The following is a 121,374-nucleotide window of genomic DNA, read 5'->3' as shown; positions in this document are numbered from 1 at the left end:
AGGAGACACCTCGCCACTGGGGTACCAGGCTTGGAGCGTTCCTAGGGAGCATCGGAGAAGCCTTTGATGTTTCTGAATCTGCTTTTTGAGTGTGTACTCTGACTCGGTGTGTCTGGAGATTCAGCCCGGACACCGTGCTCTCCGCCACCCCCTAGGGATGGAGGAGGACACCGGGGTTGAACGTCCCCCCTGGGGCTCTGCCATGGATTGGGGCTCGCAGGGGGCGTGGCTCTGGAGCTGGGGCCAGATCAGAGCAGGGCTGAGTTTAGCTGCAGAGCCTAAATAGCTTTTCCTGCGAACGAGTGAGTTTTTCCTCCCGGCAAATATTTGTGCGTTTCCAAAGCAAAGTTCTTAGCGTCTAGAACGTGCTCCGTATTATAAATTCATCAATTGCGGGGGGAAAAAAACCCAAACCCTGACGTCAAGCAACAGGTTTAAGAGCTGGCGATTCAGAAAAATAAAAACCAAACTGTGTAATAGGTTAGTTGGGTTTAATTTCTTTGAAAACTATGTGTACGTGGGTATCCAGCTGCTACCTCTTCCAACACTCAGGGTTGCCTATGTTTCAAAGCTCTGCACCCAGAAAAGATCCCTTGGCGAAAGAAGAAGACCTAATTGTGACTATAGTTCACGGGGGGTGAACAGTCTCCAAGGCCCTAAGTCTGCTCCCAACTCCTGTTGCTTGAAACCCCATTGGGGCGATTAAACCTGCTTGAAGTTCGTTCTTTGGCTCAGACCAGGTTGTACAGATAGGAAAGTTTCTTCTCTACCTGTCCAAAGACAGGAGGAACAATCCTGTCCAAGTCCCTCTCGGGAATCACATCCTGGTGTATGAGTGTACAGAAGCATCCCAGTGATTACATTAAAATTTCCCACACAAAGCACAAGACTTTGCTATACTTTTTGGAACATATCCCCACATACTTACTGGCTTCAAACCATTATCTTGGTGGTCCAGAGGTCAGCAGTTGGGCACTGGTCTTGTGGGGTTAAAGCCAGAGTGCTGGTAAGCAGGACTGTGCTCTTTTCTGGAGGCTGTAGGGAAGAATCTGTTTCCTTTCCTTCTCCAGCTTCTGGAGACCACCCATGTTCTTTGGCTTCTGGTCCTTTCCGTCTTCAAAGCTAGCTACAGTGGGTCAGCTTGGTGCTCTAACACCCTCCCCCCACTTCTGCATTCTTCTCCCACATCACCCTCACAGTCTGGATAAACATTGTAAGGTTATCTGACTATCCATCTTAATTCCAATCACTACCTAACTTCTCCTTGCCATGCATACACCATAAAGCACAGGTGCCCGGAGTGGGGATGTGAACACTGGGGAGGGGGGATTGTTCTGTGTGCCAAGAGGGACTTTTCTTTCTTCACAGCATCATTTTGTTGTCAGCCTCCTGGCCTTTGATGGAAAGGGGGAAATTAGGATGGCCGGGAATCCAGTAAAACTCCAACAAGCTTTGAGATGTGTGCAACACACGGGACTCTGAAGGAAAGAGATTAGTTGGATAAGGAATATTGCAAAGTCAGTAGTAGAGAAAAACTACTAAGAAACTCTGAAGAGGATGGAAGGAAAGAAGGAAGGATGGAAGGAGGGAAGGGAAGGGAAGGGAAGGGAAGGAAGTCCAGTCAGATTTTTATGAGGTGTTCGAGGTAGAGAGGAGATACAGGGCTCTTGGCAGAGAATTATTTATGTTCAGTGAAGGTTGTAATGCAATCAGCTGCTGCCAACATTGAATGAACTGTATGACTCACCAGAGATGAGAGGGCTCAGGTGCTTCCCCTATGCACGGATGGATGGAGGAGTAGGGTGTGGATGGTAACAGACTCCCTTTTTGAAGTGTGGAAAGTGGTGGTCACTATACCCATCCTCAAATTTCTCATCACTATCTGTGGAGCTGCTGGCCTCGTCCCGCTGGGATTTCTGGCCCCTCTGGTTTGGAACATCTAGAGATATAAATATGTGCAATCCAAAGTTCACCCTTAGCCCTTTCTAGTCAGGCATTACTCTGTGATTTGGGGGAGCAGAATTTGGAGACGAAGGTCCCACAGAGAACACAGCTCTCAAGCTGCTTTCCTGTGGGGGAAGTGTACTAACGTGGCAGCAGTCCATCAAGGTGACCACTGTGGCAGCACTTTGCCATGTCAGCATGCTGGTACCTTCTCTCCTGGGATTCAGAGTGAGCTCCTGATGTAGTGCAGAGGAGAGGCCTGAACTCCAGGCCTGTGCAAAGTCATCCTTTGAGTCAGAGTACCTGTGCCTTGGAGGGTGTTCTTGAAGTCCTCTGAGATACTCAGCACTTTACCAGAAGACTACAGTTAAAGACCCTTACTTCCCAGAAGATTGGAAATATTTAAATAAAATTATCCTTTTAGCGGGCCCAAAATAATTCTTTCTGGTGTGTTTTAGACTCTTTACTCTCTCCTTGACCACTTCCATTTCTTCACTAAGACTCCAGGCAGTCACGTATCTTTTCTCTCTGTTACAACCTTTTCTTTTTTATTATTCAGTTATTATTATAATGGTTTCATTGTGGGATTTGCATATATACATGCATACATCCAACAACTTTCGTTTGTATCCACCACCTGTTTAACACTCTCTTGTCTTCCCCTCTCCATGTCCTTTCCTTTTCCCTAAGAGTCTGTCTTCTGTCACATTCTCTTTTTTTCCTACATTTCATGTATGAGAGAACTTGCTAATTCCTACAAATGGCATGGTTTCAATCTTTTTGGTGGCTGAATAATGCTCTGTGGGGTATAGATGCCACATCTTCTTCATTCATTCATGGATGGGCATACAGGCAGATTTCATATCTTGGCTGTTATGAAGTGTGGTACAATAACCATGGCTTATGCTTATTTTTCTCTGCTATTAGACATTTGTGACCATGAGCCCAGTTACAACTGGGGCCACATAACATTTCATTCAGCAATGGATCACATATAACACAGCGGTTCCGTGAGATTGTAAAGGAGCTGAAAATATCCAATTGGGGCACAAGTGTAACATATCAACCATTTGCTTGTGTTGAATGGATAGAAGCAGACCTGCCTATCTCATTCAACACACACACTGGTGTTCTGTAAATAATTGATAAATGATAACAAAGGACGCCATTACTGTTTTATTTATTTACCATGCCTTTATTATTTTAGAGTGTGCCTTACAAAAAGTTTCTTTTAATGAAACTTTTGTATGACTCTAGCAGCAACCTCATGTATCCCGTATTTACTGTGTCTTATTTGCATCAAGAGGCCATGTGGGGTCATTGGCCTGTACCACATAGGTTTGTTTCAATAGATGATATGATGTTTATACAATGATGAAACCAACTGACAGCATAGTTAGCAGAATTTATCCCTTGACTGTACCACAAAATTTGCAGCTTAAAACAACACGCACCTTTATCATCTTTGGGTTTGCTGGCCAAGAGTCCAGGCCTGGCTGACCTGTGAGATGCTTCTCTGGTAAAGGGTTTATAAGACTGTTGTCAGTATGCAGACTGCATCTAGGGTTTCGTGAGAGGCTCATATCTTCTTCCAGGGTCACTTTGTTGGGAGAATTCAGTTCCTCACAGCTCTAGAGCTCATGAAGACTTGACTCTTTGCTTATAGGAGGAGAATGTATTTCTCCCGGGCAGACTAAAGCACCTATTAAAGCCCTCATCTGATCGTATTAGGCTTACTCAGGATGATTTGTCTCTTGATTAACTCAAATCTCTATTCATTAGGAACTGTAATCATATCCGCAAACCTCCTTCATCTGTGCAGAATAATGTAACCTACTCAGGCAGTGCCATCTGTCACATTTACCAATCCCTTCCATGTGGAAGAGGAAAGGACAGTACCAGAGAATGTACATCTCAGTGGTTGGGATGACACCTTAGAACTCTGACTTCCCAGAAATGTAGTTAGACCTCAGCCAGGTTGGTAGTGGTTGTGCCTGAGGCATGAATCCAGCACAAGTTTGTCAGCTTACATTTTCCTCCCTTGCAGTTCTTTTTTCTTAGGCATGGTACACGAGCAGCTGCTGTGTTCCAGCAGGGCACAGAATGGGGAGCCAGGGGACAGTTGGATATTGAAGACTGTTGGCTTCGTTGCCTGGAAGACTCCAGGTTCCTCATAGAAGATGCCTCTCCTCCCACAATCCTCGCACCCCAACCCAGGTCATCCTTTACTATCTGCATGGATTTCCTGGTCTTCTTGTTCTGAGTGTCTAGTCCTGGTATCACTTCCTCTCTGCTTTCTAGTTTTTCTTTTAATGTCTCATGGATAAGCAACTTCAGGGGGAATGTTTATTCCTCTTAGTTGCATTTATTGAAAATGTATTTAAGAATCTGTATGAGTCACTCTGGAAAGTGCCAGGGCAGGTGTGTAGTACCCAGACAGGTTTATAAACTCCAATGAGTTGAATGGATCAGAAAGAAGAGAAAGTGTAGGGGAGGGTTGGTGCAAAAAGTCTGGACAGAAGGTGACTCATCCAAATGACTCTAGGTCTACATCATTTTAGGGACATCAGAGAGCATACAGATGCTCCTTGATGTGTCCTCCAGTTGCTCAAAGAAACTGAAAATCTAGGTTGCAGTGTTAAGCATATTGGTAATAAAAATGTGAACAATACTTGAAGTGTTTTGATATACTATCAGTTAACCTGATGGGGATAACGTGTTTATTTAAAAACGAATATGAAATTATAAATATGATGTTTCATGCAAGAGTCAATATTTATACAGTAAGAATAAAATTCCAACTAACATAGCATGAAAGATGCAGTTCCTTTATGCTAAAATGCTCTAGTCAATGAAGCAGAAGTGCTAGTTCACATATGCTTCCTAATTGCCTTCTGGCTCCCTCTTTCCATAGGGGACTCCCTAAATCCTCCTATTAATTTCATGGCAAATCTATTTTAGCAGCCAAGAAAACATGATAACATGCTCTTCCTCAGGAGCAAGACTCACAAAAGCTCTATTTTTTCAGCCCTGCTGTAAAATCTATCCTCTGATTCCAGAAGGTTTCATCTAGACTCTGATAGGGAGAAAGAAATGTGTGCTACCATGCGGACTATTTAAAGAATGCAGCCTCAGCTATCAATTTATTTCAATTCCAAAAATATTTATTAAGCACAGACTGTGTTCCAGTACTCTGGGGATATAAAAACGAGCAAGATATGGGCCAGGCCTCTAGAGATGAAGAATACAGCAGTGACTCATGCTCAGACTTCTAACGAATCAGAAATCTGGTTACACTGTCCTGGTTGATGTCATGAAATTTCACAGTGTTGGCCATACTATGAATATAACCTGCTTTCTTTCATGAAAGTGAAAATAAAAGAAAGGACTTTTGCCTAATGAAACAAATATTTACGCTTAAGCCAAAAGGAAAAGTGATCTTGGTTGACAGTGTTTGTCTCAAACCACCCCCCCTTTTTTTTTGCCTGACAGAAGTGCTTTCTCCCTTTCTCTCTCATTGTAATGTTCCATCTTAGCTCCTGCCCAAGTAAAGGGCCTATGATTTGATAAATCAGATTTAAAACTTGTTGTTGGGCTATGTTCACTAACAGGCAGGAGCACTAGACTGTAAGATCATGCTCTAGTGTGCTGTCCCTTCCGTGTCCTTCTGTGTCCTTGTTGCTTGTACATTAAGAGAGTGGAGAGGAATGTAAGCCTGAAACCAGCAACCAGCATTCTGAAAGCCTCTGAGTCAATCCCACCCACTGGTCTGGGTCCATTTTGCTTTCAGATTACAGGATACAGAGATGTTGCTGAAGGAGCTCTAGTCTTGCTTTGAGGTTACACGATATAGAGATGTTGTTGAAGGTATTAGGTGATGGATTCGGGAAATACTAGTGTCCTTGGAGTGCAGGGCATATCCAAGAGGACCATCTCTCCATTGTGACTTGCTTGTCACAGAGGATGGCAGAGTAGTTTAATGCACAGAGATGAGCTCACAGTGGCCACTCCAGGTTGGGCAGGTGTAACCTGCGTTGTACTAATTCAATGTCTTTTATTTTTTCCGTATTTTGAGATTACCACATGATACAAAACCACCCAGTTGTCCAAGTGGATACTTGTTTATATTTGTCTTTCTAGGTTGTCTTGGTGGGTCACACATTGTTCTTTTCTCCCTCACAAAACGTCTTTCAAATACCAATGAGCTTTTTCTTTTGTATTCCAGATCCATGTCTCCTAATTCTTCTCAATGAGTTTCCCCAAAAGCCTTTTGAAAACCACACATTTGAAACCTAATTTCTCTCTCCCAGTTGCCCTAGAACCCTTTTGTGCCTGCATTTCCTCCCTGCAATGTCCTGCCTTTTCCAACAAATGGGAAAGGTGTCCAGCTAATTTCTGGCTAAGGAGATGCTCCACAATCCTCCTCTCTCCACTGTCTGCATAACCCACCTGTTATGATCCATCACTACCTCTTCCCTAAATACAGGATTGCTTGAGTTGTCCCTTATACTTCAGCCTTACTTTAGACTCTTCTTGATTTTTTTCCTGGTTTATTTCAGGTGTCCCTAAAGTAATATCTTTTCCTTCAGTCTTTCTCTGTACTTCATCTTCCATCTTGTTATCAAAGTGATACCCCAAATCATCAGCTAGATCACTTTGCCTTTTTGGGTACCCTAGGGTCAATTGATAAGATTTATACTCTTATCTATAGTACAGCCCTCTGAGATTTGGCCTCTATCAGCTTTTCCTGGTTCTTTAGATACTAGCTATGGCTGATAATTTTTAAAATGCGTTGAAGGAATTTTTATTTATTTTCTCTTTTAGATTTGATAGCTTCCTGTTGGGCTCATCTCACAAAAACTGCCCTTTGACATATTTATATTTAATTATTGGATATAGAGTATTATTTCTTTGTCCTTCATCTTGTTTTTTCTCTGCAAATAGACTGTCAGCTCAAAGCTTACAATGGCAACAAATTTCATTCTTTGAACCTCCTAAGTCATTTTATACAGTGGTTTTCAAAAAACAGTTGCCCGGCTGCCATTGGTTGTATGACACCAAGATTGTTGTTAGGACTCACTCCATTCAGGGTCTGATACAACATCGTCTGTTTTCCAGAGATGATGAAATTACTTCTGGTTCATTAAGTGATCTGGGAATTTACCTTCTCTTGTAACATGCATGTGCACACAATCCATATCTGTGTATATGTATGAAACAATAGAGATCTGTTTCCTAACCCCTCCCTTTGCCAAGTGTGCCCACCATCTCCCCAACTCTGCCAGGAAATCCTTGAGCTTTTAAAGATGACTTTGCAAGCTATGTGTCTCTTCTCAACCTGCCATGCCTACTGTGACTAAGGAATGGGGACGCACAGGGCTAAGAAGGCTGGGAAAGGCCAGTAGTGCTGTCACTCAGGTGCTTCCCAGTCCTGTCTTGTGTCTCCCCACATTTCTGGGAGGAGAGTTTTTACTTCTTGGGGACTCTGTCTGGAAATGGTGTTTGGCTCTCTCTCTGAAAACCAGGTCTATTCAGAGAGTTAAAATAGATTAGGTAAAGCCAACATCTGGCTACTAAGAAATTACCACATTCCAAGTGAGATGTTTAAAAAGGAAAAATTCTACGTATTAGTAAAAGCAGCTATGATAACAGGAAAGAAAATTCACGGTGAGAGGACATAAAGAAAACTTTTTAAATAAAGTCACTTAGTTTTGCAAATGACCAACGCATATTAAGATCCACTAAATGCCTCTACCGCAGAGTTATTTTTTATAGGTACCCTTTGAATGAAGAGGTTGGTTTTATATACATTGATTCTGAACATACGTGGTGTTCAGGTAGTGGCAGGGACTCTTGGCTGTTTACACCTCTTTTCACTGGGGTTGTCCTGTTATAACATGACTGTTTTCTGTCTTATGATTAATTTCCCCCCAATGTCATATATGCCTTCCATCTTTACCTTTTTATGCTCATTTCTGTGAAGCTTCCTTGTTTGTTTCTTTTTGCAAGCTTGGGAGATTTTTTACATGCTTTACGGTGCTTTTTGACTGCTGAAGAAATTGATGTGGGGAAGACCATTGGGCTGATTCCTCCAAAGTGGCTCCTTTAGGCAAAGTTAGAGCTAAGACCCAGCTCTACATGTTTGAGTCCAGGCTCCTTATGTCACTGTTCTCCAAGATCACATCACCTGTAATGTGACAGGTAACTGATACACCTTCTTAGGTTTCTTTTCTGGGTAGTTGTGTGTCCTGTGGAATCACTGTCTAAGGGGACAGGTGGTTTTTTAATTCCCCTGGGTGGTCAGCTTTATGTCAGGGAAAATTTAAACATTTCTATGTTACTTCCTGGCTCATCTGATCTTTTCTTACAGTATGTTGCCAATTCCTGATTTTTTTTTCCTGAAACATTTTTTATTACAAACTGACCTGAGAACTGACCCATTCCCAGAAAAAAAGACAAACAGGATTCTGTTACATTATGATTTAAAACTAAAGAACAGTAAACGTGAGCATAAAGCTTTCAAGACACGAGTCTAGGATATCTTCTAGTATATTTGACAAAAAGCTTCTTTAAAGTGACTAAGGGAGAATCCCAGACAACCAAGTAAAATTCTCATGGCTGCACATGGAATGGGTTTGGAGGGAATACCGGAAAATTGAGCCCTGAGTGGGGTACTTTTTCATGTTGCATGGAGGCAACTTAGGATGAAGTCTAGTCATGCAGAAGGATTTGTGTTCCAGAGTTGAGATCCTGAATGTAATTCCCTGGTTCTATCTACTATTATCTGTGTAACTGTCATAAGTTACTGGATTTCTCCATTCTTTGTGTGTTTGTTCACTCATCCACAAGACCATAGTAGGTTATAGGTTATAGGTAAATACATTTAAAGCACTCAGGACAGAGCCTGGTATATGGACAACTCCCAACAAATGAGACCCATAAAAAGAACATGGTGGTGTGCTGGTGGTGGTCATGGCCAAGATAAATGGTGATACAATGCATGTGTGTCAGACAGCTTGTTCAGAAGCAAAACTAAAAGCATAGAAAAACAGCTTATATATTTTAAGGAGCTTTGCAAATGCTACATGTTAGAGCTTGTGAAAGAAAGGATTGGTTTCTGTGGTACAATAGCCCAATCAATTTCAAAGAAGTAGGAAAATCAAATACCTTTAGAGAAGCCTTCATTTGCACCAGACTGGGCTGCTCCTGTCTGGGATCAGTATTCTTGCACTGTAGGGTGGAGGACGGGTTGCTAGAGGTGCTGTACTCAGGCCCTCTGCATAACAGGATTTGGGGCAGCTGGCATCTAAGTATTTTCCTGAGTGTTTCACTAGAAATATAAATGTGGGATGAACCACGATAAAGTTAATTTTTAATAGTTGAAGCAATGATATTCAGTTTTGGTGCATGTAGAGACTTTGAAAGTTTTGTTTTTGCCTTGTGTGCAAAGGAAAAAAACCCTGCAGGCTAATATTTGTGGGGCAGAACTTTGTGCGACTAGAACTAATAATTCTAAAGGTTTTGTATTCTCTATTTTTGCTGTGTTTTTCTGTATTTGAGCTGGCTGATTAGCAGTTTTTTATTTAAGGAGAAAAAGAAAAAAACAGAAAAAGGGTACAAATTATACAGAATTTCAGAAAAAATGAACAGTAGGAAGTCACTAGTTAATAGATTACATATTGTTATCTTAGAAATAGTTGTTCAAGTTACAAAATTAAAGCATATAAAGTGGACTTTCAAACAGTGAGACTGGAAACAATTTTGTTCAGTGATCCAACAAAACTCAGTAATATGGTTATCTATCTTATACACTTATATATGCAGTTATATTCTTTAGAGCACTTTCTTTTCCTTTCTTTTGTACCATACAATTACACATTTTGGGTTTTATTACTTTTTTTTTAAGAAAGTAAAACCAAATGTGACATAACAAAACAGAGTCAGTCAAATCAAAAGGATGGTCATAATAGATAATGTAAAAACAAAATACTAGGTGATCAACAATGGTTACCATACTGCCTTTTGCTATCTTAAAAAGAATAGCCTGTATCATCAGTTATAATAAAATTGAACAAAACAGTAAAGAATAAAACCAAAACATTGGAGACATTACAGGACTTTAAACGAAGATAATAGTCAACCAGAATGGGCGTCATAATGAATCTTATTGTCTTCACAGTTTTGCCTATGCTTTCGAACTTGGTACTACCAAGCAAAGCAGACTAGATGATTAGCAGTTTTGAAGTCAACTGTACCACCACGCCTCTCAGAACAGAGCCAAGTGTTAAACACTGACAGATACATCTGCCATCAAATAGGTTTTTGAATCTGGGCTACAACATATCCGTTTGTGGATAGGATATGGATTTATCTATACATAATGTGTATTACAACATTAGCTGACACTGAGTGCATGCTGTGTGCTAGGAGTCTGCATAGTTGAATTATTATTTAACGCTCATGATTGGGAAGTAGGTACCATTTTATTTCCATCTCATAGGTAGGGAAATAGGTTTAGAGAGAGGGTCATTCTCTGTCCAAGGCAAGTGGGCCTCTGTCCCAGATGCTGCACTGGTAGGACACTCCTGTACCTTGGAGTGTCTGTCTTAAAATTTCTGAAGACTTAGTGTGGTGGCTGGCATCTATGGAGACTGGAGGCAGTGAGGGTCTGGGATGAGTCTCCTCGGCCCAGGGTGACAGGATGGGTCCTGCCTCCTGCTCTTGCTCCCCTTACAGTGCTCTCTAACACTCTGTTCTGTAGTGGGGTCAACCCAGGTGTCCAGATGAGCTCCTGCACTTGAGCATCAGGAGTTTTCCTGGAGCCCCATGACCAGGTTTGGTTTAGAGATAGCAGCCTGGTGCACTTATAAGTTCTTGTGACTGGTGTGCTTTTTTGTTATGTGCTATCATACAAGATTGGGCCACCAGGATGTTGATAACATGCAGCTATTCAGTGACTCAGTTTGTATAAACAGGAGCCCTACAAAACTCCCATACCTTCTCAACTCCTTAGAGAAGTGAAACCTTTGGATGAAGGTCACCCAACTGACAAATTACAGGGCTGGCATTTGGCCTTAGTATGTCTGAAGTAGTCACATTTTTTTAAATTTAATTTTTTAAAGATACTACAAGTTGTAATCCTTTTATGTAAATTTTACAAAATTATCAATTTTATCAATGATATTTAAATATTTCATGTGGAGAGAAATAAATAAATCTTTCACTTTTTTTGTTTTGAGACCATGTTCCATATTAGGTTTCCCTTACATAGGAATTTATGAGTCATTGGAACTTTCCAGAAGCAAATTAATGACTTGGATTGGTATCATGGCACCAGTCATTAAGCTGCTCATCACTGGTGTAACCTAATCCTCTAAAAATCATTGATAGAACTGAGAAATAGCTTCACAGTTCTTTAATAGAAATTGATTCTATACCTGGTGACACAGAAGAAGCATTATTGATGTCTGACACAAGTTAGAGAAAGAGAGAGAGAGAGAGAGAGAGAGAGAGAGAGAGAGAGAGAGAAAGGGAGAGAGACAGACAGAGACAAAGACAGAGACAGAGCAAGAGATAGAGAGACAGAGAGAGAGGATGGGAGAAACAATTCTACAAACATTCATGGTTATGGAATTAAAAAATACTGATGCTGATTGTTTATTAAAGATTATAACTCTCTTGAACATCATACAGGATGAAACCCCTTTAACCAGATAATAAGCACGGCATGTTCTTTATGATAATGCCAACAATAAAACTAGAAGACTTTATTGTTTGTTATTTATTGGGTCAACTGGACAAATCATTTTTCCACATGCCAGGCTTGGAAATTTCTTTTATTTTCTCTCTCCTTAAAAAATGGATTGAGCTGATACACTTAGCTCAGTGAATATTTCACTGTAAAATCAGCACTAATTGGATCTGGCACCAAGGCTCCAAATTTGCAACATGGATGGTGTACACACATTCTTTTTCCCACTAGCATTTCATTTAACTCACGGCAGGGGTAGAATTTTATTTAATTTTTTTCTCATGCGCATCCGAAATCCATTTATGTCGTTTTATCTTTGGCCGCTAAGCTAGACCATATAGATGAGCACATGTTTGTTACTAGTAGGATGTAATCACTTCCCAGCCATCTCCTGACCTCTGGCCTCGCCTTTCCAAAGTCTATTCTCCCTATAAGAGCCAGAATGATGTTTTGAACATGAATGAGTTCAAAACTATGTTCCTTCCATCAGGACTCACTTGTGCCTGCTCTGTGTTCTTACAATAAAATCATATACCTCATCACGGCTCTTCTGGTTATCTTCTGACAGCATCTCCTGTCTCCTCCCCAACTTTCTCCTTCTCCTTCAGTGCTGGAATTCACCCTGGGGGCTCCCAAGGGAGAATGACTATTAGGAGCAACATTAAGAGGCTCCTTTGTCCCTTGACTTCTGGGTGTATCCAACTAACGGGGACCCAGGGCAGGGAATGGAGAGAGGTACAAAGTGAGATCTGGGGATTGTTCCCTAGGGTCTTCACCCCAACCACGTTCTTCATCATTCATTACCTGCACCCCCTGGTACCCCTTCTCTCTTCTCCCTGCTGAGCTGGGAGTGATCAGGTTGTCCTGAGGTTCTAACCCTGTGAACACTGTGCTATGCTTCGTGGTATCCTGCCCTACCTGTATACTGCAATTATTGCTTTCATTAAAATCACTTGATCACCTTCATTTGCCCATTTTTCACGTGGTCAGAGATTCTGAGAATCAGAGCTCATCATGAAGATAGTGCTTTCCGGTCTTCTGAAGTTCTGGTCCCTTCCCTGTGTCTTGAGTCTTAGATTGGTATCATGACACCAGTCATAGAGCTGCTCATCAGCTTAATGTAGCCTAATCCTCTAAAAAACATTGATATAGCTGAAAAATAGCTTCAGTGTTCTTTAATAGGAATTGATTCTACACCTGGTGACACAGCAGAAGCAATACTGATGTCTGACACAAGTTCTGAGAGAGAGAGAGAGGAAATGATTTAGAAATGATTTAGAGACCAAGACCGGATGTGTAAGGTGAGTCCTCCTCCTTAATCAGTGGATAGACATGGATTGATGCTTTCTAGGGTGGAGATAAGTTTCCTGTGGCATGATGACTGCCTCCTGAGGGCAAGTAACACAGCTCTACTGAACAGAGTTTGGGAGAAGCATTCAGAAGTTGGGGATATCTGGGAGAAAGAAAGACCTCAAGAAGAAGCCTTGGAGACAGTTAGCAGCCAATAGGATGATTCAGCCTATCAGATGTGAGCTCTTACTTGTGGGTCTAGGTTCAGAAATAAAAGAATTTCCCTGATTGGAATGAGTTGCAATGTCACTACTTTGTCCATTGCTGGAGAGGAGATGATTGGAAAGAATAACTGAGCTGCTCAACAGGGGGTCAGGCAGGTAGAAACATTGCTAGCCAAGAAGTATTTAATGTCCACAATCCAAGTGTACCAGAGTAATTTCTATTATCCTACAGTGGCTGTTGTGCAATTGACACTAACAAAAAGTACTTCTGCATTTTCCTAAGTCTGCTTTTGAGCAGCCCTGTGTTTTTACCATAATATTTATTTCTGGATAAATAGGCTAAATTCTCCAATTCTGATACAAAACAGAAAGATCAGAGAATGAAAATAAATAGATGACATGGCTGTTTAAAGATAATGCAAAAATGTTTTCTAGCAGCATAAATATTTGATTGTAAAACTTTCAATATGTTGTGTCTATTAACTAGTAATGTACAACATTTAAATAATTCAGCCGGCTGAAGTGGGCTAGAGACGTGCAGAAGGACAGAGTCAAGGCCCAACGTGGCTGGAGGCCAACTTTTCATCATAACAGGGCCCCATGGCAGGCCCAGACACTCTATCTATCCCATCTGGAGCTCTTTGGTCAGGATTTAGCCACAAACAAGAGCACAGGGTTAAATGGAACCCTTGGGAGCATGAGATGTTTTCTAGCTTTCCCTTGCTAATTTGGTTTGCTTAGAAGTTTCTTTGGTATCATTCATGCTTGAAACCTTGATGTTCGACTCAGTTTGAACTCTTTGACATGGTTCCTTGAATTTTGTGTTTGGGGGTGCAAGATACGGCTGATGCTTCTGAAACTCTACACTGGATGTAGGAGGGTTTAGTCTGAAATTCCATCTAGTCCAGAGTATTTCTGTCTCCCATAAGCTTAACCTGGCCAAATTTGTTGGATTACCATCAAGAGACCTGAACTTGGGAGACCTTTATTTTTTTATGTTTGAATTTAAGTATTTCTCCTAATCTCTTTGAGCCTACTTTATTATCTGTGTTGTGAGTCGCATCTGTAAAATGCTCCCAGCCCTTCTGCCGTTTCATGATACTTGGAAGGCGCTTTCTGTGAGTAATTAGTCCTCATTATATATCAAATCTGATGTTAGGTCTCTCCACCACCAGAATTGACTCTAATGAGACAAAGACATTTGTAACACACTTAACTCAAGGTCTGACTCATTAGGGAAATTTTCAGTTTATCGACATACTAGCAAGCTGTTGATCAGTCTGCAAACCACTTGTGGAAGAAAAGTTTTCAGACCTTAGCTGTGCTGCAGATGTCTACTAAAAATCCTGAAGTATAGATGCCCTGAAACCTTCAGTGAGTCTTGTGTGGAATAAAATTAAATCTGAGCTTTCTTCTCAGCAAGATGTATGAACATGAAAACACAGCTGACAGCATCATATCATACAACTTAAATTGTGGGAAGAAATCAGGGAAGTGCAATGGTTATTTCGTTACTACAGAGAATTAAAATTCCACTAAGAAAACTGGCATAACATGCAAAAATTGGCAAGATAAAAATATTTGCATACCCACAAAGACTGGTTCTAGTGGTGTTCAAACCCAATAGCTAAGTACAGTAACTCAAAAGCCAGATAGTTCATTGAGCCTAACACATTTCAGATCTTTTTTGAAGTTTGTGCATTGAATGAAGATGCATCCATGAAGCCTAAGAAATTTTCTCTATACACAGTTCTTCTCCACAGGGTTCAAAGGGGATGACTTTTTAGAGAAGCGTCTGTTGATGAAAGCTCATATCCTTGGGTCCTTAGTGTTCTGAGGGGACAGTTGCTGGAGTGTGAAGCTCTTGGTGTTCTCAAGGGCTGTATCCCATAATCTCAAGAGTGTCCCAATTCCTAAGTACTGTTGAAGAGGAAGCCACAAAGGTATGCTACTGGGAGGCATCCTATGGTCCCTTCTGTCTTGGTGGCTCCTTTCAGATTGTCAACCTTTTAGGGGATGGAAGTCTCTGCATGAAGAGCACATTTCTGGATCTCATTAATTCCAGATTCGTAAATAATAAAATCTAAAGATTTCAAATCAACCAATGGCAAAGACCTACTGAGTAGTTATTGTAATTAATTTGGAAGAAAGTGATTTCATAAATTAGTGGGAATAGTGCATGAATTACAGTCTTCTGTGTCCATTTGCTTCACTTGGAGACAACTGCAAAGTCCAGTCTTCTCCATGTAATAGGACTGCTGCATCTCACAATTAGCAAATCATTTTCTCCTTCCTTGTTGTCTGGAATTGTGTGAAAGCATTCATGGTGTGGAGTGGCTGCTAATCTAACTGGCATGAATGGATCATATATTGTGCTTGGATGTAGAACAGAATGATGTATTATGCCACATGCACATATTTTCTGTTCCTTACCCACTTGTTGATTATTTAGGGCAGCCGGTCCATGCAGGATGATGACATGCTACACACTGTGGGGCATAAACCACAGCACATAATTTTTGCCCTTGAAGACCCTACAGTCCAAAGTAGGAGGGCAGGACTGGTAAGAGGTGTGTGTGTTAAACAGGGCACAAGGGAGGAAAGGGCCTTATCAGGACTGTCTACGCATGGCATCTGCATGGTGCTGAGCTCATGGCAGGCAATAAATAATCACGAATGGGCAGAAGAATGGGTCACACTCCCGCTCTAGCTCCAGCTTATGAAACCAACTTGCACACTGTTACATCTTTTACTGTCAGTGAAAATGTAGTGCTTCTCAAAATCAATGGAATGTCACAGCATAACTGGAAAATCTTCTTTCCCAGCATTACACAGAATCATGGTTTAAGCTGAAGTTGATAGTGTTAGATTTGATGATATATGGTGAGTGATACAGAGTAAGATTTGTCTATGAAGTATGGTATACAGCACTAGTCCTTTGTGTATTTGGAGGAGGAAGCTTCTTTGTGGACTGCAGTACACTTAAAGGGGAGAAAGGAATGTGATGTTGGAACTGGTGTTTGAAGCAGAGGTGGTAGGGATGGAACTAGGTGGTCGGAATTTCCCCTTGTGAACAGAGAAAGGCACGGACTAGATTAGAATATGTTCAGGGTTGTTAAGCAGACAGATACTATTGGAATGGAGAGCTTGTCTGGAGAAGCAGGGCAATGTAAGCCTGCAAATAAAGGCAGGATCATAGCAGATTTCATGAGGATTAAAATAACAAGCTGTCAAGTTTGGATTTCATCTTGTATATATGTTTCTAGCCAACCAGTGACATATTAAAAATAGTATTTTAAGATTAATCTGTTCAGGGTAGGTTGAAGTGTGTACAGTTGGAGAGAGAGCAAGCGGTCAGGAAATTATCTTTGTAATTTAGCAGAAGTGTAATGAAGGACAAGCCCAGGTAGTTAAATGTGAGACTAAAGAGTAAAGGTGAGATATGAGAGAAAATTTCAAGAAATTTGCTAATGATTTAAGTTAAGCTTTTGGTTGAAATGGTCAAGAAAATTAAATCCAGAAGAAAAAAAATCAGGCTTAAAATTTTTATTAAGTATTAATATTAATTAGCATTAATTTTTATACAGTATTTTTAACCAGAATTGTTCTTGTGTTTACATCATTTCAAAGTAATTTTTTAAAATATGAAACTTAACTCTTAGTCCAAGTATTACTGTTCTTATTGTTCACCACAGTTTATTTATACTTTGTCTGCATTATCGTTTTAGACATTATTCATTTAATTGTTGCTATGAAAGCCCTTTCTCTGTTTTATTTCATAGTTATACTGGAGTAGGTTTAACTTTTTTCCATATGTAAATGATCTTCCTTAGTTACAAGAGCTTTTTCATCTAAAATTAATGAATTTATTTCTCAGATTTTTATTGTTATAGAGAAATGTGATGTGGAATTTCCCCCCCCTTCTTTCTGTCTGTCACTCTCTCTCTCTCTCTCTGTCTTTCTCTATCTCTCTCTCTGTCTCTCTCTCTCTTTGGCTAAATTTTCAAAATGTCTGAATTCTTGAGCTTTCTTTTTTGATCTTATTTTTTGTGCCTAAACCTTGTACTCTGAGCCCTACCTCTAAGATAACGATATGCAATATATTAATTAGTGTTAATTTCCTGCTTTTTAAAAAATCCTGTATCATTTCTATCTTTTCTGTTTTACTTTTTTAAAAATAAAAATAAATAAAGAGTTATAGACCCCAAAGACCTGAGATACACACACACACACACACACACACACACACACATATATATGTATTTATATGTATATAAATACATATATAAATGTATATATATATATCAGGTTTGTGAGAGGATATATATAATATTTTTCTCAGTTTATTTATCATGCAATTCTTGGTGAATCCTTTCAAACTGAAGATTCCAATTTTTTTAAATTCAGGAAAAATTTCTGTGTTTTTGATTATTTTTTGAACATTCTGATCTCTCAGGAAATCTTGTTGTATATAATTGATACATTTTCTGAATCGATCTCTCTGTTTTTATCTTTTTATACTTTATCATATTTTGTTTGTTGTACTATAAGTTATGAGAAGACTTCTTGAACTTGCACTGTAATTAAAGTTTTCCATTTGAATCGAATCGAATCCATATGTTCTATACTACATTTATTGCATTCAAAGTGTATCTCTCTCTCTCTGTATGATACTTGGGTTTGAACTTGGGAACTTTGCTCTGTGCTACATTCCTTACATTTTTTATTTTGAGACAGGGTCTTGCTAAGTTGCCTAAGCAGGGCTCAAATTATGATTTTCCCACTTTATTTCCCCAAAGTACTAGAATCACAGGTGTGCTCCATAGTGACCAACTAAGTGTCTGCCATTTTTTATGCTAATATATATTTTCTGATACCTCATCATTTTCTTTACAGGATCACTTTCGTAAATGCAAAAACTTATGGAGCATGATACCATGACTTTAAGGCTGTTTGCAAACAAAATTCTCAATGTTGCATCTCTAATTCCCAAGCCATCTCAGTTGATTCTTCTCTTCACTCTGCTCCCTCTTGACAATGCCGAGTTTATCTCACTAAGCAACAGCAACAGCAGCAGCAGCGACAAGAAGAAAGACCCAGAGCAGTGCTGTTCCTATGTCTTGTGAAGGACTGCAGTTCAGGGCTGCCTCTTCAATTACATTGAACACTGGGAAAACAATTGATTTTTAGATGGTTGGTGAATGACAGTTGGGCAAGAACATTTCTACTAAAAGACTGCCTTTAATATGGCTAAATAAATGTTTGTTTCACTGACTTACATTTGACTAAGTCTGTGATGATGAGTTTTTCTGAAGTCACGCTGTGAGATAACGAAGTGATTCACAGGGCTGGATTTATTCAAACACAGCCATGGCGGCATCAAGGGTAGGAAAGTCATTCCTTTAACAAATACTGATCCTCTGTAGTTTGCCAGACACTGAACCACAGAGATGAATGAGTCGCTGCCTCTGTTCTTCAGCAGGTACAAAGATTATTAACAGTCCCTTACAACAAAACAGACCCAAATAGCAGCTCTATCTTGATGTTATCTAAACTTAGAGTTATTTTACTCCCTAGATCCTCCATGTCCTTATCTCTAGAATGGATTTACTACATCCTGTTTGATCATTTTTAAGTCTCGGCAAAGATCAAATAAATGAAAGCCAGATACATGCTCCTATAAAGCCAGGACTTCTTGGGTCTCATCTTACAGATAGAATCATGGGTACCCCCTTGTTTTGTCTCTACAAGCCAGAGAGGTTCTCCTCTTTGAACTGGGCAGCTTTGGCCAACTGTTCTAGCTGAACCCATGGGCCCAGAAGAGGATGTCCTAGGGTTGCTGCACTGTCTGCTTCTTTCCGCCCCACAAACCTGCCCCGTGGTCACAGCTTCTGCCTTCACCATCTGACTGTAGGGTAGAAGAGTATAGGTTTTGAGTCTGAGGGCCAGGGAGGATAGATCTCATTCATCTTTGCATGCTAATATATTAGAGTAATTCCATCTAGGATAGTCTGAAACAAAGATGCTTTAGAAAACACTGTGGATTGAATGCTGGTTGTCCTCTAAAAGTTCTAAGATTTGGTCTACAGAGTGGCAGATTTGGGAGGTGGTGAATTCTTCACAGAGAGTGGCCTTCTGGGAGGTCCTTGGGTTATTTGTAGATGTGCTCTTGAAGAAGATTAAGTGATTCCAGTCTATTTGCTTCCTACTCATGATGGTTTTGCTTTTCTCCAAGCTCCTACCACTGATGTCTGCCCCATTAAAGCCCCAAAGCATGGGGCCACTTCATCATTGGCTGGAAGCTTCAAAATCACCAGTCAAAGTGACCTTAGTCTTTGTAAGTTAATTATCTGAGGTATTTAAATATAGTAACATGAAAACTAATACAGAGACCCAACTAGGAAAACTAATACAGAGACCCAACTAGGAAACCACCTAGTGATTGATCCATAAATCACTCAATAGAAGCCAGGTTGGGTGGATCAGGAGAGTCCTTATCTGCATTAACCAAGGTTTCACTCTCTGCCAGATACTTCTGTGAAAAACACTATGAGTTCTCACAGTAATTGAATTTTTCAACTGAAGAAAAGCCAGAAGAGGTAAAGTCATAGGAATAAAGTTACACAGGTCTACCTGAGTCCATTGTTCACTCTACTGAAATTGCTCTGAGCCTAGAATGAAATGTTTTCCACTCACCACTTTCTGTCCCTCTTATTTTAGGTCTTCACTTCGTCTTATATGCCAACATCTCTTTGTCTGGAGTAGTCTGACACTAGGAATAAAAAGGAAGGTTGATATTAAAAGGAGATGAGATTAAGGGATCTAGATTTCCACCTCCATTTTCTATGAATTTGTCATGTAGCCTTGACCAAGATGCTTATAATCTGATCTCACTTTCCTCACTGATGGCATGAGGAGGGTTCAGTTCTGCATTCTAGCATGGCAGAGAGTCAGCCCATGCCAGCCATCCCATTGCACTTCAGCACCACTTTACACTGGTACCTTTTTCTGGAAGCACTGCAGACTGCACCCAATCCTTTGGCTTGAAAAGTAGCGGGGAGTCAGGCTGGTGCTCCTCTTGGTCCCCTTCTGGCTATTAGTTGGCAAGGCCTGAGAGAATAAAAACGCCTTTTCGTGTAACTCTAATCAAAACACACTTTGAAAGGGGTGTCTTTTGCCAAAAATTTATATTTATCCCAAGAAAAATTAGAAACTATTTTTGGATTATTTGCACATGACTTCTCCGCTTTGCTTCAGATAAAAAGGAATTACTCGTATGCAAGCTTGTGTGCTGCTCAGAACATGGCTCACATCCTCCTTCACAATTCGGCCTGTGGGAATCCTGCTGCTCTTCCTAGCTCCACAGAATGAAAACATTAACAATATAGTAGGTACTCAGTTCTTGGTCAGAGTTCTCTTGCACTTTCCAGCTGTATGAGTTAGCCCTTGGTAGCTATGATAAAATACCCGAGAAAATTATTTTACTGGAGGAAAGGTTTATTTTGACTCACAGATGCAGAGACTTTGGTCTGTAGTCATCTGGATCCCTTGTTTTTGGGAATAAAGCAGAAACATCATGGTGGAAAGATAAGGCAGAAGAATTCTTCTTGCCTTGTGGTAGCCAGGAGAGGTAGGGGAGAGGGATGGAGAGTCAAGAGTTAGTTTCCAGGTTATACTCCCATGACTCATTCCTTTTAACTAGACGCCGCCTCTTAAGTTTCCATAGCTTCCAAAATGCCATCAAATTATGGACCCACCAATAGAATGATTCACTAACGAAGTCAGAGGCCTCACAATTTAATCACCTTCCGAAGTCCCACTTGTAAATACTCCAGCTTCTTGGGGAATGTTTTAGACACAAGTTGTGAAACCAACTCTGTGGCTTTGGGTAAGTTCATTAACTCTTTTGAGCCTCAATTTGTTTATATGAAAAATGGTGAAAGGGAATAATTTATTTTAAGGTGGTTATGAGGATTACATACAATAAAGCCTAGTTATTTTATCTGGTGGGCACTTAGTAATTGCTGTGTACTTTTTCTTCCTAGATCTGCTTTTCATCCTAAAAGATTAGATGTTATTCTATGTTTATAGACATGGTTAAAGAAATTAGAGAAATATATACTTTTAAGTCAATCCTTGATGTGTTTAGTCCAGAAACCACTAAGCTCACAGAGGCAAGCAGCTGTAGACAACAGGCTGCAGGGAGGAGAAATAAATCTCTGCAAGTCTACTCATCATACATGCAGAGATTGGCCAGAAAGCGATAGAAATGAAGCCCAGTATAGAATGCATATGGCGGCAGCAGGCAATCTAATTTCAAAATACCAACCAGTGTCTTTGTCATTCTTGTCACTGGGACAATAAAACAAAACAAAACAATAAGTCCAACAACCACAGTTCTAAGGAGGAGAGGTGTATTTTGGTTCATGTTTTCAGGCCATGGTCTGTTAGCTCCGAGGCAGAAATGGCCTGCTGGAAGGGTATGGCAGGGAAAAATGGCTCACCTACAGTGACCAGAAGCAGAGAGAGAAAAGAAGAGCCAGGGTGATAGATATACCCTTCCAAGTCGTGCCTCAAGTGACCCGTCTCTTGCAGTCATCTGTATTTCCTAGCAGCAAGTCAGCTATGGTGCACTCATGACACAAGCACCTTCTAAGAATCCCACCTTGATACAGTTTTTTGGGGGAATTTGACATCTAACCCATAACACCCAGCAAGTGTGTGGATGGGTTTCATGTGGCCACTGGAATTCCTATTTATAACTTTCACTTCAGGGGAGCCTGTTCCTCCATTTCTTAAAAAAAACAAAACAAAACAAACATTTTTAAAAATCCAACCACCTTGTCTGGAAATCTTTCTTTACTTATGATAAGTGATCTTTTCGTACCATTTATTTATGAGCATTGGGTAAGCATTTATTAAACACAAAATGAACAATGTAATAGCGTGGACACAGGCAGCTAAAGTAAATCAAAACATCTAGCATTTAAAGCTATGAAAGTGTGGAGTGAAGAACTTGCTTCTGTCTGGGTAGGGGAAGTGCAGATGCAGGAGACAAGATTAATGGGAAGGCGTTACAGGAACCCTAATGTTGACAGGCAGTAAGGGAAAACGGATCATTCCCATCTTAAGTTACCGGGCATGTGTTTTGCTTGTATCTTTTACATGTGTGCTTATTCTCTCTTTCTCATTGCAATGGTGAGTCTTAATGAAGGAAGGGCTTTAACCTCTATTTGATTTTTCTGATTCCTTCTCATTCCATATTGGCTATTTTAGCTTCATACAATTTAAAAATTCTTGCCTGGACATTGAGAAATCAGTGCCTGATTCCCCTATCAGTAGGATACAAACAGTGTTACCATTTGGGGAACACAGATAAAGTTAGCTAGACTGATATTGCGTTTGCATGAGCCTTGTATTCCTGAGACCTAGGGTGACAGATGGTGTCTTGTTAGTGATAATGGCACCTCAGGACTTCCTCTTTATCCTGAAGAGGACTGGCAGGCACCCTTCCCTGCCCCTAATTGGCCCTAATCACAGATGTTTAGAGACAGTTGAGTGGGAAGACCTCACACAGTACAGGTCTCACCAGGAAGAGGTTGGCTGATTATCAGTAGCCAAAGGATAAAGCCTGTTGATTTAGCTGGAAGAGGCTGAACCTATGCTAATTCAGCAAAACTAAGGAAAGAGGTTCTGGTCCTTTTTCTCAGGCCTTCCTGTGTGGTCATGACAACCAGAGGTGCTCTCTCCTCAACCTGTTTGGGGGTTCAGGAAGGGGAGACGGAAACAAGAAAGGATGACAATATTTCCTGAACACCTGTTACCTGCTAGTCACTAATCTGAGTTCTTTACCTGGGGGAGCTCACCACAGCAGCCCAGGATGTGATGAGACATAACACTGATGTCATTTTACAGGGGGGAAAAACAGACTTAGAAGCTAGGTGTCTTGCCCAGGATCACCTGTTCAGTGAGGTGCTGGACTGAGCTTTTCATTCAAATTTGAGTACTCCACAAACTCCCTTAAGTCCCACAAGTGTTTCCCTTTGTTGTCATTTGCCAGGAAGATTTTGATATTGTGTTGGGTACGAGTCTTATTAGGAATCACTAGGGAATATCTTATGAAACAGCAAAGAAAGCAAGATAGAGCTGGAGAAATTCAACTGTGATGTGCTATCAGTAGAAGCCTTGTAGAACCTAGAATGAAGAGGCATTTGCTTAGGGCCAAAATTTAAGGAATGCTAAGAAACTTTGCAATCAAAATGCATATTTTAATGAACCACCAAAAAGTATTTGATCTAAAAAGTTTTGCTAAAAAATCCCCACATTTTAAATATTATAAAGACAAAAGCCCAATGCTGTATTTGTAGAACATACTAAGCTTACCCTCTTCACTGTTAGTGTCTGTCTTTATACAACACTTCAATATTTTATCATGGATTTTTTGCATTGTTTTAAGAGAATTCCATTATAATTTTAACCATCCTGCTTACTGAGACTTGTCATGCCCCCTTTCGATTTGGTACCTAAGACAAATGCTTCACCCATTATTCCCTGATTCGGGCCCTGAGTCTCTGGGAGCTGTGGACCTGAGATGATCTTTCAGAGTTGTCTTGACTTGTGACCTTTTTATTCCCCATTCCTGAAGACCAACTAGTGGATATTGGATAAATGTGTCCCTTGGATGAACATATACCCTGAGTGAGCCTCTTTGCTAAGTGTAAATCCTTAAATGACACCCAGCTTGAGCCCCGCAGCTCCCAACACTCCCACCAGCTGTGAACTGTGGATGCACCAACAAAATACTCACTTCTGCTACAACAGACTTACCCCAAATCTCAGGCTTTCCCTGCTGTGCCCTTTGCAAATGAGAGACAAAGATCCCCCATCAAGCTTTGGAAGGAGATCTGCTTGGAGTCCTGTTGTCTACAAGACAAATTTCTAGCATCATCTGGCTTTGTCAGGATGTCAGGATGATGGAAATACTCATACACTGACTCAAGAAATTATCAAGTACTACTATTTCCTTCTGCAAAAGTCACTGCTAATAAGGATAGATCTTAAGTCCCAGAGAGTTTCCTGGTTTAGTCCAAACTCCCAGTTTTCAACTGTGTTGAGATCTGAAGTCTGAGAGTAACCAGCATCAGCCTCCACGTCACCCAGGCACATCCTCACTGATAACTTGATTTCACTGGATTTTTCTATGTTCACTCCTATAAGTTTCTGTTGAAAATCTGGATGTTGATGCGAAAGTTTAGGCACGTTTCTCTTGCTATATCTTGCATGGGACTTTTCAGCTCAGAGAAAATAAAACAAAGAAACGATCAATAAACCTGGAGGGGGGTGAGCTACAGAAATAGGTCTGTGTTGCTTTCCACATGTGACATGGTCAGGGGAATGAGGAATCCACAACAAGGCGTCTGGAGCTTGGGTCATCAAGAGTGTCAATCCAACTGAGAACAGGGTGCAAAGTCCCACAGGTCAAAGGGGTTAGGCAGGGTGACCTCTGGGTGAGAGGTGGCTACCCGAGTTGGCCATTCAGCAATGCTTCACAAAGTGTCCATGTACAGGGTGATGGGCAATGGGAATCCGGAGCTAGAAGCTAGAATCAAAGTGGGAGTTGTAGTGGGTTCTGAAAGGAATCTCTCAGCCACACCTGCCATTGAGGGAATAGACTCCACAGCCTAATTTCTTGGGTTCAAATCCCAGCTCTTCCACACCCTAGCGCTATTGCACTGGGTGATTTAAACTCTTTGTGACATACTTCTACAGAGAAGGTAATAACCCAGGCTTTGCAAGATGTTAGAATGACTAAAAGACTTACTATGTATGAATCATTTAGAACAATATCTGGGGCAAAAGAAAATACTAGCTACTTCGCCCAGACATCACTCACATCCTTCCTCTGTTTCCTGTCTTCTTCCTTAGTTAACTCTTTCCCTTCTATTTTTCTCTGTTTTTCTCTTTCTATTTTCCTTAAGGGCTTCTCATGTGAAGCTGCCAGAATGTTACAGCTTATTATTTAAAATGAAGTGCCCTTTGTGTTTAGTTTAAAATCAGCTAAGAGAAGTGTCCTATGTTCCTCTCGATCAATTGTTCCCTGCAGTGAGATTTTCCCATGGCCCTGTGACTCAATAGAAAACCTGTCCCCTACCCTTGGCTTCTGTTCTCACTACCTTAACATTAAGTCTTCATCAGCTTTTCCTGGGCCTTAAACTAGTGTAGATTTGCCTTCATGTGGCCTGGCTGAGTATGCATGGAATCATTCTGGCCATAATAAAGGTTTCTCTCTTTCATGAGAAATCTTGTATTCATTTTGAGATGATTTTAGAGGGGGGTAGAGAGATGTTCTTTTTTTAAAAAGTTATTTCTGCCTACAGAACTCACCATTTCCACAAATAATGAGTCTCTTCGAAGAGGCTGCACCAGGAGGAAAACACACAGCTTGTGAGACAGTTAACTCTTTCCTGCCTCCGTCCTTTTTTCTCATGACTGGTTTACAGCATTGAAGAGAAAATTCATCAGCTCTGGAGAGTCATTTTAGAGATACACGTATTTAAAGCATGCGTGTCAGTAATGCACGTTAAAAACTAGTAAAACATCACAAGTAACCAAATGAACAGTTTTTAAAATCTAGTTTCTTTTCAAGATGAAGATAATCAATTGACACAGCCACTTAAAGAAGCTGGAAGCAGAACCATCTCCTGATCATGGTGCTAGATTCACTGAAGTCTGAGACTGCAAATTTTTTTCCTACAGAAATGCCCAGGCATAAAATAGTTCATATCAAAAAAGAGAAAGTATTTGTACTTAGAAGGTGAACTCAATCCATTTACAGAATACAGTGGCAGTTCTACAGTTCGCTTAGAGAAAACAGAAATAAATGGACAAAAGTTCAAAGAAGTAGGCTTATTTTAAAGCTTAAACATTCAGAAATCTCAGACACCACGATGATTACTTTCCCTTAAATTAAGAAAAAGTGTAATCTGGTAGACAGTGAACAGAAATAGGTTGGTGGATAATTCATTACTGGCAGTGAAAGGAGAGTATCCATCCATCCATCCATCCATCCATCCACCCATCCATCCATCCATGCATCCATCCATCTGCTCATTGTAAATTTGCTGGAATGTACTAATTGTGGTACCAGCTAATACATAATAAAATGTCAGAGACATCATAGATGAGTGAAGAGGAGAATGTACAAATAAAACTATAAAACAATATCATTAAATAATCATAGTCAGAAGCTGAGTAAAGAAGCATACATCTATATAAAGGAGTCGGATACTTTCCTGAAAAGACAGAGTTTGGGCTGGAGCAGTAAGTCTAAGCAATAGCTTATCAGGTAGATAGTGTTGCTATCTCTACCTGGAATACATTCTTGTTTGCTGACAGATATAAAGGAAAGAGAAAACCTTTTACATTTGATGTTTGATGGATTTTCTTTGGTGACAAAGTTATATTAGTCTAGTATAAAAAATCCTTGAGGCTGGATAATGTGTAAAGAAAACAAAATTTTTAGCTCACTGTTCTGGAATTCAAGAGCATTGCCATTGAAGAGGATGACATTAAAGTGGTGGAAATGTTTGCAAATGAGGTCACATGGGAAGACAGGAGCAAGAGAGGGATTCAGGAGTTAATTTTGCTTCCTTATGACAACCCTCTTGAAGGAACTAACCAAGGTCCCACGAGAACTGCATCATTAATTCCTTCTGAAGACATTCCCCAGTGACCTACTACCTCCCATGAGCTCCACTTTTAAAGGTGAGACTCCAGCTAATCACCACACTAGGTGTTAGGCTTCCTACCCTTGAACACTTGAGGTTGTACTCAAGTCATATTTAACACAGAGCAGCAGTATTAAGCACACCTCTTTGAGAAGCCAATGAGCATGCCGCTTCTTGTGCAGATTCATGCACTCTGACAGGAGACTTCATGTGATTCCTAAGCTGATGCTGTGTCCTTAAGTTTAAGGAAAAGAGGAGGAAAAAAAAGCAAAGACAGAAACACTTTCTTGTTACTTGCATCAATAACCTTCCTAGTGGGTACAGTATGGTAGGTAAAATTAGTTGCAGGTACTCTCAAATAAGCCCCTTAGTTTCCTTAAATTTTGGTGTGAAAGGAACTCTTAATTTAATAAAGTATTCTGTGTTAAAATAAATGCTTAAAGCTAAATGGCCACCTTAGAATTCCAAGTCCAGATCCTAAAATCTAGAGAACACTTCAAGGGAAACAGCCCTCCCTCCCCTACCCTGTAAATTGTGTCTGGCCACAGCCTGCCCCTATTGGTAGCATCTGTTCTGCAAATATTTATTTATGAACACTGGAGAAGCTTCCAAATCAGTGGTTCCTTGTGTGACAAAGTCAAGTTATTATGAGAGGGGAGATTGCTAATTGGGATGTTGTTCTTGAATTTAACAGGCTCTGAATGTATTATGGGCACCACATCAGGTTTGCTTTGGAAATGCACCTTTGAGACAAGTTTAACCCCCTCCTCTTTTTCCTAAACTCCAACCTTTTCAACCAGACTTGTACTCTTCAAACTCTGCTGTGTGGAATTATGGAGGCCTTGGTATTATTGGCAATGGATGTGGAAAACATTGTAGGTGGAGAGAAGACAGGGAAATATTCTCTGGAAAGGTAAAGTTTTCTTGCTTTTCATCTAAAGTGAATTTAGGACTCCATCAATATTAGAATTATAGCTTGAGCTTTCTTATCTTACCAGTTTTTGGAGAAAACACACAAAGTTGCTATTATTTACCATTATGAGAGTTAAATAGCATTTATTATGGTTTATAGAAAGCAGCATTCTTTTCTGTCATATTATCTTTATTGGTAAAAGAATAAGCTTCATAAGGGTTTTTGCAGTCTAAAATGATTTATAGATTCTAAAGGAAAGTTGATACCTTTAGAAGATATAAAAAGGTTTATTGCAATCACTGTTTGTAATCAAAGTTGCTGGGTACCTTTATAAAGTAGCAACTCTCAGGTTTGGGGGAACTAATTACTCTATGACCAAGCCTTCACCACTGAGTACACAGCAAGTGTTGTAAGGGACCCCAGGGAAACCCCTTTACTAGGTAGGAGATCACTTTTTCTCATTTTCTCTTTCCTCTTATAATTGTCCTTCCATACCCATAGGTTATGCATCTATGAATCAGAGCCAATCATAGGTCAAAAGTATTTGAGAAACAGCTGCATCAGTACTGAGCATGTACAGATATATTTTTCTCATCTTTAATTGCTAAACAGCACTGTATAGCAACTATTTGCACAGCATTTCCATTTTGTTAGGTGTTCTAAGTAATCTAGGTATGATTTAATCTAGGTACGATGTGTATGCGAGGATATACATTAGTTAAAATGGCAAACAGCACGCTATTTTATATGATGGACTTGAATATGTCTGGATTTTGGTATCTTCAGGAGTAGTAGAACCAGTCCCCTGTGGATACTGAGAGGTCATGGTACTTGGAACGCAGTCTTGATAGTCATTATAGATCAGGCCCATCTAGAGCCCTGAGATTACCTTAAAAACAAAATTCACAGGCTGAATGAGGTAGGAAAAAAAAAAGGAGTTTGGTTTGCTCTCATGAACTATGCTTTCAGTATACTGGCCCTAGGTTGCCTCCCTCTGGACTTTTTTAATGGTTATATTGCCACTATTTTGAGGATGTTTTAGTTTAGCAGTGAAACCTAATTCTAATACCCTCTACCCCTGACATGCCACAGAGGTCTGTCTGAATCTTACCACATCTAATGAAAATCACTGTAATTCTTACATTTTTATTGAAATAATCATCCAGGGCTTATCTTCCTGTTTGGCAGGCGTCCAATCATATCAGACATTCCAGTTTGGCGATGGTGGAAGCAGACCATGGGTCATCAGCCTGATAGAAAGTTCCAGTTGGTATAGTGTAGGAATGGCTCTAATGCTACTCCTGACCTAAGGAGGTCTCTAAACCCCTGTGTTTGAGTCTCTTTTCTACCTGGCCTGTTGAACAATGAATGCAGACAGCCTTAGCTCCTCCCCCTGGAAAAAATATTCCAGATATGAGAAGTACCAGGCAATTTTTTTTCAATTATTATCTGACTCTTAGGGCTATTTGACTTTTCTGCATTGAAAAACAAAACAGAACATTAAGATGAAGCCAGGTCTGTAACAAATGCAAAACATTTTTCTTTCTCTTCCCCTGAATGTTTTTCTAGTGACTCCTTCTGGAATGTTATTTTGAACTTACAAAGGTTCTTAAAAAAAAAAAACTTTGTGTATTTCTTTTAAGCATCCCTTGAGAAAGTCAGATTTAAACTTAGCAAGCCCATTGGCTTTTTAAAAGCACTTTCTTAAAATAGTAAATGTAAATCTTGGTGGGAAATCTGTAGGTGCCCTGAAAGAACAGAAATAGAAATGTTAATGGAAATGCCATTTGCCAAGACTCTGGTGAGGTCTCCATTCAGATGAGCCCAATCAGAAAAGATGAGAGTTTACAAACTAATCCAGAGTGATTCTGACTTTTAGAATCCCAGACAGGAAAAAAAAAAAAAATAGGAAGACAGTATACGAAAATAAGAGAACAGGCAATTATAATACTGTTTGGATAGAAAAGACGCCTATATATGCATGTTAGCACATCACTAAAGGCATGGTTATTTTCTAACCCTTTTATGGAGCAACTTTATCTTTCAAAGATTACAAATATTGAATGAATCATTCTGGTAGGTCTGTAAGGCACAGCATGATGTCAGCTGTTTTTTTCTGCAGGTCAATAAGAGGGTTAGGTCATAGAAGGTCCAAGCAATGTAGAAATGTAGCCGACAAGAACTCTGGGTAACGAGCTTTATGGATGAAGATGCTGAGGCTTGGAATTTTGAGCTCTGCTTAGTCATGTGGTCAGTTCCTGGTGTACTCAGGCAGCGACTGCAGAAATGTGCAGCTGGATGATGGGGGAACAGTATAGTAAGAAGATGTAAACCTCTTTCCTCCAATTTCATTCCAGACATTCCCTAAACCACTCCAGATAAAACAAGTCATATTGTTGATATGGAAAGTTAAGTTTTTCTTAGTGTTTCAGAGGGTATTTAAAAATATCTAGAGTTTTAGTTCTGAAATAAACCTCTTAGTACTTTGACTTCTTCAATGCCTCCATGTTCTTGAAACCAGAGAATGAGTGCCTTATATTAAAGGGCTCCAAACCCATCAGAATTCCCACTCTCTTAATAAACCAGCAAGCTGCCATGTTTACTGCTATGTTTGTTGAAGTCCTCAGACTTTAACAGAACCTAACAGATTTAAGCTCACTGATAAATGTTATGGCTTAGAATTATAGGATCCTCCCATAGGGCAGGGAAGTTTTACTAAGTGAATCTTAATTTCAATGCCTGGACTTCCCTATCTGCTCTGTTATCTCTATAAGTATCATCTTTTTTTTTTTTTTACTTGCAAAAGTGTTCTAATCTTGCATGATAAATTAGAATCACACCTCTCTATCTAAGGAGCAAGGACCATCTGATTTTCTGGCCCAAAGGTTGAACCACAATACTAAGGTTATTGCATCCCCAGCCTCTCGTCCCTGGACTTAGAAGTCTACAATCATTTGATAAAAGTGTGCATACCTTCCTCCTTCCTGGAATGTCACCAGAAATGCCTTTGGGGTTTCATTTTCCAAAAGCTCATGGTTCTTCCTGAGATACACAAGTCTTGTTTTCTACATGATTCTCCTGTCTTTTAGTTTGTGCTCCAACTTGCTATATGAACTTGCCTTTTCATTTGCTAGGTATTCTCTGAGTGTCCCTTCAGAGTGAGGTTCTGAGGTGACTTAATGAACCAGGTAGGCACACTTCTTACCTTCATGGCAGCTTTTGAAAAAAATCAACAAGGAATCCAAAAGGTAGACTTTAGGATGGTAATGGATTAGGGGAGGTGGAAAGAAAGGGAGGGGGACATAATAGGTATGAAAATAATCAAAATATGTTATGTGCATGTACCAAAAATAAAATAAATCTTACTATTCTGTGTGATCAATATGAGCCAATGAAAAATTTGTCAAAATTGTACATATTTGTGGCATACACATGGCATTTTAAAATGTGTATAGACTGTGAAATGGCTAAATTAATCTAATAATATGCATTATGTAGCAAATCAATGTTTTCTTTGTCATCAGAATGCTGAACATCTATTCACAGCAATTTTCAGGTGAACAGCGCATTGCTATTTGCAAGTAGAGTCACTGTCTTGCATTTTAGATCTCTTGAATTTATTTCTGTCCATTGTCTCCCCAGTTTCCTCCGCGGTAACCACCATGCTATTCTTGGGTTTTTTCCTATGAGTTTATCTTTTAAGATTGCACATTTAAGTGAGATCATGCAGTACTCATCTTTCTGTACCAAATTTATTCACTTAGTATAATATCCTGTGGTTTCATCTATGTGTCACAAATGACACGATCTCTTTGTCCTTTGAGGTCGAATAATATCCCCTTGGGTTTCAATTCAGGGGACTAGTTGAAGTCAGGTCGGGAAAAACTGCTTCTGGATTCACTTTCTTCCAAGTTCATGGCGGATCCTGGGAAAGTCAGGGGAGTTCTAAGATTGGTCTTAAATAAAATGTGCAAGTGGGCTGGGGGTGTAGTTCAGTGATAGAGCATTGCATAACATGTGCGAGGCCCTGTTTCAGTGTCCAGCACTGCAAGAAGAACCCACCCCCCTTTATTTTTTACACTTTTTTTTTGGTACCGGGAATTGAACTCAGGGCCTCACACTTGCCAGGCAGGCACTGTGCCACTAGGATATGTCCGGGGACCTAGGGCTTTTATTTTTAAATTATTTTGTTAGTATTATTAGGAGTAGTATTTGGTACCAGGGCTTGGGCTCACGGCCTCCCACTTGCTAGGCAGGCTCTTATGCTGCTGAGTTAAATCCTCAGCTTCCTATGACTTTTAATTAGAAAAAATTATTAAAGCAATAAAAGAAAATAAGAATTCTGCTACTCGCCCTTACCAAAAGTATTTGATAGTCTTAAATCTTTCAGTCTCTCTTACCTACTTCAGTAATGTGCTGCATACACTAAGGTATTTTCAGTTTTGACCGTGGCAATCTAAGTATGAGTACGGAGGGCTCCTATGCACAGACTCAGAGGAATTTGTTCCCTGACCTCCGCTGTATTCATGTCCTTCCTGCTCCAGGAGCGCAGGTCCACTTGAGATACTTTTCAGCCCTTGGCCATTTGGCTCCTCTAGACTTTCTGTCCCTGGCTGAGACTGCTCAGCAGCATGCACACCTCTTTCTAACTTGCCTGCAAAGGCAGAGATAAGAAAAGCTTTCATCCATTTACTCAGATTCTTTGAGAGGACTCTAGACAGCACTGCTTGGGAACCTACTTCTGCTATCATTGTCAAGGGTGTCAGCTGTCCAGAGCATGGGAGAAAATAACACTGAGATTAGCTAAATGCACATGGCCACTGTGAACCCTTCTCCAGGGCAGGGACGTGGTGAGAGCAGGCGGAGCCAGCCGCTGCAGGTGTCATTCAGAAAGTGCATTCTTGTTTCCCTGGGGGTGTTGCATACCAGAGCCAGAGGGATATGACTGTCTCACCCCAGTTTACGTGCAGAGCCTTATACTCCTAGGACTTATTTCTCAATAACAAACACACTTCATCTCATACTTAATTTTAATAAACAACAAAAAGGAATTGTTTGCAGAGATTTAATGAGATTTCATCCCCAGAAAAAATATACTAATTCAAGCACAGTATCTTTATATCTCTGACCCAAGCGCTTTCTTCTAGACCTCACCTCTGACTCTGCTGCTTAAAGAATTACATTTCCAACAAATGAACTCTTGGGGACACTTAACACCATAGCAAAAGCAAGCTTTTACTGTGGAATCCAGCAGTTGAATTTTGTGGTATTTATCAAAAGAACCTGTAGATTTATATGCACACAAAAACCACACAGGTGTTCAGAGCAACCTCATTCCAGCGACAAGCTTCACTTCTTACACGTGGCTCTTGTGAACCTCTGTGGCTCTGGATGTCTGTCACTTGCTTGTGTAGGAACACTGAAGCATGGAAATGCATTACCTCTTTTGCAAGTTTATTGAGATCATTAAATAGAAACATAAATGCAAAGTGACCAGTGCCAATGGTCCACATGCAAAAGACTCTCAAGAAATAGTAAAGGCAATGATAACTTAAAAATCTTTTGGAGTTCTTAAAATCGCTCTCAAGCTAAAGATTAAAATAACATATAGCACTCTGCAAAACATCTAACCATTTCTAAGCATTTCAGAGAAAGATATATTGATTTGGTTTGCAAAAGGGACTTAAAAAAAGAAGAAAATAGAATGAAAGATGCCAAGTGAATGTGATTCATTCACCCGGAGGAAGCTGGGGTCCTTTGGAAACAGCTGGGAAGTATATACATTGGACCCCTGTATCCCCCATCATAAATGTATCTTGGGAGCTTGGCTTATTCAGTTATCTCCTAAGAAACCTGTGGGTTTTCGCTCTACAAAAATCCTTTGGAAAATCCAAATCCTGAAACACAGAAGCAGAGCTGTTCTATGCTGCCATGGCAGACTTGGAGGCTTTAGCTTATCCTGCTCTTTGTGTTCCTGGACTTTTCTCAGAAACTCTAGAACTGCTTAGAAAACATTTGGGTGACACTGTTACAGAAGATATGTAAGGATAGAGTGATCTAAAGACTTTGTCTTGGCAAAATTAACTGTTGAATTAGTTAGGAAGTTTGAAAGCAAGTTGAGACATCTCAGCGGGAGAAGACAGGGGACATGATAGGCATTAGGCCGTGCACTTGACCTGTTGCAAACTTTCAAAGTGAGCTGGGAGTAGAGGTGAGAACAGCCATCCTGGGGTCCTGAAGCAGGTTTACTGGTGGGATAAACAAGAACAGACATTAGAAGTTGAACTTTATTACAGTTGAACGGTAGAGCTTTTATTTAGACGTTTCTTGGCTTTTTCTTTTCACTTTCTAAAAACAACATGTAAGTTTCAATATTACCTTACAATTTATAAAGCCCACACGGGTTCACTGTCTTTTGCTTTTGAGGATTTGTATATACTGACTTTACATGGCACTGGATCATTTATACTTAACATGAAATTTAATTCATTCTTCTTCTAAATAATTATATCTCCCTTATATAATGCATTGAATGATTTTTTAATCATTCTCTGTAGAAAATCCAAATTCGTGCCTCTGCTGTACTGTTCTCTCTCTTTAAACAACAAAAGCTTTCTGTTATGGGAACTTTCAAATATATACAAAAGTTGGGAGAACAGTATATGGGACAGTCAGGCACTCATCACACACCTTGAACAATTTACTTATGACCGGTTGGTTTCATTTATAGTTCTATTTCCAGTCCCCAAGATTATGTTGTGGCCAATTTTTGACTTACCCTTTACCCCTGAGTGCTAGTTATGTTCTTTAAAGTTTGATTTGAACAATGAATTAGTGAATACTGAATCATCCATCCTAGGAAAAATAATAGGGTTAATCTCCCAAGACTCTGGTTACAACAAATTTTGTCAAATTTATTTAATTTGCGTTGTTGATTCATTAATACTGAATGTATACCCAACAGCACTATTTACTAATGTCTGGAGAAAGCCTATGTAACACATGTAATTTCTCTGTGAGACACATCATGGCTTTTTTTGTGCTGAAAATGGTAAGTAGCATTTCAGCAGTACTCTTGGAAACCAAGTTGAAGAGCCAAATCAACCACAAAAAGCACGAAGATGCAAACGTATATGAACAGCATACTTCTGTTGAAGGGTTGACCCCCAATCAGGAAGTGGTAGAGCCTTTAGGAGGTAGGGCCTAATGGGCGGAAGATAGGTCATTGGGAAGACACGACCTTGAAGGTCATATTGAGATTCTAGCCCCCGTTTGCCTCTCACTTTGCTCATTGACCATGCATGCCAGCCATGATTACTGTGTGCAGCAGGGTCAGACAACCATGGACTGAAATCTGTGCAACAGTGGCCAAAATAAACTTTTCTTGCTTTTTTAGTTGATTCTTTCAAGAATTTTCATGCCAACAGAAAGCCAGCACACCATTGTTACTTGCAAGAAAAGTAACCATAATTACTTAAAATCATGAAATATCTGTCCTGCATTCCAATTTTTTGTCTATTTTTTTCATGTGGTTTGTTCATTCAGATTGCCTTTAAAAGCCTTTCCCAACTTTATCAGTTGACCTCAACCTTTCCATTTGTTCCAGTAGTATTGTAGTACTGTTTTTGATTGGCTCATCAATACTTGATTTAAGTAACTTTAATAGAACTCTCTGCAAAGATCTTTTCCAGCTTATGGGTCAGGTGGGGGTTGCTTTGCATGTCTTCAAACTATGGGTGGATTCCATCTAACTTCTTGCATCTGTACTGTATTTAGCAGAAATTCCTCTGAGTTGTTTTCATGTGCAATGCCCTTCCCTACTTTGTAAAACTAATGCAGATTTTTTGCTAATTTCTCTGTGTGCAGGAATGGCAGTTCTTATGGACCTTTGTGAAGAGAAGGGGATTAAAAACATGTGCTTAAGCAGCTATCCTAAACTGAAAAGATTTAGTCTTAAAAGATTTACAGTACTATTCACTTTACAACCAGTTAAGTAAGCTTATAAATTAAAAACAGACCGAAGAAGTATCCACGACTTAGAGGACAACTCTGCCTCCTCATGTCTAAATGCAATGATGAACTTATTAAATAAACATTTTTCTATGTAGATTTGTTGGACATCTACCATGTGTCAAACTGTATGTTAAATGCTGGAGATATAAAAAGGAATGAGCATGTTCTCTCTACTTATAATTCTCATGGCCAACATCGTAAGAGTCATATATGCAATTTAATGGAGCAGTGGGCCATGATGGGCCAGCATTGGAAGCAGAGGACTTGGAACAAGGAGTTTTGGGAGCTGGAGAAAGTGACTCATTCTGCTGGAATGCCCATGTTTGGAAAGCTTTATGGAGAAGATGGTTTTGTGGGGTAGCTGCATGGACAGTAGGAAGAAAATACAGCATGTGCTTGGCAGTAAATGGGTAATTGGGTGCTTCTAGCTAATAAAGGCCTGAGATTGAAAAGAAAACTGGTATAAGATTATGAAAGCCTTTAATGTGAAGATTTGGGGCTTTATCTCCCAGGCAGTATAAAACCATCGATATTCTTGCAAATAGCGTTATGGCATGGTTAGAAGTTCAACAAAATAAGAGCCAGCAGCCAAATGAATCATTCTTTATGGATTAAGAAAAGACGATAGCAAAGACTAGATTCAAACTAATTCCAAATCTCACAAGACTTAAATGTGCCCCAGATATGAGAATAACAGTATATAAAATGTAGAAAATCCCTTTTTTTATTATTAAGATAAAAAGAGAGCACATACTATTTTCAATGAGGGTCAATCTTAATCCCCAACTTCTTATCTGGTGTTTTCATGGAGTGAAAAATAGGCTTCCCGAGTTCATATTTTGATTAAGAATGGTATGCTTGGCTACACAAGTAGCCATATAACAGCCCTCTAAATGGTGCTACCCTTTCGCTTCTGATTCAGTGAAAGAAGCACTTCTGCCATACTTCACGTTATATATTTTTCTCTCTTGAAATATGAAAAAAAGGAACATGATTTCTTGATCAACTTATGTCTTCACGCATCTTTTCCAAATTTTGAGAATCTTCATTCCTATTTCATAAGAAAGGGGGCTTATCTCTTTGGGTTTTATACATGGTGTTTCATGCTCTAAAATAGTAGAGCGTCCCAGAATCTAGTATTTCAGACATACTGACAATACTTTTCAGATGCGGAGTGTGTTGTTCAGCTTTCTCATACTATAAAACTAATGAGATAATCAATTTATAAAAATAAGAGGTTTACTTTGTTCACAGTTTTAGAAGATTCAGTCCAGGACTTGTTGGTCCCATTGCTTTATTCCTATGGTGACATATTGTGGTGAGAGTTGGTGGTGAGGAAAGATGCCATCTCTTGACTGACAAAGGAGAGGAAGAAGAAAGTGCTGGAGTCTCATTTTTTGAAGTGTACATCCTCAGTGATTTGAAAGGCCTTCCACTAGGTCCTACATCTTAAACATTTTACCACCATTCAAAAGGGACACAGATCTAACATTCATGATTCTGTGGGACATTCATATCCAAAAGGGAGGACCAAGGTTTCTGCCAAAAATCTAGAATGAGCATTGGACCAATTAAAAACCTTTGGGTCTTCAGAGTGATGGAGAGCATGCATAGGAACACTTTCAGAGGCTAAGAATATTCCATTTCAGGTAATGGACTTGACAAGGTGTATGTCTGTATCTATACGTTTCTCAGATGCACCATGGTCTTCACCAATGGACAAGTATACACAACCCACTTGATCTGCACTTAATAGCAAGTAATTGTTGGGTTCTGAAGATCAGAGAGGCATCTTGTCTACTTTCATCTTTAGATTCTTTAACTTCTGACATATACTATGGTTTTAGAATCATAGATGGCAGCATTGGGAGGAAGGTGGTTAACAGTAATTGACACCTAGCTCCTATAGCCCTGGGTAGCCCAGGTAGGCAGAGAGTAAAAAAAAAAAAAAAAAAAAAAAAAAAAAAAAAAAAGAGGAAATCTCCCAAAGCAGAATTGGTCATAGTCTAATGAAACACATATAAAGAGAATTTAATTCAATTGCATGTGCAGAATTGTATACAGGGAACATTCTAGAAGGTTAATCCCCGAATTCCTGAAACAATAGTGAGAGACAGGGTTTATGCTAATCCCAGGAGACATATCTGTATATAACCTGACAAGAATGAGATCTGGAGTGTTTTGAAGGGAAAGAAGGATGTTGGCGTAACCTCTGCATGTGACATGGGAGTTAGAAGGGACAGCATCTCACATTTCTGGCTGGAGACCCATCCAATAGGATTATTGAACACTGTTATTTTTGGCCAGTATCCCTTAGTCCAGGCTGGTCACCAAAAGTCAGCATTATCCCTTGGTTCAAAAGGTTATTTTGCAGAAAGGTAGCCATTTTGTATTGCTTGGTATGTCACATCTACACAGTCTTTCATTCAGGAAGGAAAACCATGTAATCTTTAGAGTTGATATCAGGATTTGTATCCCAGGGAACACAGTTTTGGATTGTGTTCTACTTGAATACAAAATTACCCTGAACTCCATATACTTACTATATTTTTAGTAATCATGGCTAACACCTACTAAAGTGACAGGCATAGCTTAGGTGGCATTTGTAAATTTAGGATAGATAGCCATCTTAGCTTGCCTGGTATGATCCTACTTTTACCACTGAAAGGCCTACTTTCTGGGAAATCTCTCAGGTCCAAGCAAACCGGAACAGTTTATCACCCAGCTGGTAATATTCCAATGAAACTATTCTGTTTTCTTACACATTTTATGGCTCAGACTTTATAGATGTTATCATTGAAACTCAGATACATTAAGTTGTTTTTGCAATACCATATAACTCATGACCCAAGTCAGGATCTAAAATACTTCTGTATGATTTCAAAGGCATAATCTGCATCCACTACACATTTGCCTCTCTGTTCCCACCTATGTGAAGCCATGGATACTATTAACAGCCAATCTGTTCCAACCCCTAATCAGGCAACTCCTAAATCATTAGTGAGGAATTATGTTCCCACAGGTCATGTAGCACATGGAACACTAAAACTAAAAGGATTCCCAAGGGCATCTAATCAATCTTGTTTGTTTCTCATCTGGACCTCAGAAAGGCAGAACATGTTTCTTGAAGTCATGTGATGAGTAGATGGCAGATCTGGGAGCTGCTTTCAAGTCTTCTGAATCTCAACTTGATGCTGTCTTTTCTATGAAATGGTAGAATACAGTTTTCTAGCTTTTCAGTAAAGCACATCTGAAACAAGATGCTGTATATGACTAGTTTGCCAGTAACTACAGATTTCTAAACAAATTCAGGATTTTCCAACATCATTTTGTAATTGTGACAGATAACAGGGATTATGTATGTATATCCCCATTGTGGTAGATTAACTAATGGTCAAGTTGTAACCCAGCTGAACTGAATCAGCACGGTGCTGGTGTGGGGGGACCACACAAGGACTGTTGCCAACAGCATAAAAAAAGAACTGGAGGGGAAGATGGTGCACTTTTGATTCTCCTGGAGAAGCTTGTCATACTGGTTTCCTGATATGAACTCAGCTAATCTCATTATAGGCGGAGCTTGGGTCTTCACTGTCACTGAGGCCAACTGTGGCTCTTGTGGGGGAGCTGGGTGGTCCTTAACACGAGCATAGCTTCCTGGCTCCAGTGCAGATCCCTCAGCCTGGTGGCACAGATCCTTCATCCCACTGTGCAGACTTTCTAGCTTCCACTAATGACCTTTGGACCTTCCCAGTGCAGATTCTTGGTGCAGACTTGCATGAGACATTGCTGTGGGCTCCAGGCCTTCAGCTGGACTTGTGGAAGGCATTGCTGTGGGATCCAGGACCTCAACTGAATTCTTTGGGTCTCCAGTGGTTGGACTCTTTTGTATTTGACTTTTTGGATAAATATAAAATAATCCTATAAATTATATATCCTGCATTAAATCATTTCCCTCATAAACTCTGACCACAACACCCATCTTTCTTTATTAAATATTGATGATCTACTATAAGGCTTATATATATCAAATGCAGGGAGCCTATGGTGAAACCCATGCAAGAAAAATTATACTTCTGAGGCAGATGAGTTTTTGTTACAGCTCTGAATGAGAAAGGTCAATAAAATTTTCCTCCATATATGGAGGATATGACAGGAACAGTCAACTTGCTAAAAAGGGTAATTTGGACCAGAAGCATCAGCATCATATGGAAATGTGAAACCTTAAGTCCCGTCATAGACTGTCTGAATCAGAATCTGCATTTTCACATATTCTTGGAGCCCTATACATAGGTGATAGTTGAGAAGCACCACTTGAGGCATTGGAGGGGAATTTATCTGCTATTAATGGACTTTGAACAGTCAGTTCTTCTGTCCCCTATCCAATTCATGAGAACTGGACACACAATCTCATTATACTCAATACAAAACTTGGCTGTGTTTTAGGAAGCTTATCTATGTTAAAATATGATTTTAAAAGGCAGGCCAGTGTTGGGTGCTGACACGACATCTATGTAAAATAAGTGTTTTAGAATTTCTACTTGTGACATTTGTCTTTATTTTCTTTCTAGACACTGGATAGAATTTTGTCACATTGCTATAACCAAAACTTTTCTAGCTTGTTTGTCATTTCAACTAAATATGTGTTGACCAAGGGTAAAATAATAAATAAACAAATAAATAAAAGGACTTGGAATATCCCCCTTGGTATTCTTTAGGATGAAATGACACAGAGCTGGGAGATCTTTCTCCCACTTGGGTCTAGTCTTCTCCTTCCCTATCACCATTCTTTCACAAGGACATGTTTAGATGATTCATCTTGGATTTCCCTACTGTTTTCAAACTGCATTTTATAGCTCTCTTCAGGATTGTTGACTTCTTCTTCATAGCTGGATACTTTCCTTTTTTTTCTGCCAAAAGAGTAAAGCTTCCTGCTTTCCTATAATCTCTTACATTAGAATTTTTTTTATTCTTTATGGAACTACTAAGCTGAACAAACGGTTATCATAAGTCAAATATCAACATAAATGGCTATTTTCATGTTAAAAGTATTCTTTTAGAATGTTATCATAATCTGATTCCAGATTCCCAGAAGGATTTGAATGCATCTGTACTTAGATGGTGCTGCCCAAATGTCTCCCGACTGGGGCTGGTAATAGGGTTCTATCTACATCGATAGCAAATTATAATACTTTGAGATCAGGCAAACATTAAGCTTCCTTTCCAGTGTTCTAGTCATTGCTGTCAGCTACCCGAAGGAGTTTCTCCAGGTATGCACAAGTCAGGCACTGAGAAATGTTGCCTTGAAAACCTATTCTGCCTCAGCTTGTCTTGGTTAAAAGCATAATCCTGAAACCTCTGCCAGTAACTTAAATGGATGGGAAAAGATACTGGGAGACTGAATGGGGACTATCATCGCCTGAACTCCAACTCCGATAAATATCAGGCACAGCACTGTGAGTTGCAAAGGACCACCTCCAGCCATATGCGGACAAACATTTGATTTCATGGGACAGTGGAGAAGGAGAGTGACTTTGTTTTTACTTTTTCCAATTTGCAACTTCAACTATGCACTCAGGAAAGACAAATAGAAATGAGAGCACCTCTGTTGATCTAATAGATTTTCTGTAGCTGTGCTCAAATTTCATGCAGAGACCCTGACAAATAGTTTATTTTCTTTTATTATATGAACACTACATATATTCCACCATCTCCCATGCTTGTACATTTTATATTCTAGCCTTTGTATGGGAGACGATTCTTTCTTTTGCATTTTTAAATTTTTATTTTAAAGAGGATAAAACCAAGGAAAATAAAACAGAATAAAACCAATCAAGATAAACTAGTATAAGTGACAGGGACTTCAAAATCTTATGAAATCAGCAGTAGTCTCCATAATGCCTCTTGTTGTCTGCAAAATAGCTGCAGATACCTTCAGAGATAGTAAAAATCAAACAGAACAGAGGAGAAATAATAAAAGCAAAACAATAAATGCAATTAAGAACTTCAAAATAAGCTAATAGTAAATCAAAAAGGGCTACCATAATACGTTTTGCTAACTTTTAAATAGCTGCTCATGCCATCAGATTTAACATAATCAAACAAAACAGAAGAGAATAAAACCCAAGCCAGGAAAACAATGAAAATAATATGGTTTCCAGGTGGGGATCATTTCCTTCTGAAGTCTGCTTCTCTCCCACCATAGTCTGTAAATGGCACTGACTCATGGACAGAGGCTTGGGTGTCTAGAGATGATTCTTATGAGAATGCTCAGGGTCAAGAAAAAAAAAAGACAAACAGGAAGGAGTATTGGTCCACAGCTATTTTGAGTTCTGGTCAATGAGACATCGCCATGTGTGGACTCTGTTCAGTAACTGATACTTCCAATAGTGACCTAACGGGAATAAATGGTCAATGGATTTGCTCATTATAGCCTGCCTAAAGAGTCAGAGGAATGTGTTAAGGAGGCCTTCAAAACTCAGAATACACTTTTCATTGATGTTCAGAACCGTGAGGGAGGGAAGCAACTGTACCTTATGAGATTCCTGTTAGGCAAAATTAAAGAGATTCTAGAGGCACAGGACCAGGGAAGATCTAACTGAACTTTGTAGAATTACGTTTCCTCCTGCATCTCTGGGATAATGAAGTCCCTTTACCAAGACAGGTGTGGCAAATTGCCGAGAGAGCGTCTGACTTACATCAGCAGAAACTTAATCATGCTCTTCCATGCTCCTCTGGAATTCCTATTGGAGGGATACCACAGTCCAAGCCTGTGATTGTTCTGAAAATGGGGAGCAGCATAATTGTTTTTATTGACAGAGTGCCTATCCTATAGTAGACACCCAGGCCATCCTGGGTGAATGAGACCACTCCATGCTCATACATGCTTTGTATCCAGGGCACCCCAAGTCTCAGAGAGCTGCATAGGAGGAGCTATCTGTACTTAGAAGGACTGGCTGTGTAAAAGGGGAGAAGAGAACCGGAACACTTTTTTTTTTCTCATGCATGCTCTATTCCCATAATGAGCCTCTGATTTAGAAGTTTGCTATCAGGAGGACTTATTTCTGCTTGTTTTGTTTTTATACACTATTCCACCTGTTGCTATCAACTTCCCTGGGTTAAAATAGGAAGTTCTCTAAATTATGATCCATACAAAAATCTGTATCTGCATATGCCCAATTTTTGCTTGAAAATGTTCACTAAATGTCTCGATTTGGGTCCTCAAAACTGTAGCCAAAACAAACTCAGTCCTCTCCAACTCAATTCTTCCTCCTTGGTTTCTTATGTCAACAGGTGGCTTAGCACTCCCGTTTCCCAGGCCTGCACACAGCGTCACCCTTTGGTCCTTCCTCTTCCTCACTGGTAGCTGTTAAAAGTATTCTGGTGCAATTAAGAAGCAAAAGTACAAAATGAACAGGTTTATTTATTGAGTTGAGGACCTGGGAGGGAGCACGCAACCCATGGCGGCTGGGCTGTCTCCTTCAACCAGATACAGAGAGGCAGAGGTTTTATGACCTCTGATTGAAGTGATGCATGCGGCGGATACTGATGATGTGTGAGGAGCTGATTGGAATTCTCTGTGCATGCAGACAGGAAGGGGAGGTGCCATTAGGGCTGAAGAGGAAGCAGGAAGTGGTAGGCGTTTGTGCTTTGGCCTTCCGCCTCGTTAGACCACCGCCATAATTGTACAGTAATTTATACCAGGGCAAGCAGTCTTCAGATATGATTATTTTCTAAATCGCTCTCCAGTCTATTGCCTTCTTTTGATTTCCTTACCTTCTCTTACTATAAGTGCCATCTTTCAGTCCTGCAGTTACCTAGTGTATGTTGTGCAACCTATTGACACACAATTTGTGTTATCTGTTTAGAAGGTAGACATCACATCTTGCTGAGCTCAGTCTGCTCCAACTTGCATTTGCTCACGGTCTGGAGTGACTTCACAACCTACTGTCTCCAGATTGATTTTCCTCAACTCATTCTGCCCACCAGCCAGAGGGCATATTCAGTGACATAAAGCTAACCACCCTCTCGCTGCCTGGCTCTTTCTCAGAACACTTTCTGAGTCATTTTTATGAGATTCCTAGGGCTCCTATAGCAGCTTACTACAGATCAGATAGCTCTCTCTTCTTATAAAGACCTCAGTCACATTGGGTTAAGATTCACACTAATGATCACATTATTACTTCCGGGGACAGTATTTTTAAGTCCTGCCACATTCTAAAGTATTAAAGCATTAAGGTTTCAGTAATATGGATACAGTTCAGCCCATAACATCCTTGAGATAAATTCCGCCCTACTTCATAGGCCCTTCCATGATAGGGTTACTCCCTAGCTCTGGCCAATCACTTCTTCTGTCTGGTTTTCTCTGTCCAGTTCCTTTGGGCCCATCACATCCTCCCTCATCTCCTGTCCAGCCTTTCAACCTTACTCACCTCTGCTTGGACCACTGCTCCTTTTCCCTGGACTCCTGTTCCCCCCGAGAAATGGCAGTTTATCCTTCATGCTTCATGGGCAGAGGACCACTTACCTTGATAAGGCGTTTGTGTGTACAGTTATGCTAGGCCCCAGGTCCTCTCCTTGTGGCTCCTATTGGAACCTTATAGTCTTATCCATCACATCACTAACCTCCTCACTAGGCATAAGCCACTGTGCCTTCGAGGAATGCCCTTGAAAACTGTAAAGTCTCTGAGACTCGCAAGCCTCTGAGACTCTTGAAATATGCTTTCAGGAATGGGAGGCCCATGGAAATGTGGATCAAGCCGTTCTGTCTCCAGGGCTTCTGAGGTTGCCTGGCATCAGCCATGCCTAATCTCCATGAGCTTAAAAGCTACTGGGAACTCAATTATGATGTGGTATTTACATTCTTATAAAGCCAAATTACAGCTTGGAAACCATCCAGCATATTTACTTCTGGATAAGACAAGCAGATAAAATCTTGCATTATGAATATACACGTCCAAAATATTATAATAAATATTAGTCACATTTGTATCAAATATTAGGCTTTTTACTCCAAATATGGTAGTGCTGTGATTGTGTGATAAACATGAAATAGGCAATATGCTTGTTTGCATTATGTCTCCAATTTTCCGATAGCAGTGTTTAAATTTAGTGATTTTATATTTTCTTTCATTCAGTTGGCTGTCATTTTCTCTAAAACCAACCCAGCAAGAATATTTCATGCTATTACTTTAGTCTCCTTCTTTCTCTTGCTATCTTTTTCTTTTTAATTCTATCAAGACTCACCCTTATCCTCTGTCTTGGGTGGGCTGACCTAAACAGAGACAAAATGTGATGGATTACATTTAGAGCAAAAGAATATTTATGGTATTTACTTTTATCACTAAAATAAAAAGTTATTGTCAACAACCAAGAGGACCTTTTTTGTGGCCCCTAGTTTTGATCAGTTTGCAGATTTTGTTCAATGCTAAATCTGGATGAAATTTAAGCAATTATGCATGTGCATGATCACTGGCGATACGGTACAGAAGATTTCAGTAGCAGTGAGTGAATGTCACAGTGCATGACCCTGAATCCAACTCATTAGAACAGAGAAGTGGAGGTTCCCCAGCTTCATGGCCACCTTCAGAGATGTTCTCTATTTCTATCCTATAAGTAATTTGTTTGTTTTAAAAATAGAAATATAAAAGAAAAAAGCCAACTATTCAACTTCTAAAAATATTTAAAGGCCCCCCAAAGAAAGTAATAAGCACTAAGGAGTAATAAAATCCAAGATGTGTAAATTTTGTTGTAAAAAAGAGAGGGAAAAAAAAAAAGGAAAAGAGCTCTAACGGATATAACAGCAAGTGTGTTTGGGGGTGTTAAATAGCTGACCTTATCAATGTTTTTGGAACATTGAACACAGCTGTTTGCAGTCTCCCTGTTTGAATGTCCACCTTGTGTTCTTTGATACTGTGATTTGAGGAACTATTTTCAAGAAGATAGTGTGTAATCTACTAACAGGTGATTTCTTACTGTTATGTTTTTTTGTTTTGTTTTGTTTTGTTTTGTTTTGTTTTGTAGTTCTGTATTGCGTGTACCCTTACGCCGCTTTGGTTTGTTTTGTGTTTTTCTCTTTTTCCTCTTAAAAAAAAATATTTAAAGGAATGCATACTGTATTATAATTACATTTTTTATTGTTTTATGATTATAAATGTACTTCCCTAATACTGTTTCATTTTTTGAATCAGTTCATCCTGTACATATGATATGCGTGGTCACTGTACATTACACACATAGAATCTGAGAGTATTTTTGTCCCGCACTTCAGTGTCACTCAAGTTGACACACCTTTAAAAAAAAAGTCCTGATATTTTTAACAGTTTTTAGAGTAATTTTAGATTTTCGTAAAAGTGTAAAGACAGTTTATGGAGCATTCCCACATGCTTTTCTGAGTTTCCTTTATTGCTCATGCCTTACATTGCTGTGGTACATTTTTCAAAACTGAGAACGTCACATAGGAACATTGCTATTAACTAAACTCCAGACTTAATTTAGATCTCATCAGTTTTTCCATTAATATTCTCTTTCTGTTCCAGGATCCAGTCCAGGGTACCACAGTGTACTTGGTTTCCATGTCCTGTTAGGCTCCTTGGCTATGCAACAATTTTTCAGTCACTTCTTGTTTTCATGACCTTTATAGATAGGAGGAGTCTTGGCCTTAACATTTATTTTTAATAATACATTAGTATTCTTTCATGTACACGTATTACAGATACTAAACATACCAAGACACAGAATTTTGATATAAACATGCCTTGCAAAATACTCCTGTTTTATTGTTTTTCATTTTTAGATATCATTTGACATCAATGGATTTCTCTTTTAGAAGTTTGATAGCATTCTGTACCTTAGAAATTTACTAATCAGTTTCTAATGGCAGATAGCTTTGTAACATCCTATTTTGAAGTTCTAAACTGCTGTAATGAATAATCTTGGTTAAAATCTTTGGGCATGTAATTGCTAATTTTAAAATATTAGAAGTTGTCACAGTACAGTGTTAGAAGTTATTGAGGACTTTTCTCAAAAAAAAAAAATTGTTCACTTGACCCAATAACTCCCCAAAAAGTTTATGAGTATTTAACCTGCTATTGCTTGTGTGCGTAGCTCCCTGTTACCTGTCCGCTTATTCCCTTAGCATAAGATGTGGTTGCTTTTCGTTTTTGATAACTTGTAGATCAGAAATGACTTAAGTTCAGGAAAGGATGGACTTCCTTCATGTTTATTAGCATTATGTCTTTTTTATTTTTAAGTGTATTGCTTTTGACCATGTTATGGATTAAGAACTGGTGGTCAATTTAGCGACAGCTGGATTACATCAGCATGGCACTGAGCATAGATGCTCCTCCTGAGGAAAGTTGCCAGCATAAATAGAGAGGTCTGAGAAGGAGAAGGAAGGCGCTAATGTGTTATTGTGTTGAGACATTATGGATTCTCCTGTGTGTTGCTGTTTGAGCCATTGGTTCTGGGGAAGCTCTGGTCCTCACATCGAGCATTGCTTCCTGGCTACGGAGGGGAAGACGTGTGCCACTTGGTCTCCAGGATGAACTCATCACTCTGGCTTTGTGGCATGTACCTGATTGTGCTTGTTGTTGGAGGAGCTGTGGCCTCCATGTGGCTGAGGATGGCTGTGGTGCCTTCAGGACAGCCCTGGTGTTTGTTGTGAGTGTGACTTCTCAACTCCAGCACAGAATCCTCATCCACCAGCACAGCTCCTTACCCCGCTGACATGGACTTTCTGGCTTCCACCACTGACCTTTGGGCCTTCCTGGCACGGATCCATGAGAGAGACTGGCGTGAGTCCTTCTTGTGGGCTTTGGACCTCCAGTTGGACTTGTGGGAGGCATGATCATGAGCTCTGGGTTTTCATCTGGAGTCATGTGGGACATTGCTGTGGGATTTAGGCCTTGAGTAAATATTCTATATTTTCGGTGTTGCAGATAGATTTCCTGCATTTTCTTGTGTTAACTCCCAGTGACCATTACAAAAATATTACAAAATCCATGTCCTGATTCTAACTGTTCTCTGCACAACCCCTGACTGCAACAGACCATTACTATATTAAGTGGAGGGAGGAAAAGGAAGGACCAGGTCATCCTTTTCTAATTCATTTATAAAAACTCTTTCTACTGTTAAGATAGAAACCTCTTAACCCGATATATTGAAGTCGTACTTTTAGGGTACTGATTATCCTCCTTATTTTGCTTATGGTGTTAATGTAAATAAAAGAAAGATTTACATTTTTGCATGCTATTAACAATCATATTTCACATTTTGATTTCTGTTCTTAGTATTATAGTCATATAGTCTTTTCTCATACTAGAGTGCTACATTCATCTTTAATTTTAATCTGATATTTCAGTCTTTTAATCTGTCCTTTTCAGTCTTTAAATATTTAACTCGTTTGTGTTTTGTTTCAGTTCTAGATGATGTTCTAACTTTTTTTTTTTTTTAACCAGTACCAGGGACCGAACTCTCCACCTTGCACTTGCAAGGCAGGCAGGCACTTATTCAGTTGAGCTAAATCGTCAGCCCCCTACCTTTGTTTTTCTGATGGTTAAGCAGCTGTCTCAATACCTTTTAATGGGTGACCTAGCTTTTGCCCCATTGATTGAGAGTCCTCTTAAAATCTCATACCTAAGACCTCGAAGCAGACCACCTGTTAGGAATCTTGGGGAGGTTTCTAGCTAAAATAAATAGGAGTCAATGACAGCTTACAATCCTGCTAGTTTTGTCTCTGTGACAATTCCAGTTACATTGTTGGTTTATGTTGAGTGACATAGTCTAAGCTGAATATGGTGATGTGTTTGTGCTTCCTCCCTATTCAGCTGACAACTTTTTTGTCCCGTGTCTCTACCCAGAAGTGGAACTACTAAACTGCCTAAACTGCTCCAAGAAGAAACTCAGGATTTCAGGCAACAACTACATGCATAACAACATGTATCTTTCAAAATGTGCTCCACTAAAAACCTCACAAACTTTATGGTAAACCTCATTTCTGTACATTTCACCATAGAGGAACTTTATTCCACAAATTGAGAAATTCACAAGCTACCAAATATTTAAGTTTGTAAGCTTAGTTGGATATTCATTGTTATTAGAAAGTTAAAATTTACTTCTCTGATACTAGCTACCTAAAAGTTAGGCATTGGCCTGGAAACCCTAAATTTCATCATGTTCTAATGCAATTTTTGTTGCTATGTAATAGATGAGAAACTAAAGCACAGGGTGGTTAAGTAACGTCTTGACTCTCAAAAAGATCTAAAGCTAGAATTCTAACTCCATCATAGCTCACAGCCGTAACTTTCATGTGAGCCTGAAGATTGATACAGTCCAGTAGTATGGTCTCTGATTCTTGAGCTGAAAGATTTTACTGCTTGTGATTAACAGCTTCCTGACTCTGTGATTTAATTCACTCCTGAAATTTTCTTTTTTAGTTTGTAAAATGAAATAAAAAAGGGCTCCAGACTTTGAGTTGGGATGAGAGCTCTATAAACTTCATTGCTAAGCTGTTTCTCCAATTGTGCAAATAATAATGTTGACCGAGTTTTATTGGGCTCTAAAGATTTACATCGGTGTGATTCCTCAGGGATCATACCATCTCCAATGAACAATGGCCACTGAACCAAGGCCAATGGCCGTACGTGTCTCTGTTCCTGAGATCTCTCTGTGTTCTTTTCTGTCAGCTCACAGTGAGAGGTTTACTGTGACTCTTTACCTTTGTAGTTATTAATTTTTGTAAGATGCCAATTATTATAGGAGGCGGTCATTTCATGCTCAGAGTGCTTCAGAGATATTTTCCACGTGACCCCAACCTCATTTTAAGGATGAGATACTGAAGTTTGTGGCAGTTAATTATGTGTAAGGGCACACGACTGTTTAGTGGCAGAGGCTGATGGAACTTTTAGATCTCCTGACCTTCCTGACTTCACTTTTGGTCTAACAGCTTGCTGTCTTCAGTTGTACAACAGATCTTGCTTTTTGATGATTTTTTTTTTCAATCATGGGATGGCTGAGTTAGGTTTTATGTAATCAAATCCAGCTTGCAAGTACTGTTCCTTGTCCTGTACAACAAGTGGCTGTGAAAGAGTTTATGATAGAGATATGTGTAGTTGACATCAGCCTTCTCATCTTTTCTCAGTATAAAGACAGTCAATTTATAGTGTTGCACCCCGACAATGTGGGGATCAGAGCCTGAATAGTTTGCAAGTACATCTCCTAACTCCTTTTAATGGTCAGATGTCACAAGTGCTTTTTAGAAGCGCTGCAAAACACAATTCTTGCATATTTTGGTTGTCACTATATCCAATCCATGCACTCTACAAAATATGCTTTTAATTTTCTACATAAAAATACTATGTCAAAACTGCGGTTGGCTCACTCTGCATCCATTCCTAGTCTCCTCTTTCTTGCCATCCTCTAGTTTAAGTGTCTGGAAAGTTGAATTTTTATTTCTCACTTTTCCTTGTAGCTTTGGATGTCCACGTGAGACGTTAGCAAATGTCTGCTGCAAGGAGTTTCTCAAAAACAACTCTCTTCAGCCTTCTAGTCTGGAGCATTTGTGTGTGACTGGACTGGATCATCTGCAGGTGTGATTGCCACCTCACATTGATGAGGCAGCAGGCATAAAAATGAAAATTAAAACCCAAAGGATAGCAGAATGGAAATCTAGGCAGAGCTTACATTAAGATGTTACCATTATACAATGAGAAGCATCCCTGAGACACACACGTGTGTGTATTGTTTGGTTCTCAATGCAAAAGTAGGCTTTGTTGCAATACATACTGAAAACAAAAAAAATACAAAAGAAAAAAATTAATAATTCCAGTACTAAGTTTCAAGTGCTAAATTTTAGTGTTGTTTTAATGAAAATTTTATGTATTAAAATAACAAGTGTTTAAACTACTCTGTAATCTAATTTTCATTTTTTAATTATTGATGAATTACAAGCATTTTCCCATGATAATAAGTATTCTAATACAGCATGCTAATGTAATGACTATGTGATGTTCTTATTTTATGACTATATTACCTCTTAGTTAATCAATTCTTCATTATCAGGATCTTTAGTTTTTGAAAACTTCTTTATACTATTATTAATTGGCCCATGAGTTTTTATGCTAGTTTTCTTTTCCTTAAGATGTATTTCCCAAGGTAGAATTACTTGGTCTAAAGGAGTGATAATCTTTTTGATTTTTGATACATTTGGTCAAAATTTCCACCAAAAAGTTTGTATTAGTTTCTGCTATTAAATTTGCATTCCTATCACAAGTGGGTCTGTAAATCAGGGACATGCTTTATCTAAAGTTCTTTTTTTCATTTTATCTAAAGAGCTATCGAATTAATCGAGATGGAAACTGAACAGTTTTTATTTCTCTAATTAGTTCAGAAAAATATGCTTTTTTCTGTATTTGCTGGTTATTCAGATTCTTTATGCCCATTCTCTTTTTGAGCCTTTTGGTTTGTAAGAATTATTTATATGCTAAAGGAAATCATATTTATATAGAACATTAAAGTGTATTTACATCCTCATTATTCATATTTTCTCTTATATGTGGTCTTAGTTTAAAGTGAATTAATTATACAGTTCATCTACCTGGAATGCATTTTGGAATATTAAATAACCATAAATATTAAAAAAAATTTCCAGTTGGCTAGTTTTTCAACACTTGCTGACAAATTCTTATTGATTTTTTTAACTTAGACCTTTAGTTGATTATTTGGCCTACTTAGTGTCCAGTGATTTTGCTACATCAACCAAATCAGATCAGCAGTGATCGTGTGGTAAACAAAACCATCTACAGGTTAGATACACCTGAAGTTGGCAGCTAATAAGGCAACTTCGCATAAGCATTCTGCCCACTACAAAAACATTGTAAAGTAGCATCCTAAATTTAAAGAGTAGATATACAAAAGGATCAGAGACAATGAAGAAGCTGATTAAGGACAATCTAACAGTTAAGTAAGAGGAAACATTTAGAGATGTAGATTTAGACTGGTGTAGACTGAGAGGATCTGGGTCACTTAGCATGTTTTATTTTGTTTTGTTTTTCATTAATTTGAGTGTTCTTATCATGCCTGTAACACTATTTAACACTTTAGCATTTTGCCCTTTAGAATTCTTATAACTTTGCCATCTCCTTCCATAAAGATGGAGTTGAAATATTTTTCTCTATTCTTCTTGCTAACCACAATTAAATGTCCTGGATATTCTATGCAAAAGAGACAGAAGCAGACTGTTATAGAGGTGAGATGAGAAACTGGCAGGGGCTGCCAGTCTCAATAAATGACCCAACAGAGAATCCCTAGAGTTTTATTTCTGCCTCAGATGCTTCCGTTTTGAATATGAAGAAGCCGGAAACCAGAAACACAAACACGTACAACCTTTCCCCACTTAATGCCTGCTCTCTCGCTAAAGGGCTAGGAAAGCAGAAATATTTCAACAAAGAAACTTTCAGATCATCAGTGCTTACCCCAGTCAAACACATAAAAACCTATAGCTATATCAACATCTCCAGCAAGGAGAAATGGAGAACACAAACTTTCATCCTTTCTAGGTTGCTACAAAATGTTAGAAGAAGCCTTGTGTAAACTCAGAACTTCAACCCCACTCAGTGGTAACAAGGTCACACAGCTGCCCCGCCCCCATTGCCATATGTGAAGAGCAATGAGCACCCTCTTCCCTGGCTGGCATGGTGTCAGGGAGGACCTAGGGAGGAGCTCCAGCTCCCATCTCCACCCTGCAGTAACCATAATAACCTAAATCCTGAATCAATAGATATGACACCAGGTCTTCCAAACCCACTCAGCAGAAATGAAGCACAACCCCACTTCAGTCACCAGAGTATTGTCACAGAAGACCTACAGGATGTAAGGAAGATCCAGAGTTTTACAATACAATTCTCAAAATATTTTGGTTTCAAGAGAAAAATTACTCACATCAAGAACACAGAAAGTTTCAGCAAAATAATACAATACTTCAGCAAAGAAGTGTAAGATCTGGATAAAGAGCACAGGGAATTTTTAGAACTAAAATATACCTTAGCCAAAGATATGGGCTGGAAAATGAGCTTAACAGAACTGATAGGGGAGAAGAAAGAAATAGAAATCTTGAAGATAGAACAGTGGAAATCATCCAGTTGGAACATGTATTGTTGTCTTTATCTGAGTCCCTGAAAGGGACCAGTTGAAGAAAAAAACAAACAAAAAACAACACTCCTCAAAAATAATAAATACATAGGTGCCAAAACCCCACACAAGATACATCAGAGTCAAACTTATAAAAATTAAAGAAAAAGCCAAATTCTCAAGCCGCCAGAGAGAAATGATGCATTAATTATAGGGGAAAAACAGTAATGAGTGACAATAATTTTCCATAAAAAACTACAAAGACCAGAATAAAGTGGTGCAATAGTTTTCAGATGTTCAAAGAAAGGATGTATCATCTCAAAATTATATCTCAAGAGAACATATTCTTTGGGAATAAAGAGAGGTCAGAGCATAAATAAAGGAGAACTAAGAGTTGGCACCTCTAGACCTACTTAAATGGATGGCTAATGGGAGTTCTCTAAGCCAAAAGAGAAGAGTGAAAGAAATTCTTAAGTCACCAGAAAGAAACTATACCAGGCCAGAAATGTGGGCAGACACAGTAGACTTTCTCCTTTTGAGTGTTCTAAATTATATTGACAGTGCAAAACTGTAACACTGTCATTCTCAATGTATGTACCAGGAATATTCAAGGCTCCTATATTATAATGGGAAAACTAAAGTGATATAAAGGGCATTGACCATATAAAGATATGTACATATAGCGTAAGACCCAGAATAGCTACTAGAAAGCTTATATGTTAATACGTGTTTAAGCACACTATGGATAAGTCAAATGGATTTTTAAAAATGTTCAAATACCCCAAGAAATTGGGAGGGAAAAGAAAAAACAAAATCAGAGATAAACAGAATATAAAATATAAATAAAATAGATGATTTATACTTACTATATAAATAAAATTAATGATACAAATGTAAAATTAAAAATAGTAGGTTAGTCAAAAAAGCAAGCAAAACCCCAAAATAAAACCCATGGCCCAAGTCTGTGCCAATTTAATGACATGTACAGGTTGAAAACAAAAGGATGATAAAAGATGTACCACAAAGCATTAGTCCAAAGGCATAACTATAGTGACATCAGATGAAATATTTTCCAGAGCAAAGAAAATTAGGAATAGAGAAAAAATTATGTCATGATCAAAGTGTCAATAGACCAAAAAGGCAGAACAACCTAAATGTGTAGAAATCAAGCAACAAAAATCCAATATATAAGAAGCAAAAATAGAATGGAAGAGGGATAGAAACAAATCCACAAGTATTGATAGAGACTAACATTTTTCTCCCCAAATTTGATAGAACAAATAGACTAGAAATCAGCAAGAATATGGAGAAACTAAATATGCCACCTATCAGCAAGATTAAAGTTTTATAGAATACTGCACCTAACAACAGCAGAACATGCAAACTTTCCAAGTTTGCACAGAACAAATGCAAAGATGACTTATATCCTGGACCATAATACAAAGTTCAGCAAAACTAAAAATTCAAATGCATCTGACTTTGTTGTCCAACAATGGATTCAATAAGAAAGGTCAATAAGACAGTTAATAGTCAACAGTCAATAAGAAAGGAAACAGAAATATCTCTAAAGACTTGCAGCCAAAGCAAAATGTTTGTATTGGCCCATCAATCAAAAAGGAAGTCTCAGGGGTATAAAAACTATACTAACCTGAATTAAAATGAAAATTCATTATCTCAAAATACGTGTGGTTCAGATATATCAGTGGTGAGAAGGAAACATACACATTAGCACTAAATGTATATATTAGAAAAGACAGCATCAAATCAATAAACTACATTTGCACTTTAAGAATCAAAAAATGAAGAGCAAGATAAACCCAAAGTTACCAGAAAAAATTAAAAAACATAAATCAATAAGATAAAATTACCAGAAAGAATAGAGACCATAAATTGATAAGACTGAAAGCAAACTAAGATTGAGAAACAAAAAAAGCTTGTTCTCTGAAAAACACTGAATATGAATTGACCTGAAAATGTGAAGGAGAGAAGACAGAAACTACCAGCATCTGAAATGAAACATGAATATCACTAAAGACATCATGGACATAAAAAGGACAGAAAGAGAATGCTAAGTACAGCTCCAAAACATTTGACAATTTAGGCGATATACACCAATTTCTTGAAAAAATACCAACTACTATCATTCACTCAATAAAAGTAAATATTTCAAATAATATTTAACTATTTCAGAAATTGAATTTGTAATTCAATTCTGAGAAACAAATCTGCAGATACAGATGGTTTCACTGAAGGAATATATTATCCATTCACTGAAGAAGTATCTTAAATCCTACCAACTGTTTTTGTAAAGACTAAAAAGGAAGGAACTTTTTCTAGCTTACCTTATGAATAAAATGTTACCCTGATATTAAAATCAGATAAAAATAATACAAAAAAGCAATCATGAGACCCAGAAGTACATCCTATGGAGTGAAGGTCCCCACAGCATGGTGTGATTTTCTCATGGTAGTTTCTAGAAAGGCATCTTTAAAATCAAATACTTTCCCTCATGAAGTGAAAATACACCTGTCTTCTCAGTATTAAATATTGTTTGCCTTAAGACAAATTTCACTTGATGTTATTGCTGGCCTATGCTCCCTCCCAGCCACCTGGTATAATTAAGCAGGAGAAGCATATTTGGTGCCAGCTCAGCAACTAGTGAGACCCTGAGAAATTAAAATAAACAGGATTGGAGTTACTAAAAAAAACTTCAGAGCAATATGCCTCATGAATACAGATACAAATATTAGCACAATATTAGCAAAAACAATTCAACAATATATCATAAGAACTGACATCAGGTTCAAATTTTTCCCTGGAGTCCAATGCAGATTCAATATTCTAAAATCAATCAACATGACCCACATTATTAGTAGTCAAGAAAGCTGATCATATACACTATGTAGTGAGAATATTTAGCAAATTCAAAGCTTGTGATGAAAACTCTCACGGGATTCTAAATAGAAACTTCTCGATTTGATAAAGAATGTTTATGTGTTTAAAAAACTACAGCCAATATCAAACTTTAGATTGAGTAACTTTCAAGACACAGAATAAGACAAGAATGTCTATTATCATCACTGCTGGACAGGGCAGTAAGTCAAGAAAGGGAAAAAAAGCAAAAAGAAAAAACATATTGGAAATTAAAAAATAAAACAGTTCCTTTTTCTGATTTCACGATGGTCTATGTAGAAGATCTCAAGGAATGTATAAAATAAAATCTCTTAGAACTAATAAGCAATTTCAAGAGTTCATAAGGTCAAGGGACACAAAATCAACATGCAAAAATTGTATGCCTCTGCTTTAGCAATTAGCACATCGAAATTTAAAATGTAATTCACAAGAACCTCAAAAAACACTGAAGTAAATCTAGCAAAATAGAGGACTTTAATGCTGATGACAGTGAAATGCTAATGGAAGAATTTTTAAAGAAAATGGCATCAGAAAGTTGGAAGCACAGCGAGTGATTTGGGGGATAAACCACCTTTGTGAGAATGCAGGACCTAGGTGTGTGCAGTGTTTCCGTTGACTGAAGGCTGAGGAAGGACACTTTGAAAGCTGGGCCAGCTGCAGAGCTGGAGGCCACTCTGGAGGCAACCCTGTGGGATTTCAGTCCAGTTTGATCTTGTTCCTACTTGCTACCCCCTCACCAGAGTTCTGGCAAAAGCCATGTTGCCTGTGCCCTGGATAACAGGACCACTGACCACTGACCACAGACTGACTACAGATGCAGAAGTGGCCCCACAATCCAGTTCCAGCCCCTCTCCATCATGGACTTAAAGACAGTTTTTCTGTCCGGGGACCTGGGAGGATCAGTGAATGCCTGTGCCTGAGGCTCGGCCACAGACTTAACCGTGGAGGGACTTAGCATGGGGCCAGCAGGGCTTCCCATGGGCCAGACTCCGACCCTGCACACTGATGGGTACAACCTGTCAGTAGAAGTGTGATGTGCTTGCAGATCCAGGAGTAGGCTTATGCATGAACATCTCCAGCTGACTTGTCTGGATAACTGAAGAAAATCCAGGAAAGAAACATATACATAAGATGGAAAGTTGCATGAAAACAACCAGAAAGTATGTATAAGAATAATATTTTGCACCTGAAGAATATAATAGTTGGACTGAAAGACTCAATAAAGCTTTAGTAGTAGACGCAATCAACCAGATGAAAGAATCAGTGTTTGAAGACAAATAATCACTGAGACCGAAGAGCAAAAAGAAAGAAACAAAAAATTAAAAGAGAGTGAAGAAACATCCTTTAGAACTTACATCAAGCAAATCAATAAATGTTGTGGGAGCCAAAGAAGAAGAGAGAAAAGGAAATAAAGCTTATTTAAAGAACAGTAGCTAAAAACATCCCAAATCTAGGGAGGAAAATGAACTCCCATGTTTGTAAAGCTGAGAGATTCCCAAATAAGGTGAAATCAAAGAGGCATATAGTAACATCTATTATAATAAAATTTCTGCGTACAAAAAGAATTTCGAAAGCAGCATGAGAAAAGTGATTCATCGTATTCCAGGAAACCTCTATGAGACTATCAGCAGAAACCGTGCCAGGCTAGGGGGAAATATGTCTCATTTTATGAAGGATATGTTATCCAGACAGAAAACCAGTTAGGAAATAACAGAACTGAACAACATTATAGACCAAGTGGTTCTAGCAGACATATACAGAACACTCCACTCAAAAGACACAAATTACTCAGTCTTCTCAAGTGTGCCTGGAACATTCTTTAGAACGGATCACATGCTTGGTCACAAAGTATTCTTAACACATTTAAGAAGATCAAAATTATTTCAAGTATCTTCTCAAATCATAATGGAATGAGGCTAGAAATTATAAATAGAATGAAAATAGGAAAATTCACAAATGAATGAAAATTAACCCATTCTCAAACAACTATAATATAATAATAAAAATAGAAAAGAAATTATAAAGTATCCTGAAACAGCACAACAAAAAACTCTTCTGGGATGCAGGGGAAGCAGTACTACAAGTAGGGTATGGCAATAAATACCCATACTATAAAAAATGACAGACCTCAAGTAAACAATCTAACTTTATAGCTCAACAAATCAGAAGCAGAACAAACTGCTCACAAAATTAGCTGGAAGAGTACAATCAAGATCAGAGCAGAAACAAATGAAATAAAAAACATTTTAATAATTGATGAAATTATGAGTTTTCTAAAAAGATAAAAGTGACAAACTGTTAACTTCAGTCTTGCTCAAGAATTTGAATCATGTAACAGAAAGAGACAGAGAATTCCTTAGAAACATACCACCTCTGAAGACTGAACCAAGAACAAATAGAAAGACCCAAAAGGCAAAAACAAATAAGTAAATGAATGAATAAAGAAGGAAAGAGTCATCCATAAACTTTTAAAAAAATTTTTATTTAAGGAGAAAAAAAAAACAGAAAAAGGGTACAAGTTATACAGAATTTCAAAAAAAAAACAGTAGGAAATCACTAGTTAATAGATTGCATATTATCATTTTAGAAAGTTATTCAAGTTACAAAATTAGAGCATATAAAGTAGACATTCAAACAGTGAGACTGCAAACAGTTCTGTTCAATGATCCAATAAAAGCTCAGGAATATGGTTATGTATCTTATACGCTTAAATATACATGAAGTTATATCCTCTAGAGCACTTTCTTTTCCTCTCTTTTTTACAATGACACATTTTGGGTTTTATTACTCCCACAGTTTTTATTACTTTTTTTGAAGAGAATAAAGCCAAATGTAACATAACAAAACAGAGTCAGTCAAATCAGAAGGATGGACATAGTACATAATGTAAAAACAAAATACAAGGTGATCAACAATGGTTACCATAATGCCTCTTGCTATCTTAAAAAGAATTGCCTATATCATCAGTTATAATAAAGTTGAACAAAACAGTAAAGAGCAAAACCAATAAAACCAAAACATTGCAGACATTACAGGACTTCAAAAGAAGATAATAGTCAAACCAGAATGGGCGTCATAGTGAATCTTACTGTCTTCATAGTTGTTGCCTATACTGTCAAACTTGGTACTATCAAGCAAAACAGAATAGAGGAAAATCAGTCAAAACAAGATGGTGAGAGCAATACAGGATTTCAAATCAAGTCAACAGGAAATCAAAGTGGGGTACTATAATATATCCTGCTATTTTTATTTATCTTTCCCTTAATTAAAAGGATAAAAATAAAAAATAATAAAAAAGGAAACTGAGATAAAAGAGGACATAACAACAAAACACCACAGGTCAGAACATAACCATTTAAGCAAAATAGTGTTTCACCACAAGATATCCTGACATAAAAGTAGTTACCATAGTGTCTCTTTCCTTGAAATCTTTGCATATAACTTCATATACTGTAGCATCAAACATATCAAGACAATGTAAAACCATAAAAGAGAATGACAGTATTACAGGGTATTTAGAACCAACTAAAAGAAAATGAACAATGGTTTCTGTATAATCTCCTTGTCTATAAAAGCTTTTGTTTATATTATCACATATAATAAAATCTAATAAGATACAACATGTTAAGACTGATGGAGACAGACGAACAAAAGCTTGATGGGACTTAACAGGATGATATTAAATCAGCACTAGCTATTATGATGTCTTGTTTTCTCCAAAATAGCTGTTCCTACCACCCAACCTTCTCTGCCTCATTTCTGCTGAGCTCTTTTTCTGTCATTAGTTGTCAGTTTGTCTTCTTCATTTCACTTTCTGCTCCATCATTGTGGCCTCTCTGCCACTGTTTCTGGAATTTCGGTATCTTTCTCTTTTAGAATATCCTGCAGTATTCTCTGTAGAGTTGACTTGGTGGTTGCAAATTTCCCCTAGTTCCTCTTTAACCTAGAAGCACCTTGTTTCTCCATTAATTTCTAGGGACAGTTGTGCAGGATATATCAGTATTGGCTGGAGGTTATTATCTTTCAAAGCTTGAATTATTTCGCCCCACACTCTTCATGATTTGATGGTTTGTGCCGAGAAGTTTGCTGTAATTCTGATGGGTGTTCCCTTGTAAGTGATCATTTTCTTGTCTCTGATGGCTTTTAATATTCTGTTCTTATATTGGATTTCTGCAATTTTGATTATTATATGTCTGGGTGTAGTTCTGTTTGGGTTGTAGGTCCCTAGGGTCCTGTATGCCTCATAGATCTGATTATCTTTACCTTTTTCCATATTAGGGAAGTTCTCCTTGATTATTTCTGTGAATAGTCTTTGCAGTTCATTTGTTTGTATCTCTGCTTCTTCCTTTACATTCTTAATTCTTAAGTTATAGATCCTTTTATCAGCTTCTAGCCTTTGTATTGTTACTACTTGTTTCCTTGTTATTTTTAAGAAGTTTTTCCTTTCATGCTCCCACATTACAAATCTGTCCTCCAGTTCAGATAATCTATCCTCAGTTTCTTTCAAGCTGTTATGCCAGCTTTCACTAGAGTTTTTAGTTTCCTGGTAATCTCTTTGAACCTGCTTCATGTAGTCTACATTTTCTCTGTTTTCTCCATCAAACAATTCTCCCTCTTTTTCCTGTTCTTCCATTCCACCATCTGTTTTTTCTTGGGAGGTGCTTAGCATTTCTTTTACTATTCTACATATATCTTGCTTTACTTGGTTAAATAATTCATTTTTGAACTCGTCTATGATGTCCCGGAAATATCATTTTATGTCTATTGGTGCCATGCCTGATATTGCATGTTTTCTATCCTCATTCTCCTTTGCATTTACCTTTCCTGGATCAGTGTTCTCAGGATTGGGGCCTGAGGACACTTTCTTGTTCCTTCTTTTCATACTTTTTGTTCCTTCCATACAAGCGTATATAGGAGGCCCAGTTTCTTGCTTTGTCAGTTACAGTTTGTTTGAATCGTGCCACCTAGGTGTTCCCACCCACTGCAGTGTAATAGGGAGACACAGACCTGGACAGACTACGCTGGGCCTGCCCCTCCAGGTCAGTCATCCTGCTGATGGCTTCACTGCATTAGGGTACAATGCCAGGTGCAGGGAACTGGTTTCGGCTAGCCTACTGGGTCTTAGTCTGTGGCGTCACCCAGGTCAAGTGCTCCACACCAATCCTGCTTGAGAGGGGAATATGTGACTGAAGTCACTGCAGCATCCTGTTCCAGCTAGTCTTCCGGGTCCCAGAATGTCCTCTGTTGGAGCATTCTAGTCTAAGGAAGGGTCCCTGTTCCTCTCACTCACTGCAGGTCGATATCCCCGCCAGCTCCGCTCTCAATTCAGTTCGCTGATTCATGCTTTCAGAGCTTTCACGTCTCTGTCCCTGCTGTGCTGACTCAGATGCAGCAGCAGCAGCAGGAAATTCAAGCCGCAGTTTCCAGAGGCACGGTTCCAGCTTCAGCACTGAGACTTTAGCTGTTCCAGTTGTAGCACCAGGATTGCATTTCCAGTTGGTTTCTCTCAGCTGAGTTTGTTCCTGGGTCAGTAGGGTATATTTCCCCCTGCTTAGGGCTCCCCACACCACCTCATTCCTGGAATCTAAGCTGGCTATCTCAGAGAACGTCCATAGCTGCTGTTGTCTATCTGTCATGTTCTCCCAGAAGTCAAGTCATCTGTAAACGTGTAACAAAGAAAAGTCTACAACCAAGTGGACTCAGATACACACTACCAAACATTTTAAAAAGCATTTATAAAAATCTTCCAAACATAGAAGAAACACTTCTGAAATTATTCTAAAAAGCCAGAATCACTCTGAAGTAAGATGAATGCACGTTGAGAAAATTGCCCTCAATATCCTTGACAAACATAAATACAAAAATCCTCAGTGTAACATTATCAAATTGAATATGCAGAACATTAAAAAAATATCATGACCAAAAAGACTTTATCTCATAGGTGCAAAAATGTCTTGGCAACTACAAATTAATCAATGTGATACACAATATTAACCAAACAAAAATTAAAATTAAAATTTTTTGAAAGATGCAGAAAAGTCATTAGAAAATTCCAATACCTCTTCATGGTAATAATAAATTAGGTATGGAAAGAACTTACCTCAACACAGTAAAATCTATATTTGAAATTATCAGAATGGTTGGCATTTTCAGTGGTGAAAATTTGAAAGACCTCACTGTAATAGTCACAAAAAAGGTAAGGAAACCTAACCTTGTCACTTCTATACAAATTATTGGAAGTCCTTGCCAAAGCAATTAGATAATGTAATAAATAAATAAATAATAAATAAAATCCAATTGGAAAAGGAGTAATGTGATCTGTATTTGCAGAAACATGATCTTACATATAGAAAACTCTCAGGTCCTCATAAAGAAAATCTCCTAGTTTAAGTGAATTCTAAAGGTCGCAGAACACAAAATGAGCACAAGAATTAATTTTGTTTCTACAGGCTAACAACAGCCTAGCTAAAAAGAAAATTACAGAAGCAATTTCATTTACAGTGGCACTAAAAATAATAAAATTATTATAAATAAGCTTGACCAGAGACATAAGTGACTTGCAACTGATAACTTCAAAATGAAAAGAAGTTTGTAAGAAAGAAAAATTTAAAGACATGAATAAATGAAAAAAATATCTCATGTACCTGGATTGATAGAATACTACTAAAAATTCCATACTTCCCAAAGTGACTGATAGGTTTGATGGAATCCTTATCAAAGGCACAATGTCTTCTATACAAAAATATTTTAAAAATCCTGAAAATCATCTGGAATCACAGACGTACTTGAAATAGCCAGAGAAATTTTGAAGAAGAACAAAGCTATAGGGATTATATTCTTTGATTTCAAAACATGCTACAAACTACAGTACACAAAACAGAAAGGAATTGAGACAAAAACAGACAGAGACCAATAGCATTGTATAGAAAGCCCAGAATAAAATCTGCAGGTGTATTGTCAACAGATTGTTGTTCAACAGTGGTGTCAAAAATACATTGTGGAGAAAAGACAGCCTCCCCAGGAAATAGTCTTGGGGAAATTGGAAAACTGCATTGCAAAAGAATAAAATGAAACCACTGATTCACCATATGTACATAAATCAACTAAAATGGAGTAAAGACTTCGACATAATACGGTAAATGTCTTAAAAGAAAACAGGAGATAGAGCTTCTAGACTAATTGAACTAGGCAGTGATTTCTTGGACATGACCTCAAAAACAAGCAGCAGAGGTAAAAGCAAACAAATGAATTACATTACTAACATGTCTCTGCACAGTAAAAGAAAAAGTAAAATGCATAGACAACCTAGAAAGTAGAAGACGTTATTTCCAGACCACATACCTGATGAGTGGTTAATCCCAAAATACATAAGGAACTCTTATAACTCAATACCAAAATAGCAGCAAAAATTCTGATTCATTCTTTTTTCTTCTAGGTGATATTAATTTATATTCCAGAGTTTTTTCAAAGGCTCCAAATTGGAAATTTTCATCCTATTCACATTTGAAGAAGTTTTATGTGTATCTTGGATAATTGAGAAGCTCTATTTGATTTTCTTTGTGTGTTAAGTTCATTGACTTTGAATTCTGTAATTCAGTAGCCCAAGGCTATGCGAAGGGAACTCAATGTTAAGATATGTGACCTGCAGGGTTTGTTTTCTGTTATGTGACACTGTCATGCTATCTGCAATGTCCAGTCACTACACCATGGACAAGTCCATGGCCTTTCCCAGTGCATCAGCTTTCTGTGTTTGGACAGTCCTCTTCCCTAGTGGCTCTCTACTTAGCTGCAGAGTTCTATTTCAGTGGTTTACCAGGTTCTCGGCAACTCAGAACTTTCAGTTTGCAACCCACTTGACTTTGACATCATTTAACCCTGTAGGAAGTTTCTTCCCTGGTTATTGGGCTCTCTGAGTTATCTGACTTGCTTGATTTTTATGACGACATCTCTCAGCATCTCTCAGCTCTTCTTCCTCTATCCTACTAGGACATGTTGTATTTTTGAGAGTCTGCTTAAGGGTTCCTTTTATTAGGACACTGTAACAGGGTAATTTGTCACATTTCCTTCTCCCTGCTATGGCAAATAACAACCTTCTGTGGTGAAAATGTTATTAGTCTGCACTCCGAAATGAGGATGACATGGAGCAGAAACCACTAAAGGTGTGTAGCATGAGTTAAGAAAACAATCCTTACCTAACATCCATTATTCCCTCATCTCCTCTCACCGCTCAGCTCTTTACTTGACTGGCTTTTTTTTAATCCTTCAGATCTCAGCTTGAGGACCTTCTTCCAAACCGGGAAACTCAACTGGTAGCTGGGGTGAGTTCTGCGGGCCATCCCGGGCCCCGGGAGACTTTAAGATCATTGCTCCCAGTGCTCAAGGACCCGCCCAGCTCCCAGCCACACTAGATTAGCCTTGGCAGGTTTTGTGGACTGACTACATTACGCCCAGCGACCTTCTTCAATCAGGGGAGTTGAGAGCAGGTGAGGTGAGTTCCAGGGCATTGGTCCTTGCCTGCAGAGAGCTTTAGCCCATCATCCATGTTGGTTAGGTGCCTGCCCAGCTACCCGGAACACTGGAGGTCGCACGGGAGGGCCTGAAGGCCTGACTGGACCATGCTCAGCAACCTCCATTCAGTCCCAGGAGCCCAGGGCATAGGAGATGATTTCCAACATGCCCAGGGGAAGCCTTAGAAAAACACTTGAAACATGGAAATATAGGAAAATGACAAAACGAAAAACTAAAATGCAATCTCAAACCTCTAGCCCATCCCAAGAAAGCCTAGAAGCCATGTATATAGAAGAAAATATATGCCATATACCTGAAATACCTGTAATAATAGCAACTGAAATAAAGAAGCAGATTCAACCAGATCTCAACTTGAGTGTGATTTTCTTTTGAGAATATTTCTGTCACTCTCTAGATCACATCAGGCCCATTCATTTATACTGTAACGACCCTGTTTCTTTTAGTCCTATTGAGTCACTGAGTTTTGGGTTACAAATAGTGTTCTCATTATTACAAGCAAATCCACTTCCATTTTTCTGTCACTCACTATGGTTATTGACTGTGGACTATGTAGCAGTCTCTTTCACCTTTTCATAAATTATCTGCTTATATCCTCAAAATGATCTTATGAGAAGCACCAGATGAAAAGAGAATGAATGATTCATATAAACTGAACCATTGATAACCCCTGATTTGGCATGAAATGCACATGTTTACTTGAGAGTCTGTCAACTTTTATAACCACTATACTTTTTTGGTTTGTATTGTGTACTCATTCTGAGGTTAATTTTCTTTAAATAACTGATTTTGTTACATTCACATTTATTGCAATGTTACCTATTTTGGCTTCATTTCTGTAACATCACTTTGTATATTTTCCAAGCATGTATTATTGGAAAATATTTATGGAGCACTTACTGTATACTAAGAATTTTAAGTGTTAGGATATAGTGGTGAACAAGATAGTATTCTTGACTTTGTGGAGTTAGCTTCTAGTTCAAAGTGGCAGACAACAAGCAATGAGTGGGGAACAGGAATGAGAATGGTAATGTGGGAAAAGCCATGCTGACAACATACTACCTCATTATAAATACTTCTTTGTCTTTTTCTGATGTCGGTTTGTTTTATTGTATGTTTTCCATATGATTGGAAAAATATTTACATAGCTGTTTAACTATATGCACAATCTTTATCACATTCAGACATTAGCTATAGATTGTTTCTATGAAAGGTAAGAACACCAAAGACATGACACTTTCTCTGGTTTTTCTGCAACCCTTATCTGACTGATTTTGTTAGATATAGACTTAAACCACAAGAATCCCATGAAACCTAAAGGGCTTCTGTTACACAAGAAACTCTGCTTATAAGGCATCTCTGGCACCCACATTTATGAACAACCAGGCTGTACTGAGAACCACTGTGTAGCTCTGTTCTCAGTAGTGTGATTGGCACAAGTTATGCTAAATCTTCTTGGCAAATCCATGACTTGCTGATTGATAGTAATAATACTTGGTGCATTTCTTACATTGCTTTAGATTTTTATACTTTAAAGATTTCATTACTCAACTATTCAGTAGATATGTTTTATTTGTAATGGAATTGGCCTCAATTCTAATTACGTTTTTTATTTTGACAATTTATAAGGAATTTTTCAGAAAAAAGATTATCCTCTAAGCAAAATATTTTATAGTGCTATTTTTCAATAATAAAAAGTCATGTTTTTGGTGGTAGTAATTTTCAATTGCTTATTCAAGCTAATTTAACAAAAGCCTGTCTATTTTTTTTTCTGCTCCATTTATGTCGATGGATGTTAGTTTTTACCTTACATATTTGAATTTGTCTGTCTTCTTGTAAAACATCTGGTCTCTTTTCTTATGTCTGAGGTGTGATACACCTTGTTTTCTAGAGGACTTTTACATTAGTTTGGTTTTGCATTCTTGTACATAACTTTTAAAGATGTATGTTTTGCTTGTTCATTTGCCTATTAGGAGGTCTGTGGAGCAGTACAGAAGAGATAGTGGATATTATAATTTATTATCTGCTACCATGGAAGCCACCAAAATCAAATGGACATGTTTTGATTGGACGTTCTGCATCAGTCTTGGGACATAATGTTCCCCTATTGGTCATAAAACATATGTCCTGCCTTTTATTTATAAACTACCTTCTCATATAATTATATCATTTCTAGTCTCCTTGTTTAATTTCTTTTTGAGAGTTCACAATGTATATGCAAGTTTCCACTATGTTTTATTTCCCCTCTAATTCTTGACCATTTCATATATTTGTTCATTTCTTTTTTAAAATTAAAGCCTGTCATTCATGTTTCTTTCTCAGCAGTATGTTTTAGATTCAGCATGGGACTAGGTTTTGAAATGACGTTTTCTTTCATGTTTGCCCCAGAGATTTTTCAGCTTACATCTGTTACTTTCGTTTGTCTTATAGTGCCTTCTTTGATCCTCATATCTTCTTTGAATTCTGAGCTTCACAGACATCACTTAAAATTCTTAGACTCCGGATATATGTTTGTTTGTGCTGTTGTCCTGCCTTGTAAAGCAGTCTTCTGATGTGCAGACTGCATCTGGCTTTTGTTTGCCATGTTCTTTATCCTATCTCGTTTCATTTATGTATATTTTTTAAGCTGGCCATTTTCTGTTTGTTACTTATCTCATTTAGGGACAGCTTTTTCCTGGATAAGGATTTGCCAAAAAAAATTGGATGAGGACTACCAGAATATGTTTTAGAGGGAATGAGACGCTTTTCTTCCAACTCCTAAGTGGGAATTTTGCTAAGTGCTCAATTTTTCCCTACATCAAATGTATGCACTTGATTGGAAAAGGGTTTGGAAAACCTTGGAAAAGGGGTTCTCATGTATTTCATTTCCATAGGTGGTGACCCTTACTTCTTTATCTTGATATACAGGCCATTGCTTTTTACAAAGATAACACATTTGCATAATTTATATTTTCAAACCCCCAGTATCGTGGAAAGGAACTTGTGATGTTCCAGGGTCCAAACATTTCCCTGAGGAGTGAGTCTCACCCATGTACTTGCGTGTGGAAACACATAATGAAAACAGGGAAACCAGAGGTGACCCTTGATAATTACAATGATATAATGATCCCCTTGTACCCTGAGTTTTGAAACCCATAGCATTTACCAAGATGGAGGCTTCTGAAATTCTTAAATTGGTTGCTGTGTTGTAGATGTAAATTGACTGAACTAGACAGAGAAGCCAAGGACTAGGCCAGTGGTGAGGTCTAGCCTTCCAGCTAGTGATCAGACAGAGAGCAGGTGAGGAAGGCAAGGGGAAACTGAGATATTATCCTTTGCAAAACATCCACAGACCACTAGATTATACTTAGATGAAAGTAAGAAGTTCCAGTGTGCTATTGTGTAGTAGGGTGACTATAGATAATGATAATACACTAAAATATATTTTTCATCCCCCACCCTATCTCTTGGGCCCCTTTCCATTTGAGAAAGAGATATCTCCTTATTTGACCTTTTATTTTGTTCTTTATATTTTAGGCTTCTCATATGAAAGAAACCATCTAATATTTAAACTCTGCTTAAACTTGCTTCGCTGATTTATTCCACTTAAATCTGTGTATTTTTAAAAAGCTAGATGAAAGAATTTTTAACATTTCACTATAAAAAATTTTAAAAATTTAGAGAGATAGATATGTTTGACCACTGTACAATATGTGCATGGATCAGAACATAACTTACTATATAATAATATGAACAATTTTTATAATTTTTTGGAACAGCTTTAAAATAAATTTTAATTCTTAAAAAAATTCATTAAAGGCAAGATAGAGGGTATCACAATTCCTGAATTTAAATGGCACTACAAGTCTACATGATAAAATCAGCATGACACTGGCAAAAAAAACAGACCTGAGGATCAGTGGAACAGATTAGAAGACACAGACACAACTTTAAACACACTTAGCCACCTTATCTTTGACTAAAGGACCACACATATACACTGAAAGAAAGACAGCCTTTTCAACAAATGGAGCTGGAAAATGTGGCTCTCCACATGCCAAAGACTAAAACTAGACCCGTGTCTATCACCATGCACTAAGTTAAAGTCAAAATGGATCAAAGATCTAAGTCTTAAAACAGAAACATCAAGTCTACTGGGAGAGAAAATTGGTAGAAATCATAAAGACATAACTGTAGGCAGAGACTTCATGAACAAATCCCAGATAGTATGGGAAATATTACAAGGAATCAACAAATGGCATCTCATTTTATTAAAAAACTTGCACAACAAAAGAAATCATCAACAGAGTGAAAAGGCAACCCACAGAGCAGGAAAATAATTTAACCAGCTGTCCCTCAGACAAAGGACTTATACCTAGAACATATAAGGCACTTAAAAAAAATCAGTTCCCTCAAATTCAAAGACCTTATCTAAAAATGTGCTCCTGAGATGAATACATGGTTCTCAGGTAAAGAAATACAATCAGCAAATAAATATATGAAAAAATGTTCAACATCATTGGTTATTTGAGATAGGCAAATTAAAACAATACTGAGATTGCATCTCATTCCAGAAAGAATTGTTATTATCAAGAAGTCAACCAATAGCAAATGCTGAAGGAGATGAGAGGAAAAAGGAATTCTCCACTATTTCCAGCAGTGTAGACTGGTGAAATGACTGTGGAAATCAGTGTGGATAGTCCTCAAAAAACAATTATTAGAGGTTCCATTCAACCCAACTATTCCCCTTCTAGTTGTATTCCCAGAAGAATGAAATAATGTTATACCACACCAATATATGTGTATCCATGTTTATAGCAGCACAATTTATAATAGCTAAATCTTGGAAACAACTCAAACATTCATCAACTGTAGAATGAATGAAAAAATATGTGGTCCTTTCCTGCAAAACAGCAGTACTCAGACATGAAGGATAAACATGAGACATTTATAGGTAAAAGGATGGGCCTTGAGATCATACTCATAAGTTAAATGAATCAGACTCACATGTGTAAACATTATATTGTCTCCCAAATGTGAGAAACTAGAAGAGTAAATAAGATCTAAAATGTACAGTAGACATTGTGAAATGGATAGCAACTGTTCCAAAGGAAAGAAAAACTAGAGAATGGGAAGGAGGAAAAAAAAGGAAAGGAAAAGGAAATAGAACACAAGATAATTATGATAGTTATGCAAGTAGTTTCTCTTAGTTCACTGAAAAGGAAATTTCATGCTAATATTATTTAGAGAATGTTTCATGCCTGTATCTTGTACTCTGAGTAACTACTTTGAGATAAGAATATGCAATGTATTTACTGTTGTTATTCTACCATTGTTTTGAAGTTTAAATTTTTTCCATAAAATAAAAGAATCATTAAGTGTATATGACTTGTCTGTGTCATAAAAAAGATGAAGACAAGATAGGAACTGTGGCCATCAGCATGTCCATTTGGAGTCAAACAGTAGAAATGTCCATGCTGGGGCATCAACACAGGATTTCATGCAAACAAGAAGAGATGTGTCCAGGGTGGGGGATCACAGAGCCTGGAGGAGAAAGGACCTCATTGGTGGGTAGTCTAAGTGCTGTGGCTTGCTTTCTCTTGACTGTGTGGCCATGTACTTGAGTCCCTACTTCATTCTCCCTGTTTGTACACTGAACTTTGTGGTTCCTAAATCAAGCTTGGAACTTGGGCTGTCTTTCAGGTTGAGAGTGCCATTTATCTCATGCATTCTCTAGAGAACCCCATCTCCATTGCAGCCAGTGCCTACAGGTTTCCGTGGAGACCAACTGGCTGAAAAGATGGTTACCCTTTGGATTCCTAGAAATAAGGAAGTTTCCTTGTAGGAAGAGTTCCTCAAGTATGGCAATTCTAAGGTGTTATAATATTACTAATCAGGAACATTTGATTATCATGACAGCAGGAATGTTCTTGGCTTCTCCCTTTGTGATCGCTGCATGGACTTTTTACTGACCTAATTTTAAAGGGATCCAATGCAAACACTGACATTAAAGAGGCATGCAGACACTTTGTGAGTGTTGTGGTTTGAAACTTTAATGCCCCCGAAAGTTCTTGATCCAGTGTTGAATATTTGTTCCGCAATGTAGTAGTATTCACAGGTAAGACTTTTGGGAGGTGACTGAATCATAAATGATCTGACTTTATGAATGAATTAGTCCCTTTATGCCTCCATAGCTAGGTAAGTTTCATATAAAGGGCTTTATTTTACAAGTGAACTCTCATTTTTGTTTCTGCCACTAAAATGGCAGAATGAGAGCTTTCTCCACCCCAACCTCCCCTCCATAATGTACTACTTCTCTGTAGGCCCAGCCGTAGCATACATAGCCAAGTGACTATGAATGAAAATCTCTGAAACAGTAAACCAAAACAAGTATTTCCTCTAAAATGTTTATCTTAGGTATCTTATCACAGAAATATGAACAGTTAAGAAGGATGACTCAGGGGAAAAAAAGATCATGGCAGGGCAAAGAGGACAGAGAGAAGGGATAGGTAAGAGATGGAAAGAAAGAGATAGAGAGGCTTAGGTAAGGAGACGAGGAGGTGCCCAAGGAGAAGAGAAAGAGGCCATGCCATAGAAGTAGGGATTGAGATGGGGCTAGGCCAGGAGTCAGAGACAGATGGACAGAGCACAGCTGGGTGGGATGGTAGCTGCTGTCCAGCGTGAGCTGCTCCTCTGTGCAGGTAGAGCAGATGCAGTGGGTTCTTGTGTTGGTTTTTGGATAATAATTCTGCAACTGTTCAGAACAACTCTTTTCTCACTTGGAGGTCCAATGTGTGTGCTTTTGTCTTTATGCCTTGGAATGTTATATAAACTTATTTTCTCATGGAAGTTGCAGGTTTAAATACTAAGAAACAATAAAGTTTTGGGGAATTTTAAAAAAATTTTTTATTTAAAGAACGACTAAAAACAAAATAGGTAGAAATAATACATACGTTCAGAGAAAAAAACAAACAGTAAGAAATCACTAGTTGATGTTTACATATTGTTGTTTTACAAATAGTTGTTCAACGTACAAAAATGGAACATGTAAAGTGGGAGTTCAAACAGTGAGACTGCAAACAGTTCTATTTAATTGTCCAACAAAAACTTAGTAACATGGTTGTCAATCCTATACACTTAAACATACATGCAGTTATCCATATGTTCATTTATGTTTAGATTAAACAAACTAAAGCAGGTTAAAATCATTCTGAACAAAGAATAACAGTATTGCTGGATTTCATATCATGACACTTCGTGATCAGCACTGGATACTGTAATGCCTTTTTAAAAAATTTAATTTAAAGAAAGACTACACAAAACAGAAAATGGGTAGAAATAATACATAATTTCAAAGAAAAAAAACAGTAAGAGATCACTAGTTGATGATTAGATTGTCTTCTTACAAACAGTTATTCAAAATACTAAAGTGGAGCATATAAAGTGGGGAATCCAAAAAGTGAGATTGCAACCAGTTCTGTTCAACTATCCAACAAAAACTTAGAAATATGGTTGTCAATCCTATACACTTAAACACACATGCAGTTATCCATATCTTCAATTATGTTGAGATTGAATAAACCCAAGCAAGCTAATATCACTCTGACAAAGAATAATACTATTGTTGGGTTTCACATTAAGACACTGGGTATTGTAGTGTCTCTTTTTCTTCAAAGTATTTGCTCATTTCATCCTGTGTCATCAGTTCTCATAAACTGTCTATAGGTTCTATGCATGCATAAGTCTTTTTTTTTTTGTCTTTTTTTTCGTTTTTATCAGTACCAGGGATTGAACTCACGACTGCCTACTTGCAAGGCAGGCGCTTATGCCGCTGAGCTAAATCCCCAGCCCCACATGCATAAGTCTTAACATGTATTTCTATCCTTTCTATATTAGAGGGAGAAACAAAACAAAGCAAGACAAAACAAAACATATTTCTATAAACACATGAAACAAAATAAACATATAAGACCATTGTACAAAGAGTTCTACCATGGTTCCTGTGTTGTCTCTTGTTATCTCCAATAGAATTGACTATATCATCAGACATAGTATAATTGAATATATCAGTACATAACAGTATTAATAAAAACACAACTTTGTATATAGTATAGAACTTCAAAAACCAGCAGTTATCAAACCAGAATGTGTATCATAGAGTCTTGTCATCTTCAGTGTAGTTACCTATACTCTCAGACTTGATACTATCAATCATATCAGTTTTGAATAAAATCTTCTCTGTCGCATTTCTGTTATGCTCTTTTTTTTGCCATTGGTTGTCTGCTTATCTTCTTCATTCTGTTTTCTGCTCCATTCATTGAGGCCTCTCTGCCACTGTTCTGGAATCCTAGTACTTTTCTCTCTCTCTAGAATGCCCTACAGTATTTTCTGTAGAGTTGGATTGGTGGTTGCGAATTTCCCAAGTTTCTCTTTGTCTTGGAAGCATCTTGTTTCTCCATTAATTTCTAGAGACAGTTTATCAGGGTACATCAATCTGGGATGGAAGTTATTTTCTTTCAGGGCTTAGAATATTTCATTCCAGGCTCTTCTTGACTTGATGGTTTGTGTCGAGGAGTCTGCCATTATTCTGATGGGCCTTCCTCTATAGGTTATCTGTTTCTTGCCTCTAACAGCTTTTAATATTCAGTTCTTATATTGAATTTCTAGGATCTTGATTATTATATGCCAGGGTGTAGCTCTGTTTTGGTTGTAGGTGGCTGGAGTTCTGTATGCCTCATATATCAGAATATCATTTCCTTTTCCTATGTTTGGGATGTTTTCCTTACTTCTGTGAATAACCTTTGTAGTTCCTTTGTTTGTACCCCAACTTCTTCATTAACATTCTTTATTCTCAAGTTATAGATCTTTTTGTCACCATCTAGCCTTTGTATTGTTACTGCTTGTTTCCTTGTTATTTTTAAAAAGTTTTCCCTTCATACTCCCCCCGAACTCAATGTCGAAGTGGTGGGAGCTTGGACAGCTCAGCAAGTCACAGTGGGACCTCGGCAAGTTGAGGCGGGACCTTAGCAAGTTGCGGCGGGACCTGGGATGGTTGGCAAATTGCCTTAATTTCTTCTTGGGACAAGAGAATTCATCTTCCTCTGTTTGGGGCTCCCCACTCTGTATTATGTTGAATTCTAAGTTGACTATCTCAGGGAGCCTCTATAGCCAGTTGTTATCTATCCACCATCTTTGCTTCTCCCCAGTTTTGGGGAATATTTCTATGCTGGTAGTGATAAGACAAAAAATAATCAAAAACTCCACGTGACACAGCTATGAGGAACCTGAGATTTTCTTTGCTTTGGAGAATAGATCTATTCTATAATGGCCTTAGGCTACCTTCATAATTCAATCTTTTATGTTAGGTGTTCTAAACCTATTAGGTACAAATTAAATCTGAATTTAGAAGGTAAACTGTCTTCCTTGTGTTAAAATTATAAAGTCAGTGCAGAGAGAAGAGTTGTGGGTAAGTGTGTTGACTACCCCTGTCCTCTAACCTTGAGAAGCCCCTAACGTCTCCCAGAGGTATTTCAGTCAATGGACCCTTCAGACATGCCCAGGGGTGGGGGCTGGGAATTCTCACACAAGGATGTCAAGCCAGAACTTTCCAAGTGAAGAGAATAATCACTCCAAGAGAAAAACATGTTGGTACTTGCAAGGCAGTGTTTTTTCTCAACGAGCAAGAAATGACGTTACTAATATGAAGTAACAGCTATTTGGGAAAATGTGTTCTTTTCCTTACAGTGCAGGTTTTCTCAGTAAGAAATTAAACAGAAATAAATAATGCCTGCAAGCACTTTCTGTGGATGCTATTCCATTTTTCATAATTATCCCAGTGATAGTGATGTCATCAAACACAGGGTAGATTTTTGTTCTAGACACCAATGCTTAGTCTTCATTAAATCTGTCTTTTCTGAATAAATAATGATATAGTGGCCATAAATAACATTATATTTCACTGCAAATGTAATTACTGTTTGTTCAAAGGGAGGTTGCCCCATTTAAGAAATGAAATAAATTTCAGTTCTTGGCACCAGTATGTTTAAAGTACAACTGATAACATTAACATAATTCAGACAGTAGTTATCATTCACTGTTTCACTATGTGCTATTTAAATGTAACTGTATTCACAGGTTGTAAAGGATCTTGGACAGGAAATTATCTGTAGAAGTCTGAAAGCAAGTTGAGAAGAAAAGATAAAAGAATAATTAATTTATATTCAGTTAATCAATTGATTTACTCATGTACCAAATGCATATTGCCAGATACTGAAGAAATGTGGATATGAACCAAAATAGAATTGATCTTTGACCTTAAGAAATCTGCAGTCTAGTCTGGGAGAGAGACAGGAATCAAATCAAATAAGCTTAGCAAAAAATAAAATTAAAGTGCAAGAAGACTCTTGACCTGTATTATGAGAGTATAAGTTTTTAGGAGGTTTAGTAAAGCACCAAAGCATGAAGCTAGTATTTCAGCAATGTCAGATCTCAGTTAAGTAGTGGTGAGTTAATTCCTTCAACCATCATATACTGATTTTTTTTGGAAAACACATATTGAATTAGAAAGAGCAGCAGTCCTTTGGAAAAGCCTGAATCTGCATGTAGCTTGAAGGTTTGGAAGTGAGAAGGATTAGACTGTCACTGCGGGTCAGGCTGTAGACCCAGGGCCGCAAGGTAGCATAGAATCAGGCAGGGGAAGAGAAATTGTTTTCTGAGCAGGACTGTTGAGCTTAATTGTCAAACTTGAGTTGGCAGCTGCCTAGCTGATTACTAATGCACGTTTCTGAGTGTCTGCTTGGGTTAGGGAGGCATGAACTTGGGTACCCAGCACTCCCTGGTCCACTCTTCTGTGTCATTGTTGCCCTTCCCTGCTTCCTAGCTGCCACATGCCAAGTGGCATCTTTCTTTTGCCACTCCCTCTACCACGGCATTTCTGCCTAGGAGCTAGCTAGCCATAGAGAGCATGTTCTGAATAATTGGACAAATAATCTGTTCTTCTTTATTATTATTTTTTTTTAATTTTATTTAAGGAGAAAAGAAAAAAAAGCAGAGAAAGGGTACAAGTTATACAGATTTACAGAAAAAAAATAAACAGTAGGAAATCACTAGTTAATGGATTACATATTGTCATCTTAGAAATAATTGTTCAAGTCACAAAATTAAAGCTTGTAAAGTGGACATTCCAACAATGATACTGCAAACAGTTCTGTTCAATGATCCAATAAAACTCTGTGATATCATTTTCTATCTTATACACTTAAATATACATGCAGTTATATAGTTTAGAGCACTTTCTTTTCCTCTCTTTTGTACAATGACTATTACACATTTTGGGTTTCATTGCTCCCACGGTTCTTATTGTTTTTTTGGAAGAGAGTAAAACCAAATGAGACATAACAGAACAGAATCGGTCAAGTCAAAAGGGTGGACATAATAGATAATGTAAAAACATAATACAAGGTGATCAACAATGGTTACCATAATGCCTCCCGCTATCTCTAATAGAGTTGCCTATATCATTAGTTATAATACAATTGAACAAAACAGTAAAGAACAAAACCGACAAAACCAAAACATTGGAGACATTGTAGGTCTTCAAAAGTAGATAAAAGTCAACGAGAATGGGCGTTATAATGAATCTCATATTATAAGTGATGCATATTTGGTCCTTGTAACAGAAGGCTGGCCAATACAGAAAACTGATACTCAGGAAAAACTGATACTCAGAAAACTGGTGGAGTATCAGAATACTCATAGTGCTGTGGCTCTACCTGATCATGTGGCTTAAAAGCTTTTGGAACTGGATTATGCAAAGTGTTTAGAAATATTTGGAAAAGCAGGCAAGAGAAACCCTAGAGGGTGGTAAGTAGACCCCAGTGGATGCTTCTGTTGAAATGTGGAGGCACAGAATTCTGATAGGAATTGTGACAGTAAAGGTCAGGCTCAGGAAATTTTGGTTGGGAACAAGAATTCCCTTGGAAGTCCACGCATTGTTACAAGGCACAAAAAAGAGTCTACATTTTGTCCAGGGTCTGAGGTTTTTCAGGAGGCTGAGTTTAAAAGCAGCAGACTCATTGATCTGGAGGAAGAACTAGCAGACTGTGGCATGTGTACTGCTAGTTGTTTTTAGCCAGCTTTATAGTGAAAAATGAGAGCAAAAGATACAGCAGAAATATGTGAAAACTTAAGATTGGACCTGAAGTGGACCAGGGACCACATATAAATTCATGGCCAAAGAAAATGTGATTGTTGAAGAAACTAGCACAGATAAAGTAACCAAGATCCAGAACTGATGTTGCATAACTGCAATCCAAACATTCTACAAGGCTGAGGCAGGAGAATCCCATGTTTTAGCTAAATCTGGACAACTTAGAGACTTAGTGAGGCTTTGTCTCAAACATGAAAAAACCCCAAGGATGTAAGACTGTGAATTCATTAGGATGAACCCTCAGTACCACAGGGTGGAAAGATAGACAGACACACAGACAGTGTGCAGAAAGAAAGAAAGAAGACAAGAGAGAAAAAAAAGAGAAAGAAAGGAAAAAATAAACTAAGCACTTTGGACATGGATAAGAAGTTGCCTTGAGGTTATCTCAGGTGTCAAGAATCAGTAAGATCCCATCTATCACAGAGTCAAGGATGAAGAAGTATAAACCTTTTATTTGAGGAGAACCCCTAGCTGATCATGAGTTGAACCCTCTGAAGCCATGAGCCAGTAAATAATTTCCACCTTTAACTGTGGTTGTGGGATCTTTGGTCCCAGCAATGAGAAAACTGGCCAACACAATAGGGCTGGGGTGAAAGAACCTTTGAAAGCAGGTTCAAGGATTCATGCCTAAAGTCTAAAGGTTAAAGTTCTCTGAAATTGATTTCACATCACCTATAAAAATTTCTAATACAAATTTCCAGATTTGGAGTCATTCTCCACTTGGAACAAATTTCCCAAGAAGTTACTTGGCAATGGCTTTAAAATATAGTATATTACAAAAAGTTTGAGTTATACAAGACTAAATGATTGGGAATCGACTGCCATCAAAAAATAGTTGGAACTGTAGGTGTAGCTCACCTACACTTAACTAAAGCTAGCTTAGCTAACACAAGCAAAACCCTAGCCCCAAACTACATAAAACGTTGCTAGTCATAGTCTCTCCTAAAGCAGAGAGTATACCAGGCTTAATGGGTACAGGACAAAGAAACAGGTTGGATAAGGAGATGGAAGAAAAATAGGATTCTTGTACAAGATCCTGAGGTTTCTGCACAAAGGAATGGGCTAAGCAAGCTAAACAGGCTTAGGATCAGGGGTTTTAAATAATTTTAATGGGCTCCAGCCTAATGACTGTCATCTGGACCTGGGATGAATAGCCTGGAGGATAGAGCCCATAAAGAATATGGTTAGAGTGTGGGTTTGAGACTGCTTTGTATCTGAAAATCGTACCACCGTGGAGATGTTTACTATATCCAGAAGTTACCAAAGCTGAGGAAGAGATCATCCTCCAGTGTGAACAATGCCTCCAACATCAAAACATCAAAAAAATAAAACACATGTTTAATATAGAAATGTCTGGCAATGCTTTTAGTCATCGCAAGGAGACCTAGTGGCTGCCACTGACACCTAGAGGGTAGCAAGGGGGGAGACTCAAGTTGTAATAGTTCCAGAGTTGATCAGCTTGACACACGAGAAGTCCTAGGAATTTCTTTATATGACTTTAAAACTCCTAAGATGAGTTCAAAACTGAATTTGGTTTAGGAACCATCAGAGTTTCTGAAGGGTTGTGAACAAGAAAATGGCTTAGGGAACAAGTCCTAGAATAAAAAGATGTAAGTATGTGTGAAAAGTACGTAAGAATATATTATACTCTGTATGAATGGGAAAGCTTCAGCTTCAGGGCGCTGAAAATCTTTTAGGTAGACGAACGAGATCAGTAGAGTGACAAATCTAACTGTAACTGTCCTTAAACATTTGCTTCTTTTTTGTTATTTTTTTTGCAGGGTTGCATATGCTTAGGATCTCATATGCACTAGACAAATGCTGTTCACAGAGCTGAAACTCCAGCCCCAAAAGTTGCTTCTCAATTAAGGAGACATAAGTCAAATTTGGAAAATACTATCATTTGATTAAGTCAGTGACTGGTACATGGATAATTACATTATTTTTATTACCTTCCTGAACTTTGAAAGTTCCTATAGTAAACACTTTAAAAAGCTGCTCATATGAGATACCTAGATAATTTTAGGATTTGGATTGCTTGGTTTGTGTCTGAAAGTCAGGTAAGAAATTGAAGAACCAGTCTTTAAAAATGGTGGGAAACAAAACAGATTTCCTCATGTGGAAACTCGTTCTGGTTTTGGATAGTTCTGGTTTTGAATTTCATTGTTTGATGACAGCTTCCGTTGCTCCCAACCTAACATCCGACTTCTAAGTTCTCCGCTGTTCATGGTCATCCTGAAGTGATTCTTAAACAACTGTCCATGAAGCAAGAAGCACATCTTATTTTATTTCACTCATACTGTGTCACACAATTTTTAGTTAATACAACAGCCTTCCTTATCTATGGTTTTCTTCTGTTTACTTTCAGTAACTCAAAGTCAACATGATCCAAAAAATGTTAGATGTAAATTTCAGAAATAAATCATTCCTAAGTTTTAAACTGTATGTGTTACTGAGCAGTGTGATGCAATCTCAAACCATCCCATCCTGCCCTGCCTAGAATATGGGTAATTCCTTTATCTAGAGTATCCACATTTTATATATTACCCACCCATTAATCACTTAGTGGTTCTCTTCATTGTCAGATCAACTGACAAATTCTATTTCAATATATATGTCTATCTATCTATCTATCTATCTATCTATCTATCTATCTATTCATACTCTATACAAGGTTCAATATTCTCTGGATTCAAGCATCCACTGGGGGTCTTCAGACATATCCCTGCAGATAAGAAGGCTTTAATATATAAGGCATATAATATATATTTACTATATATATATAATGACTCAGATTTTTCTTTGTAAAGTGGTGGAGTTAAGTCCTGGGTTCCTGGATATTTCACCTAAGAATGGAATGTTCTGTTGCTTTTCTCCACAGACTGCATTGACTTCTATCAGTGAGCAAGATTTCCCTGCATTCTCAGTAAGAGAGATTCCAGGATGAGTTGCCTGTGACATTTTGTACAAGAAATGTTTGCAGAGAAGGAATTAACCATGCCCTCCTTTAATCATGGACTGTCAAGGGACACCTCGTTTATGGCTATAATTTTCCTCCCAAGATATGGTGTATGAAAAGTGCTTTGCAAATATTTATGTGACTCCAAGGTGGTAGATGCAGTTTTACTCTGACAACAGATGTCAAAACACTTCTCATAGTTGTAACTGTCCTGAGGATCTGAGGGACAACTTGGCCTAGACTTGCCTTTCCTGCTAGAATAGAAGCTCCTAGAGGTTAAACCGAGCGTTCTTTCTCACTCTGTAGTATTTATAGAGTTTAGCAAAGCATGGGATACACATGTGAGAAACGAAAGAGAACAAACAAGGAAAAAAAGCAAAGAAGGACACATGGCAATAAAAGCAAATAGTTTATAGAATTTAATTAAAATTTTAAATTATAATTTTGTTTCAAAAGCACAACATATATTGTTTTGAAAAGCCAATGGATGCTGTTTAATGCTAATTATTCATTGTGCAAAGTAATAATTATTTTATTTATAGCATCTTAGTTAATTTTTGGAACAGCTATAGACAATCCTTGATATTCAGTGTTTCAACTTATGATTTTTTGACCTTATGATGATGTAAAAGTGATATGCCTTTAATAGACGCATACTTTGATTTTGAATTTGGATATTTTCCTGGGCTAGCAGTACACAATATGGTCCTTTTGGGCAGGGTTGGGCAGCTTCTGGGTACCACAACTCCTAGCTCCTACACGATCATGAGGGGAAGCAGCCAACATTCCACAGTGTGCTGTGTTGCTAAGCTAGGATGTTCTGTGGGCTCTGTGGGTTCAGTACATTTTCTATTTAGAATGTTTTAAACTTACAACAGTTTTATTAGGATGTACCATGAGTATCTGTTTAAGAAGCAGATATTATTATTCTGTTTCTTTAAAGAAATCACCTCTTAAATCACTTAGAAAAATTAAAAATAAAATAGATGGGTAAAGCCTTACTCATAAACATTCAAGGAATGATGAATGCAAATACTTAAAATAAAATGTAAGCCATAAAATGCTACACAGAAAAAAGTCATATTGTGTTTGAAAATATATACTCAACCATGAAGATATAATTCATGCATGTAGCCAAATAAAATCACATCAGAGGATATAAAGGCAGCCAAATACACAAAAGAAGTGGATAGAAACTTCATTTAATATACTTTAATATATACCATGACTGGTTTTTAATGAATGTAGACATTCACTTATACTTAAGATTATAACGAATTTAAGAAAGTGAAAACAATGTAATAGACATATGACTAAACGTGAGCCCTAAAAAATGAAATCATTTTATTTTAAAATGGTCATAACACATTAATATAAACTAATAACATATTTATTTACAAAATAAATCTTAGTATATTCTCCAAAGTGGAGATTTTATAATGGCAAGATTTAAACATACTTTCATAAAAATATATGTTAGTAATGCCAGTTCAAATAAAACAAACCTAATCTCATAAAATTAAAACAAAATCTTACATAAATAGCTCTTGTATCTACAAAGAGATAATCTTCAGGAGTACTTTGAAAACACTGATGAGAAAGCTTCTTGGGAACTACTATAGGTGCTGTTACAGTTACAATCAAGGACAATTGAGCAGTTTTAAAGTATTTTCATCAGAAAAAAAAGGATGAACACAGAATAATTGAACTTTCAACTAAGATACATGGAAAGAGCAGCAAACTCAATTTAAAGAAAAGACAAAGAAAGTAAAAATAAGGGAACCAGAAAAATAAAATAGTGAAATTTATTTTTAAAATTTGATATCTCAAAATACTTGTATTATATCTGAACCAAAACATAAGCAAACTCTACGAGTCTAATTAAAAGTAAAACAGATAAAATACTGATTAACTTCAAGGGAATGCTACAATACAAAGACTGAACTTAGGAGCCTATTAGAATACTATGTGTAGCATTGTGCTAATGAATTAAAAATATCAATGAAAATATCAATGATTTTCCAGGAAAATACAAGTGACCCAAACTGACTTAGGATGAAACAAAAAACGACTGGGTAGCAAAAGTTGCTAGGGTAGAAACTAGAAGTGTTGTCCAAGGCTTACCTCCAAAAATGGCTCTGACTCAACTGTTTTTACGAGCATTTTTTTCCAACTTTGAAGAACAGATAATTCTTTTGCTCTATAAACTGAGAGGATAGAAGATCCAAAGCTTCCTAATTGGTTTTATAAAGCAATTATAACACTGGTTCTAAAGCTTGACAACGCTAGTCCAAGGGAAGAAAAACACAAGCTGTTTTCCCATTGGTATCAGAAAGATGAGCATTATGTGTAAAAACCACGCCGTGGGGCCATTTTGCCTTTATTCTAAAGAACAAAGTGCCCTTTAATATTTAGAGAAATACTATTAAAATATACTACATCAACAGGCCGGCTCATATATGATATAAACTTCAAAATAAAGTGTGTTAAATAAAAATCAAATATCAACATGAGGTTTTTTATAAAACAATTCTTGATATGAACAAAGATAAATTTTAAACCAGTGAAGATTATGTGGAAATGGTGAATTGTTGGAGGAATTTTAACTGGAATCAAGGTCGCGCCTGCCTCCTCTATAATTATTCAGCATTTTGTTGTAAGTTCTAGCCAAAGGGAGGAAACGAATTACTGATAAGAGAAGAATGTAGTCAACAGCAAAAAGATAGTTATTTTCAGGGCTGTATGATTTTCCCCTTGGAAAAACCAAGAAAACCTAGTAAAATTTTACTGAAGATAAAAATGGGTAAGAGCAAAGTAACAGCCACTCCCACTTCCAAAAAAGCCTCGGTGGCTCTTCTGCATATTTTAAACAACAACACAAAAAGATTTCTTTTTTAAAAAGAGATTTAATTCAAATGAATAAAATATACAACATAGCTAGGAATAAACTAAAAAATTTAGTGTCTGTAAACTTTGTAAAATGTAACCATGATACATTAAAAAGCACAAAAGCGACGTTTTCTTTTTAAAAGGAAAGATACTGTTTCACAAATGCAATGATTTCCCAAGTAATAAATACATTTAAAGTATATCCAGTCATTTACCTGTTGATATTATTTTGTAATTTGAAGAGTTGATTCTGAAGATTATGCAAGACACAAAGGAACAAGAATAGACAAGTGTATTTGAAAGGACAAATCTTGCAGGTATGTCACCAAAATATTCCTGAAATTGCAATATTCACAAGTGTGGCAGGTGAGACAGAGAGCAGGGGAGGAGGATGGACAGCAACCGAAATGCGTGTGACAGAAGTCACTTTCAAATAATTGGAAAAAGGACGCGTTAATTAGTGACCATTACTACAAATACTTATTTTTTAAAAGTCAGTTATGTCACTAATGCCAAAATAACACAAATAAAATAAATTCAAAATACATAAAATATATATAGTGAAAGATATAACTCATAAGAGACCCCCCAAAATGACTATTATTAGAGACAAAAGCAATATTTAAGTAAAAATCTTTGAACCCACGAAGACTGAAACAACAAAAAGTTAGTTTTGGCAATTAAAACATCAAAGTATGTATAGGATTATTTGTGATTGGCAAAGAATAAATATCCTCAAAATAGAAACTGTCTATGTATATACAGATACATATGATATTTATATATTATACACATATGTACATATATATTCAAAGAGAAAAGGTTATTGGTAAACAGAAAGATTGCCAGTTCACTAAAAGAGCAAATGTTTAATAATTATGAAAAAATTCAACTTCATAGTTATCATTAATACAGATGAAATGATCTATATATACACCATGAGAATACTACAGAAAGGGACAGGACACTTCTTTGTATTTCCCAATGTGTGAGATGAGTATTTGTAAATTGTCAGTGGAAAAGAAACTTCATAAAGCCACAGGGACGGATATAGAGAGTTTGGTTGGAAGCCACCTGGGCTGTTGGTTTTCTAGCTGTGAAACATCTATCATGTTACTCTCTGATGCTGCCATTTATTCCTCTCCAACAGGACACAAGCAATAGTACTGACCGTTAGCACTAATGAAATTAGAGGTACATTCAGTAAGTACAATAATTCAGGGCATACAGTAAGTGCTCAATAAATGTTAATACTTTACAATATCTTTTCATGTGCATAATCTCGTAGTACTAAATCCTATTGCAATGTCCCGAGCCAATAATCGGAGATGTGTATATAGGTTTGTACAATTCAATGACTAACAGTTTTACTTATAAGGCAGGAAACTGAAAACAACCTGAAGCATCAATGTTTAGGTCTTAAACTAGAGTCCATCCAAAAGTTAATAAGAGGCAAACATTTGTATCATGTATGTCCTAAAAGTATACTTAGTGATCCAAAAAAATTTAAACTTGAAAAAGCTAAATACAAAATTATATATGAAGTGTAAGATGCATTTCGCTTTCTAAAAATTCATATATTGAAATTTGTGTACATATTTTTCTCAGAGATACTACGAGGACCGAATTGAACTGTGGTTATTTCTGGGTGGAAAGGTGATGAATTAATTTCCTTAGTATTTTTTGCATTCATTTTCAATTTTCAAATGCACCTACATTTTTTGTACAATCTGGAGGAGACGTCACGTCAATCGTGGTGTAAGGTTTCCCCGCAGTCACAGGCTGCCTGTCGTGATTTCCCGCTCACTTGTGCTCTGACAGCTCCTGGACTGCATTTGGTCGCCTGTGCTACTGATCCCTTTGCGGTGCCTCAGCCTGGGGTTGCAGGTTCCACGGTTCATTGACTGCAGCGGTCAGCAGGGAGCGGCCAGGAGCAATTCGCTCAGAAGGCAGCTGCTGCTGATTCTTGCAGCGTCCTGTTCAGCCACTGTCCCATTAAGGGATCCACTACAGAGGACACCTGACCGTCGTTTAGTCCCTGCCCCTAACCGAACGCACGGGGCACTTACTGCAGAGGGTAATATGAAGTTTGATAATCACGGCCCCTGCTTCCAGGAGCTGGTAAACAAGAGCCCAGACTGGCTTGTTTATTGTCCCATCCAATGTGACATCATGGCTTACAAATCTTACCCCATAGTGCCTACCTTGTGACATGTAAATGTCACAGTAAGGGTCCCAGATTTAGGAAGTAGAATCACTATTTTGGACAAAGAGTGCTTGAGGCATGCTTAAAAATCATTTAAAGGTACCTGAGACTCAAGTTGAACTGAGCATCCTATATGTCACCTGGCAAATCCTGTCCATCGTTACTAACTGTGCTCTCTCGCATCTCCATTTTACAGATGAAGAAACTAAATGAAGCCTGAATTAGAACCCAGCTCTCACTTTTCTCATAGTATCCAGAGGCTGACTTTGTGAAGTCACATTTGTTTTGCATTTGTATGTGGGTGTCTGAATGTTCTAATGAGTTTAGTGTGGCTGAATGTTTGCTTCTCTTCTGGATGGTGACACACCTCCGGTCACCCATGAACTAGACAAGCAACCCCAGGACCCCACAGAGCATCTGGAAAGTGGGGATACTGGGTCAGAGGGGTCCCCAGAGATGGGCAGGTGTCTTGCACCCCAAGGGAAGGCCCTGGTGTAAGTACAAAAGCTTTTTAGTCTAAGCCTGACTCCAGGGTGCATGAGGAAGAGATGCCCAGGGCTACCAGAGAAGTCCATTTCCTCCAGCCTAGCTGCATCCCTAGCTTGGCATAGTGCACGGAAGAAATGTTCTCCATTGGGCTGATCCTTTGTTCTGGAGTCGGCTCTGAGCTGCAGAAGTGGCTGGCTGGCCAGCATGAGGGAGGGAGAAGAACCTTGTCCTTCTGATTCAGGGTGAATCTCTTCGGGGAGGGCCAGACTCAGCCCTGAAGCACTGAGTTTGAGGCATTTGTTAACCATACACTCCTTGAGAAACACTAGTCTCAGCTGCTTTCTGTCGCTAGAAACTAGTACCACGGAAGGGTAATTTGTAAAAAGAAATGTATTTCTTTAAGTTCTAGAGGTTGAAAGTCCTGGGCAGGGAAGTCACATCTGGTAAAGGCTTCTGTGTTTCCCCTGTCGTTTCTGCTTTTGCTAAGTGTTCCAGCCCAGATTTCAGGGATGTAATCACAGATGTGCTGACCTGTGTAGACCTCAGGAGAAGTTTCCCTTGTACTCCTCCAACTCTTCTGTCCTTTTATCTATTGCCCCCCTGATACACCAGTTCTTGGGTGGTGAAGTAGCATTTCGGGGTCACCTGGGGAGGATCTAGGGTGAAGGTACGGCCTCATCCCAACTTGGCATGCTAGTTTAGGACCAACTCGTCCTGGAGGTGCTCTGGGTGTTTCTGAAACGTGCTCTTCTGTTTCCTTCCCCACCTTCTTCTGCATGCCCTGGGGAATGATTAGATGTCTGCTACAATTCAGCAGGCATAGGCAGAAGGGGCGGACCGTGCCCTGCCTCAGATAAATGTTGCAGGTTGAGTTTCCCTTATCCAAAACGATTGCAATGAGAAATACTATAGATTTTGAACTTTTTTCAGATTTTGAAATACTTGTATGTTCATAATGAGATATCTTTGGGATAAGATCCAAGTCTAAAGACAAAATTTATTTATGCTCCATGTTCACCTTATATGCATAGACTCAAGGTACTAATTTTACATGACTTTTGTGTGTGTCTACATTTTCACTGTGTCCCATCACGTGAGGTCAGGTGAGAAGCTCTCCGCTTGCCATGTGACGTCAGCATGCAAAAAATTTTCAAGTTTGGAGCATTCTGGATTTCAGATTTCTGAATTAGTTTCACTTTATTTGTATCTCCTTAGAATTCAAGTCCTAGCAGGCAGGAACTATGCCTTTGAGAGCTGTGTGTGGCTCCCAGAACACAGAGAAGGCTCTGATTTAAAAAATCTCACTACTAGGACTCAAAACAACTGACAGAGTTGAAGGTTGCTGGTCAATGAGACCCATCTGCCCTAGTCTGTGTTCTGAGTTGGTCTGTATTTTCTGCTTAGAGTTGATGAACAGTAACGTGAAAGTGTGCAAGCCAGGCAGGAGAAGAATCAGGTCTTCCTCATATTTCATAAGATGAGCTTTGAGAGATTCAGAAAGCAGCTGAATAAAATCCCAAGTCTATCAGGAGCTTTGTGTTCATTTAAAAAGAGTTGACTTTTTTCCTGTAAAAATAAACAATTGCTCCAGGCTGGGGATCTTTTATGTTTTTGTTTGGTGCTGAGATAGTATGATTTTGAATGAAGAATTATTTTAAGATCTGTGCGAGGAGGCGTGGCTGCCTTCAGTGGCAAGCAAATTTAAAGTGGGAGTGCTTAAAACATTTGTGTTTAATATTTTGCAGTTATTTAAGCTGTTATACTTACATGGCCAGGTGTTAATTGCATGTACCCCAAAGTGAGACTCACTGATCTGGCTTGATGTTAGCACATTTCTTCATTGGTGTAGCTCAAAATAAATAAATAAATAAATAAATAAATAAAGCAACAAAGAGAAAAGAAAAGGAAAAAGTTTTACTTCCATGAGCCTAGTAAGATGTGTTAAGTGATCCCTGTTAGTCAGTCAGTGATTTCCTGAGCACCTTAATGGATGTGGCACAAGATAAGATGCGCAAGATAAGCCAGGGTATCAGCCTAGAGGAGCTTGTGAAGGAAGACAGGTCCAAAAACCAATATGGAGAGTGAAGCGTCCTAAATGCAACACTAAAAACACTGGGCCACTAGAACTTGGGGTGGGCTCGACACCCACACACGGGTAAATGTTCTTCCTTGAAGAGAGGTAATAGAAATAAGCCATAAAATATAAAAATATTTTGACCCATGGAAGAACTCATGAGAAAAACAAAAGGAAACTTCTGGGTCCTACAAAAATTAATATCCAAGTGCTAAGAATAACCAGACATTGCAGAGCTAAACTCAGACTTCAGGACACCAGGCCACGAAAAGACACATCTTTCCCCACTGCAAAGGTGAGAGGAATAGGAAGGAGAGGGCCCCTGGATAAAATGCATTCTCCAGAGGTAGCCTATTAGGTACAGGTTGTGGCCTGTACCTAATTAGGTACAGGCCTTGCAAGGTGAAGAGAAAGCCTGTCTTCATTGTGATTCCTGAATGAGGTCAAGGTCTCCTAGAAGATAGAAAAATCTCTTCCCAAAATATCCTTACAGGTACAGCACCAAAGCACACAGAACCTGTGCTGCAAGTGAAAAGATAAATGTGTACCCTGAGAAATAAACACGAGCTCTGGGTGGGCATCCTGCAGTGACTTAAGGTCACTGCCCAAAGGGCACACGATAGACACAGATGCTTAGCTGCGTGATCTGACGTACATATCGGGAAGACCCCTCTGAGGGTCAGGAGAAAGATGGAGCCAGGAACCAGAGAGAGCTATAAGGGAACCACTGCAAATTTCCAGGTGACAGTCCAGGATAGACACACTAGCCCTTGATCTTCATCATTTCCTGTAGAATCCTAACTGCAGTATCATCTATGTTCACGTCCATTCCTGTCTACTTCCTGGGAGAAACTGTAAGTCCGAGACTATCTGTGTTGTAAGATATATAGATACAGATATTATATATATATATGTTTTCTGTGTCTGCATCACTGAACTGAAATGGAGATAGCAGTGGGGTTATATTTTCTCCAGAAACTTTAGGGAGCAGTGACTATTTGGGCACCCAGTGGCTCCCACATCACTCTAATTTGCCATATCTCTTCTGTGTGTAGTCATCCCTTAGTTTTCCTCTTACAAAGATACATATTGTGGCAATTGGTCCAACCAGATAATCCAAGATAATCTGTCCACCTCAAACTTCATATTTAATGACACCTATAAAGCTCTTTCTCACTATATACTCTTCACAGGTTCTAGAGGTGAATACATGGATATCTTTTAGGGGCCTTTATTCAGCCAATTGGATCTTCTGATGAGAAGTATTTAAAGGTAGTAAAACTAAATTCCACCTAAGTTAGGTGATCTGTCGAAAGTCATTCAAGCTATACTTACAGCTATATGATTCCAGAACCTACAGGGATTTTCTTACATGCAAAGATCTCAAAGACAAGGAAAATTTCAAATAATGGAATAAATACTACTGTTGATTTTATTTGCTTATCATTTAGTAAATGATTTAGTTGCACTGAAAAAAGAAACAGGATCTCATGTAAGCACACTCAGAAAAATGTTCTGGTAGCCTGTGCATACAGGCTATCTCTTCTTATCAAACCAAAAGGCCACTCTCCAGAAAAGTTATAGTAAATACTGAGTTATCAAAGGAAACACTCGGTTTCAGGGAGTACTTACACCATACAATTCCCCTTTAAGATTTATTAAACATAGGGGATCAGTTTCATTCAGACTTTAAGAAGACAAAGAGAGTATGAAGGAATTATGTTTTGCCTGGTAGGAACATTTCAGTACATACTAAAATCTGAAAAGTGAAATACATTCTTTTCTCCTTGAAAATTACAAGCCAAAGGAATCATTTTGGTCAGTAGTTTCTACTTCCTCCTCAGCCAACCTGCTCCTATGTGGTTGGTAATGAATCACAGCAAAGAGCTCTGAGGAAAACTCTATTGGAAATATGCTCGTAAGTGCAACTGAGTTGTGATAGGAGAAGGAGGAGGAGGAAGAGGAGCAGGAGGAGGATGTAATTTATTGACGGCTCAGTACACACTCAGAGTTGTTCTGAGTGCTTTATGACTATTAAACCATGAGGTAAGGATTATTATTGCCATTTTTATTGTTCAAGAAGCTGAAGAAGCTGAAGTAACTTTCCCAAGATCACATTACTAGGAAATGAAAAAGTTGGGATTCCATTCCAGGTCATCTGACTTCTGAGAATTCACCCTAACTACTGTGCTTTTGAAGGACAGAATATAAAACAAAGCATTGTATAAAACCACAGTAATCTGTGATAAATGACTGTTAGATTTGTTCAAGAGTTTTATAACTGTATGTATTCCCACACCGGTAGGCTTATCCAGGTACAAAACTTTTTTTCATGGTGTTGAAGATCAAAGCCAGGGCTTTACTTATGCTAGGCAAACACTCTAACACTGAGCTACATCCCCAGCTCAGGTACAAAATTTTATCTTTCTCACTATAGATAGGTGAGAAAATGGAAATTATCCAAAATGTCTTAAGAATTGTAAACACTTATATCTGTTTTTCCTTTTAAAGCCACTTTTGCTTCAATGTTCTGCCATCAGTAGATGTATCAGAACTTAAGTCTTGATTCCTCTGTTGGTTCTCTCCAACAGATGACTATATTGGCTCTTACATATTGTATCTCAAGTTACTTATCTGCAGAGGCCCCAAGACACATTCCATAAAATTGACTTTATCAGATGACAAAGTTTTGTAATAAAATCTAGCTTGTGGAAGTGTCCTTTGACTGATACTTGGAGATTGTGCTTAGTTGAGACTTAGTTGTTTAGGGTTTTTGTCTTGAGTCTGCCTCTGTCCTTCTGGGCTTTATTCTCTGGGGTAAAAGAAGTTGAGAACACAATCTTCTTGTATTCCTTTGTTATGGCTTGTATTTGGATGTCCCCCCCACCCCCGCCAAAGTCTCATACAATCACAGCTGGAGCTTTTTAAGAGGAGGCTGGTTCTAAAGTGCGTGATGCTGGAATTGATTCATGGTTGGAAAGCTAGCATCGAGGGTACTAGGAATAAGAGTGTGAATTCTCTCAGCCCCAACTAGCTTGGATAAGACACAAGAAAGAACTGTGGTCATCTCTTGCTTAGTTTGCTACTTTCTGCCCACCATGAACTGCTTCTTCTCTGCAGTGCTTGTCTGGTGTGCTACCCAGCTGACTGTGGACTGAAAGCTCTACAAACTGTGAGCTAAATAAATATTTCCTCCTTTAACTTTGGATGTTGGGTAGTTTGTCTCAGCAATGAGAAAATAACTAACATATTCCTGAAGTAATTAACTTTGAGCCTGTCTTTCCTGTCTTGATTAGCAAGTCTTCTGAATGCCCATGTTCAATATTTCAATACTTATTGATAATAATGATTCTCTATGAGTAAACTTCTAATATGGTACAGCAGCTAAGTTCAAATAACCTGCTTTCCAACTGGACTCTCTCCAACGGTGATGACATTGAATACCTTTTCATATTGATTATTCCTTGCTTCTGTATCTTCCCTTTGTTGAAACATCTATTCAAATATTTTGCCTAGTTTTTTTTATTTGGCTTGTGTATTTTTTTTACTAATGGAGGTTGTTTTGTTTTGTTTTGTTGGCTGTATGACTGAACTCAAAGGATTCATCCATACCAAGCATGTTCTGTACTACTGAGCTACACTCCAATCCTACTATTGATTTTTGAGAGTTCTTTATGTAGTTGGAATAGAAATTCTGGGTCACATAATGTAATTTAAAATATTTTCTTCAAACTTGGAGATTTTTAAAATCACTTAGTGTCTTTTTCAGAGCAAATATTTTATAATTTGATGGCTTCTCATATATGATTTTTTATGAATGATGATTTGGTGTTGAATCTAAAAATTCTTCAACTAATCAAAAGTAACCAAGATTTTTTGTTTCCTTCAAAAGTTGTATAATTTTACATTTAAATCCATGGCATGTAGTCCACTGGATTTTTGCATAAAGTGTGGGTTTTAAGTAAAGGTGTATTTTTTATTCAAAATTGTTTCACAACCATTTGCACTTAAGAATATCTTTTCTTCATTGAGTCACCTTCACAGTTTTGTGAGACAACAATGGTCTGTGTTTGTGTAGATTTATTTCTGGATGTTTGTTGGAACTTTTATATTATGTCTAATTTTTCTCCAATAGGCTTATTACTATAGATTTATAATAATAGTTTTGAAATTAGATAAGTTGATTTCTCCAACTTCATTTTTCATTTTTATTTGTTTCAATACTGTTTGGTTATTTTAGAACATTGGCTTTAACTTTTTGAATGAATTTTAAATCAGTTTATCAGTTAAGATGGTCAGAATTACATAAAATCCCTTACATAAAAAAATGAAAAATATAGAGATAGATCATAGAACTAAACAAGAGAAAGAAAACAAGATTGAAAGAGAAAACATTCCTTCAGTATCTACAGAAAATAACAAAAACTAATGTGTATGTTGTTGGAATCTGAGGCCAATAAGGGAATAAGTATAATAAATAAAAAAAGAAGAATCTGTGACTGAATTCTTTCCAAATTTTGAAAAAGATTTAAACCTAGAAATTAAAAAAAAGATACCTAAACAGTATTAGTTAAGGAAATACATACTCAGAAGTAGCACAATCAAATTTCAATTTTGGAAATTAAAGATAAAAAGACATTTTTAAAAGCAGCTAGGGGAAAAGTACATAGTATAATTTCTAATGGTGTAGTGATTCAGTTGACTATAGATTTACTCTCAGAAACTGTGGAAGCCAGAAGGCAGTGGACACTCTCAGTGTGCTGAGAGGCAAGATGGACAGTCTGAGGAGTCTACATCCAGGACGAACCTGAAACGAAACCATTGTACACACACAGAATGAAGTCAGCGAGATCTGCCCCAAATGCAGCCATTCCATCTGGAGGAACGGGGAGCTAAATCTTGCAATCACAAAGACAAGGGAGGAACACAGAAATAGAGAATATCCAGCTAAACACTACTATTCTGCTCTTAAACTGCTTTTTATGCCTAAAATAAAAATGTTAAGTGATGGAGTATTCACAACATACAGGTGTAATGTAGAAGACAATTACAGCACACAAGGGACTTTACGGTAGTAAAGCTTTTACATTCCACCATAAAACTAGATACAGAAAGAAGCTAAGTATATGATAGAGAGAGGGGAGAGATGCATTGAAAAACATAGTATATAAAATAAAATGAAATGGTAAGCAACAGTAAAAAAATAAAGGACAAGAAACAGAATTAGATGAACTAAAAACAAGACTAACCTGAAAACAAAATAACAGACTTAAATCCAAATACGAGTTGTGATAGAAACAACGAATATTTAAATTTTTAAAAGTTTGTTATAGTGAAAGCCACATTGCCAACAATGCCCCTTGAAATTCTTTCCCTATGGTTAAATGCACTTAGTCCACGATCCTTGCTGCCTTTGGAAGCTGTCGAGGAAGACTTTGGACGTCTTTAGTTGCACTGTTAACTTCATGTCCTCAGTCCGATCAAAATGCGTACCTTGCATGGTCATTTTGACTTTGGCAAAGAGATAGAAGTTGCATGGCTCCAGATCTGGTGAGTAAGGTAGACTAGGTCACATCACAATATTTTTACAAGTCTACCTTCTCATTGGACAATACTTGGCAGCAGCATTTGTGATATTTTTAATTATGCCTCACAAGGACACTCACAGGAGACAACTTCAAGAACTGCTTCAGAAAGTGGCATCAGTTAGGATAAAAATCTGTTCTTCGTTGCTTAAAAAAAGAAAGTGGCAGAAATGATTGGATAAACGTTTGAAGCGAGAGGTGGTATGTGGGAGGATTATGGGAATATGTCTTGTACTTAACAAATTTTAAAAATGTAAATACTTCCCACATAATTTTGATCACCCTTATATTTAAAGGATTGTACTAAATGTTGCTGAAGCACACTAATAACAGAAATTATGAGTGTTGTTTTTAAATTACCTAAATGATAAACTGTCTTACAAGAAACTCATTCATAACACAATGATATAAGTAATTTAAGCCTAAATGAGTAGAAGAAATAAACCGTGGAAACACTAGGTTGGTGAAATCAAAAGATGCTGTATTCTAGACAAAGTAGATTTCAGAGTGAGTAAGTTATCAGGAATAAATAGGGTTATGCACAGTGATGTGATGATACAGGGGTCAGTTCACCATGAAGACATAACAGTCCTCACTGTGCAATAAATTGTAGGGCTTTAAATGACATGACACAAAAAAACTCATAACATGGGAGAGAAATGTTTGAAGCTCCATAACTACATTTGGCAATTAGAACACTTCCATCTCGATAATATCAGAGCCAACAGAAAATCAGCAGGGGTATAGAATTGAACAATGATATCAACCAACTGGATCCAAATGGTGTTTATAGATAATTATACCCCTAACAGTAGAACATACATTCTTTTGAAAAGTACATGGAATGGTCAACAGGATGATCATACCCAGAGTCTTAAACATTAACAAAGAATTTAAATTATGCAAGAAAAAATCAGAATATACTCTTTGATTTTAGAATGTGAATAAATTAAAAATTAATAGCAGCAAATGAGATAAAAGAAAAAAACCAGGGATTTAGCTCAGTGGCATAAGTGCTTGCCTTGTAAGCGCGAGGTTATGAGTTTGATCCCTCGTACAAAAAAATAAATCCTAAGATTAAAGGTCATCCACAAGAAAAAGGGGGGAATGAGAGAATCGACTCCCCGTTTGTAATGTAACCCCCCCCCCCTGAGCTATAGAACAGAGCATTAAGGAATGTGTCACTCCCTAAATCCTCCTTGAGATATCGGGGCAGGACAGGAAGGAATGCATCTGCTAGTCATTAACCACAAGATGATCTGTCCTCTGTAAAGATAAAGATAAGTAAAGGAATGTGCTAGATTAGACCAGGACTCACGGTCTCCATGGTTACTCAGCCCCAGACCCCTCGAATCAGCATCTGCCAAGTCCTGCGCCGTTCAAAATTAACCAATGCGATCTGCTTCTGTAAACCCGCTTGCTTCCCGCCTGTGCCCTTAAAAACCCTGCACAAATTCCCCTCATGGCCCTCCGCACTCGTTTGCCTGGAGGACCCCATGCGCATGGAAATAAACTTTTTTTCCCTCACAAAATAAATAAATAAATAAATAAATAAATAAATCCTCAAATGGAAATTAAACAATGTTCTTCTAAATAATCTGAATAAAAGAGAAAATATTAAAGGAAGTTGGAAAATAATTTCAACTGAATAAAAATGAAACAAACAGAAACTTGTGAGGCACCACTGCACTTTTGCTCAGAGGGAAACTTAGATATTAAATGTTTACCTTGGAAAAGATACACCTTACTTATCTAAATTTCTATCAGAAAAAGAATAAAATAACCTCAAAACTAAAAGAAGGAAATAAAAAATAGAGTGGTAGAAACCAAGGGAGATATAAGGAAAGGCAAGCATGGACCTCACCACCTTCATCTGTGTCAGACCTTACAGCGTGCACCCCAGCCAGCACCATGCTAGATAACAAACGGGAAGCCTGGAGCTTTGTAAATCAAATAGACACAGCTTCATGGTAAGAGTGCTTGCTTAGTGTGTGTGAGACCATGGCCTTCATCTCTAGTACCACAGAAAAAAATTAACAGTAAAGGTGGTAAGGCCTTTTCTGATATGTGGAAATGTAATATGATACATTTTCACAAGATTAAAGAAAATCCCAAAAGCAAAGCATTGATTCTTCCAATGAAGAGGCTAATAAAATGCAAGTATGAAAACAGAAGGAAAGGGTTAAGTTTTTTTTGTTTTAGAATTGATGCCCACTCGTATCTACGAGCTTATATTTTTATATTTTGCTCTAATCTTTAAAAATGTAATGCCATGGAAACAGTCGTGTTATGCTTTGCTGTTTAAATAAACTCAAAAGTTCTATTTTTGATAGAAAAAACAATAATTGAGTGCAAAATCGTGCTCGTCTAGGTTTCTCATTTAAATATGCTTAAAGGATGTTCACCTCTTGGCACCAAAGTTATTGAATGTGGGGTTAAGATCTTGTTCTTTTTGGGGGTGTAATTCTGGCCCCTGTCATGACTGGTGACCTTGAAAAAGCTCTCTGCCTTGTTTGTGCTTTAGTTTCCAATGCTGTAAGTGAAGAAAATGTCACATGCAGTTAGAGGAACTAAAAAGGTAACAGGTGCAAGGTGGCTAGAATAGTCTCTGGCCCAAGAAGGATGGATGTCTGTTATCGTTAACTCTGACCAGTATCTCCACTCATGATACATTATCTAAATTGAAGATATTGTCACTGGGCTGGGCGAAGACTAACAGAACTAAAAGTTGTACCTTGAAAAATGCCCATCAACAGATGAATGGAAAAGAAAACGTGGTATTTACACACAAGTGAATACCATTGAGCCATAAAGAGGGATCAAGTTGAATAATTTGTAGGAAAATGGGGCATCCTGAGATAGTAATGTTAACTGAAATAAATCAGACATACAAGCTGAAATATCACATGGCTTTCTTACATGTGAAACTCAAAATCTAGGTAAATTAGAGAGCAAAGTAAAAAATAGGTTGTCTTAGTTACTTTTTATTCGTTGCTGAGACAAAATACCTGAAGCCCAAGTTGGGAAAGGAAAGGTTTATTTCTTACAGTTTTTGGAGGTTTCAGTCCACACTCAGTTGGCTCCCAGGCAGGCGGGCATGGCTGGGCCGCAGTTGCAGTTGCAAACAGCAAGCAGGAACCAGCAAAGAGCAAGACACGCCTTCTTCCTGCCATTACATCACATCCTGGCTCCACCCCTTTGTGGGCGGAGCACTGACACCATCAATCCAAGCATTAGACAATGAACCAATCACAAATGCACAATTCAAACCTGGGGGCCACAGACATAAACCATGACATAGGTAATATGGCACAAGGAGATAGATCTCTTGCAAAAGGAAAGGGTACCAAGAGATGGAGGGAAGGTGGAATCAGGAAAAGAGAAAAAGATAAAAAAAATTAAGATGTGTTATATACATGCACCAATGCCTCACAATGAGTGTAATCATAATGTACTACACAGATAAATAATGGAAGGAAAATACATACTTTTATTGTGGCAGTAAATATGCCATGGGTACTGTTTCTTCCCTGTGCGGGGAAGAAACTGGGTGGGGCATAGAAACGTGGAGGAATTACAATGAGAAGGTTTTACAGGTTTTGAGGGAAACCAAGCATGACTGCCAGCAGATAAAAGAACCTTATCTGTGCTATAACTTCTAATTTCTGTTACTTTTCTGCCGAGGAATACTGATCTAAGAATTCAGATCCTAGAATGCTAAGTCAATTTTACTGAGAAGGAAAGATCAAGGGATTTTGAGCTATAAGGAGTTATACGGAGTTTTGAGCACAATCAAAGCAGTCAAATACAGAGAGGAGTTTATAAAAAGTATTGATCTTTTATGTCTCAGAGCAAGAGATAAAGAGCAGAGTTCATAAAAAGAACACAAACTCCTGTGAAAGTGTTGAACAATAACTTCTTTACTTTCTCTTTAAGTAAAAGGACCGTGTGATTCTTTGCTTGCTTGGGAAGCACTTCTATCAAAATGTAGAAATGACTACTTCATAGATTCGTGTCAGTCCAACAGTAAAAATGGAAATAAAGCACAAATTAGATTTGTGACCACCAAGTTTACTGAATAAGGTCCTAGTTCTTATTCAAAGTTGAGGCTCCTCTTAATCTAAATAAATTAAGATTGAAACAATTGCACTGAACTTTTCAAGGTCAGAGTGTATTTGAGCTGGTTAGGAGTCTACTGATTCTACGAACAGTGATACCAGCTTCACATCAGGCCACAGTCAAAGTTCCCAAATGCAGTGACACCATGCAATCAGCCAGCACTTCTGACCTGTTTTCACAGCATCATCTGCAAGCAGAGTTTCCATCGATGACAATAATGTTGATGATAAAAATAATACAGCAAATAGTTACTCTTTATTGAGCTATTACAGATTGTTTCCCAAATCTCTCTGAAAATGAGACTTTCTTAATTACTCTTAGCAAATACACAGATTCTTAGACTGCGGACCTCTGTCACAATTCCCAAGAATCAATTTAGAATATTTGGGGAACATGGTGCAGCCTGGCTAGATAATAAGTATTGTTCTTCACATTTATTAATCATATCTCATTTCTAGTTCTTTACAGTGATTCCATGATTAATTCTGTCACATAGATGAGAAGCTTGAGGCATGAAGGGGTGTGCTTATGCACCCATCAGTATGTTCATTAGGGTCTGATATAATTGCACTAGAAGCCCTAATAGGCTTAGCTGGCTTCCAGGGAAGCGAGGTGCTGTGGAAGGCCCCCCTTGCCCTAAAGGATTCACATCTATGTTTCTCATGCTTTTCCTGCATCTCAAGTTTCTCTCTCCCTGCTGATTTCTTTCCACTTTCTTCTTACTCTCTGCCTTATGGCCCAAAACTAAGGTTCAAAGAGCTTTCAGTTTAGGTGCAGAGATAGGACGCACACATATAGCAGATTATAACAAGTATGATCAAAGACAAGCAGAGGCCAAAAAAATACTAAGACACATTGAGATAGACACCTAGAAGTTATGCTTTGGGATAGTGGCGAGGACATAGCATGGTTCAATTCACTTGCACAAATTCTGCAATATTGGTACGTTTTCTACGGGCAGAGCTGGGCTGAGATCACCAAAAGAATATGCTGTTCCTTTTCTTTACTTTGAAAACTGGGTTTCTGAAACCTCAACCAAGTAGGGAAAAATAAATCTGAGTCCCAGTGATGGCTTAGCAGTCTATGTCATCTGTTTCAAAATAGGACAGAATTACAACCAGCTAGTAGTGATTTCCAAATCCTGACCCCTGCAGAAAGGGCTGAGAATTCACCGGATCGCCCAATTCTCATTCAGGGCAGCGGGCTCTGCTTCCCTCGTGGGGCGCTATGGATTTGCATTTATTTTTAATTTTGTTAGTAACCACAAACCGCACAGTTCCGGTATTTTGAATACAGCATTCGTAAATTGAAAATAGAAGGGTACAGAATGTGCAGTATTTTCTAGCGCATTGTTCTGTGTCCATAAAAAATGTTTTAAAAAGAAAGTTCTACATTCCTCTCATTAGAAACAGAAATTGTATTATTCTGTCATTTACAATGAATGATAAAAAGTAACCACTTGGGTATCTCGTCTGTCTCATTCACCTCTGCTAAGACATGGGGTGACCCAACAGCTCTGGTTACTTTCTATTTAAGATACAAATTAGGTACCGAGGAACTGTTCACTGCCTGTCGTGGGTGTCCCCCCAAAAGGTAGGTGGCAGTCTTAACCTCCAGTACGTGTGAAGGTGACCTTAGGTGGAAATAGGGATTTTGGAGAATTATCCAGTTACGATACGATGTAGTCATCAGAGAAGGTCTTCATTCAACAAGGAGCCAGCCTTGTGCAGACTCACCCAGAAGAACACCCTGTGAAGGTGGACCCAGGGCATGGCGTGGTCCTTCAAGCCGAGGGACATGGAGGACTGCTGGCCTCAGCACAGGCCGGAGGGACACTCAGACCAGCTTCTCCTCTGAAGGAACAGGTGCTACTGATACTAATCCCAGACTTCTGGCCTCCAGACTGCCAGAGAATAAATTTCTGATGTTTGAAGCCACCCAGTGGGAGGTACCACGTTGTAGCAGCCCCAGGAAACAAACCCACCAGCTTCGTGAAAACTGTCCACAAATGGACTCTGTGTAATATTACACATGAAATTTAACAAAAACACTTTATCTGACAGCTGTTATAAGTATGAAAAATATTATCGCATGAAAGATAATAGGTGTTATGGGGGAAGCTAGATTACTTTGATGGAAAAAGAAAAAGATTTAGCATGCAGAAGTTTGTCCACCTTCTGAGGGACTAGAAGAGATGGTTTTATCCAGGAGTGGGCAAGCTATGGCCAGGAGGCTAAAACCAGCCCACGTCTGTCGTCGGGCAATCCCTGTGCTAAGAATAGTTTCTACGTTCTTTGCTTCTGCTTCTCTTTCTTTTTTTTCCTCTTTTCTTCTCCTCTCCTCTCCTCTCCCCTCCCCTCCCCTTCGCTCCTCTCCTCTCCTCCTCTCCTCTCCTCTCCTCTCCCCTTCTCTCCTCTTCTCTCCTCTCCTCTGCCCTCCCCTCCCCTGCCCTCCCCTCCCCTCCTCACCTCTCCTCTCCCCTCCCCTCCCCTCCCCTCCCTTCTCCTCTCCACTCCCCTGTCCTCCCCTCTCCTCCCCTCCCCTCCCCTCCCCTCCTCTCCTCTCCTCTCCTCTCTCCTTCTCTCCCTCCCCTCCTATCCCCTACCCTCCCCTCCTTTCCTCTCCCTTCCTTTTCTCTCCCCTCCTCTCCTCTCCCCTCCCTCCTTTCCTCTCCTCTCCTCTCCCCTCCCCTCCTATCCCCTCCTCTCTCCTCCTCTCCTCTCCCCTCCTCTCCCCTCCCCTCCACTCCTCTCCTCTCCTCTCCTCTCCTCTCCCCTCCGCTCCTCTCTTTTCCTCTCCTGTCCTCTCCTCTCCTCTCCCCTCCTCTCCTCTCCTCTCCCCTCCCCTCCCCTCCCCTCCCCTCCCTTCCTCTCTTCTTCTGTCCTCCTCTCCTCTCCCCTTCCCTCCTCTCCTCTTCTCTCCTCTCCCCTCCTCTCCCCTCCCCTCCTTTCCTCTCCTCCTCTCCTCTCCTCTCCTCTCCTCTCCCCTCCCCTCCCCTCCTCTCCTCTCCTCTCCTCTCTTCTCCTATCCTCCTCTCCTCTCCTCTCCTCTCCTCTCCTCTCCTCTCCTCTCCTGTGTACTAGAGAACCAAATCTCAGGTCTTTGCACTAACCTCCATCTGGAGCCTTCATTTTTTAAAAAATTTTAAGACAGGAAGTCATTATGTCACGAAGCTGTCCAGGCTGTGTTCAAATTTGTGATCATTCTGTCTCATCTCTCCAGACTATAGTTTCTAGATTTTGTGGGTTCTTGAATGTGGCCCAGCTCTCTTTTCTTGCCATCCTGAGTATATCTCTAGAGAATAAGCTGAAGAACTCACTAGATGAAAGAATTCTAGATCCCCAGAAGTCTGGACTGGTCCCTGCATTTTCAACTTACATTTTACTGTTATACTAGAAGTAGATATTAATTGTGTTCCATCATTGAGATGTTTAATATAAGCACATGAGAGTTTTGTCTTATGATATTCATCTATTGTTACTATTATCCTAACCAACAAGGTACTATTTCTTTATCTAAAATGAATCCTAACTCTTTATTGTTTTGAATTCCAATTCTTACTCTAAATTACACCAGAAAAATATACAATGGTATGACTACATTTGGCCCACAAAATGCCAAATGCTATCTGATTTTTTATCAGTACTGGGGATTAAACTCATGATCGCCTGCTTGCAAGGCAGGTGCTTATGCCACTGAGCTAAATCCCCAGCCCTGCTATCTGATTATTTACAGAAAAAATTTGGCAGCTCTTGGTCTGGTTCAGTGATTGATTAATTGATTTGGTGTTGCTGGAACCAGAGAGCCCGCAGTCTCATGCACCCTAGGCACAGACTCTACTGCTGAGGTGCGTGTGTGTGTGTGTGTGTGTGTGTGTGTGTGTATTTCAGATGAGGAAAACAGAGCTGCTCTTTTGATGAGGAAGTACTTGCAGTTTTAAATCTCATACTCAACCCACCTAGTAGCCCCTGACCTGATAACTGCTACCTGATAATCACTCTGATGATATTGGAAACAATTGAATATAGTGTGTCACAGTAGCGCTAAATATGTAATATTTACTCATCAATTCACTTCAACAGAATCCGACTTTACACACAAGGGAACTGGGGCTCAGCACCGTACAATAAATTCACGCTTCTGAAAAAGGGCAAAACCAGCACTCATTTTGCTGTCCCTCTGCTTTCTACACCCCTAACTCTGCCACATACGAAACTGTACCAGGCAGTCTTACCTAGAATCGCCCCCTCACTGCAAAGCCGGAGGTCCAGGAGGCTGAAGGAATGTGTCAGGGTCACTGACTAGTTTGCCAGTGGCTGTTTCTGGAGTTCTGGTCTCCTGGCGTCTGATGTAATAGTCTTCCACTGCCACATTCATCCTGACTGATTGTGGGTTGAGAGGACCCTGAGCGGGCTGGTTCCAGAATAAGGGGCAGAGATTAGGGTTAAGGACCTTACATTCTCATTCTCTGGTTCATCAGTTGGGGAGACTGGACAATTACATTCACGCAGACTAGGGGCTGGAGGCCCCCTGTGTCTTCTTCAGTGTCCCCTGTCTCTCCCAGGAAGTACTCTGCTCTGCAAACACCCTGGCTGGCCTCATCTCTCAGGAGAGGTCCTGTTCATGCTGTCTTCTCCAGCAATGGTTAGCGATGGTCACTCAGGCTCGCCTTACTCTCTCTTGGCCCAGACCTCCCTAACCTTGGCTTTTATCCTTCCTGTCTTGTACCCTGGACTGTAAGTGTGGATCTGTCTTCAGATTCAGTCTGTAACTTTTCAAGAATCGGCTTGTTCCTGTAAGCATCTCAGAGCTACCTTGACTTACACTGGCTAATTCCCTTTAACCCACCTTCAGGATTGTTCTATCAGATTTGATCAGAAGTTTTCATTTATAGGAAATTAAGCCTAGCCTCATAGTGGAACCAGCCGCTTTTTCTTTCACTATGAAATACTAGCTGTGAGATGTTCATATTCTTCTTTATTCATGATACACTATGACAACCATATCAACAGTGGCTTTAGATCAATAGATGGAATGGCTTCAAGTGTTTACTAGTGGTGATGATAATTGTGTAATTCCACTGAGCACTTTATAAACATATGACCTTGTGAGATACATACAATTATAATTCCCATTTTACAGATGGGGAAACTGAGGCACAAAAAGTTAAACAACTTGAAAGATACAGATCCAAGAAGCATGGAGCTTGATCTTAAATTTTTATATAAAGATAGTAGTCATCTCTGAAGGCTTCCAGGCATGTGCCAAGCCTTCTTACATTTCTGTATGTATTGACAAATTCTTTTTTTTTTTTTTTTTGTCTTTTTCATTTTTATCGGTACCGGGGACCGAACTCACGACCGCCTGCCTGCAAGGCAGGTGCTTATGCCGCTGAGCTAAATCCCCAGCCCCGACAAATTCTTTTGTGATATGTACCCCTATGTTGTCTCTGGTATTTCCTGTGTTTTCCTCCATTAAGCAACTAGGTCTTCTGTAAAGCTTCGGGGAAGGGGAAACCATCAAAATGAAGATAGCAAAGAAGATGTATTTGTTAGGTTTGAGGACCAAATATCAGGTTCTGATCATAAATCAAAGATTTCAAAGATCAAATGAAAAGGTAGCAAACTTTTCTCTAAACCAGACTAGAATCTTCAAATCTGAGAAGGAAAAGAAACTAAAAACCTGGTGTGATGATGGAGACTTTGGGAAGGAATCTAGAAATTCTTCAGTTTTCTCTGTAGCCCAACCTTGGGTGGGACCACCAGAGCTTCCAGACAGAGTTGAAGTTGTGAAATCAGGGTAGGTCCTGTGTCTTCCCTGGGGCTTAGATGAGGACACCCTGATTTGACTGAGATTACACCTTCATAGCCAAATCAGAGCTCAACATAAAAATGAGGTAAAGTTGTAAAAAAAAATAAAGAAAGCTGCATTTCCTACATAGCCGAGTTTGTGACCTAAGCGTACCCACACATTCACTATTCACTATCTCTACTTTGTGGGGCGCTCAGGAGTCATTTTTACATTTTCTCCACATTGTAGCATTTTATTACAGAGAGGACAAATTACTTTGCCCAGGAAATGCAGCTCATAAGTAGAAGAAAAAGTGCCTGAAGAGACAAATAGAAAATAAACAGTCAAGGGGAAGAAATAGCAAGAAATAATTCTATAACGCAAAGCCCTTGAATGATAATTATCCTTATAAAGAACATTACTCTTTATCAGCAATACAAGTGAGCATTTTGTCAGGATATACTTACAGTTTACTCGGTGGTATAGTCATTTCCTGGGTCCCCTTTTCCGAAGCTCTAGCTTAGGATCTGACATTGTGCAAACGTAGCCAACCTCCACGAAGGAGTTATTCAAATGTTTTACTGCTGGGTAAAAAAGCCACATGTGAATCAGAGTTCTATCATGGAAATTATGCTTTGTGACAAATATGTTATGAATGGTTGCTCATAAAGCCATGACAGTATATATGCTATCACAGCGTTCAATTATTTTAACCTGCTGTGAACTTGCTTGTGATAAATCATGGGAAAACTAAAGCAAACTATCTTTAGTCCCTGAACCGTTTCACTGGCTCGACTCATTCACGGGTCTAAAAATACAATTTATATCATCGGATTCCTGAAATTCTTTCAGTGCTTACATTCTGATCTAAGTGGCATGAAAGCCAGGGCGATTAGGCTGAGGAGTCCAAGGCTACTGACCAATGTCCCTCTGAGTATTAGCTGTCCATCAGATGGAGGACATTGTTTATAAGACTCACAGCACTGGTGCAATTAGAATGTGACTGATGGACTGGGAAAGGGTTGAGATTCTCAGCCTGAAAGGGATCTTTCGGTGACAGCTGAACACGTTTGGTTTCAGTGATGGCAGGACACGTTTGGTAGCCCTAATGTAGGGTAAGGTAGACACACAATTTAGTGTTCAACATTTTGGAAATTGATAATGGAACCATCCATATGTATGCAACTCGGCTGTTTTATAGATAGGGACTCTAATCATGGACTACTGGTGAGGAATAGCATTGAATATTTGTCACATTTAAGGGTCACATCCTGGCTCCTTTCTCCATGAACCATCTAGAGGAGGAAGTGGAGCCCTGGGTTACAATAACAGTCTCCCGTCACCTAACAGGATTATTTGCATTTCTAGAGACACAACTAAGGTGCTGGTGCTAATACAGTTTGCATCTTGTCTATTTGTGAATATATTAGACAAGGCGAAAACTGAGTTAGTTTCCAGCGTTTTGCATTTGGAAATCAAGGTGTTAAGGTATTGGGGACCTGAAGTTACAAAGTTGCAGAATGCCTGGGTGAACACCCCTTCTTGGGAAAAAATAAAGTACTGTGAATGGATTATTGTGGGCAGTAACTTCTCCAGGTTCGGTGCCCTCTACCAGTAAAATGATACAGTTACTTTCAATCTGAGATTCTCAATCCAAGGGAATGAATCAGAATCACCTTGAGAACATTCAGATATCCTTTTCCAAGTGAAGAAATTTTATTTAATTAATCTGGTGTAGTGTCTAGGCTGAGAAATATTTAATTATTAGATTTTTGGGGTCTCAGTAGCTTTTATGTGATGGTCTTTTTGGAAAATGGAAAAGGAGATATAAATCACCATTGGTACTGGCCTTCACAGCTGATACAATATTCTTTAGGATTTCTCAAGGATATTTGCTGGCTGGAGGATAACTCAGTAGTAAAATACATTCCTTTTTAGGAGTACAGAATATATAGGCCAAAGTAAAGAAAGGGGTTTATTATGTTTTCAGCATGCATTTGCATAGCTTTTGGCCTCAATAATATAATGCAAAACACACACACACACACACACACACACACACACACACACACATACATTCACACACACTTGACTATATAAAGCTTTTCATGGAATTATAGTTTGATGTCCTGCATTGATCAGGATTTTGAAGTGGAATTGGGTCTTTTCTGATCAAACATTTATTCTGCCTTTGCTTACACTTCCCACATAATGTTTGGGAAACGTCCTGTGGCCTAAGTGACTCGTGAAACAATGATAGTTGTAAAAATAATATTAATAAAAAAATCATCCTCACCAGCTGAGCTCCAGGAATTTCTGGATTTGATTACCAGCCTTCCAATGCTTGATGATTTGACTGGTATTTAATGCTCTCTCATTTCTCCTGATAGGGACCGCTAAGCACGTTGTGTTCTCTCTCCCAGTTGGCAAGTCAACAAAGGCCAGCAATAAAAACCTCCACTTGTGTAATAAACTGTTGTACAATCTACTGCTTATGAACAAGGTCCCTGAAAATGTGCAACCTTTCTGCACATTAAACACAAAACAGATGGAGGTTTGAAAATAACTTTCTTCTTCAGGGGAGAGGAAAGTCAAAGAAAGAAAAGCAAAACTCACAGAGTCCTAACTCACTAAAGCAGAGGCTGGGTGCCCGTTTCAGGTTGTAAGGGACAGCTGCATTCTTTCAAGGAGGAGCCCTGTGGCGGCCTGTGAAGCAGGAGATGGTGTGTGCACAGTAACGGAAAGTCAAGTCTGCCCAGCTGCTGCTTGCTGCCCAGGTGGACCAGGCAAGTCACTAATCCCATTGAGTCTTGTTTTTAAATCTCTTAAAATGGTGATAACTTGGAGTCCCATTGGCCAAGTACTCCAAAGAATGGAGTTACTAGCGATATAAATATTCCCATTTGGGAGTGATCGTTGTTTTCCAGTCACTTCTGTTTATTTGTTGGTTTTCTATATGTTTAGAGAAACAAAAGCAAATATATGTAATTCCTGGAACATGAAAAATGATGGGCAAAAATTTCAAAATGATATGTGCTCACATATACGCATGTATGCACTAATCTGTTTTCTTTTGGTCTGGCATTTTGGGAATATACATTTGTTACCTATGATGCTACTTCCAATAGTATATAATCTTATTAATGAAAGTCACCAAGGGTGGGCTATTAAATGAAATTAAACTCTATTTCAAAATCATGCAATAAGCATTTTACATTCACACCCTTTCCTGTGAAAAAGGCCAGTGCGATCATCCTGTGGTGTAGTGTGGGGTCCCACAGGAGACACTGAGTATTTGTAAAATGTAACAATATTCACAAAATGTATTCCTCAAAATAAGAATCGTGTGAAGTGCTTCCTGAACTACCTTCTAAAAGAATAAGATGTCCCGAGATTGGGGAGAACCAGTTTTTATTAGGCAGGATAAATCTGGAACACAGAAAACCCACAGAAATTTCAGATGGGTAAGATTGAATGTAGGAATTAGAGACTCGAGTGTTAAAAGACCGAGGGACGGATGCTGAGGAAAAGGTGATAATACCTTTGGAGAAGGACTTAGAACACAGAAGGCTCCAGAAATGATAGGATAGACCCAAGCCATGTCCAAAAAAAGGGACTCTTCTCTAGCGCCCCCTATTGGCAGGTTCTGCGAAGTGGGCTGGTGAAGATGGGCTGCAGGAGGAGGAGTTTGGAGCTGAGAGGCCCAAGGAAAATGATTGCCAGCTGGAGTCTTGTATGAGACTCCTTTGCAGAGTAGAATAGTGGGCAAAACCCGTGCAAAAATGTCAGAGATAAGAGGAACAAAAAGAACTGGTCTTTGTGACCAGCTCCTTCCAGAAGTGAAAAAGAGCAGACAAAAACTCAGACTGCATGTTACAGAAAAGACCACATCGATGTCCAGAGACCTCCTTCAGATGGACTCGTAATGAATGTTCAGTTACCGTGAGAAAAGCAGCAAACATAGCAGTGTTACTAAGAGGTATTGATTTATCTATAACTCAGGTTATAGAGCTAATAATCCCAAGGTTTTTCTCTGTTGTACTTAGCTGCCAGTCTGTGCACTGGCTATTTTTCCAAAGTCTATTAATCTGTTTAATTCCCTATAGTCCAGTGGGAGTAAAACATACCATTTTAAATGCGTCTTTATTTTACAGATAGGGTATGCTCATGTTAAGTAAGTGACAAGGTCGTCTCTTAATCAGCTGCAAAGCTGAGAGTTGCCCTTGTATCTCCTGACTTCTAGCCCACTGATCTTCTGTCATGACATTAAAAGTGAAGCATTTTTTTTTTCCTTTAAATCATGACTCTGGCAATGTTTCCAAACATGAAGATAAATCATGCATATTATATTACAGTATTAAACTTGTTTTCTGAAGCTTTGATTTTAGTAGTTTCAATTCCCCACTGTCAACCAACTCCAAACATATTAAGTGAAAAATTCCAGAAAGAAGCAATTCATAAAAACTAAACTATATGCCCTCCTGAATAGTATGAAACTTTACGCCATATCATTCCTCTCTATGCAGAACTTGACTCACACCTTTGTTCAGTGTATCCATGCTGTATATGGTACCCCCCGGTTAGTCATTTGGTTGCTGTCCTGGTTATCAGATGGGCTGTTGCAATTTCACTGTTCTATGTTCAAGTCACACTTTTTGAGCAAGAGCGAGACATATAATATTCACATAACTTTTATTACAGTACATTAGTATGATTTTTCTATTTTATTATTTCTTATTTCTTCCTGTGCCTAATAAAAATGCAGTGTTTATAGGGATTGATACTATTTGAGGTTTCAGATATCCACTGAAGGCCTTGGAACAACATATCCCCTGTGAATAAAAGTGGATTACTGGACTGAGTTTAGCTGAGAGAGCTCTCTTATGTCCAGTCCCTGAACAAGTGTCCATGTACCACTCAGTCACCTTCATTTGCAGACTCTGTTGCTGCTACAGAGAATGCCTGTCTTTCTCTGTGGCAAATGATCGAGTTGGGCTTTAAGTGAGATGTATGATATAAAACCAGCAAGTGAACAAAAATCCCACATAGACAAAATTTGTCTCTGCAAAAGCTGTTATACCTTCCATAAAATACTGATATATCCTCATGCAGGAAGATTAACACTGTTGTTTCTTCCAGGATTGCAAATGATCTTGGTTACTTTTATTGAATCCTTAATGAGATGTGCTGGCCTGCACTTGGTGCACATGGTGGGCAAAATGCTTGCATTTTTAAATGCTGACATAATTCTCAGAATATTATACGCTTACACTGAGAGTCACAGACAGCCACTGAGACCCAGAAAGATAGCAGTTTGTGGCAGCCATTCTCGGAGCACCACAACAAGCTGGCTCTGTGTTATGAACATACTCATTCTGTCTGTCTGTCTGTCTGTCTCTCTCTCTCTCTCTCTCTCTCCCTTTGCTTATCAGAAGATTAATAACTTACCAGTGCTCCCCAAACTGTCAAGGTCATACAAAAACAGAACACAAGACTGAAAATGTTCAAAGATAAGGAAAGAGTCAGAAGACACCATGACTAAATGTTATATGGTATCCCAGCGCCAAAAAAAAATGCATTAGTAGGAGAAACCAAAAATCAAGCAACCAAGCAAACAAAATAAAGTCAAATCCCACCAGTGAAACCTGCACACACCTGAAATTTGCCTCGTGATAATGAACTTATATAGGTTTCTTACTTGTGACACACATGCTGAGGCTAATGGAAGACATTTAACTGTGAAGAAAATCAGGTGAGGTGTGTAAAGAAACTCTGTACCCTTTCCAAGACTTCTGTAAATCAATAGTCTGTCTAAGTAAAATCCAAATATTAAAATACTGTTTACAAAATATTCCTCAATGTGAAAGAGATGAATTTAATTGCAGATGTGCCAAATTTCTACCTGTAGAATTATAAAACCTTGAGAGACATCAAATATAATCTAGATAACTAGATAGTGGTGACCATGGGTTAGTAGAATCAATACTATCTTAAATTCTTCCAAACCTAATGAATAAATCCAAGCAAGATTTTGTTTAGAAACTAACAATCCTGAAGCATTTGTGAACATTCCAAGTGTCCCTAAAATGCAGAACAAAGAGAATTCCTGGAGCATTTATCCACTTCAAGACCTATTTTTCTTTTTCTGGTGGCACTGAGGATTGAATCCAGAAACTCACAAAATCACTTTCCTAGTAACGAAACAACGTTTGTGGTGCTTACTCTTAGACCAAACTTTCGAGTCTTTAGTCTTCACAAGCTTTATTTCAAAATATCACAAGCTAGAATCTCTTCCTACAGAAATAAAGCTTCATGACTCTATGACGTTATGGGTCTGCACTTACCTTGTGTTTAGACAGCTTGATTGCAACTTCTAAATACAAAAACTTCCATATTTGAAGTTTTCCCTTGAGTATACTGTTCAGGATGAATCCAACATTCGATTCCGACGTACAAGCATGGGACTTTGCATAACAGCCCTTAAATGATGATACAAATCCCGCTAGCCTGACTATAAATATGCCAGATGATCTCCACAATTTTAAAGGAAGTGCTGATACCAATTTTCTAATTTTGTCTTACCCTTTAAAAATACTCTAAGACTGTCTTGTCACTGTTAACTCCATTTTGAGACTTTAGGTAATGCCTTCGTTAAAGGGTTTTGGGCAGAGGAAATCCTCAGTTTTGATTCAGAAGACTTAACTCTGCTCCTGGTTCTTCTACTTAGGGGCTGGTAGATGTGGGCAAGCCATTCAGACTCTCAGCTTCCTATCACATCCTTCCCGCAGAAGAACTTGCTTACACATCTCATAGAATTATTATGAGTATAGGGTCAGATAATGTATGTAAACACATATTCACACTATTAAAAGGTCTGCTCAAGAACAGTTCAATAAATTCCACAGCCAGTTTACATGGGTGAATAAACACTCTTCGTCACAGCCTGATAAAACGTCCTGGTGGCACACTTGAGTTCTAAAAATACCTGAGGCAGGGCATGTCAACGTGTTCCTGCAGGGGGAGAGATAGCCCTTGGCATTACCCTGTTTGTACAGTACTGTACTGGAAGGATTGGGGTAGGGGCAGAGCTGACTGTCTAGCTTTGCTCTTTCTTAACATTCTTGCTTTAAAAATGGGTTGGTTTTCAGTTGCTGCATATCCTGAGTTTAGTGGCTCAGAACAGAGCGCATTTATTTCAGTGTGGGAATCCAGACACAGCCTCACTGAGGACTGTCTTCAGAGTTACAAGGCTACGTCAAAAGGCCAGCCAGGCTGAATTTTCATTCACTGCCACAAGTGGAAAAGAATCTACCTCCAAGGTTATTTGGAATTCTGGTAGAATTAATCTCTCGTGGTTGTATGACTGCGCACTGTGAAATTTTGATAGTTCTTGACGGAAAGTTGCTGGAGGTCTTAGAAGCTAAAGAAATCCCAACCACAGTTTCTTACCAATAAGAGTTCTCCAATGTGGCTTCTTCATAATCAGGCCTCCAAAGAGAGGCGCTGCTTTAAATCTGCTCAGAAGTGAGTCTTATATAAAAGCTTGTAATCAAATGAACATGACATCCTGTTGCCTTTGTCCCTATTACTACCTAATGATGGTAGTGACATCATTACTGTCATGGCGATTAGAAGCAAGTCACAGGTATTTCCTACACTTGAAGGAGAAAAGATTGCTGAAGAGCACGGACACCAGAAGACAGGGATGACACGATTGCTCTGCAGTCCATCCACCAAAGCAGCATCTGTAGTTTAGCAAGAGAACCAGGATTTGGGATAAGTTGGTGGGGGGCAAGGAAGGGGAGTATATATGGACACTGGAAAAAGGTCAGCAAATGCACCCTTTCCCTTCCAGCTCCTAGATATGAATATTGAAATGAAAAATGGTCTAGCATTCCTGTCCACTTGCAATATTAGATATCGGGCATCTATGTCTGCATGAGGTATATGGCAATGATATTCCGCCACCTGCTCAGGTACAGGAAAAGAGGTTCTAACAAAATCTGTTCAGTATTACACAATAGCACCTCCCAAAAGACGTACTAAGCAGAAACTATCAGGATCCACCTGGAATGATGATCAGCCCTGGGTTGTTTGCTTACTCAAGTTTGTTCCTGCTTAACTTTATTCTTTGGTGTTTTACTTTCTCTATAGTTTTAGTTCTGACTCACAGGTTCCTTTCTTCAACCTTTTTTGGCAATTTCAAAGACTTTTTGAGAATGTTATTCAGTCTCTTGGAGACATACGACTGGATAATTCACCTTTGCAACAATAGACCCTTATTAGAGACCTATGCCACTTGTCAGCCTTTCCAATACAGTGAATCCAAATACACCCAGCTCATAGTAGCTGGATCTTGGAGTGGGACTAAAAGATTTAAATCTGAGGTTCAAAGCTTGTTCAAGTTGCTGTAGCTTCTTTTGCAAGGATTTAGAAAGGGAAGACCATGTGGAAATGCAGCAGTGGTCTCTTCCAGCAAAGGAAAAAGCCAATCATACCTAGTAAGGGTATTATGATCTAAGACTGCAGTAAAATGTAATGAGAATTCTCAAGCTAATGCAGAGAGCACAAAATGCAATATTTAGATCTAGAAACGATATTTACAAATTTTAAATTCCATATAACAAGTGATAAAAAACTCTCATTATACCTAGCACCTTGCATTTTAATGACCCAGAACTTGGAAATTCTTGCAAAGGACATCAAAATTATTGCAACTCATGAATAAAAATAGAAAAAAGTTAGAAGATGGATGTTACATACCTAATATATAAATAATAAATATTTTGGAGGAAAAATTAAATCAGAAAAAGTCATAACTAAAGAAATGCTAGGAATATTAACTTTGCACCTGTGATATACTTGGCTACATACGTTATGGGGTACTCTCTCCATTCACATACACAATTACATACTTCATAAAAATACTAGCACGAGTTGAAACAACCTTCCAGGTTATTTGTTGTGTCACAAGGAATAAAGAGGCCAGGAAAAAAGTGAAACAGTTCCCAACTGGTGAAAAGTAGGGAGCAGGGCAGTGAGTACCTTGAAGAATGTGATTTCTAAATGTAGCTGCCCAGAGCAACACTGCTGTTGATGTGGTGGTCCAGGTTAATTAAATCTGGCCACTAGCAGAAGCTAAAGTAAACGGTCTTTAGAGTTTCTTCAATCAAGGCCATCACTGCTGTCTCTGAGACAAGATATCTAACAATTTAAATTTACAAATTTTAAATTTACTCAGTGGGCTCCAGGTCAGGAAGGGAAGGGTGGAAGGGTCCCTGGAGGAAAGCTCTTCCGGGTCAGGAATCAAGAGCCAATAGAGGAGCTGGGAGGGAGATATATACTTCCGGGTCATGCCTCCTGGGACCACCTTTCCTGAGCAGGGTCCACCCCCTTTGCTCTGGACATCAGTGAATCAGTCCCCCGACGAGGCTGGTGCTGCTATCATCCAATAACTTTCCGTACATATGAGGATTTGGGGGGACATTTTAGATCTAAACCAAAACAAAGACCCAAACAACTTCCAGGATTTAAGATTAAACAATAATCTTACAACCAAAGACCAAAGTAATTAAGCATACAAGTCAAAATACTATGATATTATTACAAACAGGAGTGTAAAAACAAAAGCAGTTGTAAACAAACAAACAAGAACATTTACAAACACAGTTGTAAACCACAACTAGGAATGAGCTTGCAGATTTGAAGGGAAAAAGTAAGACTTTCAAGAAATGAAAAGTTTTATTGACATTTTTAAAATTCGAATTTGTATTAAATAGATTAAAATGACTGAAAAAGATACAGCAGAGAAACAAAGATAAGTGATATGTCACAGATATTAAGGAATATGAAAAACAGAGTAAGAAAATCTAGTATACATATTACTGGACATCCCACAGAAAAGATTAGAGAATGAAAAATCACAGATAAATCCAACATGAGTTTTAGATCTAAATGTAAAAACAACATCAAAAATACTTCTCAGTTTCTAGAAAACAACAGAGAAAGACATATTCATGACCACGTGACAAAAGTTTTCATAAATAAGATACAGACTGCACTAAGAATAATGGAAAACTATGATAAATTTTCCTGTTTTAAAATTAAGAATTTGCCAGATATGGTGGCACACACTTATAATTCCAGAGCTCAGGAGGCTGAGGCAGAAGGATCATCCGGAGTTCAAAGCCAGTCCGGGTTACATAAACAAGTTCAAGGCCAGTCTGTACAACATGGTGAGACCCTGTCTCAAATAAATTAAAGATACATACATACATAAAATTAAGAGTTCTCATCATATGTGGATACTGGAATTTTAAAAGTGCCCCACCTTCGAAATTTAATAGCTTAATCTCAGAATTTTTCAATGTAATAACACCCCTGTGCCCTGCATTATGGTGAATGGCTTGATTCATTGTTGAAAGAGAGAGCCTAATATGATCAGATGTGCCTTATAAGGCAAAGAATCATCTTTACTTGTCAGCAAAAAAGGGATGGCAGAAAAACTCAAAGAGGTTTAAAGAGTGAGGACTGCATGCAGCCCCGGATGCCTGTGATTTTGATGAGGACTCTCAAAAGAAACAGATGCAAAAGATGACAATAGGGAAAAAGGAACCTCACATCTACCACCCCAAATAAGTAGACTCAATCAACAGTGTGATTGAGCAGGGTGCTTGTCAGCTTTCTAGCACTGTAGCAAAATATCTCAGCAAGTTAACTTACAAAGATAAAAGGTTTATTTTCATTCACAGTTGCAGAGTTCGATCCATGGTCAGGCACAGCTATTGCAATTAGGACTCTGGGGAGAAGGTTGGGGCTGCATAGAGATGATAGGGAAAACATGATAGAGTTAACTGCTCACTACAAAGACACTGAGGAAGGGACCAGTGCCCCTTGCATCTCTGGTAAGTCCCACTAACTCCGGAAAGCACCAGTGTGGGAACCAGACCTTTGACACATAGGTCTATGGTATAAATTTATCTAAACCATAACAGATTTGTGTGTGTGTCTGTTTCTAAATAAGAACCCAACTATGAACACCTTGATTTTAGACTTTGGACCCTGAGCAAAAAAATCTACCAACCCTTCACAGACTTTTTTTAAAATTTGAGACAAGATGTGACTAAGTGCCTAGGCTGGGCATATGGTCGCATTCCTCCTGCCTCAGCCTCCCAGAGTGTCTGTCACCTGTATTTCTGACCTACAGAATTGTGAAATAGTAAGTTATCATTATAAGGTGTTAAACCACATACTGTTATATGACAATAATGTATGTAATATGCATTAGCAAAACCAGTAATGCTAACACTGGGGAGGCTGAGGCAGAAGGATTCCCATCAATTCAGAGGCCAGCCTGGGCTATATACTGAATTTAAGGTCAGTCTGAATAACTCAGACTGCATAGTGAGACAAATTGCAGAATATCCTTCAGAGAAATATATAGTATTAAGTAAAGAAACAAAAGTAACATTAATTTTATAAGCATTATTGGAATTGAAAGAAGTGAGATACAAAAGAATTTATATTGCATGATTCTACAAAAAGAATCAAGGTTACCAGAAGTCAAAATAGTGGTTACTTCCAGGATGAGGGAGGAACTAATGACTTACAGGTGTTGTGCTGAACTTTCTGGGATTTTTTCTTTCCTTTTGATTATTTTAAAAGTGTTTACTTTGAGACGATATCACTGAGTTATATATTTTGTCTTGTGTAGTCTTTGCATGTAAATATTACAAATATTTCAATAAAATTTAAAATAAAGATCCAGAATAATTAAATAATAGTTAAAGAAAAATTTTGTCACAAAATATTGGACTGATAGAAATAAGAAAATGAACTGGAAGAAATTAGTTCAAATATATCAATCATCACAAAAACCATTAATTGACTAAACACAGAAATTGAAGAGTTAGATTAAGAAAAAATCAGTCTCTACTATCTGGAGGAAATACAACCAAAATATTAAAACATGGTAGGATGGATCAGAAATGGTCACATTTCTCTCTCAATTACTGATAGATCAAATAGGCAAAAATTGATATTTAAACAGCACAGATTATGAATTTAAAGTAATAGGCATATATAGACCTCAGTAACTAACTACCAGAGAATGCACATTCTTCTGAAGTACACATGGTTTATTTTCAGAAATTGATCAATTACCAGGCCATAAAGCAATTTTGAATGAGTTTCAAAGAATCAGCATAATAAAATCCACATGCTCTGATCATGAAAGTAATTAACTCAAGGTTATTTTACTCGTAGCTATTTATAGAGACTCTTGTGTATGTGCCTCAGCAGTCATGAACAAGAATGCATTAGAAGAATGCAGAAACGGAATAACCCAAATGTCTATTGACAAGAAAAGCATTAAAATACTATAGTTTACTATCATTAAGAAATATGAGTTAACAATAAAATTTCCTAAAGTGGAGCCACATCCAACATCATTAGATTTTAAAAGTCAAAGTTGTACAATGAGAAAAAAGGAATATCCAGAGTTCATGTGTAATTATATATTCACTTGTAACTTTTGCAAAATACGATGGTAATTAACTATAAATTGATGCACAAGATTTTTGAATATCTACCTTACCTGATTTCATAGGATAGAACTTTGTTATGCACAGAGCAATCAGGGTTTTCTTATGATCACAAACACCTATAAATTTTGATCATGTAGTACATTTCAATAAAACTCTAATTACCTTCCAAATGTAGAGCTCTAAAAGCCAAAATCTATGGTCATCAGAGTCGTGCACTGTTTGACAGCGTTTGGGTCAGTGATGGATCAGAGTTAAGACCGTGGTCTCATAAGAAAGCCCCGCAGCAGACAGGTTCTGACTGCTGAGCGCTCCAGCACCTTACGGCACAAGTGTTATTCTCGTGTCTGCAGTGGCATAAACAAACTTGCTGGGCTGCTAGTTGTATAAAACTAACCATGAGATTATGTGTGGCTTAGAATATTTGAAAATGAAAGGAAAAGATGAACAGTAAAGAACTCAAGTCCAGAAATAAACCCGCACATTTGCTTTCAATTGATATCCAACAGAGATATGCAAGCCTTTTAATAGGGAAAATTGGCTTTTTAATAACGGTGTAGGAACAACAAAATAATCACACTGCAAAGCAATGAATCTGGGCACTTACCTACCTCACATCGTATAGAGAAATGAACTCAATATGGACCAGTAGACTAAACATAACAGATATGAGTACAGAACTTGGGCTAGGGATTTAGCTCAGTGGCATAAGCACCTGCCTAGCAACTGCAAGGTTGTGAATCAATCCCTTACACCAAAATAATTTTAGAAAACTCTTATATGGGACCATAAGGGTAAATGTTTGTGATTTTTGCAATGGATTCCTGTATAGCTGGGACCCAAAGCATTCCCCAGAGGGCTCATGGTGTTGAAAGGTTGGTCACTAGCTGGATGGCCTTTTAGGAAGTGGTTGGATCTAATTTTATTAAGTAGATTTAAATCTACTGATGTATTCACTAGCCCCATGGGTTTATTAGAAGACGGAGCCTAACTGGATGAAGCAGGTTCCTGTGGGCACAGCTGTGAGAGACAGTTTGGTGTCCAGCCCTCCCTGGCTGGTTCGTGCCTTCTCTTGATCCATCCTGGCTACCATAAAATAAGCAGCTTTCCTGTGCTGTGTCCTTTTGTGACAATTCTGTCTCGTCACACAATGAAAAACAACACAGCCAGTTGGTCACAGACTGAAGCCAAAATAATTTTTTTACTGTGTCCTTGCTTTGTTTTTTTGAGATAGTGTCTCACTATGCAGTTCAGGCTGATCTTGAACTCACCATATAGCTGAAACTCATGGTGATCCTCCTGCCTCAGCCTCCCAAGAATGGGGATTGCTGGCTTATGCCACCACACCTGTTAAGGGTAGCTTCCTCTCCACTGGGGAATCAAACCGCAGTTTCCTATGTGACTGGTGAGAATATGCACCATTACACTAACAATGATGACTTTTTACTCTTTAAGTTGATTTCTTCAGGTATTCTGTCACAGAATAAGAAAGCTGACTAAGATAAATTGAGCTTCATGGATTTTTTTGGGAAAAACTTTTGTTCATTCAAACATATTATCAAGAAGGTGACAGAAAACCTTCAAGAAGGAAGAAACTGTGCATAAAGTATGTCATATGATAAGGAGGTTTTATCTAGGCTGTATAAAAATTCATACAACTCTTCAATAAAAAGTTGAGTAACAATTTTAAGATGAGCAAAGGAACCAAATACCTATTTCTTTAAAGATAAAAAATGGCCACAAATGCTCAACATCATTATTGAAGTGCAAATCAAAGTCATAGTGAGACATAGTCTATAACCCTTAGGAAGGTTAGAATCAGAAAAACATTAATCATTGTTAGGCTATAAAAGAAACTGCCTGTGGGAATGAAGAATGGTGTACCCATTTTAGAATAGTCTGGCAGCTTCTTAAATGGTTAAACCTATGACCCAACAACTTGTGCTTAAGAGAACTAACAGTATATGTCCACATATATCTTGTTCATAAATATAATAGCATTATTTATAATAGCCACAAAGGTGGAAACAATTTGCATGTTCACCAACTGGTAAATGGTTAAGCAAATGTTTTATAGTCATGGAATATTACTTGGCCATAAAAAGGATTGAATACCTACATATGAAAAACTATGCCTATGACTCAAAAATACGCAACATGAAAGAACTCAGTAAAAAAAGAGATATGAATCTCTTTACATGAAACTTGCAGAATTAGGCAAATTTATAGAGATGGGAAGTAGATTACTGGTTTCTGATGGTGGCAGGCAATAGAGGTTTAAAAGTCATAGCTAAATGGTGTAGGGTTTCCTTTCAAGGGAATGAAAATATTCTAAGAAAATAAAATCTACAGTGATAATTCTTGTATGCATCTGTGAATTTACTAAACACCATTAAACTTTAACCTTTAACTTCATAAATTGTATGACATGTAATGTTTGTCTTTTTTAAAAAAAAAGGAAAATAAAATTAAGCCTTAAAAGTTGGAAAAACAAATTATTAGGAATAAAAGACAAAATTAATAATACATACGGGTCATTTGAGAAATGCAAAATAAAACCACGCTAAGATTCCACTTCACTCCAGAAAGAATGGCTGTCATCAAGAAATCAACCAACAGGGAATGCTGATGGGGTTGTGGGGAAGAAGGAACACTTCTCCACTGTTGGTGGGAGCACAGACTGGTGCAACCACTGTGGAAATCAGTGTGGAGATTCCTCAAAAAACTAGGTTTGAAGGTCCCTTTCTATCCAGCTATTCTTGTTCTGAGTGTTTTCCCAGAAATGAAAATATCATACCACAGCACTATATATGCACCCATGTTTACAGCAGCACAATTAGTAATAGCTAAATCTTGGAAACAACACAAATGCCCGTCAACCAGGGAATGGATTAAAAAAGTGGTATTTTTGTACAATGGAGTACTACTCACCTATGAAAAACAATAAACTTAAGGCTTTTATGGGTAAATGAATGCAATTTGAGCTCATACTCATATATAAATCATGTGTAAACATCATTTCATCTCCCTATTGTAAAAAAATGAATGAGATAAGATCCAAAATATATAACCGATATTGTAGAGGTGGAAAGGGAAGAAACTACTCAAAAAGAAAGAACACCTGGGATGCAGGAAAGGAAGAAAGAAAAAAGGGAGAAGATTAAATAGATATGTGTGTATACACAAGATAGATAACTACACCACTAATCTCTGTCAATTCATTAAAAAGAATGGTTTGTACTTTCATTGTTTGATCATTCTTTCATGCTTATGTCTTGTAATCTGAGCAACTACTTTGAAGCTAACAATACACAAAATATATTAACGATTGTTAATTTTCTATTATCTTGTCTTGAAATTCTCATCATCAATTTTGTTCTTTTTTTAAATAAATAAAATCATGCGTTAATAAAAACCTATCGGAAATTACAAGTCAATCCCAAAACTGGCTGTATAAATTCAATCTTGTCAAATCCTGTTTCTTTTTTTAAAATGAAAAATAGTATTAGACATTTCTTAAAATTGGTAGTGGCTGTTTCCCTAAAGCTGGTATGAGCTGTAACAAACCCAGATTGGCAAAAAAAAAAAAAAAGTCTAATTTCAGTATCTTGAAATGGAAGTGGTGATAATTCATATTTAATCATGATTATAAGAAGGCATTTATTAGTTGCCTATGTTTTTTTCCTTTATCATATTCTTTTTACTATTTTCATTTTAAAATGAAGAAACAGCTTTTAAAAATACAAAGAATTGTCTTAAAGACACACAATCAGTAAATACACAGCAGGGCTTCCCACAGTTAGTCACTGTGTCTTATCTTTTTCTATCCTTTGTATCCCACACATATTAAATGCTCAATAAATGTTAATTAACCAGATATTTTCCTCTCATTGAGCCTGCAGATTTTCTGGGTGAAGTGAGAGAATTCACTGTCTTCTTTTTTTGCCTTGATTTGTCTGCAACCTCCGTACATAAAGTTAAGTATCAGAAAGATAAAGATGAAAACATATTAACACTCTAGAAGATTAAGCCAGAGCTGAAAGTACTTAATTAAAGAGACTTATTTGGATAAGCCACCCAGTGAGACGAATGGGACATAAATGTCACATATGACCATACTCCTAGCTATTGATATGTGTGTTAGCATCTTGCAAAGTTTCTTTTCACACGTGCACTTTTAAACACTATTTTTCTGTTTTTCTTAATTATTTGAAATCTGTATCTGCTTTAGGTGTAACGTGAATTGCACCAGGAGATGTCCAGCTACTGTTTCGGGTAAAAGGAATTAAAAATGATGAGTCTAGGCCCAGAGAAACGCAGACAAGGCCCCCCCTACCCCCTGTGTGTAACTTCCAGGAATCCAGGCCAGGCCCTTCCTGCAGGCCTCTGAGCTGGCTGTGCAGTTGTTCAAAGAGTTGCATGGAATTCCGCCCTTTGGAAGGCAAACCACAGATAGCCGTGCTGTACTCCTCAATCAGATGCCTCCAATCACCTTCTGATCCTGTGACCCCGACACTTTGGCTGTCCCCTTGCCAGAGCCCCAGCGTCTGGCTTTAGGAATATTCCACTCCTCCCCCTAGCCTTTGAATGACAACATTTTTGTTACAGTACTTTAATGCGCTAATAAATTCCTCAGTTGTGGTTAGTATACCAGACTATTTAGACAAAGTCCACAAACTGTTTGGACTGCGGGGGAGGTTCTGGCGTTCGCCTTCTCAGACTGGTTCAGCTCCTTCCAGAGGGCCTCGGATGGATGTAATAACGTCTTTGGGAGGATTCTGCAAAAGCCTCCTTGAAGTAAAATATCATCCACCAGCAACTGGACAATCAGGGAAATTCATATTGCACCGATGACATGAACTCACTCAGTGACTTAGAAAAACCACCTCACCTGGTTTTCTTGTAGAAATAAAAAGATACAAAGGAGCCTTGCTATGAAATTAACAAGCACTACGGGAAATTAGCATACTGTTGATTTCAGTCCCTGGGGAGACAGATTCCTTGTTGATTTGTTTTGTTTGGCTTGTGTGATTGGGTTAAGAGAATTTTGGAAGCCCAGAGCCCACCTAGGGCTGCACAGTGGCTACTGAGTTGAGCTCTTAAAATATGGCACTTGGAGAATAAGAATTTGAACTTTTAACTTTGATGTTAATTAATTTAAACAGAAAAGATTATATTCAATTCAGTTATTAAAACCATTTAAGTATGTTTGATATAACTTGGGCATGTGAGTCTATTTTTTCAACTACACATTTTATGAAATTCTACCCATGAAGTATTTCTGGTGAGGTATTACACACCAAAGACTCCATATTAAAACAAGATAAAAGATTTCATTAATAATTTCTTTATATGGATCCTGTGTTGTTAAGACAATGTTTTAGATAATCGGAGTGAAATTAAAATTAGCTTTGCTTTTTAAACTCATAAATGTGGCTACTAGAAATTTTTAAATTATATGTAAAAATTAGATTTTATTTCTGTTGGGCTGCACTGATCCAAACCTTAATGCTTTTGCTATTTTTTATGATTTAAAAGAACCAGGCACTCCCTATAACTCCTTTGTTAGAATCAGCTATCTATGTAATGGTGCTGTAATTACCCTTTGGGCTGGGTACTCTGATACTCTTGACAACTTTAATCATATTGTCAATAATGGTATGAAATAATACATACCAAAGCAAATTAATTTTATATTAATTCTGTCATACTATTAGTTCAGCTCCAACACGGGTGCTGGAAGAGACTACAATTCCCATAGTTTTATAGACCTGTAAACAAAACATGTGGCATAGAACAAGTGATGAACTATGAAATTCAGTGCAACAAGGTATTAATATAAGCTGTGTCATGGTGACCAAATAATACACAGGGTGTCCACATAGATTAGAATCCCAGATGAACCACAAATAATTTTTTACTGTATGTCCCAGGTAATACAAGAGTGTGCTGTATTTTGTTGTTAACTTAGATGATCCCAAGAAGCAAAGGCTAAAGAATATCAGAGAGAAATAGAAATCCCTTCCCTTGGAGATCCCAGCCCGGTTCTACAAAGTCCTAATGATGTGCCCAGAATTGCCGGCTTCCTTTAGTAAATAAACAACATCTT

The 121,374-nt window shown here is 38.3% G+C and overlaps 1 long non-coding RNA gene across 4 annotated transcripts; it reads right to left on the bottom strand.

Annotated features, from left to right (window-relative positions):
- Window positions 1-16,746: 16,746 nt before the first annotated feature.
- Window positions 16,747-109,058, bottom strand: LOC134474443 (uncharacterized). 4 transcript variants are annotated; one of them, XR_010045336.1, is made up of 5 exons: window positions 103,191-109,058; window positions 20,212-20,319; window positions 19,906-19,981; window positions 18,489-18,713; window positions 16,747-18,376 (listed from the first exon to the last, which is right to left on the bottom strand). It is a non-coding gene; the product is annotated as an uncharacterized LOC134474443 (long non-coding RNA). The 4 variants fall into 4 exon arrangements; XR_010045335.1 differs by having other exon boundaries at window positions 18,489-18,646; XR_010045338.1 differs by lacking the exon at window positions 18,489-18,713.
- Between the last annotated feature and the right edge of the window lie 12,316 nt (window positions 109,059-121,374).

The sequence above is a fragment of the Cavia porcellus genome, unplaced genomic scaffold, assembly GCF_034190915.1.
Source record: "Cavia porcellus strain 051 isolate PalLab524CR breed Dunkin Hartley unplaced genomic scaffold, mCavPor4.1 scaffold_32, whole genome shotgun sequence".
NCBI lineage: Eukaryota > Metazoa > Chordata > Mammalia > Rodentia > Caviidae > Cavia > Cavia porcellus.
This window is presented reverse-complemented; position numbering and strand designations above follow the sequence as displayed.